This window comes from Scylla paramamosain, chromosome 44 (genome assembly GCF_035594125.1).
Source record: "Scylla paramamosain isolate STU-SP2022 chromosome 44, ASM3559412v1, whole genome shotgun sequence".
Taxonomy (NCBI): domain Eukaryota; kingdom Metazoa; phylum Arthropoda; class Malacostraca; order Decapoda; family Portunidae; genus Scylla; species Scylla paramamosain.
In genome coordinates, this window is record NC_087194.1 from 11279227 (window position 1) to 11423405 (window position 144179).

The window sequence follows — 144179 nt, forward strand, 5'->3', positions numbered from 1 at the left end:
TTATCAAGCAATTACAACGTTACTAAGTACAAATCGGGCCCAGTATTCTGGTCGTTACAGTGGGAAAACAGTGGTGGTGGTGACTATCGGAAGAGCGAAGTGACGGAACAAGCGGTAGCGGACAGGAGTACCAACCTTTGCGATACATTTGTGCTCTGCTTCCATTTTCTATTTCGTATATTATATTTCAGTGTGTCTTAAACGATGTTCTGCCGTACCACTCACTACTGTATTTAGTCGTTTCATTCATTTTGTTGTTCAGAGTGAAGAAGATTGTAAAAATGTACTTTTGAGGCATTACAATATATACCAGCGCTGAATCTTATTTCGGATATGTTGGCACCCTTCAATGTCGATGCAAATATAACACGTAGGTAATAAGACTAATGGAATTCTGCCATAAGTACTGCTTATTTGTTATGTGTGAAGTGACAGAAGCACGTGCAAATCTTATTCTGAATCTCTACTTTCGAAATAAAAGATGCGTGTTCATGTTGATTAAAGTGGGAGAGAGGAAAGGAGGAGAAGGATAGAAGGATCTCGTCTCCTCGACTTTTAAAGCTCCCTCCCTCTGGCTCGTTACTTTGTGGTGTTTATTCGGTGTTTGTTCAGCTTAACTGTTCCATTGGCATTATCTATTAAGTAAGGTAGATACTATAGCAGTGGTGTAGTACTGATTGATCTGATGGTGGTTATCTATGCTAGTGGAGAACCAGCTGCGCAGTAACTGTTCCCCTCAACAAGTCTCATTTTAGCGTAAATCAGATTATGTCACGATTGCGTTGTTGAAAAATGGATATCCGCACTCTCTTCGCCTCTTACTTTCTATTCCATTTCGACAGTACCTTTTGTAGAGGACGGTGATGTCTCGGGGTGTGTTGGCAGCGGTGCGCGTCGCCATCATCGGTGACATGATCAAGTCTGCTGGGGAGAAAAATAATGCTGCTTCGGTGCTTTTTTTTTTTTTCTACTTACTGACTACTTATTATTTATGTGGAAATATAAATTATTTATGTGGAGAGAGAGAGAGAGAGAGAGAGAGAGAGAGAGAGAGAGAGAGAGAGAGAGAGAGAGCGAGCGCAGTAGATTACGGACGCATCATATTATTCTTTGGATTGTTTACTTTGCAGGTATGCGAGCATGCGTATTCTCTCTAACACTAGCCTTGCGAATGGTGATAAACATGGCCAGTTTTAATAATGGTGATGGTACATGCTTGCTTTCACTTCATCTTGAGCAATGAAAGGCGTGTTTATGTTGTGGAGTGTCTGGAGTGAGCAGGTCTGTGATACAGGCACTAAGGGAATGTGTGATGAGGCGGGAGAGCTTAGGGAAAGTTGTGCGTTGTCATGTCCAGCTGTGTACCTTCTGCATCACTGCCCACTCACTGTTATGTAGGTTAGGTTAGGATAAACTTGTATTAGGAGATGGGGAAATGTTAGGGGCAGGATAATTTAGGCTAGGCTGAGCTTGAACATATCAAGTACCCAGCGGTGACCTCCCTCAACGTTTCCCTGTTAGGTTGTCTCACAACACAGGGGGGACAGTCACAATTGACTTCCTTAACGCAATTCTACTTCATTCACCTAATACACTCGCATCCTTAATTCAGAATTTGTATATTAGTTTTGGTTAATCCTTCTGGCTCGTTTTCCTTGGGGATTGACACCTCATTGGACCTTTTTTATATATAAATTTAGTTGTCCTTAGTCATTGCCCCATTTACAATAGAAAAAAAAAAGTGATCGGTTAAGACAGGCTAAAGTCACCATGTTGGAAGATAGGTTTGACTACATTAAGCTAAGCTTGTGTCAAGAGATAGATTATTAATGTTTGATTGTGATTGATTTGTGGGTTACGTTAGGTTAGCTTAAAACTGTCATAGGATACTTGTACTACTTATATTAGTATTTGATTTACCGTGTGGTTGACTTGAGACGCTGCAGCAAAGTCAGTGAATCAGCAACTCCCGCTAATCGTCCCCTGCGTGTGGACAGTTTGCATTATGGATCAGTTAGCATGACAAACACTTCACTTCCCTCCCCGTGATCAACTGGAGGCGAGGTGTTGCATCAAGGGAGGCAGTGAGTGGGCGTGCCATTCACTGCTTCATTTCCCAAAGCCATAACTTGAAATGCAAGACAATTTAGCACAGGTAACAACAAGGGGACGCCATAGTAATGAGTACACTACATTTTCTTTCTACATTTTCTTTCTATCACCGTCTCATGCTTACCATATCAGAGAGAGAGAGAGAGAGAGATGTGTGTGTGTGTGTGTGTGTGTGTGTGTGTGTGTGTGTGTGTGTGCGCGCGCGCATTATCCTCAACTGTATCAAATATTCTGTTCAGTAATCCCCCGCCACACACTACAGCACACACAAACTCAATTTTCTCTTAATGGAGTGGAGTGAGAGTAAACAGTGAGGTGGAGCTTGTTACGTGGCCTTGCTGGGTAGTGGACAGTGGACATCCTGCCGAGTGCCGCTTGATAGGGTCTCTCTCTCTCTCTCTCTCTCTCTCTCTCTCTCTCTCTCTCTCTCTCTCTCTCTCTCTCTCTCTCTCTCTCTCTCTCTCTCTCTCTCTCTCTCTCTCTCTCATATTTATATTAGAAGAATCCAACTTTGGGAATGAGAATAATTCGTTTTTTTTTTTTTTTTCGTGTTTCTAGTATTTGATTTATGTGGATTTTACTTTAGTTAATTTAATGTTGCTTTGGTCATTTATTTGTGGAAACTTATTTTGTGGAAGTGTGAGGAAGAAGAACAAGCTTACTAATTTAAGAAGGATATTGAAAGCCAGTCATTCTTCCCCTTTCATGTGATTTTGATATACTTAATCCTTATAACGACTTGCTTATATTGAAGGTTCAGCCTTGCATCATAAGCTTGGGAAGATCAATTATGCAAAGGAGGGAGAGGAATATAATATTAGTTTGGATGCTAGCAGTGACTGATTGTCTTTACCTAATCCTTGTAATTTCAACACTTGGTGATGTTCATACTGGTATGATGTCTTCAATGAATCTTACAGGAGGTCAGAGGTGCTTGCAATGGGATATGACTAGGAAATCTTACAGTATTAAAGTGGTATATTTTTAATGCTTTCTCAAATACACTTGTTTTACAGAGAACAAGAATGGTGCCTCATATTTCTTAGAACACTTGCGTCAAGGTGAACACAATTATTATCTTTCAGAGAAGAGCAGGAAACGGGGAAAGTAGTTAGGAAGTTAAGTAGAGTTTGGATGGTGTTGACAATAGTAGCTACACGTGATGCAGAAAGGCAGGACATTTTTACGGATATGGTGATAATAGGGAATGGGAGAAACGAGGTCACCTGGATCATTTAGGAAAGTGGAAAGTAGGTCAAAAAAGACAAAGATTTTAGAAAACGGCAGACATTGAAAAAATGAAAATACTTGCTAGAGTATTCATCTGCTGCTGCTGCGGTACTAAAAAAAAAAAAAATGAAAAGCAAAGTTGAGCTTGTTATCGTCACACCTCATGACACAAGAACAGAGGGCTCCAGTACGAGACCTTGTGTTTGTAAGAGTTAAGAAATATAAGTGATCCTCGTAATTAATTCAGTGAGGGTCGTTAGTCTGCCAAAACATGCGGGAGTGAGCACCTGATTAGCCTTGGTAATACGATGATTGGCTGCCGACTAACTCACCTGTTTAATTCATTCCGTTCGTGCCGCCATCACCACGTGTAGTGCACATGTGGGGAGTCCTTGGGCACTAATTACCATGAGAGAGAGAGAGAGAGAGAGAGAGAGAGAGAGAGAGAGAGAGAGAGAGAGACTAAGCTGCTGCTATTATACTCGGAAACTTAAATTTCCTAGTGTTGAGGGGTACTGACCTTCCTTGATTGCCTTTTTAGTGTGCCTCAGCATCAGTGTTTGGTGCTCCCAGCCACCGGCAGTGTGTTGAGACTTAAAAGTGTCCATGTAACGGTGAATTATTTATGGGTCAATGTTTTTAAAAATTGTGTTTTTGATTTGCTTTTTATTCTCTTAGTTGAGGGACGGGGAACACTTAATGGGTGGTTGACCATCATCAGGACCGCCATTCCACCACATTCATGGCCACCCTACCCGCGCTCATCCAGTCACGTCCCCATAGTGCAGCGCCCCTCATCTGTATGTATGCTGAAGAGACACGGAAAAATTAACACTCGTATCTCTGTGAAATATTGTGCGCCATAAAGTCTCTTGTCCTCTACGGCTTTTTTTTTTTATTCCTTCCTATAATATTTATAGAAGAGTCCTCTTGCCACACATAAAACTGGGTATTCATGTATATTGTTACGGTAGGATCAGGAACGTGGAAATAAGGATATTTAACTGTGTGTGAAGTGTTGTGCTGACTAAAGTAGTGTGTAGTGCCTCATCAGATAGCAAGACAGTGTTGGAATGCTTCAGGGAGATAAGGGGAGGGGGGGCGACAGGGATCCAGTATGCAGGAGGAGAGTATTAGGAACCGGAGCAAATGCAAACTTGTTATAGTCACCCTGGAGTGGATTCCAAGGAACGGCTGGTGGACTAAATAAAATTAATTCATACAAGACATAGCCATTGGGTTTTTTTTTTCATGTTGGGAAGGATATTCACTACGATTACCGTATAAAACTGCAACACTTTTTTGTTTTTATCTTGCCACCAAAGCTGTCATTTGTTTACTGACTTACATAACACACTGTTGTTCAACTCTAGACTTTTAATTTTAATTTTTTATTTTTTTTTTGTCGCTATGATTAAGTGGTTAAATTACGATTTGTTATTAAGGTACGAATGTATATTTGTTACTTCATCACCTGAGTGTGGAGTACAGGTGCATCACAACACCTCCCCACCTGTCACAGTACTTAACACAGGCATGTCTTCCACTAACCATAACAAAAAAAAGAAAAAGAAATAAGTAAATAAATAAAATGAATAAAAAAAGAGGAAGAAAAACGAACCAATCAATTGAAGCAGCCAGAGGCATTCGTGGAGACACAAGACACAGCGCAGTCTGACCCTGACCATTGTCACGCGAACAAAACTGGTGCATTTTTTACTTCAGTTTGAACTGCACCGAATGTGACATGTGGACAAGGACGGCCAGGGAGAACGTGTCCCCACTGAATCTGACTTAGATGAGGACGCACAACATTATCAAACATTTCTACGTCTTATCGCAACATTTCACAGGCTGTAGTAATAGTCATTGTAGTTTTCTAGGTCTTTATTGGGATTTTAATTATTATTTATTGGGATTTAATTATTATTTAACCCAGACTAATTATCAGTGTGGCCTTTGATAACAGGTCTCTGATTAAGCTTGTTCACTGCTTATGACACACAGCTTTGTATGATGAACTACTCTCTCATTTCCTTCCCTTCATTACATAATGGAAAAAAAATTCTTCTACTGTAATTTGCTGTCTTGTACATACGTATGTGATTATTAAAATTGTGTGCAGTACTTTGTGTTGCAAAGTTTAGCGCATTACAGTGAAAAAAAAAATCTATTTTCTTTATCGTAGATGCCTGTTATAGTTACATACAGTGCTTTTTAGTGTCATAAACTGCAGCATTAACACAGTAAAATAGCCAAAGAAAACTCTCATAACTCACAAACACGAAGCAGCATGTACACACACGTTCCCCTTGCTCGTGCCGTGTCAGTGTGTGCATGTGATGGCGCGATGCATCTCCCACCAACCTGGACGCCACAGCCTCCTTATTTTTCATTACTGGCGCGTAGAGTGCGGGATAACTCACAGCTTGCAGGGGGAAATTGATGGCACCTGTATACAAGGTGGAAGATTATTTATACGCGTGGTATATTGACAGAGAATTTGTAGGTGGCGTGTTTAGTAGGTAGGAGAGAGAGAGAGAGAGAGAGAGAGAGAGAGAGAGAGAGAGAGAGAGAGAGAGAGAGAGAGAGAGAGAGAGAGAGAGAGAGAGAGAGAGAGACTAATTTACATCATACTAAATGGAACGAATAATTTTCAGTATTCATAAACGTTGCTTGTTTTAAGAATAATTTCGTTGGCCAGTGGTTAGGTTAGGTTTTGAGTTAATTCCCTCACCGTCAGTCACGTTCGCGCCAATGCTCCACTCAGCACACTTGTCCCTCTGTGCGTTCCCGGGGCGACAGTTGTTGGGTAGAGGGACGTGAGAAGTCACGGGATTTCTCTTGCACGTTGAAAAGCTTGGCTGATTGCAAGGACGGGGGGATGGTAACGTGAACTTGAATATTGCTTGTCCAGTAAATGGCATTAAATCTTACGTTCATTGTTCTTTGGGTCGTAATAAAAACATAGATATATATTTCTATAAAAGTAAACAAAAAAAAATCTTATGAATAGTAACAATAAAACAAAATTCTAATGACAAAAGAAAAAAAATGAAAATAACTGTCCTATGAAGGGTAATTGAAGACTTAAGTTAATTTTCATACGAATAATAACGAACACTTAAACATTTTGTACTATGAAAGAAAAAGTCAAACTGGAAATTCATTGGCCTTTTGTTAATACGTCAAGTAAATTGGCCGGTTAATGAAAAAAGATCGAGACAAAATACTTGAGCTCGATACTAGATTGCACTTGACGTGTCCATTATTTACCTGTGTTGCTCCTCTAATAAATATAAATCTCCAGGTAAAATAATATAACCATTTCTATGCCGTACATGTCAGAGAGAGAGAGAGAGAGAGAGAGAGAGAGAAGTAAAAATGTAAATGAAAACGGCACATAAATGAAAGAAATATGAGATAGAAGCAGGTACCAATCTTAAAAAGGAACAAAAGAAAAGAAGGGAGAAAGGGAAGAACAGAAGCATGGAATAAGGAATATTGATAAAAGTAAGACACAAGGCAGTAACTTAACTAATGAGGATAATACACCTTTGCGTAGATGAGTGGAACGGACTAAGTAATCATGTTGTTAGTGGTGGGACATTAGGGAGCTTTAAGACAAGATCAGACGGGTTTATGGATGGGGATGATAGGTGGAAATAGGTGGGTATATTTCACACAGGGACTGCCACGTGTAAGCCTGGTCGCTTCTTGCAGCTTCCCTTATTTCTTATGTTCGTTCCTATGACTCACTCACTCTCTGATTCTGCGTCGTCATTTTACACTTAACAGAGCTTTGTTATTTTTTCCCACCCAACCCAAAATATCAAAGAAATATTCAGTTTTGCGAATACGTGTTAGATTGATAAATCTTAAAATATTTAAGTGCTGTAACATTGACTACATTGGCGGCTGCAGAACTACAGACAGACATGAAGACGGAGAGAGAGGAGAAAAGCGATAAGGAAACAAGAAGAACTAGAATGAAAAAGTCACTTTGAGTAAAATAAAGATGAAAGGAGACGAAACTGGAAGATGAGAATGGAAAGAAGGTGATGATACACAGTACGTTTATTGTCAGTGTTAAACCTGCATTCATACTCTCTCTCATCATAACATTCTGAATGTTTCCTTTGAAGGCAACAGGCAAAGGTAATGGATTCCCGACAGGTGGGGAGTGGGTACATGCCCGCTTCACGCTGCCCGTATCAGGGGAGCAAATAATTTGATGCTCTGGTGACAAGGGCCTCGGGTCAGGCTAGACAGGCCTGAGACCATCAAGGCCTCAGGGTGTTTGGGCCACAGGTCACTTGGTAGCCAACCACTTGGTCCACAACATGTTTCTACATTCAGATGTCTTGACTGCTCATCCACCCACTCACCCACCTACTCACTCAATCACGTACACTCATCCACTCAACCACATCCGCACCCAACCACTCAACCACATCTGCACTCAACCATCCAGCCGTCCACTAATGGCGTCCAGGAAGCTGTCGCTCCGGATGGCGAGCCACGGGACGAGGATCATATAGGCCAGGGCCGCCACGACATTGAGGAAGGGGCGTGGCCACCGCCTGCTGCCCTTCGCTGCCCCACCACGCCGCCCGTGGGTGGGCAGGGGCACCTCGGTTACCCCCGCCTCTGACACACCACGGTGGCGAGGCGCGGCAGTGCATTCTGGGAAGGCAGGCAGGTTCCAGTGTGGAGAAAGCAGGCTGGTGTCCTGCTGCTTGGCCCACTCAGCAGGGCAGGTAGCACCAATAGCAGCAGTACCAACGCTGTGCTGCTTCCACCAGTGAGGACCTTCGGGCAGCCGCATCTTCTTTATCACAGGCCGAATGCCCTCCACGATGCGCAGGGCACGGGGACTGAGGAGGTCGTCCTTTCTAGTCCACGCCCCGGGGCGTCGCCACTTCGTCGCGGTCTGAGGCTTTATGAAACCGTTGATTTTTATGGCCACTTCTTTCAGCTAGAGGTGCGAAAATGCGATAAGATAGTTTGATGTACTTTTAGTTTGCAAAGAAGGGAGGAAGAGGGAGGGAGGATAAAGCGGAGAAAAAGTGAAAATCTATTATCCTTCCTTCCTTCCTTCATTCATTCATTCATTCCGCCCTTCTTTCTTTCGCAAATCCCGTTTTTTATTCCTTTTTTTTTTTCCTTCGTAGACTTATCTCTATTTTTTTTGTTTGTAAGCTGTCACCTCTCTTTCCTTCCGTATTTTTCCCCTTCCTGTCACTACACCTAGTTTATTCCTTTGAATTGGTCGTAATTTCCTCTTTCCTTTTACGTTTTCTTCTTCAATTCTTCTTTTTTTCTTTATCCTGCTCATTGTTTTTCCTTCCCTTCTTATTCCTTTCATTGTTCTTCGTAATTATCTTCCCTCGTGTCGTTTGCCCGTTTCTTCTTCTGTGTATGTGTGTGTGTGTGTGTGTGTGTGTGTGTGTGTGTGTGCGTGTGTGTGTGTGAGTAATTCTTCTTCTTCATCATGCCTGTTATCCACCATCTCCTTGACTCTTTCCTTCACTTTGATCTTCAAAGCTCATCGTGTCTTCTTTACGTGTGCTGCTTATTCCCCGCCATCTCTTCCTCGCAGTTATTTCCTCGTCTCCCTCGCCGCGACAACACACAGCCCTCTAATTTAGATCTATGAAGGGAAACAAGCAGCTCAGGACATCAAGAGGTTAATGGTCTACGAGTATATCACAGTCTGCTTTAATTGGGACTTAGTGATTGGTATTCACAGAGAGAGAGAGAGAGAGAGAGAGAGAGAGAGAGAGAGAGAGAGAGGGAAAGGAGACTGTAAGAATATATATATATATATATATATATATATATATATATATATATATATATATATATATATATATATATATATATATATATATATATATATATATACCAGGATAACATGAAAAGCACAACGGGAAAAAGTGGAAAAAAAAATCAAAGCATGAACAGCGGAATATATGGAGACACAAGCAAACAAGAAAAAAATACGTAAGTCTATCCTATCTAAAAACACTGCAATTTCGTTTTCTTTTGCTGATATTTACTGTTAAGCTAAACTAATTCTGAACTGAATAGCAGGAAAATACGAGTATGTAAGGACGGCAATATGAAATGACGCTGAAAGAAAACGGAAGTTATAAAATAAGGGGGACTGAAATATAAGCTTTCCTGGGAGAGAATAAAGAGGACAAGTCACCAACAAGGATTATAAATGAAGGAGATTAGTGGAGACTTTCCTTCTGTTGGAAAATAGTAGATGATGACGGTGAAGAGGAGGATGAAGAGGAAGAGGAGGAGGAGGAGGAAGAGGAGGAGGAGGAGGAGGAGGAATACTAATAAAAAAACGATTATTTTAAACTAAGATGGAATATCATTTAGTTTCCTCCACCTTTGCCCGCATCTATCACACTTCCACCACCACCACTTCTCCTCCTCCTCCTCCTCCTCCCTAGCCTTCTCGTAGCTTCCACAGCCCACTCCTTCAACTTTCCCTAGTAAACACTATCTCCTGCTCCTTAATTAGCTTTCCCGTCACCCATTTCCCCTCTCATCACCTGCCTCCTCCTCCATTTCCTCTCCATTTACTCTCCCTTAACTTCCCTCTCTTCCCTCCTTTCTTTCCGTCCCTTCACGCCTCCCGCCTACGTCCTCCCCTTATGATCTCTCTTGTTTACTCTCTCTCTCTCTCTCTCTCTCTCTCTCTCTCTCTCTCTCTCTCTCTCTCTCTCTCTCTCTCTCTCTCTCTCTCTCTCTCTCTCTCTCTCTCTCGGCCGCATGATAGGAAAATGCCCGAAAGTTGATTATGTTACGTGCTTCCCGGTTGAGGAGGAGGAGGAGGAGGAGGAGGAGGAGGAGGAGGAGGAAGAAGAGGAGGAGGAGGAAGAGGGGAGGAGCTGGAGAAAAAGAAGAAGAAGAAGAAGAAGAAGAAGAAGAAATTAAAAAGATAATCCTTGTTGGTGGCAGATCGAACAGAATTCTGCCTACTTTTTTCTTTTCTTCTTATTTCTTCCTTTCGTTTCTCCTCCTCTTCCTCCTCCTACTACTACTTTTCCTATTACAACTTCCTGACTTCCCCTCTCTCCATTTTGTTTCCATGAAGTGAAGAATCCTTACCAGAGAGAGAGAGAGAGAGAGAGAGAGAGAGAGAGAGAGGCTTATGTCCTTACTTAAGTCTCTCAGCTATACACTGTACTGATGGGGCGCCAATTATTTTGTACCTGTAGGCCACTGAACGAAGCTAACTCTTATGATTCAAACGGCACTTCTGGTTTCGCGTCTTTCGTTGTTGGGAATATTTACATGATGGTTGATAGCGTGGTACATGCAGCGGTGATTTAATGTTTATTTTGTAGGATTTGTCAGTTCATCACAAGGGACTGAGTTTGGCTGTGCGTAGGATAATCTCTAACAAAAGTCTGTGTAGCTAATGACACACGGAGCACCGTTGGGTTTTAAAATGTCGTTTCTCAAAGGGATGTGGGACATATCATATAAAATCCTCTCTCTCTCTCTCTCTCTCTCTCTCTCTCTCTCTCTCTCTCTCTCTCTCTCTCTCTCTCTCTCTCTCTCTCTCTCTCTCTCTCTCCAACTTTCGCCCTCTATCATAATACTAAAATAACTGCTGTGTCCTGTCTAATATTTTTTTTTCAGCTTGTAAATCAAAATCAGAGTCTCAGTATCTTACAAGGTCACAGTGTATGCTGTGGCACACGAGACTTGCATCAAAGATGAACAGATCAAGTTATATTTCCGGTAAATGTACACACGTCAGTTTATGAAATGTGTTTTGTAAGATAATGTGTTCTAAACTTAACGAAAGACAGAACATTATTATAAAATGGTGAAATGTTGTTCATCGTTGTGAAATACGAGAATGAAAATAATAATTGTTGCATTTTTATGATGACAAATGTATTAGTCACTGTGTGTGTTTTTATCCCTAACATAATTTGAAACGACTATTCGTCTTGCTATATTTTCCGAAGTGTTTGAAACTGCTGTTTGTCTAGTCATATTTTTCGTAGTGTTTCAAACTGCTATTCATCATACCATCTTTCCTTCGCCTGCATGGAATTTTCAACGATATTTTCATTTATATTTCACAAAGTTTCCCTTCATGCACAAATTTTCTATTACCCTCATTCCAATCCTCTACATTATTTTTTTATCTTCTTACGATTTAGTCTCTTGTTATGAAGCAAAATATCACTTAGCTGAAGGAAATTGTTGGGCTTTTGCAACGAGGAGCATCACACTGCCTCCCCCTCCAACCTCTCTCTCTCTCTCTCACTCTCTCACAGTTTTCCACCAAGGGCAATTTATTCACTGCCACCTGCAACCTCCTTTTCTCTCCGAATTCTCCTTCAGCACTTCTTCCATTTCTCTCGCTCCGCGCCGCTATCTTCCCTTCCCTCCTGCAGACTGTTCCCCCTTCAACTCAAAATCCCTTCTTCACTTCACCAGCTCATGTCTAAAGGGGGGATGAGGGAGGAGGAGGAAGAAGAGAAAAAAAAATGGTTGTTATAATATTGTTTTCATTGACGTGGGTTGCAGTATGTTATTTTTTTTATTATTTTCTCACTTTTCTTTTTACTTACCTGTGTTTTTACCTTCCGCGTCACAAAAGCTGCATTATCGCTATACATCGGCCGTGTTTAGCTTCATTCACTCTCTGCAGTCTCCTAGTTTCCCTGGTTTTGCCTCCCTTCTTTACTTTCTTGAGCCTTTCTCCTTTTCTCTTTGTGTCTGTTCCACTGCCGTTTCTATCCTGCTCCCTTTCACTTTAGCTGTCTTCGAATTTAATAACTCCTTTGACCCTTCTCTTTTCATGCGCCTTGTTTCTCCTCCTCTTCTTCCTCTTTCTCCTCTTACTCTTTTTTTCTTATTAAATTGTTCTCTCTCTCTTGGTGTCCATGAACCACTTTATAATTTATGTTGTTTTAATTTCATAGGAAAATATTGTGAGTTACAACACAATTTATGTGAAGGATGGGAAGGGGGAAGGGGGAGAGTGATGGCTGCGGCTGGAGTAATGAAAAGAAGAGGAAGACGAAGAGAAGGTGCTGGAAAGAGAAGAACAAAAAATGCCACAGTGAATTTTTACTAATCTAAGTGTTGTGTCAGTAAATAAGTGTGTGTGTGTGTGTGTGTGTGTGTGTGTGTGTTAGAGGGTGTTGCATATCGACTCTTTACATATATCTCTTTATGTCTCTCTCGTTTGTCTCTTACCTGCGTGTCTTTCGATAAGGTTTTTCAAAATTTCCTTTCAAGTTATGGAGCATCCGTATCTCTTTGACTTATTTTTCTCATTCCTTTCATCCTATCATCTCCCTTTCCACAGCGCGTTTGCAATCTCTACCCCCCCTCTCTCTCTCTCTCTCTCTCTCTCTCTCTCTCTCTCTCTCTCTCTCTCTCTCTCTCTCTCTCTCTCTCTCTCTCTCTCTCTCTCTGTCTCTGTTTCTCTGTCTCTCTCTCTCTCTCTGACTTCAATTACTTTTTTTTTAACTCTCCTGTCCATTTCATAGCATACCACCAAAGCAAGAGAGAGAGAGAGAGAGAGAGAGAGAGAGAGAGAGAGAGAGAGAAGGGAGTATGAGTCTTGAAGGCTGAGATAGAAGTGGTAAAAGAGAGGTCATCTGCAGTTTGCATTCCATCATCTCTCCCTCTTTCCTTTTCCGCTTCCCAGCCTTCTGCCTCCCTCTCACAGTACGGTGGCTATGCATGGAACCATCAGCTACACAACGTGGTACTGACTTGCGACTCGTGTGTGGCGTATCAGCGTCTTCTGTGGCGAGGCATTCCAGGTCTGGCCTTGTTTTGGTATGTTTCGTATTTGTTACCTTCATCTTTATTAACTATATTTTGATTTACCATTGTTCTCGTTTTAAAAAGTTATGCACTCTCTCTCTCTCTCTCTCTCTCTCTCTCTCTCTCTCTCTCTCTCTCTCTCTCTCTCTCTCTCTCTCTCTGGGAATCATAAGGGGAGAAAAATGGTCGATGAGAGAAATCCAGTAAATTTGATGTTAATGATAATGATGCGGTGATATTAAAATGACGTAATGGAGGAGGATGAGACGTGATAGGACCAGCAATGAGTAGGGTATGATTATACTGGTGATTATAAGTGACAGATAGGACGATAGGAGTTGTGACAGGAAACAGATGAGGGGAAAGTGAGGGATGGTGATGGGCGCTGACGGGGGAGGGGGTGATAAGTGGGGCTAGATTTGAAAGCAGTGATGCATGTGATGGCGCAGCGAGAGAGGAATGGTGGAGAATGGCAATGGTGGTGAAAGAGATAGTGAGGAGTGTGCTTCATGGTGAGAGATGGTGACGGTTGTAGTGGTTATAAGGTGGTGATGAGAGTGATGAGTGTTGAAGGTGATGGTGATGAGATAGTGAAAACACACACACACACACACACACACACCACACACACACACACACACACACACACACACACACACACACACAGGCGATTGGTTCTTTCACACAGATCATTATCGTTGTTTTCGAAATCTGGAATTAAAGAAGAAGATTGGTTTGCAGGAAGAGGAAGAGGAAATAGAGGAATAGAGCGAAGGTTTGTTTTCTAGGGAAGATGAATGAGATGGAAACAAATGAGAGAGAGAGAAAGAGAGAGAGAGAGAGAGAGAGAGAGAGAGAGAGAGAGAGAGAGAGAGAGAGAGAGAGAGAGGCAGAAAGACAGACACAGACAGAAATAATTAAGTAAACACAGGACAAAACAATGAGAATAAAAGGATGAAAACGTTCAGGACAAAACAGGAAACTTTTGTAATTGGAAATGCCAAGAAGAAAAGACAGTAATTGTAACTCCTGCGCAAGTTAAGTTTACGTACAAGATGGCGACGGGAATAAAAAAAGAAAAAAAAAGAAAAAAAAAAAAGAACGATATGAGAACAGGAGATGTACGAATGTGGGAAATAAATAAAGAAAATCTGAACGAATGAAGAGCAGTAAAAAAAAAAAAAAAAATGTGAAACACGATATTGAAGTGACGAAATTGAAGGTGGTGCCGTGACGCAAAATTGGACAACAGAAAAACAAAGAGAAATATATAGTCAAAGGAAGTGACAGAATGAGACGCTAAAGACAAAAACAGGGAGCGAGGATTAGAGGACGCTTGTAACTTTGGTGAATTGGAGTAAGAGAGGAAGCAGTGAGGCAAAAGTGAGGGGAATGAGGGGAGAGGAGAGCAAGGCAGCCATTAATCTACAGACAATAGAAGCGTCGCTGCCTTGGGTTAATTACAGTTGTCCTCTGTGTGTGGCTGACGGTCCACCTAGAGTGCGTGTGTGTGTGTGAGTGAAAGAGAGAGAGACAGAGAGCTGGTATACATAAATCCACATAATCCATAGGGGCTGCAATAATCTCATCGTCTTAACTTCCAACATCCTTCCTGCTTTATGATTGAAGGAAGGCGAGTGAAAGGAGGGAAGGGAAGGGGAGGGAGGCCTTACATGAACATCTCATTTTCAAGAAACAACAAAGGGAAAGAAAGATTGAGATAACCCAGAAATTGCCTTTGAAAGAGAGAGAGAGAGAGAGAGAGCGAGAGAGAGAGAGAGAGAGAGAGAGAGAGAGAGAGAGAGAGAGAGAGAGAGAGAGAGAGAGAGAGAGAGAGAGAGAGAGAGAGAGAGAGAGAGAGAGAGAGAGTGTATGTGTGTGTTTGTGTGTGTGTGTGTCCAGCATAAACCAACTCGGTTCAACAATAACACGAAGAAAACTTGTGTCATTTGGGTGGAAACTAAATTATGTCCAGAAACGAGGCGTCTGTCCTGCTCTTTCTGTGCAGTTCCCCTTCTGCATGCGGGCGGTGGAAAGCCTTTCCTCCTTCAAGGTATTTCCACTCATGAGTATAAAGTTAATAGCTTGTAGTTTGAGGGCAGAAGCCACCCTCCTGAATTTTAGCCATAGGACTTTTATTGAAACATTTGCTCAAGAGGTAATCCACCGTGGCATTATTATTGTTTTTTACTGGTTATGAAACATGTCCAGTATAGAAACAGCTGTGTTCCGTCTGTCTGTATGTCTGTTTTCTAATAGTGTGCCTCCATAGTGTTCACAGTCATGCAATATAACTGAACAGGAAGACCATCTTACTGCATATCAGAGGGTGGATGAAAAGTGTATTCCCTGAATGTATCAATGGAAGGTAAATAATGTACAGACCTTTATACATTGAAGATTAAAGGAATACAGAAACAGGTGTCTGCCTCGCAAATGTGGAGCGTTGTCTTATGGAACAGGTTAAGTTAAGACTGAAGTGAGGTGGCAATGTTCTGATGAAAGGGAAACAGAACACTCATTATTGTTGTTTTAGCAGTAGAAAACCAACAACAGAGCAACAGTTTTGATTATCATGTATGTCTTAGGTTAGTTAAGGTTAAGTTACATTAGATTACCTCAACAGAAACAACTTTCAAAAATAGACAAGTATTTGGAATCCACTCCACAGATGGGATATTACACGCCTCTTAGCAAACTGTAATTAAATTCTTTCTCGTTCACCTTTGAAATGCTGATTTTCTGAGGCTATTGTTGGTTACCTAGCAGTGAATTAAAGCAGCAGTAGCAGTTCTTATCTCTTTTCTCTTTCTGATACAAAAAATCCACACAGTTTCTCTACACTGCATGGGACTTCATTTTTTTTCTGATAGCCTTGGGACATTGGATATGGGAGCTTTCATCTCTACTACTACTACTACTACTACTACTACTACTACTACTACTACTTTTCTAACTAATCTTTCTCCCCTTACCACTCTTCGTTCCCTTCTCCCTCCCTTCCTTGTCCTCTTCCTCGTCCTCTCCTTAAGCAGTCTTATCGTCCGTGTCGTCCTCTTCGTCTTCGCCTCCTCCACGCGGTGCATGCCTTCCCAATATCAGTCACAGCGCTGACCTCGATAATTAATGGCCACGGTCGCTTCATCCATCACCCACACCACCACCGCAATAGCTTTATATTAATGGCTGTGGTTACTCGCTATCACTTTAGACATTTACCATGATCATGAATCTGTCATTTAGAGGAATATTCGTGCTTTTGTGTGTATATGCAGGGCGACTAGGAATTATCATGGTGCTGGTGTTATTGTGTGTGTGTGTGTGTGTGTGACAGACGATTAAAAAGAGTAAATATAGGGTGTTGATACATTGTGGTAGTAGTATTAAGTTGTGGTGGTAGTGGTGGTGGTGATGGCGACAGTAGTGGTTAAAGATGTTATTGGCAATGATGCTAGGATTTGTGGTTGTGACTCCGTGTGTGTTGCCAATAGTGAATAACAAGGAGAAAGCATGAGAGGAGGATACTTAACAGCAAACATAAGGAAAGGCAGAGAAATCAACGCTCGAGTATTTTTGAACGGAACTCCGGAGCTGTGTGACTGTGACTGCGTGCACCAATAAAGGGACATGCACGAGCAAGCACAGACAAGGTCACTTACACACACACACACACACACACACACACACACACACACACACACACACACACACACACACACACACACACGTATTGTAAATAAAAAAAGTTCTTTTTCATGGCGTCGCAAGTTTCAGTCATATGCATGCTAACGAGTACATAAACCTTACTTGTTCCTCCCTCCTTGCCTCTCCCTTCGCATCCCTTTCTCCATCCTCGCCTTTTCTTTCACCTCTCCCCTTCTCTCGCTCTCCTTCTCCTACTCCAGAGCTTCTCGTCTTGGACCCTTCTCGTCTCGCAGCCCTTCCCCTCACCGCCTTCTAATTATCATTATAACAGGAGCAAGTTTCATAGAAAGTCGCAGTTTCACTTCCAATTTGTTTCTTGAGACTAAGAGTAACCTACACATTACCTTCCTTTGCACCTTCTCCTCTTTCTCCTCCTCCTCTTTCTTTTCCTTCTTTCCTCCCTCCCTCTCTTCTCTTTTTCTCGTATTACTTGGATTTTGAGCTTCTCTTTTCCTTGCTCTCCTTTCCTTACTGCTGAATTTTCCATACTTTTTGATCACTTAGAAGTAGTTGCGGGAATTAGAGCCAAGGGGAAGCGCATCTGAGAAGACGTGTGTGATAAGAGAAAGCAAAACGAACTCGTGGTGAGGGAAGAGAGATGAAAAAAATGCAAGACAAGTACGGACAGGAGAAAGCGAGAGCCGGAAGAAGGGGAGAAGTTGATAACCTTTTGAGTTTCCTTTGATGCAGTGAGGGAAGTGAAGGATGATTTCATAGTAGGACGATGCAAGGTTATAATCAGCTGTTACTGTAAGAAATCAATGGGAATAATGTCTGTGAGAAAGGAAATTATGTGACTAGGAAGTAACTTAATCATCCCCCCTCTCTCTCTCTCTCTCTCTCTCTCTCTCTCTCTCTCTCTCTCTCTCTCTCTCTCTCTCTCTCTCTCTCTCTCTCTCTCTCTCTAACCCTATGTCGTGTTTATGCCACTCGCTGTTTAATTACTATTTTTCAATAAGTGTGAGGGACGAGAAGGAAGGTGCATGACAGACAGTTTTGCTAATGTTTCCAGTCCTTCGCTCTCTTCCCCTCGCTGGCTTCTCTTTCTCACCCTCCCCTCTCACTCTCGCTCTTCTCCATTTCTTCCTGCTTCGTTTCTGTCTAAATGAACTTGTTTCCTCATTATGGCAGCGCCCAGGGATATCAACTAATTTGGTTGGTTGATGTGTAATGAGCTTTTTGTTCGTGAGTGGTTAGCTGACGTACCGCTCCGCGACTTCCAGATTGGGCAGACACGCAGGCATAACTTGGTGCTGATTGGACGTAAATGATGGGGCTGAATGGCGCTCTGATTGGACAGCATTTGGACGCCAGTGGGAGGCTTGACGAGAGGGGAGAGAACTCGGTGATTGGCTGAGGAGGGATGGAAAGGGATTCTGGTTGGTTGCTTCCCTAATGAAATAGCTTTGTGATTGGTTAGTCTTTCTCCGGGAGCTTCCTTTAGGAGACGAAACTTTATCTCGTCCTTTGATGAAGAAGATTGAGAAAATGAAGCAAGATGAGATAGGGAACAGAATGAGTTTGTTGAAACATTGAGGTTGGGGGGAGAAGGATGAAAGATGTGTAAGGGAAGTAGGTTGATAACGATAACGGCATTACTAACGGAAGAATATAGAGAGGGAAAATTTGAAGAGAAGATTAAACGGAAGGACGGGAAAAGCAGGAAGGTCCGAAAAACAAGTATAAAGTGCAGAGAGCAGAGAAGAGAACAGCAACAAAGAGGTGAGGAAAGAAAGAAGGAAGGAGGGAGGGACTGAGTGATTAGCTGAACGAGGGATTAAAAAAGAAAAAGTTGACTAATGTGATGCGAGTCGTTTGTTCCCTACTGACCTTCACAACCGTTGACCTAATTAGAGACGCATCGTATGTCCGGATGTGGAGGAGAAAAGGAATTTGATTTTGTTAATTACTGTGATGTATATTTGTACACATTGTACATATACTTTTCTAACATGAGGTTATGCTTCACACACACACACAGGAAAAAAACGGAGCTTACTATCACTTAATGAATATAAACAAGGTGTAGGTTGTTTACATGTGATCCAGTGCTATGTATTGTATCTAAGCATGTCATTGTTAAATTCTGTAATCTGACTAATATGTAGAATCTGTGCTTGGTGTTCGCTCTTTATATGGTTTAATCTTTCTACTTTACCTATCAGCACTGACAATTTCTCCCTGCTGAAGGTTAACCTGCATTCATCATGTTCCTAAAAAGGGTGACCTCTCCAATCCCACGAACTACCACTCTGAATCCTTCCTCAGTCTGTAGATTCTTAAGGATCTGTTTGCTCACGATGAATGGCATGAATGGCGAGCCAGTGATGATCATCCGGCTCTCCGCAATGAATCTTGTTTAATCTCTTTTAGGAGTTCTGGCAAAGAAAAAAAAAACTTTTTGCTTTAGATCTGAAAAGCTTTTGATAGAGCTCGGCTAAGATCTAAATTGTAAGCCTTCCTCATACAGTTTCTATACATCTCTTTCCTTTTTGGCTCTTTCCTTTTTGGCCGTTCGTATGTATATGTATATATACACAAGCTCGGTGTGGATGCATGTAAGATTTCGCAATCCGTAATAAAAGAAACGTTAATAACGCGTGTGAAGGAGCAGTAATTCCTGGTGTGTTCATTGGGATGAGAAGAGACAATGTAGGGATTCGCTTTCATGTCTGTTCTTTCTTGAAGGGTTTCAGTTACTGATTATTGTCTGTGAAGGCAGCTTGTTCCAAATAATAGCGAAAATAGATTAATAAGAGGTAGAATAACTGTTTCGTTTTGAAAGCTTTAAAAGGCTGTGGTATAATTTTGTAAAGGGTTTCTCATGAAGCTAGAGTGATCTGTGGGAAATTGTGTAGTTTACATTTAGGTTGCTACATGACTTAGGTTTTAGAAGAATTCTATTAGGTTTCCTTTTTGAACCTACTTTTTTTTTTGGGGGGGGGTAGGGGGGCAAGCCAGGCATGCCCGCGCACGCAGCGGCACCTCTCCTGGTGTCCCGTGCAGCCAAATCCTGCCCCAGACACCTGCTTGGCTGCGCCGCTGCACAGTGACTCGTGACCGCGGCCCATTCTCCTCCAGGGCTGCACATGTAGTTTACATAATTACGTGTTAAAATCAAATTCATGTATGGCAAAACTTTTACTAGTTGATCATCATGGTACACATTTCATGGGAACTAACGACACGATTTGTAAAATTATTAATTGTTGTGACGCATCGTGATAATTTATTATTTATGATCGTGGCTGGAAATATTCTGGTTTACGGTAATAAGTCAATTACTCTATACTGATAAAGACGACAGTGTAAATTATGGAATATTATTTATTGACATGATGCGGTTTTTTGTCTGCTGCGTCACTACCAATATCTAGGAACGCGACAAACATAAAATAAATAAAACCAATAATAAAAGGTTTAGACGTTTAGACGAGGAATTATTGGTTATCCTAAACTTGCGTAAAAAACAGGAAGAGATGCACAAAGTATGATAATAGTTTTTTGTACATTTCATTAAATCTACTTTCCTATGCATTATTGTCTGAACACACATATTTTTTTTACTTTGATATGATTCGGAATGTTTCAAGACGCAGCAGAAACTAAACTGGGCAAGCCGATTGAAGCTTTGGTCTATTTTAACTTCTTATATATATATATATATATATATATATATATATATATATATATATATATATATATTATATATATATATAAATATATATATATATATATAATATATATATATAATAATATATATATATATATATATATATATATAATATAATATATATATATATATATATATATATTATATATATATATATTATATATATATATATATATATTTTTTTTTTTTTTTTTTTTTTTTTTTTTTAGGACAGTAAGGAAGGAGTAGTGTTTTTACAGTTACTTCTTGTCCTTTGCCGTTCTCATATACGCGTAAAACAAGACAACATTCAATTTACTTCACAAACACAGGAGACTCCGCTACAAAATTTAATTTACTGCATGACACTCACAAGATTTAAGTGAAACGCAAATTAATTTAAAACAGCAAATAAGTGTCAGAGTAAGAGAGCATAGAAGTGTTTCCTGGCGCGTCCCCGAAGTTTAAGTGCCTATCATTCTAACTTTCCATCCCTTCCTTTCCTTTTCTTTCCTTCCCTTTTCCTTCTTATCCTCCTTCCTTTCCACAATTTCTACTTACTTTTCTCTGCTTTATCTTAATTTGTTCTTTCCTCACAACCATTCCAAACTTTCTCTCTCTCTCTCTCTCTCTCTCTCTCTCTCTCTCTCTCTCTCTCTCTCTCTCTCTCTCTCTCTCTCTCTCTCTCTCCTCTCTCTCTCTCTCTCTCTCTCTCTCTCTCTCTCTCTCTTCTATCTATCTATTTTTTTTTTGTCTTTTCATTTGTTCCTCTCTTCACTCTTCCTTTCTCTTATATCCTCACTTCACTTCTCCTCCTTTCATTCACATCAAGCTCATTACTTCCTCGATTCTCCTAAGCCTCCACTCTCAACATGCTCTTTACTTCCCTCTCGTCTTTACACACTCCTGCTCTCCCTCCCTCTGTATTTATGCATTTTCGTCTTCTTCTTCTCCTATTTCTTCTCTTTTTTTTTACTCCTTCCTCGCCTTTTTTCTCCTCTTCCATTTCTATAAGTTCTTCTCTTCATCTCATTTTTGACTGTATAAATTCTCTGATCATTTGTTAATTAATGTTTATTGTCCCTATTTTTGTCTCTGTTTTCGTCTATTTGTTTCTGTCTGCCTGTCTGCCTGTCTACCTGAGTGGTTGGTTCTCTCTCTCTCTCTCTCTCTCTCTCTCTCTCTCTCTCTCTCTCTCTCTCTCTCTCTCTCTCTCTCTCTCTCTCTCTCTCTCTCTCTCTCTCTCTCTCTCTTTGCGCCACGTACAGTAAAGTGTCATCGTATATTTGACGCAATGTTCAGTTATTGACTCGTCCTTGCATTCATGTTAATTAAACCATGTCCTCTTATCTTTTACTCAATTTTTTTTTTTCTAATTTACTTTTCAATATTTCCTCCTTTTTTCACTTTTTTTTCTTTTCCATTTATGTCTCCTTTTTTTTACCTTTTTTTTTCTTTTTTTTTTTTGTTAGTTTTGAATGTGTCATGCCTTTTCTATTAACTGAATTTTTTTTTTCTAGTAATCTCCTGTCATTACTTTTATGTTTGTCTTGTCTTTTCTACCTTAGCTTCATCTTTTTTTGTATTTTTTTTTTATTCCAGTGTAATTTTCTGTGGGATTTCTTTTGCTCAGGGACAGCCAGAAAGACCAATAATATGATATCCATTTTATTAAGGTCCCCTCCACTCCATTCCAGGCCCTCGTCATCTCTCACAGCCGTTCCCTGATGGAAAAAAACAATGAATGGGAGAAAAAAAAAAAATAGATGTTTTTTTTTTTTAAATAAGTGGAGATGGGTAAGGTATGTGGTAATGAATATGAGTCAGGAAGAAATTATGAGAGAGAAAGAGAGAGAGAGAACCAGCCATCCAGACGTAGAGAAAGTTAAGTCTTATTTTTATTTTTCTCGAGAAAGTGTATAGTTTGCATCTAAAATTTCGTTTATTTTCATCACAGGTACATGAGGTTGCTCTTCGTCTTCCCCTCTCTGTTTCGTCTCATCAGTGGCGCAGGTGAGCTCTTGATGCAATTATGATAAAACAGGTGAGGAGGGGCAGGCAATCTGTGACTCACCGCGTTTGTGATCTACGTCCTAACTCGATTTCTCCCTTCCTTCCTTCCTTCATTATCATCGTCCCTCTTCCTCCATCATCCTTGTCTCTTGTTCCTTCCCTTTGTGTGTGTGTGTGGTGTGTGTGCGTGTGGTGTGTGTAGAAATTTAACCACCACCTCGCACCATTATGAACGTTCGCGATGACTGCAGTGATGAACGGTGCATCTATTTGTTAGATTGTTTATTGTAAGTCTGTAGGTGAAGTTATCGAGCTGAACACCAAGGCTGCTGTTGTATATTTTGTTGTACACCGGGACAGTTCTGAATACTACAATAGTTTATCCTGCATCAGGATAAGTTTTCTTTTTCCAGAGAAACGAAAGAAAATATATAAGGTGCGTTTTTGGAATGGTAGACTCAAGCATACATATTGGTAGTAAACCACAAAATATATTTTCTCTCTCTCTCTCTCTCTCTCTCTCTCTCTCTCTCTCTCTCTCTCTCTCTCTCTCTCTCTCTCTCTCTCTCTCTCTCTCTCTCTCCTTCACGATGATCATAGTTCATAATATGTCTTACCTATGGGAGCTAATAGTAATCGTAATTGTTAAAATTTTAAAATGCCTGCTGTTGTAATACTGATATGAACACAATTTGAATAGTATATCCCCAATCATTTGCTTCTCTATAGAAGATACTAAAGATTAAAAAAAATAAATAAATAAATAAATAAATAAAAAAGGTGTTTGGAGATAGGTTGGGAATATTATGAATAACTGAGTTATCCACTGATTCTACCCGTTCTCTACGTCAGCATTGAGTCAGGCTATCAGATGACGGTACTGTCGGCAGAGCGGAGTCATGGAAGCTGAAGTCTCTCGCTACCTTAAGAACATAAATAAGGGAAGCTGCAAGAAGCGACCAGGCTTACACGTGGCAGTCCCTGTATGAAATATACCTACCTATTTCCACCTATCATCCCCATCCATAAACCCGTCTAATCTTCCCTTAAAGCTCCCTAATTTGATCAGAGCTTCATGGTTCAGGCTTCTTGAAACTGGTTCATTGTGGGTTTCGGAGCGAGGGTCGAACGCGGGCTATAAGGACAGTGATGCAGGGTATCCTCTGTTTATAAGGGAATCAGGTGATGTATATATGTGTTAGAATCTTATTTAATTGTTTGTGATACGCCTTTTGTTGTTTGAAGCTGAGACGCTCACACGTGACAGACGCCTTCTAACACCTATTGTCCTCTGCTGAATGTACCAGTTAGTGGTCACGGCGGACGGTTATGGCGGCGCGACGTGATTTACGGGAAAAGATCAAAGAAGGAATAGCGTTAGTGTTCACACCAACTCGTCAGACATGGTGTTAAGTGTCGCAGTGCTCTAGTGACGTGAGCCTCAGCTTACATATACATACTTTGCCGGCTACTTAGATGTGTGCAGGGCAAGATTCCCATATTAAGGACCGGCGGCTCCCTAACTTCCTCCCGCGCCACGCCAGGAAACCTCGGTAAAGGTAAGCCAACGATGTACTTTACATGGAGGTTACGTAAGGATAGGCAGCCAAGGGAGGGTCGAGGCGATGGATTAGGTAAGGATGGGTGAGATTTGGCTGAGTTACAAGAGGTTACGCTAATGACCTAATGGGAATGAAGGCGGCGAATCCTTCTGTTAGATTTGAGGAGGAAGCTCCCGCCACTCCCAGTATTAGGACACCTCGCTTTAGAAACAAGATGGTGGTCAACCATTTTCTCACAAAATGTCGGTCTCTAACTTCGTGTCTCACTGAAGTGCGTACTTTTTCCGGTTCAATATTAAGTGAAGTACGTACTTTTATCCCTCAATTTCCCTCAGTCTTCACAGTGCTGCCCACTGCCGCGCTGCTGAAGGTGTTGACGAATACGTAACAGCTAAATATGTTATGACCTTGTCGCCTGCAGCGTTGTTGACAGTGTGACGGCTCTGTAGAGCTACTGCGTGCATAATTAATCTCTAATCCACAATTAACATGCAGTATTATAGCAGTTATATTTTGTCCATTTAAAATTATTATTTGTGATGAAATTAAGTTCTTTTAGATTGTGGGCTGTATTCGTTCCTTATAAAAGAAAATTTATTTTTAAGTATACGTGAGCAGCAGCCCCTGCTGGAGGGAATACTGAGTTGGGGGAATCTGTGGCTCTTACTGTTCTGCTTCATTCAGTTTAGATAAGACGGTGTTGTTTATTATCAAAAACGTCATTGGGGCAACAGGTCCGTTGTTGTATGTTCTTTCCTTTCTTTGTTCCTTTGTGTTCCTTTGTGTTTATTTTCCACCTCCTCATCCATCTACTGCTACTTTTACTGCTCCTGCTCCTCCTCCTCCTCATAAATTAAATCGTAAACTTATCCACCTTCCTTATTTCCTCCTGATTGGTTTCGAACTGAGACGAACCACATAAACTTGATCGTAACTTGTCGGTAAATAAATCACTCTTTGCCTGCCTCGCCTTGGGGGACACTTGAAGTTTCCACCTCTGTCCTCAAGTTGCTGGGGGAAAGTTCGCGCATCTTGCCTTCAGTGACTGGAGAAGGAATGAAGGAAAGGAAGGGAAGGGGATTCGAGCGAGGAGAATAAAACAGTATTATATTCTTTCCTTGTCATTCATAATTTATCACCGAGTATGGATCCCTGAAGGTTTGTAGAAATATAGCGCGTGTTTTATTTTTATTTATTTATTTATTTTTTTTTTTGACACTCACATCCTCCTAAGTTCCACCTTAATATCATTTCTCAACAACAGTTCTTACATACAGACCTGTAGCTGTTCATCATGTGGCATTCAAGTCAGTGTTTTTTTTTTTTCATTTTAAGCGTTAAGTTAGGAGTGATGACGTAAGAGTCCACGTACTTACTAAAAGAACTTGCTAACTTAAAAATAGGAAAACAACACACAGCAGTTTTAAAATAGATGAACAGAAAATAACGCTGACAGTATAATGTAGCCTCCTCGTTGCATTATTTTTCTTTCATACAGATTCATCAACGCCAAGCCAGATAAACATCACACCAGCTTTGCAAACCCATCTGTTTTACATCCTGCCGCCAGCTCCCCTCCGTGTTAAAACATTGGATTCCAGTCGAGGGCCCCATTTCTGTACATTTCTGGCAACAGGTAAATAAATAGATAGATAGATAGATAGATACAGAGATGGATACTGAATAGACAGACTGATAGATAGGTAGATAGAAAGACAAATAGACAAAAATGCAGATAAATAAACAGATAGATTGATAGATGATGATAACAATAGGGGATGTTAGATAGCCTTAAGAACACACACACATACACGCTTATTTATAATGCGTCTGTATAGAAGGAAGTTATGATAAAATTATGCAGGAAAGATGTCCCAGCGAAAGAGAAATGGCGCTGTATTAAATCTGAAAGGAGGAGCAGGAAGAAGAGGAAAATGAAATGGGAAAGTGAGAGAATGCAAAGATTATTCTCTCCCTAATGTTGTTTTTCCCTCCTTCCTGATTATTTATCCCAAGTTTTTTCCTTTTTTTTATTTCATATTTTCTTCTTTCTTTGTTTCTTTTTGACACGTGTCCGTCATCTACACTTTGTGTGTGTGTGTGTGTGTGTGTGTGTGTGTGTGTGTGTGTGTTTTCCGTGTTCTGTCCCACCCTCATTTCCACGCCCGTTAGTTTCACTCTCTTATGTTTTTATTTATTTATTATTTTTTTCTCTGCTTCTCTCCTTCACAATGTTTCCTTCACTTACATTTTTTTTTAATTGTTTATAAGCGAATTTTCATGCCTTTATAGTTAATTTACTTCATGTCATATTTCATCGCTATTTACACATGGAGCTATAGAGCGATTGCCCTAATTGCACATTAATTAATAATGGCTGTGTTGACACGTGGATCGTCACACGGTAGTGCTTGCATCAATATTTTCAAAATGACATTTCATGCATATATATATATATATATATATATATATATATATATATATATATATATATATATATATATATATATATATATATATATAGATAGATAGATAGATAGATAGATAGATAGATAGATAGATAGATAGATAGATAGATATACTTTATACAATTTATCGATTACGGTGTGAGTTACGGCGGAGATATTTTATGAACTTTACTTTTTCCACCATAACGTAAAACTTTTACTATACAAATTTGCCATGAGGAAAGAGGATGCATAAGAACACACGCACACACACACACACACACACACACACACACACACACACACACACACACACACACACACACACACAGAGAGAGAGAGAGAGAGAGAGAGAGAGAGAGAGAGAGAGAGAGAGAGAGAAAATTGGGCTGAGTGGAAGATTGATGGAGTGGGATTCAATTAACTTTTTGCTGGACGGTGCTCGTGGATGCATGATTAAGCATAGTTAATAGGTGATCCTATGAATAATTCTCCCCGCATCTCTCTCCCTTTCTCTGTATATATATATATATATATATATATATATATATATATATATATATATATATATATATATATATATATATATATATATATATATATATAATTTTTTTTTTCTATATGTAGGAGGGACACTGACCAAGGGCAACAAAAAATCAATAAATAAAAAAAGCCCACTGAGATATATTCCAGTGCAGCGTCCGTCAAGGGTTTCATACTGGCGATCAGAAAGACAAAAAGCATTCTGAGTGACTGATTGATTAAGAAGCTTGTTAACGAAGATGGATGCAGAATATAAGACATCATAGCTGCAGCTCGATGGTCTGAGGGACTGGATCGGCCATCCTCTTGGGGAACGCAGGCAAATTTCCAGCTGCAAGGAAAGGTGAACGTTGATAGAAGAGTTGGAGAAGTTCAGTGAAGCGGAGTGAAAGCATAGAAGAGGCATGTAATGGAAACGGTAGAAGGAAATCATCAGGACCATAAGCCTTCCGGTGGGCAAGATGTGAGACAGCACAGAAAACATCATTATAAAGAATTTCAGTAGCGGACAACAACAGCCAGATATTAGAGATGAAGAAAGAACAAAGAACTATCCAGTGTTGAGTTCACACCAGTGATCTGAGGGAAGAGTTCACACACACACACACACACACACACACACACACACACACACACACACACACACACACACACACACACACACACATGGAGGGGTACATGACGTGTCCAGAGTGTATATGTAAGGATGCACAGTTGGAAAAGATGTTTTAGGGAGGAAATTGTGTGTTAGATAAGAAATATTTTTAGACATAGATTAAAATATTAGAAAATGGTGTATTTTTTTAATAGATTACACCCAGACGCAACCCGCGCCTCACAAATTTATACATGGCATTTTGTTTTATTATTTATTTAGCACTTGTAGATCTTATAGATGAATTATCGAGAGAGAGAGAGAGAGAGAGAGAGAGAGAGAGAGAGAGAGAGAGAGAGAGAGAGAGAGAGAGAGAGAGAGAGAGAGAGAATGAGAGAGGCAGAAGGGAGAAAGTGGTAGGCGGGTGGCGTAAAATAGAGTTTAGATCTGCAGTTGACGTCAAGGGGGATGGAGGGAGGGGGCGTGAAGAGAAAAGGGAAAAGAGGAGTGGAGAGTGATGAGAGTGAGGGGATATAAATGTAAATATGTATTCTTTTCTTCACCTTTCCTTTTTCTTCAATTCTTTATAGATTAATTAATTTCACCCCATGCGTACTGACACATTCCATGCAGGAGGTTTGTGGGATTAGTTTACATAATTACTAATAACAAAACACACACTGACTCCCACGTTGATTACATGAAATTAATCAAAGTGTGTGTGTGTGTGTGTGTGTGTGTGTGTTTGAGACGCCGTGCTTGACGTCAACCGTAATAGGGAAATGAAAACTGTATGAGAATTTAAAAAAAATATCATAACACGACAATAATAATAATAATAATAATAATAATAATAATAATAATAATAATAATAATAATAATCATAATAATAATAGTCACCTCATCAGCTGGTAGTTTACTTGGTGCCAAAACTTTTGACACAAAGTTACTGAACCAGGTAAAAGTTAGTTCATACTCTGTGTGTGTGTGTGTGTGTGCGTGCTAAAAGTTTCGCAGCTCAAACTTATCCCGTGGCCAGTCTCGCTCAGACTTACTGTACAACGCATTACCCATAATCAAGGCTGTACTTACTCTCACCGGCAGGGAAAAATGCCGTTTATAAGACCACGACGTGACAATCAAGGCAATACGTAGGTGAATCACACACGCACGCAGTAGTAGTAGTAGCAGTAGTAGTAGTAGTAGTAGTAGTAGTAGTAGTAGTAGTAGTAGTAGTAGTAGTACTTAGTAAAAGATGTACTAGCAGAGGTTGTTGTCATAAATGATAATAGTGTTGTTGTTGCTACTTTTTTTGCCACAAATTGTGTTTTTTGCCTTTTCATTCAGGGTATTTTCATCATTCTGCCTTTGCATTGCCATTATCGCGTGCCCGAGCAAATCTGGCTGGAGGAGAGGCAGCGGAAGGCGTAATGAGAGTGTGCTGGAACGTGCTAGGGGAGCCTGACGGTATTTTGTCGATGTGAAGGCATCTGTATTTTTTCATTGCGTTTTTTTCATTAAGGGTCTATTTCAGTTGGCTGCCGTCACGTTACCTCTTTGTGAGAAGGCTTACCTGTTGCATGCGGCAGGAGAGTGCGCACACCTGGACTTAATTAATTTCCATACTTTGACTTGGTGTCCACTTGTGTGTGTGTGTGTGTGTGTGTGTGTGTGTACATGTGTTTGATGGACCCGTGAATGCTATCCATATCAGTATTTACATTAATTTCAGTATAGTAATGTATTTCCTGTATTTTTTGTTTGTATTGTTGTTTGTTGTCAATAAATATTTATCAAACTTTCTAACCGCAAGCGCATATGTGTGTGTGTGTGTGTGTGTGTGTGTGTGTGTGTGTGTGTGTGTGTGTGTGTGTGTGTGTGTGTGTGTGTGGAAGACGGGCTTACAAAAGGCAGTAAAGGCGTTATTATCCCGTGAATGACGCAATCTTGTTAAAATGAAAGAGTTGAATATCAGCCACAAAAGCCAGACGTAAAGTTGCTTATCTACCCAATTTTACGCGTTGGCAACTGAGCAATGACGCAATTAAGACAGTACACCAGACGACCAAGGGACTCTCTCTCTCTCTCTCTCTCTCTCTCTCTCTCTCTCTCTCTCTCTCTCTCTCTCTGGAAAACATATTAAACCTTTTATGACACAAGACAATAAAGTAAGTAAAGGAAAAGTGTATGTACGTACGTATGTGGTTTCCTGTAAATATTCTACCGAGGCTTGTTTTCTCTCGTCTCTCCTATCTGACTCCACGACATCCAAGGTTAAAGGTCAATAGTTTTCCTTGAAGGGGGAGCGCGAGGCAAGTCATCATGTGGCCGGGAAAAGAAAGTGGGAGAAATGGAAGAAAGTGATGGGGGAAAGAAATGTCTAGATTGAAATTCCAAGAAACACCAAGTTTTTTTTTCTTTCTTTGCTTTTTTTTGGCTTCATACCATTTTTTTTTTCTTTCTCTGTCTCTCTCTGGCTTTTTCCACCCTGGGGCTTCTGTGTGCAAGTGTATCTATATTTATTCTCTTTGTTTTATTGTTTTTTTTGTCAGTCTCTATCTCTTTATCCTCCTGGTGTCTGCTTCTGTCTATCTGTGTATCGTTACATCTGCTTTCTCTCTCTCTCTCTCTCTCTCTCTCTCTCTCTCTCTCTCTCTCTCTCTCTCTCTCTCTCTCTCTCTCTCTCTCTCTCTCGTCCTGAAGTCAATTTTCACTTTTGTCTTTTCTAATCCTGCACGACAGCCTCTATGCATCATCACTCTTATTTTTATCCTGTTATTTACCGAGCCTTCAGTTTATCCTCTTAGAATCCATTACCATGATCTCAGTACTCCTTGATTTACCTTCACTCTTTCCTCAAGGCCAGATAAATTTCTCCTCACCCTCTTAATACGTTAAACTTTCCACACTCTTCCCCCACTCTTTACCCTTTCCATCACCAGTAGTTAAATGAGGAGGAGGAGGAGGAGGAGAAGGGGAAACGGAGAGGAGGAGGAAGGGGGTAATCATGCTGGAAATACTGGAACCGCCCCTCGAGTGACTGTTAATTACAGGCTAAAAAGATATTGCTTAATAACATTGATGATGCGAGCAAATATAGCTTTCCTCCCCGCTCTACGTTTTCTCTTTCCCTCTCTCTGGCCCCCCCTGTTCCTCTCTCTCTCTCTCTCTCTCTCTCTCTCTCTCTCTCTCTCTCTCTCTCTCTCTCTCTCTCTCTCTCTCTCTCTCTCTCTCTCTTCCTCCCGCTTCCCGCCTACCTCTTTCCCGATCCCCATCATCCCATTTTCTTTAATGAATTGGTTGGGTGTGAAACTAATTATCGAAAGCTAATTATCAGCAGCTGCAGAGACTTAATGGGGTTTATGGTGAGGTAATTATCGAGTTGTCACACAGAGAGGGATTGGCTTGATTAATGCCCTCGCTCTGTTATGTGTTACGAGCCTGCGGAGGAAGGACGATGATGCTAATGTTAAGTGAGGGACATAAGAAGGTGGCGCTAGGTGTAGGAGGGGCCGGCAGCAGAAGGACAGTGAGAAGAGAATTATTGTGGTTTGCTTTGACTGGATATCCAAAGCTGTATCTGGATTTTGGCGTGTTGTTTTCTATTTATTGGTTTCTTCTTTTTTTTTTTTTTATTTATCTGATAGCGCCTACCGTCTGTATCTTCCGTATAAGTTTAAAGTTCGACACATACACACACACACACACACACACACACACACATACATACGCGATCCAAGAAGCCAGGAAGAGATGAGAAAAGAAATGAAGGGAGGAATGGGAAATAAAAGAATGGCGAAAATTATAGGAAGAGAAAAATTATAAACAAATTCACCGCAGCCACGGCACACACACACACACACACACACACACACACACAAACAGGGAAATGTGAATGGTGGGGAATAAGAAAGAAGCAAAAGATAAAAAAGGAAATTGCACCGATACCTACATTGAAGCTACACCAAAAAGGCCGCTTGTACATCGCAAATATCCTTGTCGAAGTTTGTTTCCACAGAAAAAAAAAAGTCAGTTGAGGAACATGGAGGGCAACAAGTGTGCTTCCTTCACTAATGATCAAGGAGGGAAACTGAGCAAGAACGCTATGGCTGCTGTAACAAGGAGAGCCGCAGAAAGTTTACATTGAAATTAAGTAGGAATAATTCAGTCAGATTTCTAACTAACACTGCGGTTTTTTTTTTTTTTTTTTTTTTTGGTGTTGCATGAAATGACCTTGAGCGTTTAACCTGAAAGGGAATATACAAACAACAAAAATACAAACATGCAAATATGGTCTCTCTCTTGTGCAGAAACCACCTGGAGGAGTTTACATCGTCAATTTTAAGACTGACACCAGAGGGAAGTTTCATTGGTCGTCAATTTATTCATCTGCCTTTATTTCCATAGTACTCTGATTCCTATTGCACATCTTTTTCTGTCGTATAGCGGTTGTGTATGGTGATGGCCAGGTTACTTAGTGCGTTTTCGTATATTCTTATAGTTACACGTACTGATGTTACGATAATTCCTCTATTTTACTTTATATACCCTGCTGTATTTTCGCCCTTGCGTGCTGTCTTGCCTTTGCTTTCCTGCGGGTGTTTTCTCAGTGCGCTGTCGTATCGTTGCATAGTCAATGGTACATGCAAAGTTTTCTCTCTTTTGTATGTATATTAATGCCCTAAAGGGGGTGTCGCAGCGCCTGTCCCACATGCTGTATTCATGTTGTCTTTTGGTGTCTTGCATTATACCACATTATCTTTTTCTCCAGTGGTCTAGTTGTCTTTCGCTTCTGTCAGTCTTCGTGGCGCGGGGACGGCATTAACGAAAGACCGAGCTCAAGAAAATGCAAGAGAGTGGCTGTTTACTGCCTTTCAGCTTGTTTACCAAGTTTTCTTTTCAATAATCTTAATTTAGGTTAGTCTGAGAGAGAGAGAGAGAGAGAGAGAGAGAGAGAGAGAAAGGGGGGGATTGCGAGAGGACAGATCACTTCCAAGAAAATATCAGTGTGTTTCCAGTGTACACACACACACACACACACACACACACACACACACACACACACACACACACACACACACACACACACACACACAGTTAGTCTTGGAGGCCCAGAGGCTACCACCATCTTACTAGCCATAATAAGTTTGTGTTTGGACTTCTCCTCTCATCATCATCATTTATTTGTTTCTCTCACACGATTTATCGCCGTACATTTACTTTATTTGTGTAGGACCCGTTGTGTTACTTCTTATAGTGTGTGGAGTGGGGGGGAATAGACCTTCAGGAAGAATTATTTATTTGATGTTCAGTGACTGTGTTTCTTTTGAGGAGAACAAAGTCTTCCAAAGAAATAAAAAAGATAGGGCAGTTAAAATATAAATAGTAAGTGACTGGAATGTAGGCGAAAAAAAAATCTTGTTTATTTCTCTTGAGGTGATGCCAAAGGGACGTAACAGTAGTGATGAAGGATAGATGAAACTGTGTTGTGGTTAAGAATCCCTGTGGCTGTGGTAGTGTAGAGAGAGAGAGAGAGAGAGAGAGAGAGAGAGAGAGAGAGAGAGAGAGAGAGAGAGAGAGAGAGAGAGAGAGAGACGAATGGTATTTCCTAAGCTGATCTTCCCTTGCAACTATTTATGTGACCTTTTTTGCCATTCAGCTCCAGCAGTGGACACGAACAGTTGTAAACATTTTGTCCGCTGTTCTGAGTTTCTTTGTGTGTATTTATCTATGCACGAAACAAAATGATACTGGCTTTTTTTTTCTTTGCACGAGATCTGTATTTTTATCAATCAATGAAATGATTGGTACCAGCTTTCCATCGGCCTGGAGAATGTGAATGATAAAAAAACAATAACAACTGGGAGACAATAATGATTGAAATCCATCACGAAAATCACTGAAATCAAACAAAAAGTTGTCCGAATCTTTAGAAGGAAGAGTCTGACGAGCTGGAAGGAGGTAAATAAAAAGAGGAGAATCAGAGAAAAAACACTTATAAAACCTGACAACTGACAGATTTTCATCATATTAGAAGACTTAGGATTTAACAAAGCGTTCAGCACCATGGAATTAAATGTTGCAGTCATGTTGGTCATGCATGTGCCTCTAAATAAAATAATGAAATGAAAAAGACCTTTTCTTCAAGTTTTCCTGCGTAGGTTGTCATTCGTTTACCTGGCATTAAACATGTGAACTTTCTTGCCTCGTTATTCTAATATCCATGACTGAGTACTGGATCAGAGATTGAGGATCAGTAAATCAAAATTCTAGTCTGGAAATCAATCGTCTTAATTTCATGAGAGTTGATGACTGGAGTGCCTGATACATTGGTCGTCTCACTGTCTCTCATCTGGCCTGACCTCCATTCCCTCTTGCTTCTTCCTCCTTATCTCCTGTCCCATTCGACGTGTCCCCTCTCATCTGAAATTCCGTCTCCTGTCCCAGCCGTTCCATTTTCCGACCAGCACCGCAATGCCACTGTACCCTTTGATCTGACTGGCCTGGCTGACCTCCACCCTCCACACACCAGCACTGTTCTATCACAGCCAGCCATCTCTTCCTGTCTCATTGTAACCTCCTTTATCCTTTGTATTTCCTGTCATCAACAAGGCTACTTTTACGTTTTTGCACCGGGTATTTCATCTACTAATAACCCCTTTCTCTGTCACCAAACTATAAACTCCCACTTCATACCTCGCTGCGGTCACTCAGCGTCATCCTGTCCCGCCCCACCCCGCCCCGCCAGGCACCTTTAAGCACATAACCTGGCGGCTCTCCTCAGGTGGCCGCGCCCCCACAGGACTCCACACCACCATTGATCACCTCTTGCCAATATTAGTCACTCCCCAAGCCCGCAATGCACACGTTAATACAATGCATGCAGCCTGCCTCTCTTACACACACACACACACACACACACACACACACACACACCCTGTCATTATATCAGTATTGAAAAATTACAATAACTGAAACTATATCTGGTGTTAACGTATTTTCAATTCTCAATATTTTAGCTTATATTGGAAAGAAAAATACTGGAGTATACCAGCTCTAGGAAATTGGAAGATTTAGAGGTGCCTTAGTCTTAAGACAGCGTAATGGAATACATGTTTTTGGGAACGTAGATAAAATGTCAAAGCATCGTTCGGTCAATGTGACTTCAATTGTAGGTCAGTTTCTCGGGGCTTTCAATGTAGGGAAAATAAGGGATCGTTTAGATAAACAATGCTTAACTGAAGAATCAAAGTATGGCTTTACTGTGGGAGGGGACACGCAGGAGATTTTAGAAGACTCCTGAAGCAGTAGATAATGGAGGCACTTATGATGTCATTTGCTTGAACTTCAGGTAAGAGAGAATTGGTTCTTAAATACGCGAAGGGGTTGGTTTTCAAATGCAGTACCAGTAAAGTGACAAGTGAATGGAATAAACTCAATGGTCAGGTCGTTAGAGCAGAATCAATGGGAAACTTTAAAAGAATATTAGATAAATCTATGGATAGAGAATATAGACTGATAAGGATAAATACATTTTTATAAAGGGGCTGCCATGTGCTGCTGTACTGGCTTCTTGCATCTTGCCTTATGTTCTTTTAAGATTTTGTGGCATAGTTCCCGTGGCCGCACCGACCTGCCTGCCTGGGATGGTGCAGCTGCCGGGGAAGGCTGCGGCTGCTGCAAAGTTCCCATAAAAGATGTATCAGTTTAGGTTTTTGTGTTTTCTGCTCTAAAACTGTTGCGTTCGTTGTCTCTGTTTTTTTTTTTTTTTTTTTATTCTCCCATTTATGTTCCCGGTGTTCTGCCTTTGTCTTTCTCTCTCTTGGGTCTTTCAAAATGTGGAGGATTTTTTTTTTTTCATAAAGTGTGTTGACAGGTGTGTGTGTTTTTGTTTTATATGTTCACTGTATACGCTTCATAACGCTTGATACTGATAGCGGAAACCAAGATTTTGTATACTGATAAGAAATTGGGAGTTTCTGCAAGTATCAGTGAAGCTTTCTGTCCAGTCACCGCCACACGCCTTACCTGCACTGCTAAGTAAAGTCAAATCTTTCCCTATGTTTTCTTTTTTTTTATTATTATTATTATTATTATTACCATCGCTCCTTTTTCGTTACATAATTTTTTTTTCTTCCCTTACCATTACCTCCTTCTTAACACATTTCCCTCATTTTTCCAGTTTTCTTTGCAAGCTTTCACTTTCCTTCAATCCTTCCTACGTTCTCTAACCTTCCCCTTCTCATTTTCTTTACTATTACACGCTTTTATCGCCTCTTCCCTTCATTTATCCCTTTCTCTAGACGCTTTTCATCAACTCATTCCCGTATCGACAGTCTTCCCTTCACATTCTCCTCCTTTCTCCCATTACATCACATCTTCTCATACATCTCCTCCCTTCCTATACACACATATCATCCACTCTCCCTTCGTGACACCATCTCTCCCCCTCACGCGTCCCTCCAGCCTCTACAGCCCCGCAGCCTCCGAGGGACGCGCCTTAGTCGGCCGTAAGTTATCCTCGCGGCCGGTAAACTTAGGCCGCGAGGACCATAAAGCAGCGGCAGCGTTATATTACCCGCGAGCAGAGAGAGAGAGAGAGAGAGAGAGAGAGAGAGAGAGAGAGAGAGGTTACTTTGCCATTTGAATATACAGTATAAGAACGATACGCTTTTCTCACGATCAGCTAATCTTTCAATAAGGTGAAGAGAGACGTAAACCACCTTGCATTCCACAAATTGAAGGAATAATAAAAGAGGGGCCGAAATAACGAAACCCGAAGTGACTGCCTCTCCCTTCACAGTCCCTCGGTCGGCTCGATTAGTGGCCGCAATTTTTACAAGGATAAATCAACCGAGTCCAGAAATATTAACACATAGCTTAGACCTCTTGCTATTTTTGCACCCTGTCAGAGCCGCACGGAGCCTGACGCGGGGTGATGCGCTCAAATATGGATGCTTCCTTTCGTTCCAGGTGGTGTCGAGGGAGCAGTGTGTACCAGGTCTCTGAGAATTGAGTTGCACAGGGCTCAGAAATCCATGGGTCAGATCAGCATTCATGTTCCCATCAACGTTTAATGGTTTGCGGCATGTTAGCAGTCCTCGCTTCTGTCTGCTTCCTGGAAAATCGACGGAGAGAGAGAGAGAGAGAGAGAGAGAGAGAGAGAGAGAGAGAGAGAGAGAGAGAGATTTGTAGAGGAGGAAAGAATAGGAAAATAAACAAACAGAAGTCAAAAAGGAGGGCACTAAAAACAGAAGGAAAAGGAGAAAAAGGAGGAGGAGGAGGGGAAGGAGGACGAGGAATACGAGTTAAGGGACTAATGGGAAACAAGAACATGGGAGTCCCTATGGTGACAAAGTGATAAAGAGGCATCGGGCATAGGGGGAAGTAAAATAAACTGAAGGGAAGAGGAATAAAGGATAGTGGGGAAGAAGAGGCGTGAAAGAAAGCAGGAATGAGTGAAAGAGGAAGAGAAAGAAGCAATGAAAAAAGAGATCGGATGAGACTAATGAGGGAAGAGAAAAGAAGGAATGAAAAAGGGAATGGTGGAATCAGTATGAGAATGGAGGAAGGAGTAAATGGAAAATGGGTAAGAGTGATTAAAGGGAAAGAACCAGGAACGAATGTAGGAAGAAAGGAGGATGAGTGAAAAAGGAAGGAAGAGGAACAGTAAATATGAGAAGGGGAAAAGGAGTAAATAAATGAAAGATAGGAGTGATGAAAGGGAGAGGATGAGGAACGAATTAAGGAAAAAAAAAGAAGAAATGGGAAACACTATATATGGGGAGGAGGAAAGGAGTAAATGAAGGAGGGACAGGAATGATCAAGGAAGAGGGTGAGGAAGGGCCAGGCAGGGTGCAGGAAGACACCAAATTCACACTGCCAGCACTAAGCCAGATGGACAGTGCAAGGTTACCATTTAGCGATTAAGCCTCCCGCCCTGGTCACCGCGCGTGGACTCATAAATGTTGCATCCTCAGGGGACGCAGCAAGAGGAGGAGAAGGAGAAGCAGCAGGAGGGGGAGGAAGGAGCAAGTGAGGGAGGAAATGGAAAAGAGACACAAGTTTCCGAGTGGGGTTTACAAATTATTCTATTTATACTGCTGGTAGTGGTGCTGGTGGTGGTGGTAGTGGGAGAGATAGAGGTGGTGGTGATGATTATGGTGCTCCTCCTCCTCCTCCTCCTCCTCCTCCTCCTCCTCTTAATGGACAGATACGTAACTCATGTGCTCTCCTTCATTAAAACGAGTTCCTCTTATTCTGTTGCAGTCTCTCCTCCTCCTCCTCCTCCTCCTCCTCACCCAGATAGATAGATAGATAGATAGATATTTTATTGACCACAACATAATACAGCATAAATATAATATATACATACAGATACACCATAACATGGTCCAGCACAAAATTAAAACTCATAAATTTCTAAATACTTAAAATATCTTAAAATAATTTGTGAATCAGGAACCCGTAGTGTGTTCTACTAACTACATAATTATAAACAATATAACATGAGTAAACAATGTCGTTCAATGTACTGACATCCTAGTTAAACAAACAGAAGTACTCTTTTAGATTATTTCTAAGTACAGATTTTACTTTTTACTGACACAAGTGATAAAAATGAATTAATAAGCTAGATTGCATAAAAATGTTAAAATGTTAGAATTATATTCTGACTATATAGCCGTTATTTTTTTCTACTTAGTTATATGAAGACAGAATTAGGTGAACAATTTTACACTGATCCATATTAGAATATTGCTCAGAAAAAATATCTTGAATAGTTACAAAATCATGACTATCTCTCACATGTTGTGTACTAGGACAATCTTGTACCACATGTGTTTCCGTCTGTATACAGCCACATGGACACAATCTCTCCTCTATAGGTAGACGACCACGTCCCCTCCTATTCCATCTGCCAGTCTCCACCGCTAAAGAGTGAGCTGACAACCTAAACTGTGTAAATGACATCCTCTCTCTTTCTGGTATACTATCCCTTACACGGTAAACCTCGTGAACAGATAAACCCGGATTGATTTCTCGGTAAGTCATTCTCCTAGATGATTCGGATCTCAAAATATCGTTCTTTAGTGATTCTGTTGTTAATATGATATCATTTAAATTATTAAAAATCAATCCGTGTACATATGTTCTCGTAGTATATCTAGTGTCTAGTACTTTATGTATTACCAACATTAGGGGATCGTCATTCATTACAGATCTTTCTCGCCACACTTTAGTGAAGAACTTTCTTTGTCTACTTCGTACAAGATCTTTTAAAGGTGGATATCCAGATTCAATGTAACACATATCATTGCAGGTGGTCTTCCTAACTCCAAGTAGCTGTTTCAATGCCCAGTTGTAGATTTTTGTGGCTGGTTTTAAGTCAGCGTTCAGCCACGACTCACACCCATACAGCACGGCTGACATGAGAGCAGCATCAAATATTCTCTTCTTTACGATAAAGGGCCAGTCACAATTCTTCTTTAAGAATAAAACAAATTTGTTAAAGTGTGCCATCTTTGCCTGCATGTGAGCCGCGACTGCCGCTGACACGGAACCGTCAGCTGTAAATGGTGAGCCAAGATAGGTGTACTGTGCGCACGACTCCACCACCAGGTCATCTACTCTTACTGCCTCTCTGTCGTGTTCTGTACCACATATAACAAAGAATTTTGTTTTTGTTGCATTGATCTTCATGCCATAGCTATCGCAGTACTGTTTTAGCAATGTTACTTTATTGATTAAATTATCTTTGGTTGTTGCAAGGAGCACCGTATCATCCATTAGGACTAAAATATGTAGCCAAGACAAGAAACCATCAGGATTACTATTTTCTTTGATAATCTTAATCAGGTCATTAACGTACAGGACAAAGAGCAGACAAGATGTTGAGCTACCCTGACGCATCCCGACCGTGGCTGCTACTATCACTGAACCGATGACACTGTTCGTTACCGCGTACATAGCAACAAGTGCCGCCAGCATAACACTACCACAACCCAAACGTTTCAGAACTGCAAATAACATACTTCTAGGTACCAGATCGTAAGCCTGAGTAAAGTCCACAAACATTACAAAAAGTTCCCTTTTCTTCCTTTTAGCCATATCAGTTAATAATCTTAATGTTACGATATGCTCAATGCAGCCACGACCTTTCTGTGCTCCAGCCTGCTCCCTGTATGGTTTGAACCATCTCTCCAGTCGCGCAAACAGTACCATATCAAAGAGTTTAGCGAGACAATTAATAATAGTCACACCACGGTAATTACGAGGTTCCCGTCTGTTACCTCTCTTAAATAACATGAACAGTTTAGCCGTAGACCATAGACTAGGATATGAAGCTGACGCGAATATAGTATTAAATAATGTAGTAATTATCAGCAACCATTGCCCTGTAAGTAGTTTTAACACACCGGGAGAGACTCCATCTGGACCGCATGCCTTGTCTAGCTTAATATTGTCTATTTGCTTCTGAACTTCCTCTTGACTTATCTGGTCATCTAGAATTGGAATATTTACTGGTAAATGATTTCCGTCATCTAAATTATCTGCCACAGTAGGATTCAATACTTCCTCATAAAATTCTTTAAATTCCTGATCAGAAGGACGACCATCTTCCTTACAATCACCCTGATATTTACCCTTCCAATCTATCGCCCTCCATACTCGAGAATCATCACGGTCCTGTAGGAGTCTGTCCCAGCGGTCAGTGTATGTCCTGTCATGTACATCATTACCTTCACCTGCCGCCGTCTCGCCACGGCTCCTACTGCAACATTCGTACAACACTTCAGACACCTTTTCTGCAAACTCATCTACAGTGACATCATTACCATCCACATGCACATTAGAAATTAAATTAGAGAACATATCATGATTAATCTGATTGAATTTTATAGATTTACTCGTCATCTTAGCACGCTCCGCAGTCCCCAGTAGTGATGCATGACCGCCTAAATGGTAGGCACGCCGTAACACATGGTCAAGATTGACTTTATTCAAGCATAATTGGACCGCTATCGGAGCGTGATCTGATGGCAAGTGTTCTGTCTGGTGAACCTGAAACAAATCAATATTCCTGACTAACTTCTCTGACGCTATACAAACATCCAACTCGGAAATCCATGTGCTATCTTTCTTAAATGTCAGATTGCTTACAAAGTGCTTCTCACGAGTTTTCAGATTGTTGATCACAATTAAGTTATTGTCTTTACAAACTGATGCTAAGGCATAAGCGTTATCATTGGGAGTATTTACATCATCTGGTATGAGTGGATATGCATATTCAGTATTATTGGCAATATCTCTTACAGCTTTGCCCAACCTCGCATTTACATCACCTAATATTAAACACTTATCACAGTTGTTTTCCATGAGCTTCTCGTGTATAGCTGCAAATGACTCGTGAGAGAAGTACAGTGAGTCACTTGGGGGTATGTAGCAGGCACCAAACATTACTCCAGGTACACAACTCAGTTCAAACCACACCTGGTCACACATGCTCGTATCCACTCTTATTACATCTTCACTGAGACAGTTTTTTATCATAACAGTTGTTCCGCCACGATGAGCTGCGTTCTGATTGTAGCTCATGTAAGAAACATAGCCAGGCAAGCATACACGTAGCGATGTTTTCACTTCATTCAGTGCCACAATGTCATATTTCAATAACATATCTTCCACATTCTTCTTTTCTAACTTAGTTTTGCAACCGTTAATATTCCAAGACAAGATTTTAAGAACTCTAGTATTATGTTGTGGTCGACCTAAAAACCCTGCCAGTTCCACTTATCGATCACAACACCATCCTTGTAGAGTTGACGTTCTCTTGCGTTAAACACAATGTTGCAGCCAACATTTTCCGGACGTTCCTTCTCTGCTTGCTCTGCTTCACGCAACCTCCTCCACTCTGCTCGGACACTCGGGTGAACATCCTTCTTAATGAAAATAGTCTTGTACGCTTCTGTGTTGCATTGTTTGAGATTCTTAGCCTTGTTGAGCACAGCATCCCGGTCTTGCTTGGATCTCACGGTAACCAGGATGGGACGAGAGCGCCGTGGTCGTGCTCCTCCCGCAGCACCACCGTCACCCAACCGTCGGACACTCAGCACCTCGCTCGTTGCACCAGCTGCATCCCAGATTTTGTTGACCTTATCCACGTCCTCTGTCTCACCGTCCAGCTCTTCACCGTTATCTGGGACACTGAGTATTACTAAGTTGCATTCTCGTTCCTTCCTATCCAGTCCTTCAAGAAAACGTTGTTGTTTTGATATTATTTCAGCTTGCACGTTGACCTGCTGCTGCAACTCAGTAATCTTAGTGTTGATGACACTTCCAGGTGACGTTAGTGCTTGTCTCAGGTCTGCCAATTCCTTTATTACATCGTTCAACTTCTCTGCAATAGAATCTTGTTCACTCGATGCAAGAATACTCTCTATTAGTTCGTCTTTTGACAACCGAGAAAGTTGAGTTTTCTGTAATTTTCTTAAATCTGACAACTGTCTTGCCATAATGAGAAGATGGGTAGGTAAGGTGTGGCAACTGTGGTTGCTATGACAACAGCCCAGTCAGGTTCCAACTGCGCATGCGCCACCTGCAGAAATCTGGTCGTGGGGAGGGTTTGCCCAGGCACCACAGGTTTAAAAGGCAAATAACGGCTAAGACCAAAACTCCTCTTCTACATGAAGCAACCACAATGGACTCACGTACTTAATGCGTTGCTGAGTGAGTGTTGAAAGGTCGTAGGGTCTCTAGAGTCTCTTAAATCGTGATAAAACAAGGAGCACCTTCCCTCTTCTGTTTACTCCTCCGCCACACACACACACACTTTGTTTCTTTGTTTCAGACATGTAAATAGTAGTGTGGCCTTGCTCCTTAAGGTGGGTTTGTCTGGTTTTGTTGCAAACGCCATCCTAATTTTACTTTCTTGCACCATTTACTGTCATCACCACCACCACCATCAACACCGCCCTTGCAGACCATCACCGCTCGTGTGTGTGTTTGTGTGTGTGTGTGTGTTTAGTCCTTCGGGGAAAAAATTTACTTATCTGATGTTTGGGAAAAATAAAAGTGAAATAAGTAATATTACAAGAATAATTAGGGTAGAAAATAAACAGAAAAACAGCAAAGTTATCACTCAAAGATTCCACGGCACGACACGGAAAGCAAGGCGTAGTGAAGACCAGGAAGCACTAAGGGAATTTTGGAGAAATCCTGTATATATATAACACGAGTAGGGGAAGACCATCTATCATTCAGATCGAGATGGTAAAAATCCTTTGGCGGCCATTCATAGTGCATTGCTAGGAGTGGAGAGAGGGGGGACGCAGCAGTGAAGGGTGAAAGGCTAAAGGTATAGATGAGTAGAGTGCAAGGGAGAGGGGATGCTTTGACGAGTTGAGACTTGTGTGTGAAAACAGGAAGGAACTCTAGAGAGAACTTCTGCACATGGCTGGAAGTGAGGGAAAACATAACTACAACCTGAAATTGTGAACTGAAAATATGAATAAGAAATGCGTGAAAAAAAAAAAAAAAATAATAATCATTGGTATTGGATAATAAGCATTCTCACGAGTGTTTCTCCGGTTTATAATGTAGAAATCTTGTTAAAATGTCACCGGAATCACAGAAACTTAAACTTAAATAGCATATACTAGAGCCTTTTGAATGTAGTGGAGATGCATGCAAGAAGGATTTCAGAATCTCGGCCACAGTTCGTTGGTTGTGTTTTTAAGTTGGTGCTGTCTAGGTATGTTTTTTTTTTTTTTTTTCTTCTTTTCTTTGTTTTTTTTTTTTTTTTTGCTTAATTTTCATTTACTTATTTATTTGTTTATTTCATTTTTTGGGGTGTGTGGTGGCAGTGGTAGTCTTTTTGATGTTGCTGTTGTCTTTCTGAAGGTATGGATGAGGAAAAGTAGAAAAAAATAAATATATTGTCCATTCTTGACACTACTATAACAACAAAACACTATTACTGCAACAATTACTGCTACCACTACTACTACTACTACTATTACTCCCACTTATATCAATATCTGAACCATTACGAATGAAAACGACGAGTATAACTACCACTGCTGATCTGACGACGACAAGAACAAAAACTAAAACTTCCACTGCAACTACTACTGCTTCTGCAACAACAACAACAATTACCACTGATATCACCACCACCACCACCACCACTACCACCACCACAGAACATCACGCAACACACACACACACACACACACACAGAGGATGTACTCCGATAAAAAGTCTGTGTTTATCAGCTGCTAAGAAGAGCCAGAACACACCTCTCTTTGCCTCCCACCAGCTGATTCCTGCCGCGTGCTGAGGGAGCGGGAAGGAGGTGGTGGTGGTGGTGGTGATGGGGTTGAGTAGGCTATGGCCTTTAATCCGAAACACTTTGCTCTCTCACCACGACTGTTTTCAAAGGTCACACAGATGATTAGTCGGGTTCCTCAATACTGTTTCTTCTGTTAATTACAATGTATGAATCCTGTTAATCTGTCACTAGAACCAAGAAAACTATAACCAAAGAAAAACTCGTCTGCCTTCAACTGTTAAAAAGCCTTTGGAATGTAGTGGAGATGCGACGCAAGTTTCCATTATTTAGTCCTATCGTTTTATCATTCTAGTGTATTTGTATGCATAGTTTTTTTTTCCCTATACATTTATTATTATTATTATTATTATTATTATTATTAGTAGTAGTAGTAGTAGTAGTAGTAGTAGTATTTTTATTTATTTATTTATTTATTTTATTTTATTTTTTTTTGCTTACATATTTCGAATTAAGGGGGAAGATACATGAACTTTAAGTCCTAAAAATTCGCGCTGTCTGCTTGAGTTTTGGATGTGTAAGATTATCCTTGCATGCAGATCTTGAATTACTGCTGGTGGTGGTGGTGGTGGTGGTACTACTACTACTACTACTGTACTAACAACAACAACAACAACAACAACAATGCTAATGACACGTTATAGCTACAATGCATAAAACCAGACAGACCCTCATAAATACAATACACTAGTGATGAACTATTGATATATGAGCAATTATATACAATGAGTACCTACATATACGAGTACATATGAGAGTTTATAAGATACCTGTACACTGACGACTTATGCGAAGTATACAGGTTTGATTGGTTAGCGTATTGTTAGGCTTGGTTCCTGCGAGAAAAATATTTTTGTCATATTACGTTAAGTCTTTTGGATAATGGTCATGGCTTGCATACAGAAACGACAACAAACTCTGCTCTCTCACCACAAGTATTTTCAACAGCCACAGAGATGATCAGCTGGGCTCTCAAGTTTTTCTCCTTTTAACAATGTAGAAATCTCTTCTCGTGTATTTTCTCTACGTATTATTATTTTTTTTTCCCTCTCGCAATACAGGTTTGTCTTGTTATTCTTTAAGTCACTTGGTAATGTCATACAGAGTGTGTTGTTTGCACTGAAACGATATGCAGTATTCTCTCTCTCTCTCTCTCTCTCTCTCTCTCTCTCTCTCTCTCTCTCTCTCTCTCTCTCTCTCTCTCTCTACTCCACTATTTTTGACTCAGGTGTCCCAGGTAATGCTCTGCGCAGGTGCTATCAGCCAGGCGGTGACGAAAGATGCAGGAACCACATGCAGAACACTCAGGTATTCAAGAACACACACTCTCTCTCTCTCTCTCTCTCTCTCTCTCTCTCTCTCTCTCTCTCTCTCTCTCTCTCTCTCTCTCTCTCTCTCTCTCTCTCCTCTTTTTTGTATTTTCGCTTCATAGTTTTTATTCTGTAATTAGTATACCTAATTTTCTTTCACTCCAGCTTTTGTTTCTCTCTCTCTCTCTCTCTCTCTCTCTCTCTCTCTCTCTCTCTCTCTCTCTCTCTCTCTCTCTCTCTCTCTCTCTCTCTCTACTCCACTATCTTTGACTCAGGTGTCCCAGGTAATGCTCTGTGCAGGTGTTCTCAGCCAGGGGTTGACGAAAGATGCAAGAACCACATGCGGAACACTCAGGTACTCAAGAATAAAATGAACACACACACACACACACACACACACACACATACTCTCTCTCTCTCTCTCTCTCTCTCTCTCTCTCTCTCTCTCTCTCTCTCTCTCTCTCTCTCTCTCTCTCTCTCTCTCTCTCTCTCCTTTTTTTTTTTTTGTATTTTCGCTTCATACTTTTTATTTCGTAATTAGTATGTCTAATTTCCTTTCACTCCAGCTTTTGTTTTCCTTTTTTTTTTATTGTTTTATTTTCTAATGTAGCGGGGCATCAACACATAAATTATTTGAGAAAATTCTTTTATTACGAGAATCTATTTTTTTTTTTACCTGTCTTTCTTTACTGCATCATTATAATGCTGACATAAACTACGGCAAAGAAACGAGTAAATGAAATAATATATGAAAGAAAGGAAAAGATTGAATGAACGAACGAACAAAAGGATCTACTGATTTTAATGTGCCACAGTGAATGAATGAAAGAATAAATGCATGAACGAACGAACGAAAGAATGAAATAGTGAACGAACGTAAGAAATAATGAAAAGAAAGCCAACGAATGAATCAGTGAATGAACAAACGAAATAATAAATAAATGAATGAATGAACGAACGAACGAGCAAAAGAAAGAATGAAATAATATATGAACGTACAGAATATTGAAAAAAAATATATATAAAAAGAACAAATGAATGAAAGAATTAGTGAAAGAAAGAATGAATATAACGATTCTGAAAACACCACAGGAATGAGAAGAAACTGTGCATATATTCAGATGAAGGAAGCTACGTGCAATATTACTGCAATAATGACTCATAACTGAAACTAACGGCGCATTCCAGTACAAAATGACTCGAAGCTTCATGAACCTCTACCTCACTCCGCCTCGTGCGCGTGAATGTGAACCTCGTGAGCTGAGGCATCGAGTACACGAGCCTGGATAGAAATTAAACAAAAAAATAAAGTAAAATAAAATAATATAAGATAAACGCATGTACAAAAATATGTCTGAACCATGGCGTGTATAGGAGGAAGAGGAGGAGGAGGTCCACGTACCCACTGGGGCCTGGAGAGGAGGAGGAGGAGGAGGAGGCGGCATTAATGACACTTACAAAAAATCCCAAGTGGAATTGACAATCTGGTAAATAGATTTAAAGGAACAAGATAAAAGTCTGGCACATCGACAGATTTATGGGGACAAGAGGAGAAGGTGACTTGTATTGCTCACCAGGGTTGGCAATGAGGGCGATGGGGGAGAGGCGCCACACCTCTGTGTCTGTGTCTATGCTCTCAATGATCATGAGGCGGCAACGCAGCGAGAAGCACTTCCATGCCTGCCACGATGGAACCACAGCACAGGAAGCATCACGGACAATGCCTGTGGGATGAGACAAAAGGAGAGTATGGGGAGTGTTAAGGGATCTCAAACAACAATAAGTCTTTAGTTTCTTAAGTGCCTGGTTTGGGTGCAGTGTGCATGCAAGTGTGTGTTGTAGAGCTGTGTGGATATCTGACACACACACACACACACACACACACACACACACACACACACACACAGGAAAAGTACAAGGAGACCTACATAGAACTATAAAAAGGGGGAAGATATGATAAAGAAAAGTAATAAGGAAAAGGATCTGTGGGTGATTATCCAGGACACACTGTCACCAGAGAAGCACATGTGGGAATTTTGGCCACGCATAGAGGATTTTTAGTAACATTAGAGTGGCTTTTACCTACATGGACATGAATATGACGAAAAAAATAATTACAACCATGATTATGCCCTGAGTTAGAGTACGCTGCAGCAACTGAGGAAACTGGAAAGAATGCAGAGGACAGCAGCAAAGATGGTGCCAGAATTGAAGGAAAAGACTTATGAGGAGTGACTGTAAGAATGAGATTAATAACACTGGAAGAGAGAAGAGAAAGGGGAGACTTAATAACAGTGTGCAAATCAATAAACAGTATGGAAAAGTTAGACCGACAAGTTTTGGAGATACATGTAAATAAGGGAACAAGATGTAGAAGAGGACATACAAAAAGATTAAGAAGAGTAAATGTCTCAGTGACATCAAGAAATATAGTTTCCTATACCAAAGCACTGATCTCTGGAATAGTTTAAGCTGTAATAGTTTTACAGTTGCTAGTGTAAGCAAATTTAAAGAGAAACTGGATAACTGCAGCTATGGAGACAGGTCAAATGACATCAGGACCATAGGGGCTCAAGCATCACCTCCCCAAATATGGAGTTACATACATCAAAAGAATTAGCAACTCTTCCTCTGTCCAGCTATGACATTTGCAACACTGTTTTTCAGCTTCCATATGGTTGAAGGTCCTGAAGTAGCAAATGGAGTCACAACAACTTATTGATATGGGATTCAAGTGTTGTGTGGGCTGGTTGAACTAAGGGGTGCATTCATTCAAGACCAGCCAGGCTCAAGCCCAGCAAGAGGGAGCCAGCCAGTGGGAGTGTGTGATGCACAGTGCATAACCATCTCTTGCTCAATCAGTGTTTTTCTCCAGAAGAAACACGTCACCCGGAGTCAATCACTGCACTGCTTACTACCCCTCCTCACACTTCCTCACACAGTCCTGCCCAAACCTCCTTCATACCAATCTTTACCTGTGACTAACCAGTGCCACCTGTTAATCCTTTGTCTCACTATTATTACTAACTCATGACTTCCTCTAACATAACATTCATTCACCCTTCAATTTGTTGCTTTCTTTTAAGTAACTAATGTACTGCAGTACCAATACTAGTATTTACTATTTTTTCAAAACTCTGAGTCTATTATACTTTTATTATTATTATTATTTATTATTTATTATTATTATTATTATTATTATTATTATTATTATTACTGTTATTATTATTATTACTATTGTCATACTATTTTATTTTTTCTTGTGATATCAGGAAGATGTTAATAATTTCATTATTTACTTCAGGTAAAACATTTCATTAAGGTTCAAATTCCAGGTCATGCAAAAATATATACACAAACTTAAAGGGAGGAGTTATATTTTACATGCCAGTGTGCATATGCAACTTATGATTTTTTTTAAATTTTAGGTAAAAAAATTTTGAAGACCAGGGTTTTTATCTGAAACTTAGTTGAAATTTATATCTTTCTTAGAAGTGGTGTTATTGTTGATAAACTTTTAGATACAGTTTTCTCAATTTTTAAAAAAATGACACTTGAGTCTCTATGGTCCTGATGCCCTCAAATGAGCTTTAGCTCGTATCCTGTACAATACAACTAGGTAAATACAGCTAGGTAAATATGCACATACACACACACACACACACACACACACACACACACACACACACACACACACACACACACACACACACACACACACACACACACTGTACCTTTATTCGGAAACTTGTCAGCTGCCTCAATCTGGGATCCGTCAGGATTCTGTCTGATTGGAAGAGGAATGCGGTAATCTCCAATGCCCCTCCGAGGATCTCCGTCCCACTCCCAGTCAGCCTGAGAGATTACTGTGGCATCCTTTTCACCTGCAGAGAGAGAGAGAGAGAGAGAGAGAGAGAGAGAGAGAGAGAGAGAGCGAGAGCGAGAGCGAGAGAGAGAGAGAGAGAGCGAGAGCGAGAGCGAGCGAGAGAGAGAGAGAGAGAGAGAGAGAGAGAGAGAGAGAGAGAGAGAGAGAGAGAGAGAGAGAGAGAGAGAGAATGTGATGTGAGGGAGAGGTGGATGTATAAGGAAAAATGGATAAAAAAAGAGATGTTAATCCAGTAACAAAGGGATTCTAGATACTTAAGAGGATATAAGAAATAGCTGAGATAGAGATCAGCTTCACTACATAGAAATACAGATACTTGGAATGTACTGGAGATGATAGATACATAGAGTGTCCATTGGCTAAATTAGAATGATATACATAAAGAACAGTGTAGTTCAAATCCAGTATACCAAAACTATATTAACACACACACATGTAAATCCACACTAACCCAGCAGAGATCCATCAACATCCGTCACCACCACCTTCTTTAGTCCATCACAGTCCGTATCCACACACTCTGACGGATCAATGCTGCTCAAGTTGGGCCTAGGAATGTACATGTAGTTCTCCTGTGGTGTGTTGAGGAACAAGAGACCCTTGACAAACGCGGGGTGGTTGGCGTCCTCTGACTGAGGGTTCACCATGAGAGCAATGCCTCGCCCGCAGTCGGTGTCACGGAAGTTGTGGAACGTGAGACCCTCAAAGTGTGTGGAGCTGTAGAGTGCTGGGTAAGTGCCAGCATTACTGAAGGTCATGAGAGGTGCCACTGTGGGGGAATGCAAGTGTCAAGTGTTTAGGGATCAGATGTAGTCAGCTGTGCTGTGCATGAGCTCCTGGGGTGTATTAGGGTGGACCATATAACTATCACTTTGTAATGGCACATTTTATTTGAGTAAGCTTCGGTAATTTTATCAAGCCCAAAGTTTAATCTATTTTCTGAGGTGTCTTCATGCTCCTCTCTAGAAGCCATTCTGGTTCTATGCAAGTGAAAATAACAGGAACAGGAGGAGAGGAAGAGTCCATCACACCTTTTCTTATGTCAGAGCATGGATATCATAGACACTACATATGAATACATAACAAATGTTCTCACAACAAACACCCAACTCACTAGGGCTGGGCGGGAGATGATTACTGGATCCGAATCTGTAAAATCCTGAGAAGCGATACAAATCCAATTACTGCATCAGGATTCTAGAATCTGGTGTAGAATCCAGTCCTCAGACGAGGTCTCTTAATTCGTGAGTAAAAATAGTTATGGAGAACAACGTAAGAGTAAACTGATTTGTTCATTAATATAGTCTGTATGATGTTATTAATCATGCTTTTGGAGCATATAAACAATGAGGTCTGAGGGACTAGTTATGAAATTTACTTGTGTACGCTAGCAACATGTCGAAGCTTATAGTGTTGCTAAAGTCACCATCTCTTTCGTTGGAACTGATACGCCAATTTCATGTAACGTCATACCATGGCATACATATAGGACATGACGTGGGCAGAGCTATCAGTCAAGGTTGAGGACTGATGGGGGGGAACCTATGGTAGTTGTTTCCATGGGTATATGCATACCTAATATGATTATGTATGGTTACTTCTAACACTGTTTTACAGCAACTTTTTACCTGCATAATAATAGCCAAAATTTATTTCAGTAACTATCCTGCTTTTATGTAGGTCTCCCCAAAGCCGTGCATCTCGAGTTGAGTAGTCTACTTTTGTTTTAAGGGACTTTCTGTAAATACCCTGAATTTAATAAAAAACAGTGGTTCTGCATGATGGCAGCCAAGCGTGGCAGAAATGCGCCCATTTGGGATTATGTGGAGCTATCAATTCCAAAACAAGCAATATGTTTGGTCACTACAGTACCAAAGCCAGTAACTGCCACAACAAAACCAAAGAAAAAATCACTGGTGTAAATTTGATTTGAAAATGCATAATCTGGCATGTTCATCACCTCAGCCATCCACAGGCCCTTCTATTGAGCTGAGAAGATACTTTGAGGAGCCTCATTTATGCAGGGACAGCAATCCACTGGCGTGGTGGAAGCAACACGAAACCCTCTTCCCCAAGTTAAGTGAAGTGGCCAAGAAATTTTTATTCATTCCTGCCTCATCTGTTCCCTCAGAAAGACTCTTTTCCAAGGCAGGGGAGCTTATCTCCCACAGGCAGAGCAGCCTTAAGGAAGGGAATATAAATATGATTCTCTTCCTTAATAAGAACATGTGAAGAGCCGCTTCCTACCAGTGCCAAGTGATATCCTTCTAGATGCCTTTTTGTTCTATAGTATTGCATGCATTTTGTTTTCATGGAAACTTTTATGTGGTCATACTACTAGTCATACTGTAGTACTAATTAAATTATTTTCTGTGATAAAGATTTTTTTTTTCCTTTTTTTTACGGAACTGATGTGATAATACATTCTGTGATGGACATGATTTTATTGTATATATTTTCTTATTTTCCACTTGTTAACATCAAATACATAAAATGTTAAGTTGAATGTTATCTGAATGCAAAATCATGTATGGATGTAATCATATGCTTATCTAGTATCCATTGTAATTGTAAGGAAATATTAAGGAAATTAATGTAATGAAATCCAATGCAATATTAAGGAAATTATTGACTGTGATAAGGAGAGAAGTATTTTAATTTATGGAAATACGCTGTGATGTCTGGAACAATATGATTTTTTTTTTCTCATTTCCAAACTTTAGTAGAGGAGGACTCTTTTGTTACTACTTTCTTACTGTTATTCTTAAAATAGCAAAAACAATTATGATGCCAAAAATAATGTTAATGTATCAAGAAAACATTTAGAAATAATGTACCCTATTTGTCAATAAATGGAAAATCTATCATAAATGTGTATGAATAACTATAACATCCTTGTATCATTTAAAGTAAATTAATGAAAGTAATAGCAATCTGAATGGTTACTTATAGTGTGCGCCCTTCACCTTGCTGAAGTGTGTCTCACTTAACTATAACTGCACATGTATTTTCATGATTGCATATTTATATCATGGAATTCTTCATATAATATATATATATATATATATATATATCCTTGGTAAGCATCATGGGAAACACAGTCTGCATCTCGGCAAATTCCAGCCAAAGGGAGAGAGTCGTGATGTTTGTAACAGGTGGAGGGGAATCCTGGATTCTCTCCGTGGTTGGATTCCCTTGCAAACACCAATGAATCTCGTGCCTGGCAGACAATAGGAAGAATCTCGGGTGCCTGGGGCTTGTTAAGAACTTAAGAGTACATAGGATTCATGGAAGGTTCGAATCTCACGAATCCAATAGGGCAAGTAATCAGATTTGCGATTACCTGTTTTATAGAATCCTGCCCAGCCCTACAACTTACTATTAGATCCAGAGGTGAATGATGCTAAGAGGATGCCAGTGTTTCCTCCGCCGACACCTCCGCCAAAAAATTTATCTCCATAGAACTTCATTAGCCGGGACTTGGATGCCTGGTATTCACAAGTGTGTGATGGGGAGACACCCACAAACAGGGAGTGACTGGCATTGGCTGTCTTGGGGTGGAACTTGTGACTCAGTGAATCTGGCTCATAGATGATCTGCATTGCTCCCAGGGGACTGTCCACAGAGACAACCTGGGAGAGAAGAAGCCTTCCTCAGTCACACCTAGTGCAAGCATGTCTTCCTTCAATGCATCTATAAATTTTCTCTTAGGTCTTGGGGTCTTAGGGACAATATATTACAGCAATTTTGGAATTTATAGTGTCTCTCCTCCTCCTCTTCCTCCAGCTTACATTGGTGATGAGGGAGCTGGCATAGTGCTGGACATAGAAGCCTGTGTCTGAGATTCTCCAGATGTAGAAGTTATTGAGTCTGCAGCAGTCTGTCAGTGGCCCCGTGCCTCCCTTCTTCCATAGCTGCACAGTATACAAGGGTTAGGACAACACTGCTAATGCTACTGATTCTCTCTCTCTCTCTCTCTCTCTCTCTCTCTCTCTCTCTCTCTCTCTCTCTCTCTCTCTCTCTCTCTACATCTGCACACAGCAACAAAAAGGTGGCAGGAACAAGGTACAGTAGCACTAGTAGCACCAAAACTTCTCTATCTCTCACACTGTCTCTCTCTCTCTCTCTCTCTCTCTCTCTCTCTCTCTCTCTCTCTCTCTCTCTCTCTCTCTCTCTCTCTCTCTATGCCTGCACACAACAATGCAAAGTTTGCAGCAGTGTATGGCAGCACTAAAAATACTATAAATTATTCTTGCACCTCTCAGTCTCCGTCTCTCATCATGATTCCATAAATTGCATTGTGCACTTCATTCCCCATCCACCGAGTTGTGTCCTTGCACAGCTCTCCAAGGGTCTTGTAGCCAGCCTGTTCTGCACCTGTACAACACCATGAGAGACAAGAGTCAGCACCACAAGGACTAAAAAAGACAAACACACCACAACAAATAACCAATGTCTTGACACACATTCCCCAATATCCTTCACCAACACAAGACACAGAAGTTGTTATGTACCAGCAACAACATTGCCAGTCAGTACAGTGTTGGGTGCATTGTCCAGCTGAAAGGCACCACTCCAATTCAAGTTCTCTGTTTCCTGTCTGTCTTCATAAGTCCCCAGGAAGAACACAGTTGTGATGAGGTTCCACCTGTAGGTGTTGGAACCTGTCTCGTCTCTTATGCCTGCCAGAGGGATGGAAAATGAGAGGGAAATGAGAAGAGGAAGTGCACTAGTGACTTCATTAATGAATTTCCACTTTATGAATGGTTTCTGTTACACAAATTACTAAACATGTATGATTAATTAAAGGAAAGGTAGTAAAAAGCTTTTCGTCTCATCAACTCCTCTCGTCTAACTGACTGTCTTCAGCCTCTCTCTCATTGCCGCAATGTTGCATCTCTAGCTATCTTCTACCACTATTTTCATGCTAACTGCTCTTCTGATCTTGCTGACTACATGCCTCCCCTCCTCCCACAGCCTCATTGCACAAGACTCTTTTTTCTCTCATCCCTATTCTGTCCACCTCTTTAATGCAATAATCAACCAGTATTCTCAATCATTCATCACTTTCTCTGGTAAACACTGGAACTCCCTGCCTGCTTCTGTATTTCCACCTTCCTATGACTTGAACTCTTTGATGAGGAAAGTTTCAAGACACTTATCCTGTAATTTCTGACAACTACTTTTTACTCTGGGGACCAGCAGCTCAGTGGGCCCTTTTTTCTTATAATTTTGTTTTCCTTGGCTAGTGCCCCTCCTACATAAAAATAAATAAATAAAATAATAATAATAATAAAAATAATAATAAAATAAATAAATAAATAAACAAATAAATAGATAAATAATAATAATTAATTAAAAACTATAAACACAAACACATACACACACACACACACACACACACACACACACACACACACACACACACACACACATACCTGAATCTAGCACAAATAAATAGATAAGTAAATAAATAAGAAAAACCATATGAATACACACATAAAAAAAAAAAATAAATAAATAAATAAATAAATAAATAAATAAATAAATAAATAAATAAATAAATAAATAAATAAATAAATAAATAAATAAAACACACACACACACACACACACACACACACACACACACACACACGCACATGGTAGTGGAGGAGAACGTTATCTATCATGTGCTGGATTCAGGTGTGTGTATTTACCTAGTTGTATAGTACAGGGTTTGAGCTTTGGCTCGGACCCTGTACTATACAACTAGGTAAATACACACACCTGAATCCAGCACATGATAGATAACGTTCTCCTCCACTACCATGTTCAAGGTCTTGATGAGCCCAACAGCCACATTATAGTTGACATTGAATGATGACCTCTTGACGTAGCTAGAATGGTCACCAATGGCATCAAGGCCCAGGAAGGCAATGGAGTAGCGTCGGTCAGTGATGTCGGTGAAGCCTTCCTGCCCCATGTTACGGAACTCCACGCCATCCACTTGGGCCGAACCTGAAGGAGGGACAGAAAGGAGTAGTGGTGATGGTATTGGTGGTGGTCATGGTGGATGGAATGTAGTGGTAATAGTAGAGTAGTAATGGTTTTATTAGTGGTGGTGCATGTTAAGGACCACACTCTGAAAAATTTCTGGCTGCACCTCTGCTCTGAAAAGGCTGTACTTGAAGTTACACAGGTTTTTAAGGATGTTCTTATGGTTCTAGTGAGAAATGAACAAGATTTCTACATTAACAGCAGGAGAAACACTCTTCAGAACCTGGTCAGTCATCTCAGTGGCCTTTGAAAGCAGTCATGGTGAGAGAGGGAAGCATTTCCTTAGTGTGGTACAGGGAGTGTGGTGGTAATTGTTTTAGCAGTAGTTGTTATAGTAGTGGTGGTGGTGGTGGCAGTGGTGGTGGTAATGGTAGTAGTAGTAGTAGCAGTAGTAAGCATTCAAAGAAAATGGAACAAATCATCATTAAAAACATCACTTTATCTTCCAGACTTACCAAAGCTTCATCACTTTATCTTCCAGATTCACCAAAGCTTTACCAATCAGCTTATCTTTCACTCAACAAAGCTTTACCAATCAGCTTATCCTCCAAACTCACTAAAGCTTCACCAACTAGTTTATCTTCCATTCTCACCAAAGCTTTATCACTTTGTCTTCCAGACTCACCAAAGCTTTACCAATCAGCTTATCTTCCAGATTCACCAAAGCTTCACCAACTGGTTTATCTTCCAGACTCACCAAAGCTTTATCACTTTATCTTCCAGACTCACCAAAGCTTCACCAATCAGCTTATCTTCCAGACTCACCAAAGCTTCACCAACTAGTTTATCTTCCAGACTCACCAAAGCCTTATTGCTTTATCTTCCAAACTCACCAAAGCTTTATTGCTTTATCTTCCAGACTCACCAAAGCTTCACCAGTCAGCTTATCTTCCAGACTCACCAACATAATGCTTGCCATTCTGGAAGACTGTGGAGACCAGAATTCTTCCCCCTTTGCTGTTCTCCATGATTCCTTCCACCGCAATGTTCTGGCTCAGGAGACCGACCTCCCCAGCCAGTGTGATGGAAGTGCCGTCTGACAGTGTGTGTATCTCCCCTGGGTGGAGAGACACAGATTTAATTGATGCCAAACTTGCATGTGTGTCTTTGTACCTGATGTGTTTGTGTCTATGGATTGCTGGCTACGACTACAGAGTCACTCTCATACTAAATTTATCTGTGCTGTATACCTCTCTCCTAACTCCTCTGACTATAAGAAATTCTTTGACTACTTAACTTCCAAAGTGGAGCACATTCTGACCCTCTTCCCTTTTGCAGAGATCTCCATTCTTGGAGATTTCAATGTTCACCACCAGTTTTGGCTTTCCTCTCCCTTCACTGACCATCCTGGTGAACTAGCCTACAACTTTGCTATCCTCCATGACCTAGAGCAATTGGTGCAACACCCTACTCGCATTCCTGACCATCTTGGAGATACGCCCAACATTCTTGACCTTTTCCTGACCTCTAATCCTTCTGCTTATGCTGTCACCCTTTCTTCTCTGTTGGGCTCCTCCGATCACAATCTCATATCCTTATCTTGTCCTATCACTCCAATCTCTCCTCAGGATCCCCCTAAGCGAAGGTGCCTCTGGCGTTTTGCCTCTGCCAGTTGGGGGGACCTGAGGAGGTATTTTGCTGATTTTCCTTGGAATGACTACTGCTTCCGTGTCAGAGACCCGTCTTTGTCTGCTAAGCGCATAACAGAGGTGATAGTGTCTGGCATGGAGGCGTACATTCCTCACTCTTTTTCTCGTCCTAAACCTTCTAAACCTTGGTTTAACACAGCTTGTTCTCGTGCTATACATGATAGAGAGGTGGCCCACAAAAGGTACTTAAGCCTTCCATCACCAGAATCTCATGCACTTTATATTTCTGCCCGGAACCATGCCAAGTCTGTTCTCCAACTTGCCAAAAACTCCTTCATTAACAGAAAATGTCAAAACCTTTCAAGATCTAACTCCCCTCGTGATTTCTGGCATCTAGCCAAAAATATCTCCAATAACTTTGCTTCTTCTTCTTTCCCTCCTCTACTTCAACCAGATGGCACCACTGCTATCACATCTATTTCTAAAGCTGAACTCTTTGCTCAAACCTTTGCTAAAAACTCTACCTTGGACGATTCTGGGCTTGTTCCTCCCTCTCCTCCACCCTCTGACTACTTCATGCCAGGTATTAAAATTCTTTGCAATGATGTTTTCCATGCCCTCGCTGGCCTAAACCCTTGGAAGGCTTATGGACCTGATGGGGTCCCTCCTATTGTTCTCCGAAACTGTGCCTCCGTGCTTGCACCTTGCCTAATCAAACTCTTTCAGCTCTGTCTGTCAACATCTACCTTTCCTTCTTGCTGGAAGTTTGCCTACATTCAACCTGTTCCTAAAAAGGGTGACCGTTCTAATCCCTCAAACTACCGTCCTATTGCTTTAATTTCCTGATTATCTAAAGTTTTTGAGTCTATCCTCAACAGGAAGATTCTTAAACATCTATCACTTCACAACCTTCTATCTGATCGCCAGTATGGGTTCCGTCAAGGCCACTCTACTGGTGATCTTCTGGCTTTCCTTACTGAGTCTTGATCATCCTCTTTTAGAGATTTTGGTGAAACTTTTGCTGTTGCCTTGGACATATCAAAAGCTTTTGATAGAGTCTGGCACAAAGCTTTGATTTCCAAACTACCCTCCTACGGTTTCTATCCTTCTCTCTGTAACTTCATCTCAAGTTTCCTTTCTGACCGTTTTATTGCTGCTGTGGTAGACGGTCACTGTTCTTCTCCTAAATCTATTAACAGTGGTGTTCCTCAGGGTTCTGTCCTGTCACCAACTCTCTTCTTATTATTCATTAATGATCTTCTAAACCAAACTTCTTGTCCTATCCACTCCTACGCTGATGATACCACCCTGCACTTTTCCACCTCTTTTCATAGACGTCCAACCCTTCAGGAGGTAAACATATCACGCAGGGAAGCCACAGAACGCCTGACTTCTGATCTTTCTAAAATTTCTGATTGGGGTAGAGCAAACTTGGTATTGTTCAATGCCTCAAAAACTCAATTCCTCCATCTATCAACTCGACACAACCTTCCAGACAACTATCCCCTTTTCTTCAATGACACTCAACTGTCCCTCTCTTCTACACTGAACATCCTCGGTCTGTCCTTTACTTATAATCTGAACTGGAAACTTCACATCTCATCTCTAGCTAAAACAGCTTCTATGAAGTTAGGTGTTCTGAGACGTCACCGCCAGTTTTTCTCACCCCCCCAGCTGCTAACTCTGTACAAGGGCCTTATCCGTCCATGTATGGAGTATGCTTCACATGTCTGGGGGGGTTCCACTCATACTGCTCTTCTAGACAGAGTGGAATCAAAAGCTTTTCGTCTCATCAACTCCTCTCCTCTAACTGACTGTCTTCAGCCTCTCTCTCACCGCCGCAATGTTGCATATCTAGCTGTCTTCTACCGCTATTTTCATGCTAACTGCTCTTCTGATCTTGCTAGCTGCATGCCTCCCCTCCTTCCGCGGCCTCGCTGCACAAGACTTTCTTCTTTCTCTCACCCCTATTCTGTCCACCTCTCTAACGCAAGAGTTAACCAGTATTCTCAATCATTCATCCCTTTCTCTGGTAAACTCTGGAACTCCCTGCCTGCTTCTGTATTTCCACCTTCCTATGACTTGAATTCCTTCAAGAGGGAGGTTTCAAGACACTTATCCACCAATTTTTGACCACTGCTTTGACCCTTTTACAGGACTGGCATTTCAGTGGGCATTTTTTTTATTGATTTTTGTTGCCCTTGGCCTGTGTCCTTCTTACATAAAAAAAAAAAACAAAAAAAAAAAAACAAATGTTCTACTCCTCTCATTCTGTCTCTTCTTGATAAATAGAAAGCTGTCATTGATTACACACTTGCTTCTGTCTATTCATATCTGATGCTTGTGTTTATGGATTGTCATGAAAGTGTCTATTTATTTCTTGCATGTTCTAATTTTCTCATTCTGTCTTCTCTTGATAAATAGACAGAGATTTCACTGATGACAAACTTACTTTCTACTTATACCAGATACTTGTGTTTATGGAATGCTGTGATAGAAGGATCTCTTTTTATTTCTATCCTCATATGTTTTGGTTCTTTCATTCTCCTCTCATCTCCTTCTCTCAAGCCTCCACCACTGTGCTTCATTTATTTATGTCCTAACAAGCTCTTCTGTATCTATTCTCTCCCATACTGAACACTCTGACCTCCCATTCAACTGCAGGTAATTGTCTTGCACCCACTGCATCTACCACACTCAAATATTCCTGTCCTTACATGCTCTACTTCACTCATTCTCTCCAATACTCCAGCCACTCTGATTTCCCATTTCACTGCAGGTCACTGTCTTGCACCCACTGCATGTCACACTCACATACACTCACTTATTTATCTTACTCTCTGCCATTCTTCCTACAAGATCAGACTACCAAAGAATGCTGTGTTTGACACCCTCAGGCACTACACATTGCATTCCTTCTCCTTAACCTGATATATACCACAAACGTTATGCATTCTCCTTACTTCCACCAAGTGCTAGATGGAATTCTGGAGAAGAGGTTGGAGTGTAGACTAAACTAATGTTTCAGTGAGTGAAGGACAAGGAGCAAAACACTCACCAAGGTGCTGGAATTTGAGTGCTGAGTCTAGGGTGAGTGTGGCACCATTGATTGCTACCACTCGCCTCACTTCGCTCTCTGTTGCCTCTTTTCTTGTTGTTGTCACAACCACCTGAATGGCAGTGTGGTGAGAGGTGAAGGGAGAGAATGGGAGGCAGAGCAAGGCAAGGGAGAGGAACACAATATGAAAAGGGACATGATCTAAGGAGAGATAAATGGAAGGGGAAGAGAGGAAAGCAGAGGGAGAGAGAAGTATGAAAAAGGGACATAATCTGAGAAGAGGTAAATGGAAGGAAAAGAAGAGAAGTTGGACTAAGACATGGGAAAGAGAGAGAGACTTAAAGAGAGTAAAGCAGAATAAAATAATGAGAAATAGAGAATAAGAAGAAGGGGGATATAATAGATGATCCAATTATACTCTTCTTTTTCCTTCCCCTTCCTTCCCTGTGCTTCCCCTTCCTTCTCTCCCCTTCCCAAACTACCTCTAAAATATTAGTAAAACACAATAAACAATACCAATGCAAAATTTCTGTCCAACAACTACAGCTTTTCCTCTTCTTCCTTCTGATCTTCTTGCTTTCTGACTGAACCTATTCTTACCTCACCTAACCCAATCTAACCTGGCATCCCCTCACTCAGTTTTCTCCTTCTCTCTGTCTCTTAATCTATCCTAACTTAATTTCACCTTACTTTACCATGTATCTCACCTAACTTAATCTTACCTTAAGTTTCTTATTTAACTTAACCTAACCTAATAACCTCACCTAACCTAACCTACTCATTCAGCTTTCCCATTCTCTCTGCCTCTCAATCTTACCTAACTTAAGCTTATCTTACCTGAACGTAATTAATCTAACTTTGTATCTTTATTATGCCTTCTCCTTCTCTCTGCCTCTTAATCTAACCTAACCTAATCTAACTTATAACTTAACCTTACCAATCCTAACTTAATCTAACTTAACCTTACATATCCTAACCTGACCTGACCTTACCTAACCTGATCTCACCTCATCTGACACCCCTCCACTCACCTCCTTATTGAGCCAGGAAGCATCAGGATCCTCGGCCAGAGTTATGTGGCCGGTCCCAACCTCCACTGTGGCCCCAAGCTTGTGCCATGATCTCCCCCACACCTGCCCATGCAGCCTGAGATAGCCAAACACACCTGCAACATACCAGACCTTCATTTCACACCTGTAGCTATCTTTATAACAAGGGTACAAGGGTGATATAAGCAAAATTTTCATGGTCAGTAATCAAGATAGAACAAGAAATAATGAGTTTAAGCTGGAAAATATTTCAATGAGAGAGAGGAAGGAACTGGTTCTCAAATAAGGTGGTAGATGAATGGAATGAACCCAGTAATCAGGTTGTTAGAGCCGAGTCATTAGGGAGCTTTAAAAGATGATTAGACAAATTTGTGGATTAGGTGATAGGTGGAAATAGATAGGCATGTTCTGTAGAAGGACTGCCATGTGTAGACCAGGCAGCTTCTTGCAGCTTCTCTTGTGTTCTTATGTTCTTATTTTCTTCAGCCTCTCACTGTTATTTGCCACATCTCTCCTCCATCACCAGCTACTTTGAGACAAAACACTCACAGGCAACAACAAGGAAGTCACAGGTACCCACAACAAGACACTCACGGGTAAGAACAAGCTGCCTCCAAGCATTATAGGGACTACAAATTGCAAAACCCATTCTTTTTATCTCCTTTTTCCTTGTACGTGTTTATAAAGATTTTGTACATCATTCTTGGCGCTGTGCATTGTTGTTTATCTCAGTGAGAGAGTTAATGCATTGTTAATTACCTTATCAGCAGTCTTCCTTCGTTGTGTCAACTGTTATTCTGTCACTAGTGTTTTTCTAGCCTTTATCATAACCTTTGAGAATCAATAACAACTTTTAATAATATAACAACTTTTAATAATCTTCTATAACCTGCCAGCCTCTTTTTTGCAGCCTCTCAGTATCATCAATGACCTTCAAATACTTCTTTACAACCATCTGAGCTTCTCTTGCAACCTCTGTTCATCACTAACAGGCTTTTAACACTCCCCTTACAACCTACCGCCCTTTCCTTGCAATCTCTTAGCACCATTAATAGATAAACACCTTTCCAAACTCCTTTACAACCTTCCAGAATCATCAACAATCTTTCAACTCTCCTATACAACCTTCCAGCACCCTTCCACAGTGTTCCAGCACATACCTATAGTTTTCCAGCCCAGGTTCATGCTATAGGCATCAACATCTTCAGGGTCCATCAGGCAAATGATGAGACTGTGGGTGAAGGGAGTGTCTGAGGAGTAGCCAGCCACTAAAGAGCCTCCCTGGTGGTGATGGAGCAGCAGAGTTGGTTAGGTGTCTTAATCTTAGTGCAGGGTGTGGTGTGTGGAGAGATGAGGAGGTGATACAGGCAAGGAGTGTTAACTGAAGATTAGATTAACACACACATACACTAGAAAAGTGGTGACACAAGCAAGGGGTGTTAACTAAGATTAGATTAACACATGCACGCACACATGCACACATGCATGCATGTGCGCGCACACACACACACACACACACACACACACACACACACACACACACACAGGAGGAGGCAGTAGGCACCTGCCAAAATGATAATTACTCCCAGTGAGGTCTAAAGCACTGGATCAGGGGATGCTGTGAACTTATCATTAAAACCAGCTGTGACCTCACTGAACATTTCCCTTTGTGTCTCATAACACAAGGGGGCAGGACAACTCTATTCCTCCACACAAAACTATAAGCACCTAATAACACACACACACACACACACACACACACACACACACACAATCACCTTTCACTCAAAAAATTGAAATTATCATGGCAACTCTTACACCAGACTCAGAGTCCCCATCTGTGGAAGGGACCACAAATGTCCCCAGGTCGGACTGCTCTTCTGATAATGACCCTCAGTGTCTTGACACCCCCCTCAACTTTTTCATTAACTTCTGCAACATTCTCAGTCTAAGATCTCATTTTCAATATGCGGAACATCACCTCTCCTCTTCTAAATCTCATCTTCTTTTCCTCACTGAAACCAAGGTGTCAGATGAAACTAACAGTAGCCCCTTTTTTGTTCCCTCCTACTTTCTCTATCCTCATTTTCAATCCAAAGCTGGAATGCTGCATTTATGTGCGCAATGACTTAACCGGCTCTCGTGCCCACGCTCTTGAATCTTCCAAGTTTACACATTATCTGGCTACGACTACAGAGTCACTCTCATACTAAATTTATCTGTGCTGTATACCTCTCACCTAACTCCTCTGACTGTAAGAAATTTTTTGACTACTTAACTTCCAAAGTGGAGCACATTCTGACTCTCTTCCCTTTTGCAGAGATCTCTACTCTTGGAGACTTCAATGTTCACCACCAGCTTTGGCTTTCCTCTCCCTTCACTGACCATCATGTTGAACTAGCCTTCAACTGTGATATCCTCCACAACCTAGAGCAATTGGTGCAACACCCTACTTCTATTCCTGACCGTCTTGGAGATACGCCCAACATTCTTGACCTTTTCCTGACCTCTAATCCTTCTGCTTACGATGTCACCCTCTCATCTCCGTTGGGCTCCTCCGATCACAATCTTATATCTGTATCTTGTCCTATTGTTCCAATCCCTCCTCAGGATCCCCCTTAGCAAAGGTGCCTCTGGTGTTTTGCCTATGCTAGTTGGGGGACCTGAAGAGGTATTTTGCTGATTTTCCTTGGAATGACTACTGCTTCCATGTCAGAGACCCATCTTTGTGTGCCAAGCACATAACAGAAGTGGTGGTGTCTGGCATGGAGGCGTACATTCCTCACTCTTTTTCTTGACCTAAACCTTCCAAACTTTGGTTAAACACAGCTTGTTCTCGTGCTATACATGATAGAGAGGTGGCCCACAAAAGGTACTTAAGCCTCCCATCACCAGAATCTCATGCACTTTATATTTCTGCCCGGAACCATGCCAAGTCTGTTCTCCAACTAGCCAAAAACTCCTTCATTAATGGAAAGTGTCAACATTTTTCAAGATCTAACTCCCCTTGTTACTTCTGGCATCTAGCCCCCAAAAATTGCCAATAACTTTGTTTCTTCTTCTTTCCCTCCTTTATTTCAACCTGATGGCACCACTACTATCATATCTATCTCTAAAGCTGAACTCTTCCCTCAAACCTTTGCTAAAAACTCTACCTTGGACAATTCAGGGCTTGTTCCTCCCTCTCCTCCACCCTCTGACTACTTCATGCTACCTATTAAAATTGTTCGCAATGATGTTTTTGCATGCCCTCACTGGCCTAAAACCTTGGAAGGCTTATGGATCTGATGGAGTCCCTCCTATTGTTTTCTGAAACTGTGCCTCTGTGCTTGGACCTTGCCTAGTCAAACTCTTTCAACTCTGTCTGTCAACATCTACCTTTCCTTCTTGCTGGAAGTTTGCCTACATACAGCCTGTTCCTAAAAAGGGTGACCATTCTAGTCCCTTAAACTACCATCCTATTGCTTTAATTTCCTGCTTATCTAAAGTTTTTTAATCTATCCTCAACAGAAGATTCTTAAACATCTATCACTTCACAACCTTTTATCTGATCGCCAGTATGGGTTCTGTCAAGGCCACTGTTCTGGTGATCTTCTGGCTTTCCTTACTGAGTCTTGGTCATCCTTTTTTAGAGATTTCGGTGAAACTTTTGCTGTTGCCTTGGATATATCAAAAGCTTTTGATAGAGTCTGGCACAAAGCTTTGATTTTCAAAGTACCTTCCTACAGCTTCTATCCTTCTCTCTGTAACTTCATCTCAAGTTTCCTTTCTGACCATTCTATTGCTGCTGTGGTAGACAGTCACTGTTCTTCTCCTAAATCTATTAACAGTGGTGTTCCTCAGGATTCTGTCCTATCACCCACTCTCTTCCTATTATTCATCAATGATCTTCTAAACCAAACTTCTTGTCCTATCCACAACTACACTGATGATACCACCCTGCACTTTTCCACGTCTTTTCATAAATGTCCAACACTTCAGGAAGTAAACATTTTACGCAGGGAAGCCGCAGAATGCCTAACTTCTGATTTTTCTAAAATTTCTGATTGGGGCAGAGCAAACTTGGTATTGTTCAATGCCTCAAAAACTCAATTCCTCCATCTATCAACTTGACACAACCTTCCAGATAACTATCCTCTCTTCTTCAATGACACTCAACTGCCCCCTCTTCTGCACTGAACATCCTTAGTCTGTCCTTTACCTATAATCTAAAATGGAAACCTCAAAGCTCATCTCTAGCTAAAACAGCTTCTATGAAGTTAGGCATTTTGAGACATCTCCACCAGTTTTTCTCAACCCCTAGCTGCTAACTCTATACAAGGGCCTTATCCACCCATATATGGAATATGCTTCACATGTCTGGCAGGGGTTCCACTCATACCACTCTTCTAGACATTTCTCTTCTAGACTTCTCTCATTGCCACAATGTTACATCTCTAGCTGTCTTCTACCCTTATTTTCATGCTAACTGCTCTTCTGATCTTGCTAACTGCATGCCTCCCCTCCTCCCACAGCCTTGCTGCACAAGATTTTCTTCTTTCTCTCACCCTTATTCTGTCCACCTCTCTACTGCAGGAGTTAACCAGTATTCTCAATCATTCATCCCTTTCTCTGGTAAACTTTGGAACTCCCTGCCAGCTTCTGTATTTCCACCTTCCTGTGACTTGAATTCCTTCAAGAGGGAGGTTTCAAGACACTTATCCTTCAATTTTTGACTACCACTTTGGACCCTTTTATGGGAATAGCATCTCAGTTGGGATTTTTTTTATTGGATCTTTGTTGCCCTTGGCCAGTGTCCCTCCTACATAAAAAAAAAAACATGCATCAACACTAAAATGAAGAGGTGACAGAGGCAAGAAGTGTTAACTGAAGTGAAGACTAAGCAGAGATACAGAGACAAGACTAGAGAAGTGTAGCTTAGGCTCTGTATGTATATAACTAACACACTCACATACAGAGACAAGGGGTGACAGAAGCGAGGAGTGTTAACTAAAGAGAAGATTGGACAAACAGAGATACAAAGACAACCAGAGGAGTGTAGCTGATGCCCTGTACACCACAACCAGCTAACAACACAGGTACCTACAAGGCAGTCACAGGTGCTTACCTCCATCACTGCTACTCACCTGGATGTAAATAATGGTGGCCTCAAATCTGTGGTCCATCGTGTCATTAAACTCAATGGTGCCATACACAAAGACACGGCCAAGCTTGAGTGTGGCCGTGTCCACAACGAGCCACATGCCTGTAGGGTATACCAGGGTATGATCAAGTGTAGTTGAGTAAAATGTCATAAGGTGTAACTGAGTGTAGTTTGGTGTGACAGGGTGTAGTGTAGTGTTTACTGGGTATTACTGAACATGGTTTCGTGTGGCAAGGTGAAGGAGTGTAGATAATTTATGCTTACACCCAAGAAAAAATTAGTTTCAGTACCAAGGAGACAAGAGAGAGAGAGAGAGAGAGAGAGAGAGAGAGAGAGAGAGAGAGAGAGAGAGAGAGAGAGAGAGAGAGAGAGAGAGAGAGAGAGAGAGAGAGAGAGAGAGAGAGAATCGTGTGTTACAAACTTACTGAGTTTTTATTCTAGAGTGGTGGATATAATGCAAGAAAGAGATGGATGGGCTGATTGTGTTTATTTAGACCTGAAGGCAGCCTTTGATAAAGTGCCACACAGGAAATTGTTGTGGAGTTAAAGCATAATGGTGGGCTAAGGGGGGGCTTGCTGAGATGGATGGAAAATTTCTTGACAAACAGAAAAATGAGAAACTTGGTAAAAGATAAAAAATCATCATGGAGGGAAGTCATAAGTGGAGTACCCCAAGGCTCAGTACTTACCAATCATGTTTGCAGTCTATATAAATGATATGATGGAAAGTGTGAACAGCTACATGAGCCTTTTTGCGAATGATGCAATGTTGCTGAAGAAGGATGAGAGTGCAGAGGACTGTGAAACATTACAAGAAGACCTGAACAAGATATCAGAGTGGAGTTATAGATGGGAAATGGAATTTAATTTAAAGAAGTGTAAGGTAATAGAATTTGGAAAAAGTACAAGAAGAGTAAAAGGAAATTATATGTTGAATGGTGTAAGGTTGAGTGGAGCAGAAGAAGAAAAGGATCTCGGTGTTACAGTGACTGGGAACCTGACCCCGGAGAGACACATTAGCAAAACTATAGGAGTAACCTATAACTTATTGAGAAGAATAAGGCAGGCCTTTGCATATATGGATGAAGAGATGGTCAGGAAGATGATCGTGTTGCTGATAAGACCCAGACTAGAATATGCAGCAGTAGTGTGGTTGCCATACAAGAAAAAGGATAAAAGTAAGTTGGAGAGAGTTCAGAGAGCAGCTACAAAGATGGTACCAATTATCAGAGACTTGTCATATGAAGAGAGACTGGAAAGGATACATCTACAAACGTTGGAAAAGAGGAGAGAAAGGGGAGACATGATTGCAATATATAAAGCATATAAGGGAGTAGAGGAGGTGGACTAGAGCAACTTAATGGTCTGAGATACACGGAACACTAGAGGACATGGAAAGAGGCTGAAGAAGAGTGCTTGTAGAAGAGATGTCAAAAAGTATAGTTTCCCATATAAATACAACAGTAAATACACACACTTACTCTCAGGAATCACAATCTCATCTCCCTCCACGGGCAGGCAGTATTCTGCCTCTGTTGGGTGGCCACCAGTACTGACTGGCATATGCTTCCACGTCTCCACATCAGACCAGCGGAAAGGTGCGTCTGGATGTGTTGTGGGGACTGGTCTAGGGTCAGGTGCAGAACATCCTTTGTGCTGACACCTAGAGAGAGTAGAGAGTAGAAAGAGAGAGAGAGAGAGAGAGAGAGAGAGAGAGAGAGAGAGAGAGAGAGAGAGAGAGAGAGAGAGAGAGAGAGAGAGAGAGAGAGATATTATTTGTAATTAGACTATATTGTGAAGATGATTCGGTGTTTCATCTTGACAGCTTGTATTGAGATTTTCAAGGGTGTTTTCATGATTCTACTGATAGTTAAAGAAGGGTATTGAGAGTCGAACAGATGCTCATAGTTTTCAAGGGTGTTTTTGTGATTCTAGTGATAATTTTGACAAGCTCTGGTGGAAGTTTTGGGGTTTTCAAGGATGGTTTTGTGATTCTAGTGATAATTTTGACAAGCTCTGGTGGAAGTTTTGGGGTTTTCAAGGATGGTTTTGTGATTCTAGTGATAATTTTGACAAGCTCTGGTGGAAGTTTTGGGGTTTTCAAGGATGGTTTTGTGATTCTAGTGATAATTTTGGGAGGTTACAGATAGTCTGACAGGCTCTGGTGAAAGTTTTGGGGTTTTCAAGGTGTTTTTGTTAGTGTAGTGATAAGTTGGGGAGGGTAATGATAAACTGACAGATTACAGTGGAGGTTAAGAGGATTTTCAAGGGTGTTTTTGGGATTCAGTTGGTAGTTTAAAGGGTACTGATAGTCTGGTGAATTATGGTGAAAGTTATAGGAGTTTTCAAGGGTGTTTTTGTGACTAGTGATAGTCCAAAAACTTTACATCACCAATAGCAAACAAACACACACACACACACACACACATACACACACACATCATCGTGGAGTAAACAAGCAGCAATCCAAGCTCCTGCAAAGAAAGATTTTGTTTGACCGTGGCCACCACTAGGAGCTTAGAATGTGTTCCCGGGTAGGAGCTGTGCTCAAGTAGAGTTCTCCTGTCTCCAGAAATAAATAAATAAAAGAAAATTTAAGTAATAACAGAGGTAATAAAATGAGTAAAAGCTCCAGCAAGGCGGACGCCATAGGTGGGAGTGGAGTGTTGCCAACGGGGTCACCATTCCCAGGATTTGAGGAAGATAATGAACTACATGATAAAATGCAAGGAAGGAAAGTGGCTTTGATGGAAGGGATGATCAGTGACCTCACTGAAAGAGTGAAAAAAATTAGAAAAAAAACAACATGACCTGGAAGAGGAAAACAAAGAATTGAGGACTATGTGCTGATCTAAAAACAAAATTGAAGGAAAACAATGATATTATTAAAAAAACAGGAAAATGAAGTGATAGGGATGAAAAGTGAACATCAAATCTGGAGGAAGGAAAAAAAGGAAGAAAAAGTTAACTTTACAGAAATCATAGAAGCGCAAAAGAAGGAAAAGACAGATTTAAGTAAGGAAATTGTGAAAGTGATCAAACAGGAGGAATCGATGGTAAGGGACACAATGGACAAAGAGAAATGTATTGTTATATATGGATTAAAAGAGGAAACTGACCCAGTAAGATACAAGAGGGAAAAAGAACAAAAAAAAAGTAGCAGAGGACATTGTAAAAAATATACAGAGAGAAGGGGAGGACTGGATAAGTGAAATTGAGGAAATACATAGACTGGGGAAGTATACAGGAGGAGAACAACCAATGAAAGTAAAATTTAGGGCACAAACAACAGCCATGGAAGTGATATTGAATGTGTGGAAACTGGACAAGACAGAGCAATACAGGAAAGTTTGGATAAAGAGGGACATGAATGAGGAGGAGAGACTCAAGGTAAGCGATCTAATAAAAGAAGCAAAGGCAAAAAATGAGAAAAGAACAGAGGAAGAGAAAAAAAAGTTCTATTGGAAGGTAAAAGACAAGAGGCTCAGGAAGTGGTATCTGACAAAAAAAAAAAGAATAGAAAATGTAAATAATGTATGGAAAAATAAAAAGTGGACAGTGGCAAATACAAATATAAATGGTTTAATATCAATGTTGCGAGAATTGAATAATTATATTAAGATAAAGCCGCCCGACATCATGGGTATTACTGAAGTTAAACTAAATGAGACAACAGAAAATATAAGAATTGATAATAGTAATTATAATGTGTGGATAAAACATAGAAATAATAAGAAAGGGGGAGGAGTCATGTTACTTATAAAGAAGAGTATAACAGTGGAAGAGGTTGAAATAGGAGAAGGAATGGCGGAAGTAATTAGAATTCAAACAAAAAGGAAACGAAAAGGAAGAAGAGATTTTGCAGTGGCTTATGTACCCACAGAGACAAGTGCATGGACACAAGAGGATTATAAATTATTGTTAAGAGATACTAGTAACCGTTTGGAGAGAATACTGGCAGAGAGTAACAATATAACACTTATGGGTGACTTTAATTGCAAGGAGGTATGCTGGGAAGAGTGGACCATGGATGGGGGAGAAGAGTCATGAGGATATATGCTTCTAAATTTAATAATGACAAATACTATGACCCAGTGGATTGGAGAAAATATAAGATTTGGGGGTAATGAAGCGACATCAAGGCTAGACTTTGTTTACAAAGGAAATGGACATCATTGAAGCAATAAATTATCAGTGCCCACTAGGTAAAAGTGACCATCTGTTAATTGAATTCAGCATAGGCAGTGGTGCAACAGAAAACAGGAATGAAATTTACAAGAATGGGAGATATAATTACAAGAAAGCAGATTTTATCAGGTTGAGGGAATATTTTGCAGAGGCTAAATGGAAACAACTGTTCACGGCAAGCAGTACGCAGGAAAAGTCGGACATATTAATGGAAATTTTTAATGAAGGGGTCAGTAGATATGTACCAAAGATCAAAACAAAGGAAGTGAAAAAGAAAAAAACTGGTTTAATATGAGATGTATAACAGCAAGAAAAAGAAAAAGAAGCAACATGGAATAGATGGAGAAAAAAGAGGAAGTGAGAAATGGGAAGATTTCAAGAAAGCAAGAAACGAATATATCAGAATCCTGAGAGGTGAAAAAAGGAATTATGAGAAAGATATAGTTAACAAATGGAAAGGTGCGCCGAAGTTATTCTTCAGATATGTGAATGGGAAGATGAAAAACAAGTAAACAATAGATAAATTAACAAAAGATGACATTACATACGAAGATACACAGTTACAAGCGGAATTAATGAACAAGTGCTTCCAGTCAGTATTTACCAAAGAAAGCAAATTTGAAGGAGAAAGAGCATGGCACAGAGGCAATGTGGTGAGAGAGATACAGGTGGACATAAGTGAAATTAAAAAGATTATGAAAGATTTGGATATAAATAAGGCTCAAGGACCAGATGGAATGTCCATCTGGATACTTAAGGAATGTTGTGAACAACTGGCAGAAGGTATACACAATATCATAGTATGTTCTTTTAAGGAAGGAAAAATTCCTCTAGACTGGAAGAGAGCCAATATTGTGCCCCTTTTTAAAGGAAGTAATAAAGAAGATCCATTGAATTACAGACCAGTGTCCCTAACAAGTGTGGTGGCAAAAATAGCAGAAAGAATAGTTAAAAACAGATGAATGGAATATTTAGAAGAAACACATACATTGACTGACAGACAATTTGGTTTCAGAAGTGGAAGGTCTTGTGTCACGAATTTAGTGGGCTTTTATAGCAGAGCAACTGATATAATTCAAGAGAAAGAGGGTTGGGCAGACTATTTTTATTTAGACCTAAAAAAAAGCATTTGATAAGGTACCACACCAGAGACTGCTATGGAAAATTCAAAATATAGGGGGTTTGCAAGGAAACACACTGAATTGGATTACAGACTTCTTGAGGGATAGAGAAATGAGAACAGTAATAAAGGGAGAAAAATCAGAATGGTGTAGAGTTACAAGTGGAGTACCACAGAGGGACAGTCTTAGCATCATAACGTTTCTGGTGTATGTCAATGATATGATGGATGAAGTTGACAGTTATATAAGTCTGTTTTGCAGATGATGCAAAATTATTGAAAAGAGTGGAAAACAATATGGATTGTGAAATATTACAGAAAGATCTAGAAAAGATATATAAATGGAGTAAGAAATGGGAAATGGAATTCAATGCAAAGAAATGCAAGGTGATGGAATTAGGAAAAGACAAAAGAAGATTGACAAGTTCCTACACCACAGGAGAAATGGAAATTAAGAAAACCAAAGAATAAAAGACTTGGGAATTACAATAAGTGATAATTTATCACCAGTAAAACATGTAAACAAAATATTTGGGGAAACTTATGAGTTACTAAGAAAGATGAAAGGGACATTTGCTTTTATGGATGAAGAGATGATGAAAAAGTTGATGGAATATGTGATTCAACCAAAATTGGAATATGCCACAATTGTTTGGTCACTCCATAATAAAAAAAGAATAAGGAAAATAGAAAGGATCCAAAGAGCTGCAACCAAACTGGTACCAAGTTTGAGAGATTTAACCTATGAAGAAAGATTAAGGAGATTAAAGCTTCCATCATTACAAGAGAGAAGAGAAAGAGGGGACCTGATAGCCATATACAGAGTTTTAAAGGGTAAGGATCAAGTTGACAAAGAAGACTTATTTGTGTGGGACTCAAGAGCTACAAGAGGACATGGAGTGAAACTGAAGAAAACAGCAAGTAGAAGAGATGTCAAGAAATATATTTCCAAAATAGAAGCATAGAAATATGGAACAACTTAGATGAAACAGTGGTACAATAAAAAAATATTCATGAATTTAAAGTTAAGCTGGATGCTTATAGATATACAGACAGGACAGCACGAGCATACCTCTTTTTCCTGTAAAACACAACTAGGTAAATACAACTAGGTAAATACACACACACACACACACACACACACACACACACACACACACACACACACACACACACAAATGGAACATGAAAACTTAACTCAATGCAATAAAAATAGAAATACACAGATAAATACATACTTATACACACTGAAACTGATCTGCCTTGATTGACCAGGAACCCGGTCATCAAAGACCATGTTGCCATGCCTTTTTGTAGTCTTTTTACTGTGCGACACTGAAACACAGGGAGAGAAAAGGAGAGTTAATGGCACTGGCAACAACCATAACAGAAGAGCAGTATTGTAGGACAGGACAGGGAGAGAAGAGGAAATTCAATACTGCTGGCAACAACCATAACAGAAGAAGAATATTGTAGGACACTGAAATAGCAAGAGGAGAAGTTATATTGCAGGCAAGACCATCACAAGGAGAACAGTACAGTTGGGCATTGAAACACAAAGGAGAGATTTTAATTTACACAACAACACAACCCCAGCACAGTCACCTCACCCAGCCACCACTCCCAACACATCACCATCTCACTCTTCCACAGCAGATTTCAGGCAATGAGAGAATTTTCAGCAACAGTACCACTCACAACACACAACACAACACCAGCAGCAGCTCAGTCACCCAACCCACCACTCTCAACACACTCTGACCTTGCTCTTACCCATGTACGTGAGTTCCTTTGAGTCTGTGTCCCAGTAGAAGTCCCCATGAATGTTTGTGGTGGGGTCAGGCAGGGACTCCAGGCTCTCCCTCTCACCCTTGGTCGTCCTGTCAAGTTAGGCAATGCCACATTAGGTCAGGTTAGATCACACACACGGACATGCATAGAAATAGAGGTTTGGGATTAATGAAATGAGGAGATGGGGTTAATAAAAGAAAATGTACAAGATGGAAGCACACGTGTGTGCAGGCAAACGCACACACTTAAGCTATGAAGAAAGACTTGAAGAGATGGAATTACCAACACTACGAGAGAGAAGAGAAAGGGGAGACCTTATAACAATGTACAAGTTAGTAAACAATATAGAAAGAATAGGCAGAAATTACTTGTTACCACAGATGAAGGAGGGAGAGAGACAGATGAGGGGGCATATGAAGAGAATAAAGAAGAGTGGATGTTCAAGCGACATCAAGAAATACAGCTTCCCATACAGAACTATTGAAATCTGGAATGATCTGAAGGAAGAAGTGGTTGTAGCAAACAGTGTACACATGTTTAAACAGAAACTGGATAAATATAGTTATGGAGACAAGACAAAATGAACTTTGGCTTGTGCTCTGTACAATACAACTAGGTAAACACAACTAGGTAAATACACACACACTACAAGAACAGGTTATATAGGCAAAGGAATGTACATCAAGCCAAGGAAAATCTAAGGAGATATAAACACACAGAAAGGAACGAGTGTCTGATTGTAGCACAGAACATAAGAAAACATGGAAAACTGCAAGAAGCCATTAGGTCTATAAGTGGCAGTCCACAGACTCTGTATACAGAGGGTGTCCAAGTTACGAGGTAATGAGTTACGAATGTTCATTGATATGAGCAGTCTACTTGCAAAAAGAAAATGTACTCTTGATAATGTTCCCTTTGCTAACCAAACATTCAAATTTGGCACACAGCACGCTGCTTTGCCACTAACTACGCAGTGCAGCAGCATAGCAGAGGACCGCCTACTGGCCCAGGACACAGGCCCTGTAGCAGTTTATTATGAGACGCTAGTTTAAAATTTAAATTTAATTTAAAAACATATTGTACTGCACCGCAGTGAGTCTGCCTTGAGACTCCACAGTGCACAGACCTCTGCCAGTCTGCCTCTGAGAGGCAAAGAGACAGGAGAGTTGTGCTGCATGGTGTAGAAACCCTGCTCCATTACATTAAGTCCACAAATAGACAAACAAACCTGTCTTATGCTTTCAGCCAGCCATCTTAATAAATTACATGAAAAAAGGTATGCATAACCTGAGAGGGAGAGCGGAAGAAAGGAAAAATGTACATGAGAGAGAGAGAGAGAGAGAGAGAGAGAGAGAGAGAGAGAGAGAGAGAGAGAGAGAGAGAGAGAGAGAGTTGTATGCCTGGCATATCTGAGTCTTGCATTTGGCAGAAACCTCAAGACTGTCACTTCTTGGTGGTATCACATCACCCATAAGGCAAGGTGCTCTCTCTCTCTCTCCCTCTCTCTCTCTTTCTCTCTCTCTCTCATGGTACCAAGTATCAAGTAAGTAAGCATTACATTGTTTGCAGAACGTATGATTCTTTTTTGGTTCTGAAAAATTATGATGACAAGTTGCGAGGAAAATGACTTACAAGCAGCCTTCCGGAACATATCTTGCTTGTAACTCGAACACCCTCTGTACTACAACTACACACACACACACACACACACACACACACACACACACACACACACAAACTCACAGGGACACTTACTCAATTCTGTCAGGTGTCTGGGTGAGTGTGTGTTTCACAAAATAGTGGTCATTTCTTGTCATGAATTTTGTGTTAGTCTTGTATGACATGTTGACGAACTGATGGGGAGAAAAATGAAACCAAAACACAATTAAATCATATGCATAAACCTGTGATAATAATGATTACAGTAAAAATAATAATAACAATAAAAATAATAATAATAATAATATCAATATTAATAATAATAATAATAATAATAATAATAATAAAATAATAATAATCTAATTTTCATCTGAATGCATAAACAACTTAGCATAAAGATAATATTTATTCCATTCTCTGTGTGTGTGTGTGTGTAATAATAATAATAATAATAATAATAACGGTTTATTATTTAGGCAGTTGACAAACTGAAAATGTACATAGGGGATGGGGAAAAACTTAACATTAATCCTAAAGGTAAGTCTAATCTAGGAGGGAAATACTATTGATTGATGGCTCGCACCATGGTGGGAATCGCACTGAGTCTGTACCGGTCCGTGCGCGGCGCCTTCAGGGGCGTTATTTTGTTGTGGTGTCTGGTGGCACGGACCGGGCGAGGCGCGTCGTGCGGCAGCATGTTTCTGAGACATGGATGATGCAGTAGTCCCCTCCCAAACTTCTCCAGAGCCTCTCTGTGCCTGGTGGTTATTCTGGACAGACTCAGGGTGTTCAGGGCTTCTTCATAGGTGGTGTATGCAGGGCCAAGGATGACCCTGCACGCCCTTTTCTGCACACTCTCTAGCTGTAGCTGTTGAGTGTGAGTGAGGGAGGAGGACCACGCTGGGGAGGCGTACATGAGTTTGGGGAGGATGAAGGTAAGGTACACCCCCCTTAACTCATCTGTCGGCGTCCCCAGCGACCTGAGTCTGCGCAGCATGTACAGCCTGTAGGTAGCTAATCTCACGGTGTTGGCGACATGCTGCTTCCAGGTCAGCTGGTTGTCCACCGTGACTCCGAGAAGCTTGGCACATTGGACCACCTGGAGGGGGTGAGGGCCCACTGTGAGCCGGGGAGGGGGCACTGGTACAGAGGAGGTACAGAAATGCATCACCACAGTTTTGCTGTGGTTGATGGTCATCCTGCTCTCCTCTGTCCACGTCTGCAGTCGCTCCAGAATTGCTTGCAGTGGCGAGTAGTCTGGGTTCTTGGTGGAAACTGGGACGCCCACGGTGCAGTCATCCACATACTTCCAGCGATGGGGGGTGTCGGTGAGGGCGTCGTTGATGAGGAGGAGGAAGCATAGAGGACCCATCTTGGTCCCCTGGGGGACTCCACATGTCAGCTGTTGGAAATTAGAGACAGAGCCCTGATAGCGAACGGCCTGACGTCTCCCTGTGAGGAAGTCGGCTAGCCACGCTATCAGATTAGGAGGGAGATCCAGACTTACTGCCTTGCTGATGACAACAGTGTGATCAACAAGATCAAAGGCTTTTTTCAAGTCCACAAAAGCAACTGCTAGAGAGGTGTTTCACTTGTCCAGGTGGCTGTGGATGAATTCAAGGAAGCTGGTCAGGTAATGTGAGGTGGAGGTGGCTTTAATATTTCCGAATTGTCTGATATCCACGGTGTTACAAATTTTGGTGTATGCCCAGTCATATACAAAATCTTCACAAATAAGGCTAGGGATGGAAGTGATAGAGACTGGCCTGAGGTCATTGAGTGACTGTGGACTGGAAGTTTTGGGGATGGGGATGAAGTAAGATGTCTTCCAGTCCACGGGGCAAGAGTGTTGGGAGAGTGAGGCGTTTATTATGGAGCATAGCGGTGTTGCTAGCTCTACAGCAAATTCCTTGTAAATTTTTATAGGAAGGTCAGTGGGTGTGGTGGATCTTGGTTTAAATTTAAGTATTCTCTTAAAAACATCCACCGCCTGGACAGTGTGTGGAGGGGAGGGAGCGGGAAGATAGGCAGGAAGCGGAGTGGTGTGGAGGGGAGGAAAGGTTTGACAGATAGCAGCAAAGTGATCGTTCATCTCCTGAGCCGCGAGATTAGCAGGAAGGTGTGAGGTGCAAGGAAGAGATGAAGTGTGCTTTTGTAAGCCACAGAAAGCTTTGATCTTAGCGTACCACTGTCTGTTGTTGGTCAGCTTGAGGTGGTGTATCTTGTCGGGGTAATAGCTTGCCTTTGCATTCTTAATCTCCCTGATTACTCTGTTTCTTAGTTTCCTGTATAGGACCGGGCAGGAGTGGAACGCCCAGGTCCGCTGACGCATGAGTCTTTTAATGCGGGGCGTCATCCAGGGAGCATCAGACGGGTGCGTTGTGACGCTCTTGGCTGGGAAGTAGTGGTGGAAGGCTTCTGTGGTGGTGGCGACGTAATTTTGCCATTTTAAGTGGACGTCCTCCTCATCCAGCACCTCGGTCCACGGGTGTTGTATCACCCACTGTCCAAACTCTCTCATGGCTGAGTCAGGCATGGGGCGGTGGGTCCTGGTGACAGCTGACCGGGGGGTCGAGGTGGTGGGTGTGGGTGTCCACAGTATGGAGAGGTGGGTGCTCCGTCCCATGGGAGGCAGCGGCTTGGGTGGCGAATACTGCTGGCCCAGGTCTGTGAGTATAAGGTCGAGGATGGCTTGCTGGTGGGTGGGGAAGTCCACGACCTGGGTGAGGTGGAGCTGGTGTAGGATATCGTTGATATCTAATCTGTTAAAGTCCCCACAGATGACCAGCTTGGCAGCAGGATACCTTACCCTCAGGGCATCAGCAGTGTTGATGATGTGAGCGGTGAGTAACTGTGCTGTGGCGGCTCGTGGGGGGTGGTACACGACGCAAACTATGATGGAGGCTGTGTTGCTGGGATGGGAGGGGGGCGTGACTCTCACCCACAGGGCCTCCACACCGGCAGGAATATCGACAGGGAGGTGTGAGGGGCTGAGGGCAGAGTGGCAGAAAACGGCCACTCCCCCCCCCCCCCTGCGTCCTGACCTGAGGTGATGGTAGAGCTGGTAGTCCTGCATTGTGCACACCTCAGGAACAATCTGCCATGCCTCAGTAACCGCCACAATGTCCGCACAAGTAGATCTCACCGTCACAATCAATTCGTCCATCTTGTTGGCCAGAGACGTTGCATTAAATAAGAGGAGTGAGGGAAGACTATACCACGTTCTCGGCACCTCAAAGTGTTTGTATTCCCTCTTCTCCACTCTGCGGTCTTCTCTGGCACTGGAGGTCACTGGAGTGTGTGTGTGTGTGTGTGTGTGTGTTTGTCAGAGAGAGAAAGTTTATATCCCAGGGACTGCCAGTTGTAGACCTGATGGCTACTTGCAGCTATCCTTGTGTTCTTGTGCTCACATGTCCCCCTTAGCCTCCACCACTCCCCTGTGTTGCTGTGCTCCTCTCCCTTTAGCCTCCACCACACCCAGAACTCACCTGATTAGCATTTTCAAAGTTGAAGTCAAAGGTGGCACCAGTGTAGACAAGCCCCATCCAGCCAGCACCACCAATACGGAGCATGAGGTAAGGGATGTGGGTGGCGCCGAAGTCGTTGCTCACCACCAGGTCCTTGCCAAGCAGTGAGGAAGGGCTCGGATTGGTGACGGCCACTCGCAGGAATTTCATGGCCCCTCGGCAAACTGATCCTGGCACCTATAGTGATGACAGACAAAAGGAATGGTTATTATTGTTTTTTTTGTATGTAAGAAGGGTGCTGGCCAAGGGCAGTAAAAAGAGCAAATAAAAAGGTCCAATGAGGTGCCAGTCTCTAAAGGAAAGGATCAAAAAGATCATTCAAAGTTGGAGGTCAAGTGTCTCAAAACCTCCCTTTTGAAAGAGTTCATGTCATAGAAAGAAGGAAACACAGAAGCAGGCAGGGAATTCCAAAGTTTACCATGAGTTGGTTATTCTGTTGTTGGGGTTAGTACTGGTGATGTTTACTGTGATTAGATACACACATATGCATACACAGATGTATACCTGATGTAAAAGACAGGTAGGAAAGGAGTGATGGAAGTGATAAGACTGCTTATACTATGGGGTGAAATTTGTATTAACAAAAAATAAGAAAATAAGGGAAGCTGCAAAAGGCTACCAGACCTACACGTGGCAGTCTCTAAGAAACATACCCATCTATTTCCACCTATCATCATCATGTATAAACTTGTCTAATCTTTTAAAGTTCCCTAATGTAGTGATGTGTACTGTGATTAGATACACACACATGCATATGCAGATGCCTCTTTGATATATAGTACAAGGAGGAAAAGAGATCTATCTGTCTGTCTATACACCAGGCTGATAATCCCATACTAGGTGACCCAAAGCACCTCACACTCAAACACACATCATTCACACTCTTAGGCCCATTGACCCCTGGAGAAAAGGCACAGAAAAAAGATAAAAAGAAAGAAATGGCATCCTAGAAATGACTCAGTATATAAGATAAAGGTACAAGGAAGGGAAGGGAAAACATACAAGTTAATCAGCATTTATCCAGGTACAATAAATAATAAAGAAATACAAGACCAGAAGCATATCAATGAGAGAGAAAAAAATCTCAAAGAAGGAAGGGGAAAGTATCTATAAACCCACAAATATATTCTGCCTTATACCTACATTCTTGGTGACAGAGAATGCTGCTTCTTGAGTGCAGGAATCAGTTGGTAAGATGCCCATTGTGGGAACAACATTTGCCTCCGGTTCGCCCGTCAGAGAGCCATCAGCGTCTATCCAGATTGTCTCGTGTTCCCACTGAAACCTGATCTGATGTGGGAGACAGAATGGTGTCTGTGTCAAGGAGCAACTTTGTGTGTATTCTTGAATACTTTGCTCTGCCATCAGGTTTATTTTCAAGGTGATTAGTCACGTTTTCATGGGTCTTCTTTACTATACTGCTGTAGAACCATTGCTTTTCTAGTGATAGTTTAACAGGGAATTCACCATCATCACTGGGAAAAAAACATCCATGAGAATCTATATATGCAGCCCTTGAAAACAGTCATTACAAGAGTTACTGGTGTTTGTAAATGTTTTCAAGATTCTCATCAGTTTAATGATGATTCTGCATTAAAAAAGTTCTTATGAGTTATTTGTGAGTTTTTAAGTGTTTCCATGCATATAAGACTAGTTTAACAATGGTTCACCATCAGTAATGGAAGAAACACTCATAAGAACTTCAGTAATCATGGTTGTGGCTTCAGAAAATTGTCCTGATGGGAGAACAAAGCATTGCAAAATAAGTGCATATAAGGCAAAAACTGAGGAGATACAGAGAGTCATCCTGAAGAAGAGATGTTTTTCCTTACCTTGTTGGGTGAATTCTCAAAGGCCAGACCTTTAACCTGGGCCCTGTAGCCTCCCTGGTAGTTCCTGCACTGAGAACAGCCAGACAGTGCAGCACTTCCACCCTCATCAAAGTTAACAAATGTGACATTGGAGATACTAAAGATCTGGGTCTTGGGCACCACAATACCACTGGTTCCTGAGGTGCAGGCACTGGAGTTGAGGGCCAAGTGACACACCACCAGGGAATTGAAGATGCCTGCACAAAACAGCATGAATAAAAGATTGTCTCATGATCCTACAAAAACTTAATCTGGAGACAAAATGGTGTTTGTGTCAGAGTAGCTTGGTGTGCATTCTAAAAGGTCTGCTCTCTCATCAGGTCTGTTTTCAAGGCCATTATTCAGGTTTTCATGTTTTTTCTTTATTTTCTCTTTTTTTTCACAACTGATGCTGTAGAAGCCTTCCACAGCATCATTATTTCAGTGATAGTTTAACAGAAATTCATCATCATCACTGGGAAAAAACATCCCTGAGAATTCAAACTCAACACATATAGCCTTTGAAAATAGCCCTTATGAGAGCTATTAGTGTTTCAAAGTGTGTTTTCATGATTCCAGTGATAGTTTAGCAGGAATTCAGCATCATCAATGGAAAAATGAGGTCCATGAAAGTTCAATTAATCACACATGTGACCTTTGAAAATCCTTAAGAGAGTTGCTGGTGTGTGAAATGGTTACTGTACTTAAAGATGCTGTTATAGAAGGTGCCTGTAGAAAACCTAACTGAACATAACCTAACCTACCCAAGTTTATGTCATTATATAATTCAGTGTACTTATATTAACTGATGCTGTTGTTTTTGCTATAACAGTTATTTAAAGATCTGTGTGGTATGTTATTTATGTTCCCTCCAAAAGCTGTGCAAGATGTAGGGAAGGAAGAAATGGAATCAAGCATCTTAACTAACATTGCAATTTAACTCATCACTTGCATATCCTGCTTTTCTTAACCACAATTTCCTCATCAGGCAGGGAGCTCAACCAGGCCTCACTACCTCTCACTAATTCACTCGCATATCCTGCTTCTCTTAACCACAACTTTCTCATCAGTCAGGGAACTCAACAAGGCCTCACTACCTCTCACTAATTCACTTGCATACTCTGCTTCTCTTAACCATAATTTTTTCATCAGTCAGGGAGCTCAACAAGGCCTCAAGGGGTCCTTGAGTTATGATGGAGTTCCATTCCTATAAACCGATTTTCAGCATAGGTTTGAACTGGTACCTACATTATGTCACTCACCTATGCTAATGTTATAGTAAAGTCATATTCTAGTTTATAAAAACATAACTACTGTACCTGTAAAAGAAACACATCAGGACATACAGTAAAAAAAATAAATAAATAAATAAAAAATAAATAAATCAGTAAAAAGGACAAAGGGGAATGTACAGGGACAAGCACTGCCAGTTTAACTACCAAGAGGCAGAAGTCGAGATCATTGTAAACTGAGGACTCCCTATACCTCTCACTCCTTCCAGTCACCATCCCCCTTCACCCCATCACCACCCAGTGACTCACCAGGGCTGTCATCCTGTCCAAACCCTCCCTTCACAGACACCATCTCCATGCCAGCCTGTTGGTTATCAAGCATCACAAAGTTGTGGAACTGCAGCTTAGTGCCAGATACTGCCTCGGCACCCCGCTCACAGTGCCACGCGGTGAAGCTTTGCCACTTGGCCACCTGCAGGAATTTTTTTTTCTTTTTCTTTTCTTTTATTTCTTTTGTGTGTGTGTAAGTGGACAGTGGCCAAGGGCAACAGGTGAAAAAAGGCCACTGAGGTGCAGGCTCAAAAGAATGGTCAAAAGGCTCATCCAAAAGTGGAAGATTTTTATTTATTTATTTATTTTTTTTTTTTTATTGTCCTTACTACTGGGATTTTTATTTCTTGTTAACAGTTCACTAAGCCACAAAACTGTTCCTTTCCAGTGAGGGGTTGATGGGGCTACGTGTGTGAGTGTGTGTGTGTGTGTGTGTGTGTGTGTGTGTGTGTGTGTGTGTGTGTGTGTGTGTGTGTGTTGCTTTGCCTGGACCATCCTGTGTGGGATCGTAATATTTTGTAATAGTAAGCTCTGTTTCATCAAGTGTATCAGTAATTAGGCAGGTGAGGCTACAGGAGCATAGTTCATAATAGTAAGCTCTGTTTCATCAAGTGTATCAGTAATTAGGCAAGGTAATTAGGGTACAGGAGCATGGTAGCACTGCCACTGACTCATGTACTAAATCACTGACTGGTCTATGAATTTCTATATGACTTTGAAATGTTAGCAAAGTTCTGTATTTCTACCAGAACCATAATTTGAACTGTATGGGTTTTGACAGAAATACATCAATCTGCTGCACATTTCAAGACAAGATGGGAATTTGCTGACTGATCAGTGAGTGAGAGCTTTGGTCAGTTACAGTGTTATCATGTTCCTGTGTCCTGAATTACTAAGACACACCTAATGACAGAGTGTAGCAGTATTGCCCATCATTATACACACACACAGATCATATACACATGAATGGATACGTATTTAGTGATGCGTGACACAGACTTACCACGTCCCTGCCTCCACAGATGTCGGACTTTGGGTGATATCCTGGATTGGAGAACACCCACAGACCATACCTGGAACAGAGGCCAGTGTTGTCATCAAATGTCCCAATGTCCCAGATGGATAGCCAGAAAACAGATTAACTTTTATCCTTCTGTACTATGATCCTCTCTCTCTCTCTCTCTCTCTCTCTCTCTCTCTCTCTCTCTCTCTCTCTCTCTCTCTCTCTCTCTCTCTCTCTCTCTCTCTCTCTCTCTCTCTCTATTCCACCCATCATGTAAACTTCAAGCCAGCACAGAACACACAGCATAACAATAACACTCATGCACACATACTCGTACACACATCCTCTCTCTCTCTCTCTCTCTCTCTCTCTCTCTCTCTCTCTCTCTCTCTCTCTCTCTCTCTCTCTCTCTCTCTCTCTCTCTCTCTCTCTCTCCTACCCAGCCAACACACAATCACAAACACACACACACACACACCTTCCCATGGAATGTGCATTGTTATTGAAGAAGAGTCCCATCTGTTCAGTGTTCTGGCAGTAGATGTTGGTGGTGGATGGGCCCGAGGGGTGGTGGTCCAGCCTGTACCAGTAACCAAAGTGTGTTCCACTGGCAGCTGCATTGTAATGGAAAATGTTGTTTGGGTTCACCACCTGATGGATGAGCGAAACAGTGGATCAGTGAGTAAGCGGTTTGTGGAAAATTGCAGGAGTTATGAGTGTGTGACTGGAGTGGGAGGTGGTTCTCAGAGTGGCTTGTGGAGACTTTGAGAGTTTTGAGTGTGTGGAAGATTCTCTCTCTCTCTCTCTCTCTCTCTCTCTCTCTCTCTCTCTCTCTCTCTCTCTCTCTCTCTCTCTCTCTCTCTCTCTCTCTCACATTCTTCCATCTAATTGATTTTTACTGAAAGAGGAGCACTGGTCAAGGGCAACAAAAGGAAGAAATATACCCACTGAGGTGTCAGTCCCTAAAGGAAAGAGGCCAATGGATCATCCAAAACTTGAAGCCTCCCTCTTGAAGGAGTTCAAGTTATTGGACTGAAGAAATACAGAAGCAGGCAGTGAGTTCCAGAGTTTACGAGATAAAGGGATGAATGATTGAGAATACTGGTTAATTCTTGCATTAGAGAGGTGGATAGAATAGGGGTGAGAGAAAGTAGAAGACATCCCTTACTTGTTCTCCCTCCTCCCACCTTTTCCCTCCCTGCTTCCTTCCCCTATACACGCACACATGTGCACACACACACACACACACACACACACACACACACACACACAAAAGATGTGGTTGAAGCAGAGCATTGTACACATAATTAAAGAGAAATCGTGCAAACATAGATATGGAAACAGGACAAAAGAGCTTGCTTGGACCCTGTGCAGTACAACTTGTTAAATACAACTAGATAATCACATACACACACCCACCCAGAATGAGGAGCGTGTCACATCCACATTAAGAAGGGAAGAGGAGGTCCTGGTGTAGACTGCAAGGTTGTACTGCACCACACTGTTCTGCTCCACCCCATCCTCTGTGAAGATAGCGTGACCCATGTTGTTGTACGCCACATTATGCTCCACCAGCAGGTTGTCTGTTGCGTGCATTGTCACTGCGCGGTTGTAGGTGTGGTGGATGGAGCACCCGCGGATGTACGAACCACCCATGTCCCCAGCCAGGTGGAAGTGGAGTGGGTACCGCCCAAGTTGGAATGCCTGGGTGGAAATTTGGCAAGTGTGTATGTGTGTGGATTACAATGGATGTGGTGTGTTATTGTGCTTGCCTGAAGTGGAGGTGATGTTACTGTGCCTGTTTGAAGTGGAGGTGGAGGGATATTTTGATGTGTGAATGAATTAGGGTGGATGTGGAGGTGATACTAATGTGTCTCTCTCAAGTAGAAGTACAACACATATTGCTCAAATTACTACATGTGACATTACTACTACTACTACTACTACTACTACTACTACTACCATTACCACTGCCACAACACACATGACCTGACCCAGATTGGCCCAGCAGGACCCAGCCTCTCACAGCCTCACCTGACCAGCCTTGGTCACCTCCACGTACTCAATGCGTCCCATCACCAAGTCCAGGTCAGGGAACTTTCCAGACAGTATCACGGTGGCACCAAATTGGTCACCGCCAATCTCGTCTCCATGTCAACCATTGAAACATGACTGGGTGGCGTGCTGGTCTGGGATGGTAAAGAGAAGAGAGACATGTTGGTGTGTGGCAGTGAACAGAGAGAGAAGAATGCATTGAGAGAAAGAAAAAGAGAGATGTATTCTCGTGTTTCTGCATCTTATCTCAGCCACTTCTATCAGGTCCTGGTGAAAGTTACTGGGATTTTCCAGGATGTTTTCATTATAGTAGTGAAAGGTTAGCAAGGATTCTATGCCTTTATTAGATCTGGGGAAAACTATTGTTGTTTTCAAGGATATTTTCACAATCTAACAAGGATTCTATGCCATTAACTGAGTGTGGTGGAAACTGTTGTGGTTTTCAAGGATGTTTTCCTGATTGTAATGAGGTTAACAAGGATTATATACTGTTAATAGATTTTGGTGGAAAGTATTGTGGCTTTCAAGAGTTCTTTCATAACTGTAATCATAAATGAACAGGATTCTACACCATTAACAGATTCTGAGGGAAAGTATTGTGACTTAAGAGTGGTGAATCCTTTAAAATTCAGATCTGCACCATCACACACCACTGCTACTATTCACAACCACTACTATACACCTTGAGAACCTGCACCAGAATGGCAGTAAGTCACCAAACTCACCAGAACTGAATGAACTCACACCTACACACTACTACTACTACTACTACTACTCCTTGCGGCCCACACACAACACACCTTCAGAATCTGCAACAGAACAGCAATAAGTCATTCAGCAGAAGTCAATGAACTCAGACCTACACACTATTCCTCCTCCTCACAGCCTTTCATAACCTATATACAGCACAGAACAACACCACAACACCAAACTCACCAGGCCTACAAGCAGTGTCACAGCCCTCAATAGCCGCACTGAAGTCGGTGCCAACATTTCACTGGATCTTGACATTGTGGGTGAGGAGTCCCACCTCTGCACGTGTCTCCACTGTGTGTCCCCCAAGAGTCTGGGTGACGGAGAGGTGGGTGTGCTCCAGTGCCTCTGTCAGTGTGACCTCCAGGCCATCCTCAGAGACTGATGCGATGGTCCTCACCTCGTTCTCCTTCATGTAGAACCTGTGGAGGGATGAAGGGGGTGAGAGGGACAGGGAGAGAGGGGTGGTTTGGGAGATGAATGGGTAGTGAGAGAGAGAGAGAGAGAGAGAGAGAGAGAGAGAGAGAGAGAGAGAGAGAGAGAGAGAGAGAGAGAGAGAGAGAGAGAGAGAGAGAGAGAGAGAGAGAGAGAGAGAGAGAGAGAGAGAGAGAGAGAGAGAGAGAGAGAGAGAGAGAGAGAGAGAGAGAGAGAGAGAGAGAGAGAGAGGTAGTTAGGCAGAGATGGATTGGTGGTTAGAGAGAAAGGAGGGAGAGAGGGAGGGAAGGAGAGAGGATGGTTATGAGAGAAGTAGAGAGATATTTTTATCTACTGCATCTCTACGGGTGAGAGAGAGAGAGAGAGAGAGAGAGAGAGAGAGAGAGAGAGAGAGAGAGAGAGAGAGAGAGAGAGAGATTTGCACATGAATGTTCCTTTACCTGTTCTCTGTGGTGGCAATAACAACCTGGTCACCCTGCCTCAAGGCGACGGGCAGGGACAGGGTGAGGTTGGTGTCCCCAAGGGAGGCCTTGTGTGCCAGGTGGGTCCAGGTGATGGGGACGTGACAGCCATGAAGGTCCAGCGTCCCATCACGCACTGCCAATACCTGTGGGATGGGTCAGGGTAGGTGGTAAAGGGGTTTGGGTTAGGTTATGTGGAAGAAATCCAGTCTTTTATGTTGTTATTTTTATTGTTGTTCTCTCTCTCTCTCTCTCTCTCTCTCTCTCTCTCTCTGCACAGTGGGATGGAGTCTAGTCTTTCATTTTGATGGTTTGTATCGTTGTGGTCTGTCTGTCTGTCTGTCTGTCAAGGAATCTAGTCTTATACTCTGCTGGTTTGTATTGTTGTGGTCTGTCTGTGTCTGTCTGTCTGTCAAAGAATCTAGTCTTATATTCTGCTGGTTTATATTGTTGTGATCTATCTGTCAGACAAAACATACAGACAGATCACAACAATACAAACCAACAGAATGAAAGCCTAGATTCCTTGAAAAACAAGCAGACACACAGACAGACAGATAGACAGACTCATCCTCCTCACCACTACAATCATGGATGCATCTTGATAACCAGACCAGCCTCCACCAGAATCCATGAAAGGCATAGAATCCTGGTTAAATCCTTCTCTCTCCCTTTGCCTCTCACCTTGGCATCCTCTCTCTCTCCCTCTCCCCTTGGCACCCCCCACACTCTCCCTCAGCCTCTCACCTTGGCACCATACAAGGGCAGCTCGGTGGAGTGTGTGTTGCTGTGCAGTTCAATGACGGCCTCACCAGGGAAAGGCTGATCCTCCGACCCAATACTGAGAGAGCCACCACCAACGATCAAAATATACTCTGCCCACAACACCAGCTCCTCCACAGTCTCCACATCAAACACCACGTGGCCGCCCTGGATCAGCAGCATCTTCAGCACTGGTGTTGACTGGTCCAGCAGCAGTGTCTTGCCCTGAGTCACCACCACCAGCTGCCCCTGTGATGGTGGCGGTTCGCTGCCCCAAGTGAATGGTGAACTCCAGAGGTCGATGTAGGAAAAGATTCCACTATTGTTCTGCTGTGGAGATGAGGGGTGAGAGGTGAGGGGCGAGGGGATGAGGTGGGTGAAGGAGGAGAATGAGATGAGGGTGCTGAGTGGTGAATTTTAGAGGTGAGGGATCAATGATGAGGGGTGAGGGAGGAAAGGTGAGGGGTGAAGGGGTCAGAGGGGATAGAGGGATAGAAAAAGGAAGGTAAGTTAAGAAAGGAAAGGAGAAAATGAGGCTAAAAGGATGAAACAGGAGATGAAGAAATTATAAACACAAAAATTAATAAAAGACATCAAATTAAGCAAGAAAACAGAAGGAAAAAGAGCAAAACACTTTCACCAAACAAAAGAACACATAAACACTCACAGCTGCTGCCAAGCCTTTCCCAGGGGCAGTGACCTTGACCTGGAATTGACCCGACCCTTGGTGAGCCTCAGTGATGCAGGTGATGCTGGTCGGACCCTCTTGGGTCACCTTGCACTCTGACCCACCAATGGTCACCTTATTGCCGCTCAACCTAGGGAGGATAAGGTCTAAGTTAGGCAAGGTCAAGTCAGATCATTATGTTGCCGTTTGACCTGAGGAGGTAGTGGCTGGGTTAGACAAGGTTAAGTCAGGTCACTATGTTGTCACTTGTCTTAAGGTTAGGCAAGGTTAGGTCAGGTCACTGCAATACTGCTTGACCTGAGGGGGCAGTGATCAGGTTAAGCAAGGTTATATGGCAGAAAATACAGCATGCATACAGACAGACAGACAGGCAGGCAGAGAAGCACAGACACCCAGAAGTCACACAGACACCAGGCACTGTGGTACTTACCCAAAGCCAGTGCCAGTGAGGGTGAGGGAGGTGCCGCCAGCAGTGCCGCCTCGCTGGGGCTCCAGGCCAGTGAGGGAGAGTGTGAGAGCCAGTTGGTAGGTGAAGCCACCCAGCAGACTGGCAGACAAACCATTCGGGCTGCTCACCACCACATCACACGTCACATCCGCCTCACCTGGTACATGTAGATGGATAGATGGATGGATGGTTGGATTGAGGGATGGATAAATTGATGGATGGATGGATAGATAAATTAATTGATTAATTGACAGATAGATAGATAGAGATAGATAAATAAATTGATAGATTTATAGTTTATTGACAGATGGATGAACAGATTGATAGTTAACTGACAGATAGAAAAGCAGATTGATAGTTTATTGATCATCACACACACACACACACACACACACACACACACACACACATAGACAAATAAAAGGAAGGTTTAGTTAACAGATTCAGTTATACAGACAGACTGACTGATAGATATATAGGTAGGTAGGTAGACAAACAGGTAGACATACTGTAGATAGACAGATAGATAGATAGATAGATAGATAGGTAGGTAAATAGATTAATAGATAGGTAAATAGGTACAGATAGATAATTTATTGATAGAGATAATTTACTGACCATCACACATACACACACACACACACACACACACACACACACAGAGACAAATAAAGGAAGGATTAGTTATATTGTCATTATTATCATTATCAATGAATTAATTATCATAATACTACTAATGATAATAATACTGCTATTATCATGAATAACAGTAATAATGACACTACTACCACTACCACCACCACCCCTACTCACTGTGGGGCAGGGCTGGTGCCACACAGGTTATGGCTGTGGTGCTGTCGCTGCTCACAAGGTCACAGGGCAGGTCACACAAGGTCACCAAGGAGCCGCCATCCGGGTCAAAGCCCTGACCTGCCAGCATGATCCTAGCACCCCCAAAGCTCCCTGTGTAAGGTCAGTCAGAGTCAGGGGGATGAGACAGACACACAGACACACAAACACAGAGACAGACAAACAGGTTGCGACAGATGGACAGACAGAGACAGGCAGAAGGATACAGTATAATCAGGAACAGACAGAAAGATAGACAAGACGGCAGAGACATATAAGTAGAGACAGACAGACAGGCAGAGACAGACATGCAGAGAGAGAGAGAGAGAGAGAGAGAGAGAGAGAGAGAGAGAGAGAGAGAGAGAGAGAGAGAGAGAGAGAGAGAGAGAGAGAGAGAGAAGCAGATAGATAGATACAGACAGACAGGCAGGCAAAGAGAGGTACAAAACACACACACACACACACACACACACACACACACACACACACACACACACACACACACACACCTGAGGAGGGAGTGAGTGAGGTGAGAGAGAAGATGAGGGAGATGGACAAGTTGTTGGAGTCTCCATACACTGCATCCCTCACAACCACCTCATGTTTCCCTCCTCCAAGTGCTGGGACCTGTCTCCACCACCACCACCACCACCACCACCACCACCAGGGAAAGAAAGAAAAAAGAGCATTAAACATTCTTCCTAATTCAAAAAACTTTTCCTAACCCAAATCTATCCTCGCTTAATTCATTGTCTCATTCAGTAATGTTACTTTTCCTGTCACTCACTCATTTGCAGAACTACATCTATTTCCTCTACTATTATTATTACTCAGTTCCCTCTCACTTTCCCCCCCAAGCTGCCTCACACTCCCTCATGGCACTCATCAGTCTCTTCCCTGCAGCACTTCCCCTCAATCCCCCTGACTCACGATGCACTGGAGGGAGGTGGGTGAAGCAGGGGAGACCAGGCCACACCTTTTGCCCCCCACGGTGACCTCAGGGGTGCCCCCGGACAGAGTGAAGCCAGTGCCATCCAGTGTGAGGGTGGTGCTGCTCACCACATCAGTAGAGGGCCTGGCAGGAGAGTAAGGGGGTAGTGTGAGGTTGGGAGGGAAGAGGGGTGGGGTGGGGACAGGAGACCAGGGGTGCATTATACGGGAAGTTTCTCTCTAACCCTGCACCCCCGTTCGTTTGGGGCAGTCCATCAGCAGGAAGCAGCAAAAATGGCCGCCCACAGCACTCTTCTTAGCATAAGAGCTCACTGATGACCCTGTACTTGACATTGTGGACATTATTTATAGAAGAAATGAAGTTTTAAGGAGGCAAGAGGAGGAGAGAGAAGAGAGCCCACAGAGTCCTATGAGAGTCAGGGATTATGCTTGTTTATCAAAAGTAGTTTGTGTTACATATGTGGTCAAGGTGTCGCGATTCTACCACTCCAAAGTTGCTTTTTTTTTTTTTTCGTTAGACTCCCTCCAAACTAAGCCTCGAGGCCAGCATGCATGCTCTGGCTGGCCTGTCCAGTGGCCTGAACAGGCTGGCCCCACAAAAAAGTTACTCATACAGGAATCAGGCCACCTGAAGGGCCACACTCAGTTCTGCTTAGTGCCCAGACACTGTTGTGGAAGGTTGGCAGGCTGGCTGCTCTGCTCCACGCTGATGAACTGGAATGGCTGGCTCTGGCTCTGCCTCTGGCCTTGGCTACATTAATTATGACATTATCAACCTGTTGGCTTCATTAAGGGATAATCCCATCCTATGCCCCTATAATTTCATTTGGGCCAACAGCAAGCTCTGATGTGTGAAAGCAGTGAGTGCAGGCTGTGTATTGAGAACAACAAACACACTTCTTGCCACTACATCACAGACTGTGTTAAAGCACGACAATTCTGAAGAACTGGTGTGAGTGACATGCCCTCCATGGTGGAACACTTGGTTGACCTGTGAGTCTTGAGGTAAGTGAAGACTGCTGACCCAAAATTCCTACAAGCTAGATAATGAACAAAGTGAGCACTAACATTATGTTGTCATTGTTATTATTATTGTCACTATAATTATTAGGTAGTATTATTACTATCAATATTAGTAGTATTAGTATCACTGTCATCATTATTACTATCATCATTCATCTTATTTGTTGTTGTCTCAAAGACCCATTCTATTTCATCGCAACATTCATTTACAATACTTCCAAACTGGGGGCCACCTCACGTGCAGTGTCTTAACAACAGTCCTTTGTTGAACTTTTTTCATGTAAGAGGGACACAGGCCAATGGCAACAAAAACCCAATTTAAAAAAAAAACCCACCGAGATGCAAGTCCCCAAACAGGGTCCAAAGCGGTGATCAAAAATTGAAGGATAAGTGTGTTGAAACTTCCCTCTTGAAGGAGTTCAAGTCACAGGAAGGTGGAAATACAGAAGCAGGTAGGGAGTTCCAGAGTTTACCAGAGACAGGGATGAATGATAAGATTACTGGTTAACTCTTGCATTAGAGAGGTGGACAGAGTAGGAGTGAGAAAAAGAAGGTCTTGTGCAGCAAGGCTGCAGTAGGAGGGGAGGCATGCAGCTAGCAAGATCAGAAGAACAGTTAGCATGAAAATGGTGATAGAAGATAGCAAGAGATGCAACATTGCAGCAGTGAGTAAGAGGCTGAAGACAGTCAGTTATTGAGGAGTTGATGAGACAAAAAGCTTTTGATTCAACCCTGTCTAGAAGAGCATAATCCATAGAAAGGCATAATCCATACATGGATGGATAGGGCCTCTGTACAGAGCAGCTGGAAGGGTGAGAAAAACTGGCGATGTCTCAGAACGCCTAACTTCATAGAGGCTGTTTTAGCTAGGGATGAGATGTGAAGATTCCAGTCTAGATTATAAGAAAAGGACAGACCGAGGATGTTCAATGTAGGAGAGGGGAACAGTTATGTGCCATTGACGAAGATGGGATATTTGTCTGGAAGGTTGTGTTGAGTTGGTAGATGGAAGAATTGAGTTTTTGAGGCATTGAACAATACTAAGTTTGCTCTGTCACAATCAGAAATTTCAGAGAAATCAGACGACAGGTGTTCTGGTTTCCTTTTGTGACCTGTTTACTTCCTGAAGGGTTGGACGTCTATGAAAAGACGTGTAAAAGTGCAGGGTGGTATCATCATCATACGAGTGGATAGGACGAGAAGTTTGGTTTAGAAGATCATTGATGAATAATAGGAAGAGAATATGTGATAGGACAGAACCCTGAGGAACACCACTGTTAATAGATTTAGAAGAACAGTGACCATCTACCACAGCAGCAACAGAACGGTCAGGAAGGAAACTTAAGATGAAGTTGGTGAGAAAAGGATAGAAGCCGTAGGAGGGCAGTTTGGAAATCTAAGCTTTGTGTCAGACTCTATCAAAAGCTTTTGATATGTCTAAGGCAACAGCAAAAGTTTCTCTAAAATCTCTAAAAAAGATGACCAAGACTCAGTAAGAAAAGCCAGAAGTAGAGCAGCCTTGACAGAACCCATACTGGCGATCAGATAGAAAGTTGTGAAGTGAAAGATGTTTAAGAATCTTCCTGTTGAGGAAAGATTAAAAAATTTTAGATAGGCAGGAAATGAAAGCAATAGGATGGTAGTTTGAGGGATTAGAACGGTCACCCTTTTTAGGAACATGCTGAATGTAGGCAAACTTCCAGCAAGAAGGAGAGGTAGATGTTGACAGATGGAGTTGAAAGAGTTTGACTAGTCAAGGTGCAAGCACGGAGGCACGGTTTCAGAGAACAATAGGAGGGACCCCATCAGGTCCATAAGCCTTCTGAGGGTTTAGGCCAGTGAAGGCATGGAAAACATCGTTGTGAAGAATTTTAATAGGTAACACAGAGTAGTCAGAAGGTGGAGGAGAGGGAGGAACAGGCACTGAATCATTCAAGGTAGAGTTTTTAGCAAAGGTTTGAGGAAATAGTTCAGCTTTAGAAATAGATGAGATCAGAGTGGTGCCATCTGGTTGAAATAAAAGAGAGAAAGATGAAGAAGCAAAGTTATAGGAGATGTGTTTGGTTAGGTGCCAGAAGTCATGAGGGGAGTTAGATCTTGAAAAATTTTGACACTTTCTATTTATGAAGGAGTTTTTGGCTTGTTGGAGAAAAGACTTTGCATGGTTCCAGGCAGAAATATAAAGTGCATGAGATTCTGGTGATGGAAGGCTCAAGTACCTTTTGTTACCCATCTCTCTATCATGTATAGCACAAGAACAGGCTGTGTTAAACCAAGGTTTGGAAGGTTTAGGTCGAGAAAAAGAGAGAGGAATGTACGCTTTCATGCCAGATACTATCACCTCTGTTATGTACTCAGCACACAGAGACAGTCTGTGACATGGAAGCAGTAGTCATTCCAAGGAAAATCATCAAAACACCTCCTCAGGCCCCCTAACTAGCAGAAGCAAAATGTTAGAGGCACCTCTGCTTAGGGGGATCCTGAGGAGGGATTGGAGCAATAGGATGAGATACAGAAGTGAGATTGTGATCAGAGGAGCCCAACAGAAAAGATAGGGTAACAGCATAAGCAGATGGATTAGAAGTCAGGAAAAGGTCAAGAATGTTGGGCATATCTCCAAGACAGTCAGGAATACAAGTAGGATGTTGCTCTAGGTCGTGGAGAATGGTAAAGTTGAAGGCTAGTTCACCAGGATGGTCAGTGAAAGGAGAGGAAAGCCAAAGCTGGTGGTGAACATTGAAGTCTCCAAGAATGGAGATCTCTGCAAAAGGGAAGAGAGTCAGAATGTGCTCCACTTTGGAAGTTAGTCAAAGAATTTCTTATAGTCAGAGAAGTTAGATGAGAGGTATACAGCACAGATAAATTTAGTTTGAATGACTCTGTGGTTGAAGCCAGATGGTGGAAAATTCAGAAGATTCAAGAGTGTGGCAATTCACCTAGTGAAGACTGAATTGTCTTTGCCAACACAAAGACCCAGCTCAGGAGTGATCCTGCGCCACCTGCAACATCAAGATCTGAGGTCACTGGGTAAATGAGGTGGTGGGGGTGCTGGCCAACACAATCACTTTGAACATGATGATAAATATTTGTTCTCATTGAAATTAGTGAACATATTTAATAATGATAATATTAATAATGCATTACTGTTATTATTATTATTATTATCATCATCATCATTATCATCATCATCATTATCATCATTATTATTATTATTATATTATTATTATTATTATTATTATTATTATTATTATTATTATTATTATTATTATTATCAGTTGTAGTAGTAGTAGCATCATTATTATTACTATTATCATTATTATTATTATTATTATTATTATTATTATTATTATTATTATTATTATTATTATTATAAACAAAACACCAGTGATACAGAAGATGTGTGTGTGTGTGTGTGTGTGTGTGTGTGTGTGTGTGTGTGTGTGTGTGTGTGTGTGTGTGTGTGTGTGTGTGTGTGTGTGTGGTGAAGTGGGGTGCATGGCATCAAGACTCACGTGACAGAGAGAAGCATGGGGGTGACGGCTGCAGCGTAGGTGAATGCTTTGGCAGCCATCACATTCTCACTGCAGGCCACACTGACCACCACCGCTGCCTCCCCCTCAATGCCAGGTGGCAGGCGGCAGGAGATGGTGTTGGCACTCTCCTGCAGCATGGGGCACTCAGCACCACCAACCACCACCATCATGTACCCGGGAATGAACCCCGAGCTGTTCCCCACCAGCACCGCACCTCCGTTGATGCTGCCGGACTGAGGTGTTAGGGCAGAGGCCATGGGCAGGGTAGTGGAGGTCACCTTGTTGCCCACAACTGCCCTAGCCCCAGCCATGGTCACCATGGGTCTGTAGGAGCCTGCGGACAGGCCGGCTGCTGTGCAGGACACTTTGGTGGGGGTGAGAGAGGTGATGGTGCAGGAGTAGGAGGTGGGATGGTCCTCTGTTGAGTGACTCTGTTGTGGGTGTCTCTCCTAGGGGTTGTGGTCCAGTATGTGGGGAAGAGGGCCAATGCCAGCCATGCGCCAGGCACCCAGCTGCACCGTCTCCTCAAAGGTGGCTGCCCCAGTGCCGGTGAAGCTACCCCAGAAGCCCCGAGGGGCCTCCAGCACATCCACCAGGGACAGCCTCGCCTTCTGCCCCAGGCCATGCAGGTACTTACCACTGAGCACGTTATCCTCATCCTCGGCCACTGTCTCCACCAGGCGGTCCATCTCATCACCCGCCTCCACACCCAGGAAGTCCTCAACCTCATCCTTCAGCACCACCACCACCACTCTTCCCTTTCTTCCACCATCAAGTCTTCCTTCTCCTCCTCCTGAGGCACCTCTCGGCAGCCATGGGGGACCGACTGTTGCACCAGAGTGATGGTGACCTTGGTGTTGTCACTGCCAAAGTTGTGGCCAGACAATGTCACTTCCTCGCCCTGCACTGCCATGCTGGTGACCACAGGGGTGAGTGCCTCACTGTAGGTGAAGGTAAGGGTGTCCATCTTGGCCGGCACCTGCAGGAGATTTTCTTTTAAGCTTTTTAAGATTCAGTCACTCAAAAGACACCAAATTACCATATTATGGTTTGAGACGAGAAAAGGAATTTATATAGTCTTTTGCCAAGACACTGTTGATGTTGGATACACATCTAGTCTTAGATATGGTGACAGACTTAAATAATTAACTCATCTTGATCATTCTGCACTGAAAGGAAGATGTGCCATGTGGTAATACAGTAATGCACACATGAGTACCACTGCCAACAGTGCCTCACCACACATCCAGGCAGCAGCTCTGACTCAGTACTCTGCTGTGTTCCTCTTGCCTCAAGTTTAGAGTGAAGACAAGTGTTCTTTTAACTTCATGTATGCACACACACTCACACACACACAGCCTTAGACACACCTCCACACACCTATCAGTGCACCAAGGCCTTCTCTCAGCACCTCAGGAATAGAAATAAAACACTATGACATAGTACTGACACCAGTGCCGTCACCACCCCATGCAAGACTAATGACGGCGAAAGTGGCTCACAAGACAACACTCACTCATCTGTCACTGCCCCCCACAAGAGTAATGGTGATGCAAGCAGTTCAGCCTCACAAGACAACCCTCATTCAGCTGTTCAGAATGACAACACATGTGCAGCCAAAACCATCCCCTTGTGCTTTGGCCCAACACATCACTCACTTTGCTGTTAAGGAGTAATGACTGGGATCATAATTCACTGGTTAATAAATAATTATAGAACTTTTAGAGCTGTGTTTATGGCATGCCCCACTCAAACCCTTGGGCCAACCACTAGGTAATTTGACTTGAGGAATGAGAGTGAAGTAGCAGTACTTGGTGAGCAGAAAGACTTCACAGCTCTAACGTAACTCATAAATAGTGAGAAGCTGGCTTACAACAACTCTACACACACACACACACACACACACACACACACACACACACACACACACACACACAGGTCACAAGCAGCAGCTGAAGAAATATTAGGCAAAGTTTAGAAATTGGCCAGAGTTGAAGAGTACAACCAAGTGTGGATGAAAAAGATAGGACCAGAGAAGAGAGAGCTACTATAAATGAACTAAGAAGAGAATTAAATGAAAAAAAAAAAAAACGAAAAAAGACCAGAAGTGGAGAAGAGGTTCTATTGAAGGGTCACAGACATGAGGCTGAGAAAGTGGTAGAGGAAAGAGGACAATGCAGAAGGGGAGGTTTAAAAGTGGAGTATACTAACTTAAATGGTCTGATACCAGTAGTGTTGAAAGTTAGAGACTGTTTAAGAGAGAAGAGAAGCCAGATATCATGGCAATTGTTGAAACAAAACTGGAGAGTGATGTGGACGTTTTAGATATTGGTGATGGAAATTACAACCTCTGGATGAGAAATAAAAGATTTAAGCAGGGTTTAGGTGTGATGCTCCTAATTAGACAAGGATTGACAGTGAAATCTACTACATGTGGGGAGGGGAAGGCAGAGGTACTGAAAATAGCCTTAAAAAGAAATGTGGGAAGATGCCAAAATACTGCAGTGACCTATGTTTCCCTTATTCCAACTCAAGGGGTGAGGAAGAATACAAGAGAATGCTGAAAGACATAAAGGCATGTTTATCCAAGTTGCTGGATGAAAATGAGGTGAACTAGTGACAGGAGACTTTAACTGTAAAGAGATATCTTGGGAAAATTGGACCACATAACGTAGCAAGTCATCACAGGGGGACCAAATTACTGGAGTTGGCTGTTGAGAATATTCTGATGTAGTGGGTTAAAGAAGACACAAAATTCAGAGAAAATGAAATACTGTCAAAGCTGGATCTAATTTTTACGAAGGAACAAGCCATAATAGAGGATTTAAAACACAAAAAACCAATAGATAAAAGTGACTATGCATTGATTCAGTTCTTAGTAATGAATAAAAACATAGATATGAGAAAAGACCACAGGAGAGAATGGTTGAACTGCAGTGAGACAAATTTTGGACAGCTTAGGAAGTATTTCATTGAAATGGATTGGAACAAAGTATTTCAAATGGGTGATATAGAAGGAGAGTGGACCACCTTCCTGAACATTTATAATAAAGGAGAGGGGAAATGGACACCTATGAAATCAACAGAAAACCTTTTTAAGAAGGATTGGAGTAACAAGAGATGTGCTACAGCTAGACTGGAGACAGAAAAAAGCATGGAATGTGGAAGAAATATAAGAGACATGACTTGTGGACCAATTATATAAGAAAGAGGAATGAATATGTTAAAATACACAGAGATGAGTAGAATTATGAAAAGAATGTTGTGCATAAATGCAAAGACCAACCAAAACTGTTTTAAAAATTTATGAATGGAAAATTGAGGAGTAAAGAAGACATCAGCTGAGTAATAGTTGGAGAAGAAATGGTCAAAGACCCAAAAGAGATGGCTGAAGTGTTCAACAGACACTTCCACTCACTGCTTACTAAAGAAAATTATTTTAGGGAAGAAAGGATAGTGATGGAAAATGGGACTGGTCTGAAAGAGGTAGTAACATCAACAGAAGAAGTAAAGAATATATTGGAAGAGCTGGGTGTATGGAAAGCAATGGGACCTGATAGTCTGTCAAGCTGGATTCTAAAGAAGTGTAGCCCAAAACTAGCTAAGGTGACACACAATATAATTAGCACCACCCTGTTGGAAGGAAAAGTACCCAAAGATTGGAAATAGGTGAATATTACCCAATTCACAAGGCTGGAAGTAAAGGAGACTCATTTAACAATAGACCAGTATTGCTGACAAGTGTGGTACCAAAGATCTGCAAAAAGATCATCAAGAACAGATGGGTGAAATGCCTGGAAGACAACAATGTGATAACAGACAGACAATTTGGATTCAGAGAAGGAAGATCTTGTGTAACAAATTTGATAAGCTTCTGCACAAGAGTAATGGACATAAGGCAAGAGAGAGATGGATGGACTGACTGCATGTACTTAGACCTGCAAAATGCATTATACAAAGTACCATACAGAAGGCTAATATGGATAACTGAAAAATATAGGAAGATTGGGAGGATCGTTATTAAAGTGCATGACCAACTTCTTGACGGAGAGATAAATGAGGACAGTAATCAGAGGCAATAAGTCAAAGTGGAAACCAGTAATAAGTGAAGTTCTGCAATATATGTAAATGACATGATGGAAGGAATGACAAGCCACATGAGTCTCTTTGCTGATGATGCTAAGATTATGAGAAAAGTAACGAATGAAAAAGACTGCAAAGCTCTGAATCAAGACCTAATTAAGATAAATAAATGATTGTTGAGATGGAACATGGAGTTTAATGCCAAGAAATGTAGTGTGGTGAAGTTTGGAAAAAGTGCGAGAAAAACAGAAGGCATCTACTATTTGGGAAATGAGAAAATTACTATAAGATCAGAGAAAAAGATCTGGGAGCAATCATTTCTAATAAAGTGTCATTTGTGAAGCATGTAAACAAGATCACTGGATAAACATGCAATCTGCTGAGAAACATGAAGATGGCATTCACCGACAATGAAGATGATATGATAAAAAAAAAATTGTAAACAACAATGTCACATCCAGGACTGGAGTATGCAGCATTAGTGTGCTCACCAAGTTTGACGAAGGATATCAGGAAGCTAGAAAGAATTCAGAGAGCTGCAACTAAAATCCCTACAAGCCTAAGAGGACATAGTTATGAAGAGAAGTTTATGAGATTGGGCCCAACTACACTACAAAAAAGGAGGGAAAGAGGTGATTTGATAGCACTATACAGAATATTGGAAGGGATGAAAAAATTGGGCAGGGATAATCTTGTGATACCTGATAAGAGAGATACCAGAGGACATGGAAGGAAATTGATAAGGAGTGTTTGCAGAAGAGACATCAAGAAACATAGCTTTCCCCACAGGAGCATAGCAGTGTGGAATTCATTTATTGATGAGACTGTGTGCCAAGACAGTCCATAAATTTAAAGAAAATCTGGATAAAAGTCGATATGGAGATGGAACAGCATGAGCCTAGTGTGCCTCTTGTCCTGTATTTCACAACTAGGTAAATACACACACACAGTCTTGGCTGCACCTCCACACATTCATCTGTGCACCAAGGCCTTCTTTCAGCACCTCAGGATAAGAAAGAAAACAGACCCTACACACACACACACACACACACACACACACACACACACACACACACACACACACAATAAAAGAACAGAAGAAAGAGACCTTGGTGTAATTATTACTGACAAGCTGTCACCAGAAACACATGAACAAGGTAAGAGGTGAAACCTATTAACACTGAAAAACATAAGAACAGCATTTGCACATCTGGATGAGGAAATGATAAAAAAAAAATTATTGTGACCATGATACACCCAGGATTGGAGTATGTAGCTGTGGTATGGTCACCTAATACCAAGAAATCTATAAGAAAATAGGAAGAGTAGCAACAGTCACCTCCAAGTTTGGAGGATCTAATGTATGAAGAAAGAATGTCTAAATCGTGTCTTATAACATTAGAACAGAGAAGAGAGAGAGGTGATCTGATCATACTATACAGAATGATGACTGAAATGAAAAACTTGGATAGGAAGGACTTGGTGATGTGGGATACAAGAGGCTCAAGGGTACATGGCAGAAAACTTAAAAAAGATGCATGTAGAAGAGATGTTAAGAAAATAGCTTCCCACATAGAACTGTGGAGGTCTGGAATGATTTGGACAAAGAAGTCATTGATACAAATACAATACATAAATTTAAGACAAAGTTAGATAAAAATAGATATGGAGACAGGATAGCACAAGCAAAGCTCTTTCCTGCATGTCACACAAACACACACACACACACACACACACACACAAAGAGGCTAAAGGGAAAAATTAATCAAGAACAGAAGAAAAGACTAAACTTTTTTTAGAGTTTTGGAGAGTTTTTGGAGGCAGAGTTAAAAAAGGAAAAGGAAAAAATTAAAGTAAAAGAAAAAAATTGCAAAAATGAAGGACTGAATGTGATGTACACCAACACAGACGGACTGTTACACAGGACACTGGAATTATAAGACTATTTAAAAGAAAAAGAATCTGAAGATAGCGTGTTTAACGGAAATAAAGCTACAAGAGGAAAATCAGACTATCATTAACAACAACTACAATATGTGGAGAAGAGACAGGATTGGCAAAGGAGGGGGAGGTGTAATGATAATGACAAGAAATGAGGTGAAGACAAAAATAATGAAATATGGGGAAGGAAAAGCAGAAATAGTGACTGTTAACTTGGAGGATAATCATGGAGAAATACTGATGGTAATAACAACCCACGTACCACCCAAAACAAATTCTTGGAGCAAGGAAGGCTGTGAGAAAATAACAGAAGATACCACTCAGCATTTGAGTAAATTAATCAAAAGTAATAAAACAGAATTATTGGTTGGTGACTTCAATTGCAAAGAAATAAATTAGGAAACATTCAAGGCATGAGGAAACAAGACTGCATGGTGAGAAAGATTTCTGAAGCTGACCATAGAAAACACAATGATGCAATGGGTGACCAAAAATACAAGATATATAAGAGATGATGAACCAACAAGACTTGACTTAATATTAACAAAAGGAATTGACCTAACTAAAGAAATGGTACATGTCCCCCATGGAAAAAAGTGACCATATAATGATAGAAATAGAGACTGACAGTGATGTCAGTGCAGAGGATGAATCCTACAAACAAAACAGGAGAAACTATGGAAAAGCTAACGTAAATATCTTACGAGATTCTATGAAGCAACGGACAGGAGAAAGCTGAAGAGAGCAAATTATATGCAAGGCAATATAAGACTATATGAGGCAGGAGTGAATAAATATGTCCCACTATACAAACCTAAAGAAAAAGGAAAACTGGTGTAGTTAACGCAAGATGTGCAAGAGCAAAGAGAAAAGAGATGAAGCATGGATAACAACGAAAAGAAGTGGAAACCAAAAAAATAAAGACTTTAAGATAGCAAGAAATGAATATGTGTAAATAAGGAGAGGGGAAGAAAAAGGATATGTAAAAGATGCACTTGAGAAGTGCAAGGACAAACCAAAACTATTCTAGATTCATAAATGGAAAAATTAAACTCAAAGAAAAACTAGAACAGTTGAAGGATGGACATGAAACATATGAAGACCCAAAAGACATGAGTGAATTGCTAAACAAAAAGTTCCACCAAGTTTTCACAAAAGAATCAGAATTTAAAGAACCACAAGATGTGAACACAAAAGAACAAATGTGGGAAATTACAGTAATCAAAGAACTTTATTAAATGGTTGAGGAACTGGAAGAGAGAAAAGCAACAGGACCAGATGGAGTATCAGGTTTCATTTTAACAGGAAACAGTTAATTGAACCAGTATATGACATAATAAAATGCTCAGTATCAATTGGAAGAGTGCCTAAGGAATGGAAGAGAACAGGTATAGTGCCAATTTATAAATGTGGAAAAAAAGAAGAGCCATTAAACTACAGACCAGTATCAATGACCAGCATAGTATGCAAGATCTGTGAAAAAGTGACGCAGAAGCAATGGACAAAACTTCTAGAGAACATGATATAATATCAGAAAAGCAGTATGGCTTTAGATAAAAACAATCATGTGTAATAAATCTGATCAGCTTCTATTCAAGAGTGACTGATATAATGCAGGAGAGGGATGGATGAGTAGACTGTGTGCATTTAGATCTAAAAAAAAAAAAAAAGCTTTTGACAAAGCTCCCCACAACAGGCTACTATGGAAGCTAGAAAATGTTGGAGAATTAAATGGAAAAATAATAAACTGGATGGAAAGCTACTTAAAGGGAAGAGAAATGAGAATGGCAGTAAAGGATGTAAAAGTCAAAATGGAGAAAAGTAGATAGTGGAGTACCACAAGGATCAGTGCTGGCACCAATACTTTTCCTTATCTACACCAGTGATATGCCAGAAGGAGTAATGAGTTACACAAATTTGTTTGCAGATGATGCAAAATTACAAAAACATATGAAAGACTGAAAATCTACAAGAGGATCTGAATAAAATCTGGGACTGGAGCAAGAAATGTGAGATGGAGTTTAATATGAAAAAATGTCATGTAATGTAAGTGGGAAAAAGTGAAAAGAGACCAAAATGGATCTAGAAAATGGGAAATGCAGAAATAATAAAAGTACAAGAAGAGAAAGATCTGGGAGTGAATATACAGGACAGTCAATAATCAGAGATGCACATACAGAAGATGTTCAGAGATACATATAGAACGATGAGAAATATTAAAACAGCATTCCACTACATGGATAAAGGTATGAAGAGAAAGATAATTACCACTATGATTTGACCAAAGCTGGAATATGCTAAATCAGTGTAGTCTTCCCACAAGATGAAACATGTCAAAGAAATAGAAAGAATACAAAGGATGGCAATGAAGATGGTTCCAGAACTGGAAGAATTAACGTATGAAGACAAGTTAATGAAGATAAATCTGCCACATTGGAACAAAGAAGAGAACAGGAAGACTTAATAACTATATATAAATTGTGAAATTGAATGGAAGAAATTGATAATGAGAAACTGCTGCTAAGAGAAGTAGAAAATACCAGATACACACGAGGCCACAGCAAAAAAATAAAAAAAGAAAGATGCTTGAATAACATAAAGAAACAGTTTCCAACAAAGAAATCCAGAAGTATGGAACAAGCTCAGTGAGGAGGTAGTACTGGAAACGAGTGTGTACAACTTTAAGGAACAACTGCACAAGTGTAGATATGGAGACAGGACCACACTAGTATACCTCAGGCCCTGGAAATTACAACTAGGTAAAATATGCACACACATGCAGCCTTGGCTGGAACTCCACACACCCATCAGTGCACCAAAGCTTCTGGCACAAAGCTTTGATTTCCAAACTACCCTCCTACAGCTTCTATCCTTCTCTCTGTAACTTCATCTCAAGTTTCCTTTCTGACTGTTCTATTGCTGCTGTGGTAGACAGTCACTGTTCTTCTCCTAAATCTATTAACAGTGGTGTTCCTCAGGGTTCTGTCCCGTCACCCACTCTCTTCTTATTATTCATTAATGATCTCCTAAACCAAACTTCTTGTCCTATCTACTCCACCGATGATACCACCCTGCACTTTTCCATGTCTTTTCATAGACATCCAACCCTTCAGGAGGTAAACATTTCACGCAAGGAAGCCACAGAACGCTTGACTTCTGATCTTTCTAAAATTTCTGATTGGGGCAGAGCAAACTTGGTATTGTTCAATGCCTTAAAAACTCAATTCCTCCATCTATCAACTCGACACAACCTTCCACACAACTATCCCCCTCTTCTTCAATGACACTCAACTGTCCCCATCTTTTACATTGAACATCCTTGGTCTGTCCTTTACTCATAATCTGAACTGGAAACTTCACATCTCATCTCTAGTTAAAACAGCTTCTATGAAGTTAGGCGTTCTGAGACGTCTCCGCCAGTTTTTCTCACCCCCCCCCCCCCCCCGCTGCTAACTCTGTACAAGGGCCTTATCCGTCCATGTATGGAGTATGCTTCACATGTCTGGAGGGGTTCCACTCATACTGCTCTTCTAGATAGGGTGGAATCAAAAGCTTTTCGTCTCATCAACTCCTCTCCTCTAACTGACTGTCTTCTGCCTCTCTCACCACCGCAATGTTGCATCTCTAGCTGTACAAGGGCCTTATCCGTCCATGTATGGAGTATGCTTCACATGTCTGGGGGGTTCCACTCATATTGCTCTTCTAGACAGGGTGGAATCAAAAGCTTTTTGTCTCATCAACTCCTCTCCTCTAATTGACTGTCTTCAGCCTCTCACCGCTGCAATGTTGCATCTCTTGTTATCTTCTATTGCTATTTTCATGCTAATTGCTCTTCTGATCTTGCTAACTGCATGCCTCCCCTCCTCCTGCAGCCTTGCTGCACAAGACTTTCTTCTTTCTCTCAACCCTATTCTGTCCACCTCTCTAATGCAAGAGTTAACCAGTATTCTCAATCATTCATTCCTTTCTCTGGTAAACTCTGGAACTCCCTGCCTGCTTCTGTATTTCCACCTTCCTATGACTTGAATTCCTTCAAGAGGGAGGTTTCAAGACACTTATTCATCAATTTTTTACTACTGCTTTGACCCTTTTATGAGACTGGCATTTCAGTGGGCATATTTTTTTATTGGATTTTTGTTGCCCTTAGCCAGTGTCCTTCCTACATAAAAAAAAAACTACTCATATTAATTTTCTCCTCCTGCCTATTTCTTTTCATTTTTCTCCGCTCTTCCTCCACTTCCATCCTTCTCTCTCTTCCTTCTTTCTTTTCAATCCATCCTCCTTCCTTTCCTTCCTGTTTACACTTTCCAATCTCTCTCTTTCTCTCCTTGACACTATCCTTCTATCCCTTCATTTCTCTCACTTCACTTCTGTGCTTTCCTGTCTCAATTTCCCCCTCACCTCATCCCAGTCTCTCTGTCCTTACCTGCAGCAGTCTGTGTCCCTGAGAAGAAGCCAGAACCATCAGCGTCCTCACACTTATCCACAGGGCTGGCCACCTCACACACTCCGTACTGCAGCTGTGAGTTCTCAGACACCTTACTCCACTGCCAGGTTACTGAATCTCCCTCCACTACCTCCAGCACACGAGGATACCATGATACAGTCTCTGTGAAAATTGAAGGTAATGGGGTTGCTTGAAGTCCACAAATGGTACTAAGATGACTAGGTTTGGTGAGTGAGAGGTGCTTGATAAAGGCTTCATCTGTGTTCATCAGTGTTTCAGCATCTTATCTTGACTGCTTTTAACAGGTTCTGGTGGAAGTTACTGCAGGTTTTCAGAGGCACTTTCGGGATTTTATGGGCAGTTTAACAAGGATAGAGATAGTTTAACTGACTGCACAGGATGTTATTGGAGTTTTCAAGGGTGTTTATGTGACTCTAGTGATACTTTAACAGGAATTCTGCATCATCAAGTGTGTGTGTGTGTGTGTGTGTGTGTGTGTATGAATCATCGCCTCACCAGAGCTGGTGCCAACATTCACAATCCTGTAGTTGGTGGTGATGGGCCTGGTGATGCAGGTGAGGGCCTCATTGGAGCACTGCAGCACCTCACACTCATACACCTGGCCCAGCTTCACCTTGAGGCGGGAACAATCCGAGCTGAAGCCTGTGCCGCCCAGCCTGACCAGCGTGCCACCCTTCACTGACCCCTGGGTAGCTGAGGCCGAGGTCACCTGCAGTACGTACTCCATTTCCCTGCCACAACATCATCACTCTATTATCAGTGAGAGAGAGAGAGAGAGAGAGAGAGAGAGAGAGAGAGAGAGAGAGAGAGAGAGAGAGAGAGAGAGAGAGAGAGAGAGAGAGAGAGAGAGAGAGAGAGAGAGAGAGAGAGAGAGAGAGAGAGAGAGAGAGAGAGAGAGAGAGAGAGAGAGAGAGAAACACCCACCTGGCAGCAGCACCAAAGCCATCAGCGGAGAGTACCAGGGTATGAGTGCCAGCCGACAGTGCCGGGGTAAGACAGCTCACGCTGATGTTACTCCAATGAGTCGTATAACACAGCTCTGATCCGATCTGGCGGCATGAGGTCATAGGTCAGGTCAGGGGTATTGGGAAAGTGATAGGTTAGGTCAGGGTTACTAGGAAGGTCAGAGGGGGAAGTAGTGACTTTATATCAGTACTAGGGAATTTGGTTGTTGACTCTGAGATGAATGGACATTTCCACCTCGGCTCCCTACCCTTGTTCCTGTTCCCCGGCACCTGGCCCCTCCCCTGCCCTGCCTTCTCCTCAGATAAATGTTCAATACATTGCTTTGACACACAATTTAATTTCTAAAATCTTTCTGGCCTCTTTTTTACTTTTTTATTAACTCAATAAGTCTTATCACTTTCTTTGAATAAAAAAAAATGTTCCTAGCAAGGCAGCACATAAATGTCAGAAACAGTTGTTCCAGTCACCATGACCAGCAACAGCAATGTTGCTTTGGCCAACAACAAGAAAACACCACACAAGCACACTCTCATGGAAGGTAAGAACACACCAGTACAGATGCCACATACTGCTACACCTTTCCTTCAGCATGGTAACAGGAATACTCTTGGCACTTACACTACACACACTAATATGCCATGTGCAGACATGAACAGTTACATCCCCACACCACACATCCAAATCATCCACAAGCACCAACATCACACTTAGCCAAGATGCTTCACACTGCTCCAAAACACACCACAACAATACAAACACACATTCAAGACAGTTTGTGCCAAAGCAGCTTAGTGAGGCAAAGGGGCATCCAATGTGATATCTGCTGTAACCGGTCCAAGCATGCTGTGTGGTGTCATGTCGGCTGCATCAGATCGTTTGCACAGGTGCACCACGGATCAATTAACAATAGTATCATGTGTATCTGCAGCAGATGTGGCTCTCCTAATGTCTCTACATCTTCTTTCTCACTACCTCCTATTCCAACCTCTAGCTCCTTTGACCTGCTATGCACACACAGTACTAACAAATCTCATATACATTTTCCTTCCATGAACCAGCAACACTCACCCTCACAACCACCAACACCTTGCCACACATCCCACCACACAACAAGACATTCAAGCTCCACATCACCTAAACACCCTTGTAACACCAGTCCATCAATCTGTCAACCAGGGCCATTTCCCATTGCTTTTGGCATTTCCTGCACATCATGACTACCCTCACCTCTCTTACACCCCCTTCACCTAAACCTTCCCCCATTCCCCACCTCCCCCAGCAACCTCTCCCAGTGCCTCTCCTGCCCTACACACAAATGACCCAGACTTCACTGTAGGTACCAAAACATGCTTAACACCCGACACAGATTCTGCAGAAGTCTTTCCTCCACCATTTAACAAGACAGTCATAAAAATTTCTAACTGTAATTCACTTTTTTTTTTATGTAGGAAGGAAACCAGCCAAGGGCAATACATTTATAAGAAAGTCCCGCTGAGGTGCTGGTCCCCAAGCATAGTCAAAAGTGGTTGTCAAAAATTGAAGGATAAATGTCTTGAAACCTCCCTCTTGAAAGAGTTCAAGTTATAGGAAGGAGGAAATACAGAACCAGGCAGGGAGTTCCAGAGTTTACCAGAGAAAAGGATGAATGATTGAGAATACAGGTTAACTTTTGCATTACAGAGGTGGACAAAATTGGGGTGAGAGAAGGAAGAAAGTCTTGTGCAGAGATCCCATGGGGTTCTACTTGCAGCTTTCAACAGACCTCCATCTTCCAACAGAGAATACTCACACAACCTTCACACAGCTCTTTCACACCTCACACCAGACAAACACATCTGGATTGTACATGATTTCAACCTCCCTGACATCAACTGGACCACTACGTCCCCCTCCAATCCCTATGACACTGATGTCTTCAACCCTATCATTCCCCACACAAACAGGTGCCAGCTACACAACACACTAATTGACAACAAAAATACATTTTCACTCATGCAAACAGTACTCAAGCCAACAAAAACACAGGCTACCACACACCCCTCTGGTGCCAGAGGCCTTCTCACCACAGTCCATACATTAGACCTTCTCAAAAACAACATATACAATATAATAAACACCCAGGTAGTTCCAGGACTAAATGACCACAACAATGTTCCAGTTGACATAGACCTTCTACCGACAAGACAAAAACACAGATGTGGGTCAATCCTACTCTACTCTAGAGCTGACAGACTCAATTAAACACTCTACAGAGACAATTTTCTATCTTCTGACTCATACTCTGGACTCCTCCAAGAAACTGGAACAGCCTGACACACCATACACACCACCATGAACAACTACAGCCCATAGAAAACACCCTCATGTAGACATACACTCCCCTGGTTCTCCAGGAACCTATGGAAACAACACCACAGAAAACAGAGATGACAGATGCAAACAATCACAGAACACACCAGGGAAATGGGCCGCCTTCAGATCTTTCCAAAAGAATCTTGCCAAAAAACATAAAGAAGACCAAACGTGAACACCTTTGTAGATATCTCACAGATAATGTTAGAAACAACACCAAAACACTTCTTCAAATTCCTCAAGTCATGCAGACAGGACAAAACAAACATACAGTATTTGACGGCTTATAAGACGCATGGGCTTATAAGGCACACCTCACTTTGGGCAGGCATTGAAAAAAAAAAAAAAAAAAGAAATATGCTCTGAATATGAACTGAAGGGTTTCAACTGAAATTTGAAGGCCTCTCTTACGTATTCAGATCCTTATTAGACCCCAATATTTTACATTTAAAAACTTCTATATTTGCTAAGACCTACTAACACTACCAAACACCAATCCTGCTGTGAGATGTGAACAAATATGGTGTAGGCAAAGACACTGTCAGAGCCCAGAGGGATACTAAAGTTTGTATGATGCTCTCTTCACTTATAAAACGTTTTGTTTTGTTAGATAGTAAGCTATTTTCTAAAAAAGCAATAGTTTCTCATTAGCTTTGAGTTTTATTGAACATGTAAGCAAGCTAATAATGTTAGAAGATAGGCACAATTTCAGTTGTATGAAGGTGTGTCTCACTTCAAGGAATAATGGCATCACACTAAGGAACACAGTGAATCTTGCACGTGTCACCAGGTTTGGTGTGTGACCCACCGTGAGTTTGTTTTGGTACATGCAATGTGAGGGTCATCACTTAATTTCTTCCTGACTGGTGTTATTTTATGTGAATTACTGGTAAGTCCCACCTGTTATACATTGTTATCTTCCAAAAAAAAGTTGTTTTTGAAGTGTAGAAATGGTCATCACTTTGTTTACATGTGCAAAGATGTTTGGGGTTTGTTTTAAAGGCCACTGTTGCCACAGACTTACCAGTGGCCACTGCTCCAAAGCTGAACCTTGGCCTTATAAGATGCATGCTTATTTTCTCAGACTTTTTTTTGGTAAAAAGGCATGGCTTATAAGCCATCAAGTACAGTACTTGTCCTTAAAGACTGCAACGACACTCTTGCTACCATGCCAGAACACAAAGAGCACTTACTCAACACACAGTTCCACTCTGTATTCATCCAGAAAAACCCCACACAAGCCAAATAGCCCTTACCCACCCATTCCCTCCCCTCGACATCAGGACAGACGGAATGCAGAGGTCACCACAGACTCTGGACACCACTAGATCACCTGGACTTGATAAAAGTCTCCCCCTCCCCTTTTTCCTTAAGACTTGTGCCCTCATCCTTGCTCTCAGCCTTCCACCCATCCTCTAAGTGATCTTTACCCAACCTCTTCATGCATCCTCTCTTCTCTCTGACTGGCTTTGTGCTGATGTCACCCCATTTTCAAGGCAGGTGTCTGGAGTGACCCTTCTAATTATTGCCCCATTTCTCCCACCTTTATCATCTCCCACATCTTTCAACACATCATACACAGACACATAATAAATCATCTTGACACAAACAACATACGTATTATCAGACCACACGACATGGATTCCAACCAAAATTATCATGCGAGTCACAACTCACTGTTACCCACCATGACATTACAAGACACCCAGACAGACGTGATGCCAAACAAGTTGACACTATCGTGCTAGACTTTGCCAAAGCCTTTAACAAAGTACTCCACAAAAGACTGATTCCGAAACTACAGCATTGTGGCAGCACTGGACCAATTCTTCACTGGGTCACTTCTTTTCTTTCCGACAGGACCTAACGTGTTCTTGACAGTGTTGCATCTGACCCTGTCCCTGTCTGTTCAGGTGTCCCTCAGGTCACTGTCTTGGGGACCCACACACACAGACAAATATAAAGAGGCTGGAAAAGCTCAACATAGCTACAGCCAGGTTCATTACAAAACAATTACACACAAACTTCTGGCATAACAACACACATTAAACAATTAAATATGGACACCCTCACACTTCACAGAGAAGCACACAGACTAACAATAATGACAATAATGCACAAACTCACAAACCATCAAACTGACATCAACAAACATGAATACTTACACCTCACACAGCTAGTACCCATAACACACACAACCACAAATATTCAACATACCACAATAACACAGACTCTTTCAAGCACTCACACTTCCATGGACCACATGCAGCTGGAACAGACTCCCCCTCACAAACACAGCACGTGCATTCAAACACCTAACACTCCCACATTTCAGAACATGCACATAAAACTCCTACCCTGGACACTTAGTTTTCCCCTCACCCCACCCCAAATAACCTTTTCCCTCTCTGACATCTCCTTGCAGCCAGCTCCCCATATGCACCCTACACATTAAATATTGAGATTGAGATTGAGATGGAGGGAATAGGTTATGTTTTCCTGACTTTTACTGGGTGGGAGGGAGGGAGGGAAGGACAGAATGACACTCACATGAACTGATCCTGAAGTGCCAGTTTGTTCCTCTTGACCTGTGAGAGAGGAGAAAATAAGACACAGAAACACAGAGAAAATATTTGTTATGACTTAGATCTTCACTGTTTCCACAACTGGAGGAGGAACAGGAGGAGGATAAGAGACTCACCAAAGAGGGAGAGGGTGTGGAGGGAAAGGCCAATGATGGTGGGTGACAGTGAGACGTCATAAGTGAAGGAGGAAGGGAGGGAGCCACTTGTGCCGCCCACATCCACCACCACATCCACCGTGCCCTCCTGCCAGAGTGGAGAGGGTCAGGAGGTGATGGCCTGGCCTAACCTAACACCACTACCACCATCATCACCATCATGACACACTCTTACAGTAAGAAATTGTACAAACAAAAGAGGAAAGAAAATGTGAGAAAATAGTATTTGTAATCCTAAAATACATTTTTCACTTAGCATCACATGTAGCTTTGGCTCTGTCTCATACGCAAAAAGTAGTCACACCAAAAAAAATGTAACACCAACATGTGTATGTTGTTGGTGTTATCTTTCTGTGCTGTGGGTGCAAATCACCCAAGCTATGTGTGATGCAGCTTGTATGTGATACAAATATAGTTTTCCTGACAGAGCAATTAGCCAGTGGAAGGCACTGACTGACCAATTTATGTGTGCAGGAACCATTCATAGCTTTAAACACACACACACACACACACACACACACACACACACACACACACACACACACACACACACACACACAAACACACACACACACACACACAAAGCATTCATAGCTTTAAAGATAAATATGACAAATTAATTTAAAGATAAATATGACAAATTAATTTAAAAAGATAAGACATTACAAATTTCACTAAATTCTTTAAAAATAAAATTACATAACACACACACACACACACACACACACACTGACACACACACACACACACAGTTGGAGAAAAAAGTGAGTTATAGAGAAGTAGTGAAGGACCAGAGAAGTAAAGAACGCTTGACAAGAGAGTTTATAAAGGTAATAAAGGAAAAGGAAAACCTGGTAAGAGACACTGTAGATAAAAAGAAGAGTGTAATGATCTTTGGCCTGGAAGAAAGTGAGATAAAAAAAAATTGGTATAAAAGAGAAGCAGAACAAAGAAAAACAGCTCGATTAGTACTGAGTGTGATAAACGAAGGGGATACAAAGCTGGAAGATGAAATAGAGGTGTACAGGATTGGTAAATATGATCAAGGAAAAAGTAGACCATTGAAAATCAAACTAAAATCCCAAACAACAGCTGAAGAAACATTGGCAAATGCGTGGAAGCTAGCCAAAAGTAACAAGTTTAAATAAGCCTGGATTAGAAGAGAAATGAATGAGGAAGAAAGTAAGAAACTTAATGAATTGAGAAGTGAAGCAAAAGAAAGGAATGAACAGAGAACACAAGAGGAAAAGGAACTTTCTTCTGGAGAGTAATGGACCTAAGGTTGAGGAAGTGGTACATGTGAAGAGTGAAGGGTGCAGAGGCACAGCTCTAAGAGAGGGAGGGACATGGACAATGGCATACACTAATCGCTCGTTTGCGACAACGTCGTCATAACTCAAAAATAGCAATTTTTCACGAGAGCCATTTTAAAGAATGAAAACACTCTCAATATTGTGAATAGTCCCAAAAGACCATAGCTGGAACATTTTTTGAAACATCAAATAGTCCTTTAAAGTTTATAGAAATTGAAATAATTATATCTTCACTAATCAAACCTTTATTTAAACTTTTATAATGCTTTTTTTTAATATGACGTTCTTCATAAAAAAATAGTAGACCTCTCATGTACTATTTTGTTTTGTGCCATTATTGAAAGGAAAATAATCACCAATATGTTACTTAATTATGTATTGTAACTTCACCACCCCGTGGGCAGTCACACTTACACTTTTAGGGTCCGGTGCTTCCTGCATACGTGACGGTGAACTTACCCTGCGGCGCTCTGTGTTCTCCCCTGGCTCCCCTCAGAAGGCGAATAGTAAAACACACTTGTCGGCTTCTGGCCCTCTATTCTCCGTTGCTCACACTACACAGTAGTCCTATGCTGTAGCTCAGCACCCCGGGCCTCTTGTCGACCCTCGGAAGGCTTCTTGACGCCTCGCTCCAGCTCACAAAGGCACATACAAGTACAGAAGGCAGTGTCGGCGACGCGCAGGCTTTCTTCCCTCACCAGTCTTCTCCCGCCACTCTGTCTCCCAAACTGTTCCGCCACCAATCCCAGGGCTGCTACACGTCACGTGATACTCCCGAGCCCCAGGGTAGGCGGCCGGCGAGGTGACGTAGTGTGACGTCATCCTCCACTTCAGCTGGGACTCAGTCTGGGTATCTTCATGATCTTGCCCTCTCGTGACAGTATTGTTCATTGCTTATGACTTTGACAAGATTGATGATAATACATTTTCTTATTATGAAAATGATGGATACTTCCTAATAAATGAAAGATATTGACTGTAACACAAAAAGATATTAAAAAAAACATTGTTATGAACATAATAGATTCCTCCTAATTATAATTTTTTTTCAAATATATATATATATATATATATATATATATATATATATATATATATATATATATATATATATATATATATATATATATATATATATATATAAACATACTCATGAACATAATAGATTCTTCCTAATTATCATTTTTTTCAAATAAAAAAATCCTTATGAACCTAACAGATTCTTCCTAATTATAATTTCTTTCAAATATGCCTAAGGAATTAGACAACTCAAAAATGTTCAAATAAATGAAAGATGGACTGTATGATAAAAAAAACATTATAAAATAAACATCTATTTAATATTCCATTCAAATAATATGTACCTAATGAATTAGCATACAACAAAACTTAATATCGTAATAGGCATACTAAATTTGTATTTTAACTCATTTCATTAAGATTGATTTCATTTACAGGTCTTCATAAAATTTATGATGGCATCGTGGAATCAGATTTTTATTACAAAGGTCCATCAAGTCTTTTTTCTTGTTAGCAGGCAATGTAAGTTTGCTGGAGTAACATGGCAGTAAGTCATTAATGGAGGTGGCTTTATTTGAGTTTTTCAAAATTTTAAGCTCCTTATAGTCTGAACCATAGGAATGTTTACAAAAAACTGACAGTGGTGACTGCTTTTCAAATTTCATTACTTTAACATCAGAAAGTTGAAGAGTCTTGCAATTGATAGGTCCCATTTCAGTAGCTAGAGACTTGATGTTCAAGAAATCTTTGTAACAAAGCTCTTTTACTACGAAAGGCTGTCCTTTCTTTCTAGCAGTTCGAATTGCCGTTATGTAAGTTTCCGGCACATAAATGGGTCCACTTTTTAAAATTCTCTTTACTTCTCTTTCAATAAGGGAATGAGCAGAGTCACCCTCATTTTGGGTATGCCCTTTTATTAGAAACTTGTGTGTTATTGAAGTTATATTTGGTAAGTTGTTTACTGCATAAAGGTAAAGTGCCATCATGAACTTATTTTTCTGTTGGCCAGAACAGTTATCTGAGTAAAAAATTATGTCAGTTTCTCCTGCCTCACACAAGGTTTTAATGTAATCGAGAACACAGGTCCCAATTTCATTAACCCCACGTTGGCCATTAGTTTCATTCCAGACATAGCAATTACATGAGTTTGTTTTAGCATTGTAAATAGTAAAATTTAAAACATTCAGCTTTGACTTGTAATAAAAAACTGAAATGTCCCCTTTTGGTATCTGCATTACAGCCGGAAGGTCATAAACAGCAACAACTGCATCACTCTCAGTTTTATCTTTATGTTTTTCATTTCTTGACATGTCTTTTTCTTTGTGGTGATTTTCATAGCTTCCTTGAAGGCGCTCTTTCTCTTCATTCTCTGCATTAAGATAAGATGAAAAAAACATCGCATTGGTCCTTTTTAGGAACAAAAAAAGAAATATTATACTCTGTGGTAAAAATGCAATAAAACAGAGTGTAATTGGCATAAGGTACCTTTTGTTGTTTGGACTTCTCAACATAATCGCGGTGAATTTCTGCAATTGTTTTAGAGCCGCATATGAATGTCCTATTTGATGTAGCTCTCGTATAGTGACTCTCTATCTGAGGGATAAACTCAATATGTGCCTTGACGCCTTTCCTAATTTCAGGATCAACAGTTACTTGATTACCATGTTGGCCTCTCTTATCAGGTTCCATAAGAACATTAGCAACTCTGCTTTGCTTTGCTAAAGCTGTTCTTATTGGCCGGTCATTGATATCAAGTGTGTTCTTGAAAAAAAGTTTGGAAACACGAATTTCATTCTGACCAACCATGAAGTGAAAGGAACTGTTATTGTTCCTAGGTTGACGGTTGCCTCCCTCATGAACATACCTGTATTTAGGTCTAACAGTTTTAATGCAGTTTGAAATGAACTGCCACTGTTGAGCAATGTCTCCTAATGCCCAATAAGAGTCAAAGAGTTTTTGCCTTTCTTCTTCATTTATCTGTTCTGAACATTTAATTCGACATTTATTTCCACATGGGAGTTTCATTTTCCTTTCTGGTCTTATTTTTCTTATTTTTGCTTATATAAGCCTTTCCAGAGTTCCTTCATTTTTTCGCTTTATGTTTCTTCCATTGACTCAGGTGCTGTTTACGTTTACGTCCCTTTTGCGGACTAACTAGTACAGGAATTTTATCAACTGCGTCCTTCTCTTCAAGGTTAAAACTCTCTTCTTCCTCTTTGCTTGGGATATAGTCCTTATCTTTCACGGAATCATCTGTGTCAATATCTTCAGTTTCTGAGTCACTGCTAGAAGATGATTCACTGCTAGAAGACGAGTCACTACTAGAGGACGAGTCACTACTAGAAGAAGACTTCCTGTTATTTGAAGCAGAGCTTGCACCCGTAATGCTTGCTGATGGCAGCAGATGGTCATCATTGATTTGAGGGTCAACAGGAAGTTCACATCCTACAAAGTACAAAGAAATGGGTCTAAAATGTGATTTTTGTTTTTTGTGCTAAAAACGCTCTATGGTATGTAAGACAGCATGTGTCATTTTTTTTTAGTTTGGGGGGGAACTATCAATTCCTCAGATGGGGGTCCAAATTTTTAACAACGAGAACCAAAAAAATCTGAAAATTTTACTTTATTTTGCATTTTTAAAAAGTTGGATCTTTAAACTTCAAAGCCTTACTCCTCCAAAAGTTTTGATTGTTAAAATAGTTTTCATCAAAATTGGCTCATTAATAAAAAAAAATAGGCTTACCTCCCACCTTAAAGCAAATTATATAGAAATATAATCAAGGTTATGATAGTATATACCTGTACTATTTTCCTCAGGATTTTCTTCACTGTTTTCCTTAGCCTTTAATGCTAATTCTAGCATAAGTTTTCCTCTACATGACATGGTACCCATTTAATCTGAAAAAAATATGATATTTATGAATACAATGTTTTGTTGCAACAATGTCACCAATGTAAATAATACACTAACTTTTTTAAGTTTTTCGCAAGATTTTCAAATAACAATGACATAATTTAAGTTAAACAAAAATGTGCTGCTGTAATACGAGGTAATGTTTGTAACAATACTGTCATAACTCAAATACAACACCTATTATTCACAAGGTTTTTTTCCAATAATGACACATTTTGAATTAGGACGTAAAACATAGATGTTTGTTTTTACCAATAATGACACATTTTGAATAATGACGTAAAACATAGAGCTCTATGTTCGCAGACAAAACGTATTACATCAAAATAACACATTATTGCATGAAACATAATTCATAAGTTCAGTACTTACATTTTGTACTAACATAGTTCTAAATCAAAATATGACACTCTAAATGACAGCATGAGTGTAGTTACCCCAACGATGGTCACAGCACAACTGACATGTAACGGTCTTCACGCAAAGAAGTTGGTACATATTATGTTATGTCGTTATGACATTTAGCGCCTCTAGCGGTCAGTTTTTTAACTACAATTATGACACTTTTGCCAAAAAATCTGCGTTTCAAGATGAATATGTCTATATGGATAACTCAAAAATCCATTTTTTTAGTTATGACGTTGTTGTCGCAAACGAACGTAATGTGGATGGTTTAGTTTCAGTGATGGATGAAGTGAATGAATTTATGAAAGCAAATGAACCCGACATCATGGCAATGGTAGAAACTAAACTAAGAGATTCAGAGACATCAAATTTAGGAGGGGGAAGTACAATATGTGGATAAGAAACAGATGTGGAAAAGGAGGAGGTGGGGTGATGATGCTTGTTAAAAAGGGTATCAGGGTGGAGAGTGGAAAAGGCAGAAGGCTTGGTGGAAGGCCTAAACTTACAACTAATAAATGGAAGAGGAGGAATACAATATGTCACAGTGGTGTATGTCCCACCAAAAACAAAGACCTGGAATAGACAAGAGCATGAACAGTTGCTGAATGAGACAAAAGAATGGCTTGTAAAGAAAATTAAAGAAAACAACAAAATTGTTAAAATGGGAGATTTTAATAGTAAAGAGATAAATTGGGAGGAGTGGAACACAAGAGGAGGAGAAGACTCATGGGAAGATAAGGTTCTGAAACTGGCAATGAACAATATTATGACACAGTGGGTTGATGAAAACACTAGATACAGAGGAGCAGAGAAGCCATCAATTTGGTATTATCAAAAGAAACAGATATTATAGAAGACATGAACTATAGTTGTCCACTAGGAAAAAGCGACCATGTCATGATAAGGTTTTGTATTAAAGAAAAAAAGAGAGGAGAGTAGATGTGAAGATTATAAAAGTGAAAGATTTAATTATGGTAAGTAAAATTTTGAACAAATGAGGAGATACTTTGGTGAAGGGGACTGAAGTACACTTATCACAGCAAGTTATGTGCAAAAGAAATGGGAAGCTTTCATCAATATTTATGAAGAGGGAGTGAAAAGATATTTACCAAAAGTAGAGACAAAGAGAAGATATAACAATGACTGGTATAATAGAAGATGTGAAATAGCTAGGGATGAGAGGGAAACGGCATGGAATAGGTGGCGGAGGAAAAAAAAAGCAGGAGCTGTGGCAAAACTACACAACCACAAGAAATGAATATGTAAAGGTTATTAGAGAAGAAAGGAAAAATTATGAGAAAGATGTTATGGACAAATACAAAGAGAAACCAAAACTGTTCTTCAGATATGTGAACAGCAAAATGAAAAATAGAGAAGGAATAAGCAGATTGAAGGTGAATGGTCAAATGTGTGAGGATCCGGCTGAATTGGCAGAGATAATGAACAGGAGTTTTCAATCAGTATTCACAAAAGAGAAAACATTTGTGTACCAGAGTGAGATGAGTGAGGAAATGGGTCTGGGGGAAATCCAAGTGACTGAAGAGGATGTCCAGAAACAGATGGAGGAACTAGACATTAGGAAGGCCCCTGGACCTGATGGAGTGTCAGGATGGATACTAAAAGAGTGCAATCAGCAGTTGACATGGGTAATACATAATATTATAGAAAGCTCCCTAATTGAAAGTAGAGTCCCAATTGAATGGAAGAGAGCTAACATAGTGCCAATCTACAAAGGTGGTAGTAAAGAGGACCCCTTAATCTATAGACCTGTGTCTCTAACAAGTGTGGTGTGCAAAATGTGTGAAAGATTGGTGAAGGATAAATGGATGCAGTATCTAGAAGGAAATGAAGTGATATTAAAGCAACAATTTGGATTTAGGAGAGGGAGATCGTGTGTTACAAACTTACTGAGTTTTTATTCTAGAGTGGTGGATATAATGCAAGAAAGAGATGGATGGGCTGATTGTGTTTATTTAGACCTGAAGGCAGCCTTTGATAAAGTGCCACACAGGAAATTGTTGTGGAGTTAAAGCATAATGGTGGGCTAAGGGGGGGCTTGCTGAGATGGATGGAAAATTTCTTGACAAACAGAGAAATGAGAACCGTGGTAAAAGATAAAAAATCATCATGGAGGGAAGTCATAAGTGGAGTACCCCAAGGCTCAGTACTTGCACCAATCATGTTTGCAGTCTATATAAATGATATGACGGAGAAGGTGAAAAGCTACATGAGCCTTTTTGCGGATGATGCAAAGTTGCTGAAGAAAGTTGAGAGTGCAGAGGACTGTGGAACGTTACAAGAAGACCTGAACAAGATATCAGAGTGGAGTTATAGATGGGAAATGAAATTTAATTTAAAGAAGTGTAAAGTAATAGAATTTGGAAAAAGTACAAGAAGAGTAAAAGGAAATTATGTGTTGAATGGTGTAAGGTTGAGTGGAGCAGAAGAGGAAAAGGATCTCGGTGTTACAGTGACTGGGAACCTGACCCCGGAGAGACACATTAGCAAAATTACAGGAGTAACCTATAACTTGTTGAGAAGAATAAGGCAGGCCTTTGCATATATGGATGAAAAGATGGTCAGGAAGATGATTGTGTCGCTGATAAGACCCAGACTAGAATATGCAGCAGTAGTGTGGTCGCCATACAAGAAAAAGGATAAAAGTAAGTTGGAGAGAGTTCAGAGAGCAGCTACGAAGATGGTACCAAGTATCAGAGACTTGTCATATGAAGAGAGACTGGAAAGGATACATCTACAAACGTTGGAAAAGAGGAGAGAAAGGGGAGACATGATTGCGATATATAAAGCATATAAGGGAGTAGAGGAGGTGGACCGGAGCAACTTAATGGTCTGGGATACACGGGACACTAGAGGACATGGAAAGAGGCTGAAGAGGAGTGCTTGTAGAAGAGACGCCAAAAAGTACCCATTGTATTGATGTATGGAACAGTCGGGATGAGGAGATAGTAAATGAAGAAAGTATACATGGATTCAAGACTAAGTTGGATATTAAAAGATACGGAGATGGGACAGCACAAGCATAACTCTTTTCCCATAAAGCATAACTAGGTAAATACAACTAGGTAAATACACACACACACACTTTATACTCACACCAGCAGGCACTGTGCAGGTGACCTTTGTGGGTCCACCAGAGATAACCACACACTTCTTGCCACCCAGAGTCATAATGGCACTGCCAGCCTCCCACCCATCACTGTCTGGGAAGCCAGTGCCAGTCACAGTGAGAGGATACTGTCCACCAGTGCTGCCCTCCGTGATGCTGAGTGCAACCACGGTGACTGGCACCATGTAGATGATGGGGGAGGGGAGCAGTGCCGAGCCAGCCGGCTGCATGCTGAGTGCCACTGAATGCAAGCCGCCCCACAGTGCTACAGTGCAGGTGAGCTGGGTGGCAGTGATGGCCGTGCCACTCAGGGTGAGGGTGTGCTGCAGCCCCTCGCCTGTCAGGAAAAATACAAGTTTGGAATGAGTTAAATTAGATGGTGAAGGTGAGGGTGAGGGAATGCCATGGGCCCTTACCTGATGAAGGCAAGCCAGGGAAGAGGCAGAGCTACAAGACTAATCAGACAAACAGACAGACCGACGGCTCACCTGCAGTGCCGGAGACGCCAGTCAGCATGGGAGTGGTGGCATCATCGTAGGTGAAGGCACAGGCACCAAGACATGCACCAAAGTAACCATTCACTTGTACTGTCACCTGATAGCAATGAGGCAAGATCATGTTATTAGTTATCCTCATCATCTGGAACTCCCTGCCTGCTTCTGTATTTCCCTCTTCCTGTGACTTCAACTCTTTCAAGAGGGAGGTTTGAAGACACTTATCCTCCAGTTTTGGATGATCCTTTTTTACTTTCCTGTAGGTTACTGGCACTCACCGAGCTTTTTTTTTCTTTTAGTTGCCCTTGGTCAATGTCCCTCTTGCAGTAAAAATATCATTATCATTAGTGATCCATGCCTATATTCTCTCTCTCTCTCTCTCTCTCTCTCTCTCTCTCTCTCTCTCTCTCTGCCAATCAGCAAGGACTTACATGAGGAGAGTCCCTATGAGTGGTCACAAAGTCTGTCTCAAGAGGGCTGTGCCAAAGGACTCCGGCTGAGTCACGAATGATCTTGGTTTTTAGAGTTCTGTGAAGGAGCAATGGGTAACTTAAACAAATGGACTAACATAACCTAACTTTAACAAATGGACTAACCTAACCTAACTTAAACAAATGGACTAACCTAACCTAACTTAAACAAATGAGCTAACCTAACCTAACTTAAACATATGGACTAGCCTAACCTAACTCAAATGGACTAACCTAACCTAAACAAACAGACTAATTTAACCTAACTTAAACATATGGACTAGCCTAACCTAACTTCAACAAATGGACTAACCTAACCTAACTTAAACATGTGAACAAATCTAGCCTAACTTGAACAAATGGACTAACCTAACCTAACAGATGGGCAATAACAGAATAACAAAAATGGTAGAAAAAGCAGATAGATAGGTTAAATAAATAAGACAGGGTAAAGAAAGAAGATAGCTAAAAATACATACATACATACATACATACATACATACATACATACATACATACATACATACATAAATACATACATACATATGCCAAGGCTGTTTCCCTCCATAACATATAGATAGGACAAAGAAAATAACCCAACAAATGAGAGACAGTTAAGTTAAATAGAGATTGCATAAAGAAAATACCCGAATAATGAAGCAAGTAAGTCAAAAAGATAGGATAGGATACAGTAAGGAAAATGACCCTACAAAGAAGAAAGGATTAGGTCAAACAGATACCATGGAATAGATTAAATAAATATGACAGTGTAAAGAAAGAAGATAGCTAAAAATACATACATACTCGTACATACATACATACATATGCCAAGGCTGAGAGAAAATTATTCCACACAGAAGAGACAAATCTCGTAACTCTGCCACCAAAGAATACAGGTTTTTCGCATCTAACTCTAAATAAATATGGGAATAAACAGAAGAGAGAGCAACAAATATTTCCAATCCCTCACCCATCAAACATCAGGTTATCTGTGTGTATCTCCACCAGCTCCTTTCTGCCGGGATCTTCCTCCCACTCAATTTAGTAGTGGTAGTTCTTGCAGGAGCCGGAGTACTGGACTGTGAGATCAGTTCCCAGGGCACTTTCCAGAATGCCCTCCAGGACCTTTGGGTCAACACCTGCTGGAATGTCTGCCAAAATGAGTGAGTGAGTGAGTGAGTGAGTGAGTGAGTGAGTGATGCAGAATCTTTCCTTAACCATCATTAACATTATGAAAAACAGCTGAAAATCTCCAAAATTCAGCTTGTTAAAAGTGCAGAATTCTTATGAAACTGTCATTAGTGATGGAAAATATCTCTGAAAACTTCACTAAACTACCACTACCCCTCTTAAACTATCATCAGCATCATAAAACACCTTGAAAACCAAATAACCTCCATAGCAGCCTGTTAAACTACTACTGTCCTTCTTAAGCTTGCACCAGAATTATAAAACACTCTTGAAAAACCTAAATAACTTCCAGTAAAGCCTTTTAAACTCCCACTTCACCGTTGAAAAAACTAAATAACTTACACTAGAGCCTTTTAAAAATTACCACTTCACTCTTGAAAACCTAAATAACTCCCACTACAGCCTTTTAAACTCTCACTTCACCCTTGAAAAACTAAATAACTTCCACTAAAGCCTTTCAAACTACCACTGACCACCCTTGAAAAATTAAATGACTTCCACTAGAGCCTTTTAAACTACCACTGGCATTCTTAAAAGCCTGAGGAAACCTCCACTGCAGCCTGTTAAAATGAAAATAAGATAAGACAGCAAGACATATAGGAACACTGGCCAGTGACATCCATAGTTCAGTCTCCCAACAAACCTTTTACAACCTGCCCCTGAATTCCGAGGTCCCAGGTGCCAGCGAGGGGACCCGTGGCAGTCTGAGAGGAGCGTGTGACTGTCACCTGAGTGTCAAAGCTTGCTGGAGGACCTGATAGAGGGAGAGAGAGTGGGAAAAGTACTGATTAATGCTGTGGGTTTTATGGCAGTGTGTATTAAGTTTTGTCTTTTTTCCTTCTTTTAGTATGTGGGTGGCTTTGTTTAAGGCAACAATATGATGGAACACAAATGAAAAGGGCCCACTAAAGGTGTCAGTCCCCAAAGACTTGTCAATGGGTTACCTAAGACTAAGAGGAAAATATATTAAGCTGCATTGTTTTCCTTTATTGTTGAATGTAAATGTGGATGATAAGGCATCTTTTTCTTATGATTCTCTCTCTCTCTCTCTCTCTCTCTCTCTCTCTCTCTCTCTCTCTCTCTCTCATCTCATGATCCAATAACACACATCCAGCATCATGACACTACTAAACAAAGTAAAAAAAAGATAAATAAATTAAAATAAAAAAAGAGTAAAAATACCACAAACTCCATGGGGAAAAAAAAAGCAGATAAGAAGAGGAAACAGAGTGACGGGCAAAAAAAAAAAAAGAAAAAAACATGGAGGACAAAACAGGATAAACATTTCACCTTCTTCATTATTTTTACCTTCCACCTGCAGGAGCCCAAGGAGGGGCATTCCAGTCTTGCAGTTTGTGGTCTGGAATTCCAGGGAGTACCCATTCTCTGTCACCTTCTTGACTGCCACATCCTCAATAAGGATTCCCTTCTGCTTGAGGGCGGGCGGGTACATCTGTGTCACTGTGGCAGGGGAGGAGGCAGTAAGGGTTAATGTGTGTGTGTGTATTTACCTAGTTGTATTTACCTAGTTGTATAGTACAGGGTCCGAGCCAAAGCTCAATTAGTCCTGTCTCCATACCCGAATTTGTCCAATTTCTCTTTAAACATGTGCACACTCTTTGCCGCAACCACCTCTTCTTTTAAGTTATTCCATATTTCAACCGTTCGATGCGGAAAGCTGTATTTCTTAATATCTCCCAAACAATGACTCTTCTTTAATTTCTTCATATGTCCCCTTGTACGTCTATCTCCTTCCTCCACATTTAGAACTAGGTCATCTCTGTCTATCTTCTCCATGCCATTTACTAATTTGAACATTGTTATCAGGTCTCCTCTTTCCCTTCTTTCTTGCAGTGTTGGTAATCCAATTTCTTCCAGTCTTTCCTCGTAACTTAGGTCTTCCAATTCAGGTATCATTTTCGTAGCTGTTCTTTGTATTCTTTCCAATTTCCTTATATCTTTCTTCTTGTGTGGAGACCATACCACTGCTGCGTATTCCAGTTTGGGGCGTATCATGTGTGTTATGATTTTCTTCATCATTTCTTTGTCTAGGTAATTAAATGCTACCCTGATATTTGCTAGCAAATTATATGTAGAGCCAAATATTCCATTGATGTGTTTTTCTGGTGATAGCGTGTCTTGAATTATTACTCCCAAGTCTTTTTCTTCTTTGCTCTTTCGTATTGTGATTCCTCCCATCTTATACTCCCATGAAGGTCTCCTTTTACTTCTTCCCATCTCCATTACATGGCACTTTTTTATATTGAATTCTAATTTCCATCGTTTACTCCATTCATAAATTCTATCAATATCCCTCTGTAGTTCCTCACAATCCTCTTGGTTCTTTATTACTTTCATCAATTTTGCATCATCTGCAAACATGTTAATGTAGCTATTTAAACCCACAGTCATATCATTTATATAGACCTGAAACATTATAGGTGCCAACACAGACCCTTGTGGTACTCCGCTTGTTACTTCGTACCAACTTGATTTATTATCTCTGATTACTGTGCTCATTTCCCTACCTTGGAGATAATCCTTCATCCACTTAAGTATTTTTCCTTTTAGCCCTCCTCGATGTTCCAGTTTCCATACGAGACTTTTATGTGGAACTGTATCAAAAGCTTTTTTCAGATCTAAATAGACTGCATCAACCCAACCATCTCTCTCTTGTAGTTTATCTATTACTCTTGTATAAAAGCTCGGTAAGTTTGTTACGCAAGATCTCTCTTTCCTGAAACCGAATTGTTTTTCTGTTATTATATTTTCTTGTTCAAGATATTGCACCCATCTGTTTTTAATGACTATTTCACAGAGTTTACTTACAATACGCGTGAGTGAGACTGGTCTGTAATTCAGTGGTTCCATTTTATTACCTCCTTTGTATAACGGTACTATATTTGCTCTCTTCCATTCCTTTGGTACTTTTCCCTCCTTCAAAGAACTGTTAATTATCTCCCATGTTGGTTCTTCCAGTTCCTCTCAACATTCTTTCAATATCCATCCATTTACTTCGTCTGGTCCCATCGCCTTCCTAGTATCTAGCTCTTCCAGTAGTCTTTTAATTTCTTTTCTTTCCACTTGTATGTTTGCTATTCCTTTCTGTTGTTCCTCATCTCCCAGTGATGCAAAGACAGTTTCTCTTGTAAATACAGACTTAAAGCTTTTATTCAGTATCTCAGCCATCTCTTGTGTGGTTTCATAAATTTCTCCATTTTTTTTCAGCTTTGTAATGGTATCTCTATGCTTTATTTTTCCATTTACATATCTATAGAAAAGTTTGGGTTCTTCTTTACACTTTCCAACTACATCTCTTTCAAAATTTCTTTCTTCTTCTCTTCTTATTTTAACATAATCATTTCTAGCTGTCCTGTATTCTTCTCTATTTATCTCATTCCATTGTTTCCTCATTTTTTTCCATGCCCTCTCCTTTTTCTTTTTTGCCTCTGCACACTTTGCATTAAACCACACTTTCTTATTTTCTTTTACCTTATATCTTGGCACATATCTTTCAACACCTTCTCTAAACTTGCTTAAAAACACTTCATATTTTTTCTGCACCTCCATACCTCTTAATAAATTATTCCAATCAAGCTCTCCGTAGAATTTCTTTAACCCTGTAAAGTCTGCCTTAGCATAATTTTTTCTCTCATTTTTATATTCCTCATTGAATTTTGGCACTTCTTCTTTGATCTCTATCTCCATCTTCACATGATCAAGAGTGTGTGTGTGTGTGTGTGTGTGTGTGTGTGTGTGTGTGTGTGTGTGAGAGAGAGAGAGAGAGAGAGAGAGAGAGAGAGAGAGAGAGAGAGAGAGAGAGAGAGAGAGAGAGAGAGAGAGAGAGAGAGAGAGAGAGAGAGAGAGAGAGAGAGAGAGAGAGAGAGATGACAGGCCACTAAGGCACAATATGCACAATGCACACACTGACCTGACCCTCTGATGTGCAAGGTCATGCCGCCCCGTCACTCAGCACACTCGGGCTTCTGCCAGTAATGGATGCCCCCAAGGCTGTCCCTGAGAGGTCATAACAGGTCACATAAGAGGTGACATATAAGAAGTCATACAATTATGAAGAAATTTACAAGTTTATAGTAAAAATTTTCAGATGTTTTTAAGAGTGTGTGTGTGTGTGTGTGTGTGTGTGTGTGTGTGTGTGTGTGTGTGTGTGTGTGTGTGTGTGTGTGTGTGTGTGTGTTTCCAGATTTCTGCAGTACTTTGCAGGAAACTGTTCTTCTTAATATCCTCCTACACACACCCTTCTTCTTCATCTTCTCATGCCCTCTCGTGCTTCTAAAGTCTCTCACCACCAAATTACTCTGGTCCAATTTTTCAGTCTGACAAAATCCAATATAAGGCCATCAGATCACCTCTCTCTCTTCTCTCTTCCAAGGGTGGGTAGGTTTAGTTTTAGTCTCTCTTCATATGATAAATCTGATAGGGTCAGAGGCAACTTTGTCACTGCTCATTGTATTCTTTCTAATTTCTTTATGTCCCTTTTAGTGCTGGGAGACCACATCGCTGCTGCATATTTCAAACTAGGTCTTATCATTGTCAGTTACATCCCTAATCATCTCTTCATCCAGGTAGTTGAATGTTGTTCTTATGTTTCTCACCAGATTATATGTTTCCCCTGTCTTTCTTCTTACATGTACCTCTGAGGACAACTTATCGGTGACAGTAATTCCAGGGTCTTTCTCTTCACTCTTCACTTTTATTTCCTCATTACCCAATTTATAACTGAAGACTGGCATCACACAACTATGCCCAAACTTCAGCACTCCTCATCTTTTTATGTTAAACTCCATTTTCCAAGTGTCACTCCAATCCCAAATCACATTCAGATCTCCCTGTAGAGCTTCACAATCCTCTGTCCTCTCCACTTTTCCCATCAATTTTGCATCAACAGCAAATAGACTCATGTAACTATTCACCCCTTCCATCACATCATTCACACAGGTAGCAAACATGACTGGTGGTAGTACTGAACCCTGCAGAACACCACTAATTACCTCTCTCCATGATGACTTTTTATCTTTGACCACTGTTCTCATTTCCCTTCCTCTCAGAAAGTCACTGATCCAATGTAGGAGTGCTCCTCTCAGCCCTTCAGACATTTCTCATTTCCACAACAGTCTGCTGTGGGGCACCTTATCAAAATAAACACAATCTGCCCATCCCTCTCTTTCTTGTAACATATCTATGACTGAAGTAGAAGCACCTTAAATTTGTTATACATGACCTTCCTTTCCTAAATCTGAATTGTCTGTCTGTTAATATTTCTCTCTTTTCCAGATATTCACTCCATCTTTGCTTCACTATTCTTTGGCACAATTTTGCCACTACACTTGTTAATGATGGTGGTCTATAATTAAATGGTTCTTCTTTGCTTCCACTCTTATATATGGGGACTATACATGCTTTTTTCCAATGTTGGGCACCACTCCTTCCCTTAATGAAGTTATGATGAGTTTGTAAATCATGTGTGCAGGTTGATCTCTGCATTCCTTCACCACCCAATCAGACACTCCATCAGGTCCCTGTGCCTTCCTCACATCCAAGTCTTCCATCATTATTCTTACCTCATCCACTGTTACCTCAATCTCACTCACTCTTCTACTCTCACATCTGCCGTCACCGGTCTACCAAATGTTCCCTCTCCAGTGAAGACACTGAAAGAAGTCATTCAAAACCTCTGCAATTTGTGCTTCTTCTTCAACATGTTTACCATTTATTTTCAGTTTGTTGAACCCATTCTTATTCTTCATTTTACCATTCTATAGAACATTCTTGGTTTATCCTTACATATGTCTATAATGTCTTTTCATGAATTCTTTATTTCTTCCCTCCTTAGAGTATTCATTTCTCTCTCTTTTATATGCTGACTCCACTCACACTCACTTACATACTGCTCATCTACCCTCCCTCCCTCCTCCTCCCTTTCTTCCATCTCTCCAATAACTCCTCTGCTTTTCCTTCCTTCTCCCTTGTCTCCATATCTCCACTTACCTCTTTCTCTTCTCTCTCCCTAACCCAACCACTCTCTCTCTCTCTCTCTCTCTCTCTCTCTCTCTCTCTCTCTCTCTCTCTCTCTCTCTCTCTCTCCCACACACACACACACACACACCTTTTTTCCATCTGGTTTCTTCTGCAACATGAAAACCACATCCTTCTGATATTAGTACTTAATTCTCCTCAGAGCCACCACCACCACCACCACCACCACCACCACTGCCACAACCACTATCATTATTTTCACCTTTATCTTTACTCAGGTGGTGTTGTTGTGGTCTCCAGGGGCATTTTCATGACTGACAAAGCAAGGATTTTGCAAGAGAGAAAGAAAATGCCCCATGAGAATTTTGGTGATCATCTGTATGGCCTTTGAAAATGTTTTTTTTTTATGAGAAAGCAAAGCATTAAGAATACAAACAAGATAGAATTAAGCTAACACAGGAAGCTGGTAAGTTAGTTTGTTGTATACTAAATGCAAGGTCTTGTTTCTGGAAAGTTGTGCTTCAGGTTCAAACCAGTGACTGTCAAGATTAACACATCTTCCTCATAAAACTTTTCCTACAGTGCAGTATACTATGATAGACACAAACACATACAAAAATAAATATTACTACTACTACTTTTCTCCTGTAAGAGGGCCACTGGCCAGGGGCAACACAAATTTTCAATAAAAAAAGAAAAAAAAAAGCCCCAGTGTTACTACTACGCCAGTAGTAGTAAAACTATATAGACTACAGACAAATGAGTAGTAAATACAACATCAAATCAATCCTTTAGGACCAAACCTAGGCATGTTAATACATCACTGGAATTCTGTCTGCTGCTGATCCCGTCATACAGAATCCATTAGCTATTTGTGGTGGGTTCCCACGGCAGAGGCTTCACGCAGCAGCAGCACCACCACACAAGTAGCAGGCACACGCACCACACTCAGCCAGGAATGCACTTTCCAAGGCAACTGTGGATAATGAATAAAGAAAAAATAACAATTAGCCTTGAATTGATTTTCCAGAGCACCTGTGAACAGAGAAGAAATGAATAGAATAGTAAATACTTCAGAACAGTAAATGTGGCTACATTTCAACATATTTTTTACCTGGCTGGTCTCACAAGAGAGAACCCCTTCAGGGCCAGTTCAGGGTCAGCTCACCACCACTATCAAAAAGACACCAAAGTCTGTACATGCTTATCTAACTGCCTGGCAAGTGTGCCATCAGCCCAAGATAAATAATAAATCTGACTAGCAGCACAGCGTATATGTCACCAGCAAGAATCAAACAGATGTACACCTGAGAAATTGGACAAACTGTACCTAAAACCATCAACAGAATTAGATTCAGGCACACTGTTAGAAAGAAAATTCCAGATTTTCATCACTCTGAGAAAAATGTGTGCCTGGCATCACAACAACTATAAGGAATGCTGACAGAAGTGGCTCAGATAAACAGGTCTGCTGCATTAATTGTATGGATGGCCTCTAGTGCTGACAGCAGTGGCCGAGGTGTACAAGTCTGTTGCATTAATTTGTATGGATGGCCTCTAGTGCTGATAGAAGTGGCTGAGATGAACAGGTCTGCTGCATTAATTTGTATGGATGGCCGCTAGTGCTGACAGTAGTGGCTGAGATGTACAAGTTTGTTGCATTAATTGTATGGACGGCCTCTAGTGCTGACAGCAGTGGCTGAGATGTACAAGTCTGTTGCATTAATTGTATGGATGGCCTCTAGTGCTGACAGCAGTGGCTGAGATGAGCAGGTCTGCTGCATTAACTGTATGGATGGCCTCTAGTGTTGACACAAGGGGGCTGAGGTGAATAGTGATTGGGGAGAGTCCATGAAAATATCTTCCAAATTTAATAATAAGATCAACCCGTAATAGTTTCTCCCTTTGAGTGAATACAAGTTCAAGGTCTTAAAATGCTGATCATGACATGTTCTCAAATCCTTGAATTCTTTTCGCCCACTGTCTCTTAACTGACTCCAATAGTCTGAGGTGAGAGACACAACCAGAATTCCAGGCTGCAGAATAAGCATGACAGGCTTGAGAGAAACCACAGATGACGTTTACTAGCCAATACCATCCCAGCCACCATCTAACTCACACCTAGCACAAGGAGGGATCTCAGAAGTAGCAGAGAGAGAGAGAGAGAGAGAGAGAGAGAGAGAGAGAGAGAGAGAGAGAGAGAGAGAGAGAGAGAGAGAGAGAGAGAGAGAGAGAGAGAGAGAGAGAGAGACAACAAAGAAAAGTTAATTACCAAACAAGACACAATACAAATTATGGTAATTGTCTAGAGTCCTTACCGGGCCTTATTACTGGTCTATTCACTTCAATTCTTTTACACATACCTTCACATGCACCTAAAACATCATTTTAAAGTGGGGGACAAATGCCCCCTTCCCTCTAGTCCAGCAAAATTGGGGACATGTGGGAAGGCGGGGTTTTTGGGTGGGGGAGACATAAATCAGCGAGCGATTTTCGGCCAGGTTAGGTTAGGTTAGGTTAGGTTAGGTTAGGTTATGTTAGGTTAGGTTAGGTTAGGTTAGGTTAACCTAACCTAACCTAACCTAACCTAACCTAACCTAACCTGGCCGAAAATCGCTCGCTGATTTATGTCTCCCCCACCCAAAAACCCCGCCTTCCCACATGTCCCCAATTTTGCTGGACTAGAGGGAAGGGGGCATTTGTCCCCCACTTTAAAATGATGTTTTAGGTGCATGTGAAGGTATGTGTAAAAGAATTGAAGTGAATAGACCAGTAATAAGGCCCGGTAAGGACTCTAGACAATTACCCAAATTATACTCAGTAGAAAGAAGAATGAAAATACCAAATTATAAATATGTGGAAAATAATTATTGCTAACCAAACTGTCCCGCCCAAATCTGAACCCATGACATGCACTCACTGCAAAGCACGATCAGGAAGGAATAAGCGTGGCCACCCCACCTCCCTTCAAACTGCCACACCAGTATCAGAAGCCTCCAGCACAGCAGTGTTGCAACAAGGGACACCCACCTGTTCACCTCCCTCCCGGCACACACCGTGACATGAAGGGCGTGAATACCAAACACTTACAGAGGAAGCTGGACAAATTCCTGGCCACAATCCCCGCACTGTCAGGAAGCGAACACAACACTGGCCAAGGTTGTCTCTGTCACTGGACTTTCTTTCAAGACAAGCAGTTTTGTTGCTTTACGAATGGCGCCACACTTGTTAGGCGTGTCCGATAATCTGGTACATGTAACAGTGCATGTTCCACTTGAGTTTGGTTGCGTGACACGCAGCACGTCACACCTCCGATGTCACACCGCCTGTCGCCGCCTGCCGCTGCTGGTGTCATCTTCCTAGCTGTCTGCTCTTTGTTTACAAATGAAAGCCGAATTGCTGTGAACACTTTAAAGATCTGTTTCAACACTATATTTGACTAATCTTTTAACCAAGTCTTCAGCCATGTTCTTCTTCCTCTCTGGGGCTGCAATGATGCCCCTGCATCATCATTTTTATGCTCTGGGGGCTTCCTGTGAGCCAATCACAGGCTTGGTGGCTGCCCTGCCTCCTTCAGGAAGGCACAAGTGAGGCGGGTGACTGCAGGTTGTAGTGAGGGGTGTACGCCCCCCTCGCCAGCTGGGTCAGCAGGTCAAAGGTGTTGACGCCCAGGGCCAGCAGCGGAGACTGTTGGGCTGGCACCTGGCTGGCCAATGGCCTTGCAGTGGCCAGCAACTGAATATATCTCGCTGGGAAACACTTAAAACACTTCATTACGTTTACCTATAAATTCACACTTAATTATGATTCCATAGAGAAAGACTGGCAGACATCACATATATAAATATAGCTTTTTTGGTCATGAACTTAAATCTATAATATTCTAAATACACATATATAAAACATATACAGTTTAAATGCAATGAAGAATATATATATATGTATATATATATATATATATATATATATATATATATATATATATATATATATATATATATATATATATATATATATATATATATATATATATATATACACCCACAAATAATAGAAATATAAACTTCCAAGTATAAATATTATATATACATAGTAACCGTAATAGTAATAATGATAATAATGATAATAATGATAATAATAATAATAATAATAATAATAATAATAATAATAATAATAGTAATAATAATAATAATAATAATAATAATAATAATAATAATAACATTGACATAATAATAATAATAATAGTAATAATAATAATAATAATAATAATAATAATAATAATAATAATAATAATAATAATAATAATAATAACATTGACAGAGAGTAAAGGTAATTACAATAATAAAAGGAATATTGAAGATTAATAATAATAATAGTGCATAAAAAGAGTAATTGGAGGGTAAATGCTTCTTAGATATATAATAATAATTGTGAGTAAAAAGTATAATTAGAGGATGAATACATCTATCAATACATCTATCAACATTACATCTATCAAGTCAGTGCTGCATCACCAACACTACATCTATCAAGTCACTGCTGCATCACCAACACTACATCTATCAAGTCACTGCTGCATCACCAACACTACATCTATCAAGTCACTGCTGCATCACCAACACTACATCTATCAAGTCACTGCTGCATCACCAACACTACATCTATCAAGTCACTGCTGCATCACCAACACTACATCTATCAAGTCACTGCTGCATCACCAACACTACATCTATCAAGTCAGTGCTGCATCACCAACACTACATCTATCAAGTCACTGCTGCATCACCAACACTACATCTATCAAGTCAGTGCTGCATCACCAACACTACATCTATCAAGTCAGTGCTGCATCACCAACACTACATCTATCAAGTCAGTGCTGCATCACCAACACTACATCTATCAAGTCACTGCTGCATCACCAACACTACATCTATCAAGTCAGTGCTGCATCACCAACACTACATCTATCAAGTCACTGCTGCATCACCAACACTACATCTATCAAGTCAGTGCTGCATCACCAACACTACATCTATCACTAGAAGCTACACTATCACATACACTGGTCATCACACGCCAGGCTAACAAAAAAATGAGAAGAAGCAACACCTAATCCAGTATACACCAAATAAAACACTTCACTATCACCTACACTCGTCATCACATGCAAGGCTGACAACACACACCTTCACAAGTCTGGGCATCCACTACTGCGCCCTGAGTCGTGGTGTTGCCTGGAACTAGACAGGTGTCAGCCTTGCAAGGCAGCACCATGCGGCACAGACAGGGGACGCGAGGGGAATGCAATACTGACACAATATTGAACAAAACAACAAATCATACATACATTAAATAATTACATTAAAATACAGCATATATTGTTTTTATCCTATTATCTTCACCCGATTTTCTTCTTATTTTCCCTTACTATCGATCCCCTGATAAACCTAAATCTAAACGTAAGAGAAGAGAAGAGAAGAGAAGAGAAGAGAGAACAGAAGAGGAAAGACAAGAGAAGAGGAGAGGAGAGGAGAAGAGAGGAGAGGAGAGGAAAGAGAAGAGAAGAGAAGAGAAGAGAAGAGAAGAGAAGAGAAGAGAAGAGAAGAGAAGAGGAGAGGAGAGCAGAGGAGAGGAAAGAAAAGAGGAGAGCAGAGAAGAGGAGAGGAGAGAACACAGAAGAGAAGAGAGGAGGAGAGGAGAGGAAAGAGAAGATAAGAGAAGAGAAGAGAAGAGAAGAGAAGAGAAGAAGAGAGGAGAGCAGAGGAGAGGAAAGAAAAGAGGAGAGTAGAGAAGAGGAGAAGAGAGAACACAGAAGAGAAGAGAGGAGGAGAGGAGAGGAAAGGAAAGAGAAGAGAAGAGAAGAGAAGAGAAGAGAAGAGAAGAGAAGAGAAGAGAAGAGAATAGAAGAGAAGAGGAGAGGAGAGGAGAGGAGAGGAGAGGAGAGGAGAGGATAGAGAAGAGAAGAGAAGAGAAGAGAAGAAGAGAGGAGAGGAGAGGAAAGAGAAGAGAAGAAAAGGGAAGGGAAGAGAAGAGAGAAGAGAAAAGAAGTGAGAAGAGAAGAGAGAAGAGAAGAGAAGAGAAGAGAGGAGAAGAAAGGAGAGGAGAGGAGAGAAAATAAGAGAAGAGAAGAGAAGAGAAGAGAAGAGAGGAGAGAAGAGAAGAGAAAAGAGAGGACAGGAGAGGAGAGGAAAGTGAAGAGAAGAGGAGAGGAGAGGAGAGGACAGGACAGGCGAGACGAACGAGAGAAACAAGTGTAAAGCGAGACGAGACGAGACGAGACGAGACGAACGAGACGAGACGAACGAGACGAGACGAACGAGACGAACGGGACGAGACGAACGAGACGAACGAGACGAGACGAACGAGACGAACGGGACGAGACGAACGAGACGAACGAGACGAGACGAACGAGACGAGACGAACGAGACGAACGAGACGAGACGAACGGGACGAACGAGACGAACGAGACGAGACGAACGAGACGAGACGAACGAGACGAACGAGACGAGACGAACGAGACGAGACGAACGAGACGAACGAAACGAACGAGACGAGACGAACGAGACGAGACGAACGAGACGAACGAGGCGAGACGAACGAGACGAGACAAACGAGACGAACGAGGCGAAACGAACGAGACGAGACGAACGAGACGAACGAGACGAACGAGACGAGACGAACGAGACGAACGAGGCGAGACGAACGAGACGAGACAAACGAGACGAACGAGGCGAAACGAACGAGACGAGACGAACGAGACGAACGAGACGAACGAGACGAGACGAACGAGACGAGACGAACGAGACGAGACGAACGAGACGAGACGAACGAGACGAACGAGACGAGACGAACGAGACGAGCGAGACGAGATGAACGGGACGAACGAGACGAGACGAACGAGACGAACGAGACGAGACGAACGAGGCGAACGAGACCAGACGAGACGAGGCGAACGAGACGAGACGAGACGAGACGAGTGAAAGGGACATGACGAGCGAGACCAGACGAACAGGACGAGACGGAATGTGAGGGGGAGACAGGACAGGATAGGGGAGGGGAGGAGAGGGGATCAGAGGAGAGGAAGAGACAGGACAGGAAAAGATGGGGTTGGGAGGGGGAGGGGAGAGGAGAGAAAGGACAGGACAGGACAGGACGGGAGTTTACAAGACGAAGAGACAGAACAGGACGGGACGGACAGAACAGGACAGGACAGGGCAGGACGGGACTTTACAAGACGAAGAGACAGAACAGGACGGGACGGACAGAACAGGACAGGACAGGGCAGGACGGGACTTTACAAGACGAAGAGACAGAACAGGACGGGACGGACAGAACAGAACAGAACAGGACGGGACAGGACGGGACGGGACGGGACAGGGTAGGACGGGACAAGACAAAGCAGTATGGGAAAAAAGGAGAGGAGAGGAGAGGAGATGGGAGGAGAGGACAGGAGAGGAGAGGAGAGGAAAGGGGAAGGGAAAGAGAGGGGAGGGGAGGGGATGGGAGAGAAGAAGAGAAAAGAAGAGGAGAGAAGAGGAGAGGGGAGGGGAGGGGAGGGAATGGGAGAGGAGAGGAAAAAAGAAGAGGAGAGGGGAAGGGAAGGGACTGGACGGGAACGCCTCCCCCAGCACATCCCTGTCTCGCTTCTCGACATCCTTTTCGTTCCTCAGCTGCACCTGGCGTCGCTCCCAGGCTGCGGCTGTCTGCCTCGCCCAGGCGACGCGGGCTGGGCCGGTGGGACGCGGTGGCTGGTGCGATCACAGCGGCGCACATGGTTTGTATTCGTTGCTTCCAGTGACAGGGTGGTCTGAGGGCAGCACATAATAAAAAATTATTATCGCAAAAAGACTGCAAAAAGAGAGCTCTCTGATTGGTGGACGAGATCACTACTAACTCTAAGCTGGTCCTCCTCACGGGGCACTCAGCCAATAGGGGCCTTTACTGACACCCTCCCTCCCACACACACTTCTACACACTTCCAGTGTAGTGTAGTGTAGTGTAGTAATGATGACTATGCTAACATAGGGATTTTGTTTAAGAGAGAGAGAGAGAGAGAGAGAGAGAGAGAGAGAGAGAGAGAGAGAGAGAGAGAGAGAGAGAGAGAATATTAAGTAACAACTGAGTAAAGAAGTCAAATACCATTAATATCACACACACACGGCGAGGCAAATGAGCAAGCCTTTTAATACGTAGTACCTGTTCACCTAGCATCATATATATATATATATATATATATATATATATATATATATATATATATATATATATATATATATATATATATATATATATATATATATATATATATATATATATATATATATTCCGAGATGTAACCCGAGGGATTGTGGCCTCGCTGTCCCCTTGTGTGGTGTGTCACGGGTCTGAGTCCTGCCCAGACATTGGTCACTATGAGCTCTGAGTTAACGGTTGGCTGGGTGACCAGCAGACACCCATAGATGAATCACACACACACACACACACACACACACACACACACACACACACACACACATCTACGTAGCATCTAAATAGCAGTTTCGGATAATGTTCTAAAATTCTAATGTTATAATTTAATAAGGATTTTACATCACCAATGAGGACAAATCCTCGTGATAATGAGGCAATCATAACTACGGTCTTTGAAAATAGTCCTTATGAAAATGTAAAGCCTTTAGGAATACGAGTCACTTTTATTTTGGTTTGCAACACAGTAAGCCAACGATCACACCACGCTGAACACACCGCCGTCCGCACTGCTTCTCCTCCGAGCAGCGAAGTCAAGCAGCGTTGGGTCTGGTTACAACTTGGATGGCCTAGCAGGAAGAAGTTGCGTGTTGCTTGAAGTATCTGTTATTCTCAGCTGTAGGCAAACTAATGACGCTCTCCTTGGGAACACTTGCCTCATGCACTGTGTCTTCCTATTGCTGTGGGTTACTTGTCTGTCTCACTGTTTGCCGCATTATTTTTTTCCTTATCTCTTGTAGTTTTCTCTTGTCGTCATTACGTTACCTATGTCGTTTCTGTCATTATCACTTTATCATTTTTTTCTTTCTTGTTATTGTTCCTTTATGTTCTTGATATTTTTTTCTTCATTTTTTTTTTTTCGGTGTGGTATTTCTCCTCGTCCTCCTCGTCCTCCTCCTCCTCTTCCTCCTATTCTACCTGCTCTTCCTCTTTTTTTTTCTTCTTCCTCCTTCTTTTTTTCTTTTTCTTTCTATTTTCTTGTTGTTCTTCCTCTTAACATTCCTTTTATAAGTTTCCCTCTCAGACGAATAAAGCGCTGCACCTATGGCAGACAAATCTCTTGGACGGCTTGCTACATTTAGCATAAACTGGAAAGCAGACACCTGTATATTTAGCTTGGAATTGCAACCGCTATCTTGCCAGCACGTTCCCCCATACGTGACTCCCTGGCCTGTCGGGTAAGTGCTACTGGGGCGTAATTTTTCACCTTCCTCCCCGACTTGAGCCTCGAGACGTTACCCAGTCAGCGGCAACCTTGAGAAGAGGAACAACAACAACAACAACTCCTACAGCTCTTGATCTCACTGTTCTCATCTTCGTCCTTGTTGTTGTTGTTGTTGTTTTTGTATATACAGAGATAAATTTGAAAATGCGTCCCTGCTACCACTGTCTTGTGCCCCATCATTACGTGAGGAGCCATTGTGTGGAGCATCACTCATGATCTACAGCGACATGTGGCCGTGCAAAGGAGCGGGCAAGGACGCGGGGCAGCAAGGAGGCAGTAGACACCTGCCGAAATGATAATTACTCCCAGTGAGGTCTAAAGCACTGGACCAGGAAGTGCTGTGAACCTGTCATTAAACCCAGCTGTCACCTCACTGAATGTTTCCCTTTGTCTCTCACAACACAAGGGGGCAGTCACGCCTGCCCTCTAAAGACAACCTTCTTCCTTCACACTATAGATACAAACATCTAATTATACACACACCCTTCACTCAAAAGTCAAAATTAGCATGGCGACTCCTGCACCAGCATCGGAGTACCCATCTGGGGAGGGGACCTCTAAAGTTCCTTTATTTTTTTTATTATAAATAGGTTTTTGTTTGGTTTTATAATTTTTTGTAGGAATATGATTTCTCATCGTGGAAGTTATAGGTGTAGTTCATTCCCTGAGAAATTTGTGTAGTGTTTCCTGTGACATGTGAGGGTTTGTGTTGATGTTGCTGGCTTTAAGCTTTACTTTTAAATTCATCCCAATTGGTTTTGTTTAGATCGTTTATAGGTGGAGAAAAGATTTTAATTTGTTGTGATGTAATCATTATGAAAATAGATAAGCGGTCAGATGGGGTGGCGGGGCCAGGCTGTACCAGTATATTGTCATCAGTTTTGCTGTTGGAAAGTACGACGTCACGGGTACATAAACCATTACGTGATAAATAAGTGGGAAAGTAGTGGTAGTAGTAGTAGTAGTAGTAGTAGTAGTAGTAGTAGTAGTAGTAGTAGTACTACTAGTAGTAGTAGTAGTAGTAGTAGTAGTAGTAGTAGGACGAGGAAAAGTAGGACGACGAGGACAACGACGATGATGGCCACGACGATAAGGAGGAGGAAAGGCAGAATGATGATAATAATAATGATGATGATGATAATAATGATGGTAGTAAGAAGAAGAAGAAGAAAAGAAGAAACAAAAAAAAAGAAGAAAGAAAGAACAGGAGGAACAGAGGGAAAAAGAAGAAAAGGAGAAGCGTAAGATAGGACTTCCGCCAAGCGCCAAACACGAGGACTAAGGTTCAAGACAACAGTGAGGTGACCAAGACGCAAACTGACACACATGTAGTGAAGGTGACAGAGGACAGATAGAGAGGATGGCTGGGGCACGCAGAGAGGATAACAGAAGCCAGAACACCTGGAAGACTTATGTTTGGAGAAGTGGCAGGAGGAAGATGGAGAGGCAGGCCAAGAGCTGCATGGGAGGGTCAGTGAAGCAAGCAGCTGGAGGGAACACTTGCACACAACTGAACCTTCAGGCCGCACCCTATACAAACAACTTCCTTCACCTTCAAGATTTATTTATTTATTTATTTATTTATTTATTTATATTTATTATTATTATTATTATTATCATTATTATTATTGTTGTTGTTGTTGTTGTAATATCCCTACAAGTTTATCAGCCTCCTGCACCTTCAAATTGTTGTTGAACATTTTAACTGATGGTCCCACATACAGCTAGGCCCTAACACTGTATACTAACAAATTTAGACCTCACACACCAACCTCAGAATTTCTTCATAATTACACAGAATTATCAGTTCTTACACGTGTCCACTTAACTTACGACATCTTGTGATAGGATTATTATTATTTTTTTTTATGACCCGCATAACAATCTGGGAACATGGCTTTTACGGTTTCACATTGTCACAAAGCGTACACAGGGATGTTTCTTCCGCTATCGCACCATTCTCCTCTCTCAATATATATATATATATATATATATATATATATATATATATATATATATATATATATATATATATATATATATATATATACGCACACACACACACACACACACACACACACACACACGCACACAGGGTGTCTCATAAGTTTCCATACGTATGGTTTTTAACACTATTTTTTTCTGTAATCATATTATTTTATTCATGAGAGTGTAACCGTAACCGTAACCGTAAGAAAGAGATGACGTGTACTTGTACCACATGTAATCTGCACACAGTCATCTGATGAGCCGTTTCCTTCACCTTAACTTTGAGTGTGTGAGACACATTTTACCTCGATGACTGCACTGATGGGTTAGTTGCTCTGCAGGGACCTCATTCCTTATACCAGCGGTCCCCAACCTGTAGCTTGCGGGTGCCATGGCGCCCTCGGAACTATAATTATTATGGCACCCGCAAGGCTCAACCACAACACTGTCAGACATTCTTCATTCTAACATTACTAGATTGTTCTTGTTTTATTTATTTTTATTCAGACAATAACAATTAAGAAAATATGTAGTATAAATCCAGTAAACTTTTCTTATTACACACACGAGTAGAGAGAGAGAGAGAGAGAGAGTGTGTGTGTGTGTGTGTGTGTGTGTGTGTGTGTGTGTGTATGTGCGTGTGTGTTGGAGGGAGGAGGGAGTGAGGGAGCAGGACAGACAAGTACTACACACGATGCTTAGCGGCACGTGTCGTGTTCAGGTCCATTACTCAATTCGTTCACCAGCGCAGTTGGTGTCTACTTTTTGCGTGGCGCGGAGCAGTGCACAGTGTTGCTAAACCGCTGCATATTCAACACTTGTGTTATTCATGTTGATTTCATTCATGCTAAAGAGAACAGTAATGGCTTCTACTTCAGAGAAATGAAGTCACAATTACATCTTTCATGAAGAATGGGAAGAAACCTACTTTTTGTCAGTTTGAGAGATAAGTGTGTGGCTTAATTTGTCACTCCACTGTTGCAGTGTCCAAGAAGAGCAATGTAAAGAGACATTTTGTTAAACTTCACAAAAATTATGATACTAAATATCTCTCTCACAGTGACGGAAGAAGGGAGAAAGAGAAGAAGGTAAAATCTGAGTTGCAGGCCCAACAAGACACCTTCCAGAAGCCACCTGCCAAAGCTACAGCATCAACACTTGCATCATTCAGTGCTGCTCATGTCCGTGCAAAAAAGAAAAGCCACTTGAAGATGGTGAAACAGTGAAACAATGCTGGCTTGAAGCATCTGAGTCCTTGTTTGAACATTTTAATAATAAACCTGAAATTGTAACTGCTATAAAATCAGTCTCTATCAGGAAACACAGTCACACGTAGGGTAGAAATGATGGCGCAAAATGTGTTTGATCAAATAACAGCTAATCTTGAGAAATGTACGTGGTTCAGCCTGTAGGTTGATGAATGGACAGGTGTTGTGAACACACCACAGTTAATTAAGTGTATTTGTGCGAATGATTTCTTTTCTGACGACAGCGTGAAAGATTTCTTAGTGGTCTCACCGCTGAAGGGGAAAATGCGTAGTGTGGATGTTTATCAAGTTTTTAAGAATTTTGTAGACAAGGTCAGTTTACCTCTTGAAAAGCTTGTGTCAGTAACAACAGCTGGTGCCCTGTCAGTGACTGGTAGCAATGCTGGCTTTGTGGCACTGTGCAAGAATGATCCTGCGTTCCCTCGGTTTGTTAGCTGTCATTGTATCATACGTCAGCAAGTGCTCTGTTCAAAAGTCATTCACTGTGAACATGTAATGAAGGTGGTTGTGAAGATCATTAATTGTGTGTGTGCTAGACCTCTTCAGCACAGGTTGTTTAAGGCACTTCTGGATGAAGTGAGTGCTCAGTATGGTGGGTGACCTTCCCTTGTACACACAAGTGCATTGGCTAAGCAGGGGGAAAGTTGTGCAAAGGTTTGAACAAATAATTCCTGAAATCAAGAGTTTTGCAAGAAAGAGGGGACTCACATGAACACCTTGATGATCCACAATGGCAAGCTGACCTAGCATCTTTAACTGACATCACATCTAGGCTCAGTGAGTTAAATCTAGAGTTGCAAGGACGAGTGAAGACTGTGTCACAAATGATAAGTTCAGTAAATACCTTCGTACATAAGGTGAAGCTCTGGATGTCCCAGATCTCTAAAGGGCTCTTACAACACTTACGAGTACATTTGCTGCAAAAAGACTGAACACAGAAAAATTGAAGTGCAGTATTCATACATACACAAATCAGCTCAACATCATTTTGGATGAGTTTAATAAAAGATTTGCACACTTGAGTAATGTTGTGCCAGCAGCCACATTCATGTCAAACCCATCTTGTATAGGTGACGTCCGCCACACTGCACCCCACCTCACACTGCCTCTCACCCTCAACGTCTCTCACCTGCAGACTGCAATGATTGCGTTGCAGGGTGACTTGGGACTGAGAAGCAAACCAAATCACCAAGAATTCTGCACATTAGTAGTGTGGGACAAATTTCCACTTCTGAAGGAAGCTTATCAGAGATTACGTTCGTGGTTTGGGTCAACATACGCGTGTGAATCGCGATTTTCAACAATGAATATTTTTAAATCCAAGTACAGGTCACGTCTCACTGATAGTCACCTAAATGACTGCATGACACTGGCAGTTACAAATTACACCCCAAGATATTCAAGTTAGCAGAAGGAATGCACAGCCAGTCTTCTCAATATATACATTTTTGAAAGATAAAAAAATTCCCTCTTCTCTTCTCTTCTCTTCTCTATCTCTCTCTCTCTCTCTCTCTCTCTCTCTCTCTCTCTCTCTCTCTCTCTCTCTCTCTCTCTCTCTCTCTCTCTCTCTCTCTCTCTCTCTCTCCGATAAATATACAATATAAATTAACTTAAATATATTTACATAATAATAATAATAATAATAATAATAATAATAATAATAATAATAATAATAATAATAATAATAATAATAACAATAATAATAATTTCTTTCGTCTTCCACTACCACCACCACCACCACCAACACCACCACAAACAAACAAACAACAACAACAACAACAACGCCAACAACAACTACAGCAACCACAACCACAATATTTATTTACATATATTTATATATTTTTTGCAATAATAATAATATTAATAATAATAATAACAATAATAATAATAATAATGGACTTTTTCAATTATATTTACAATTTCTACACAGAGAGAGAGAGAGAGAGAGAGAGAGAGAGAGAGAGAGAGAGAGAGAGAGAGAGAGAGAGAGAGAGAGAGAAATTAAATCATATTCTAAAATTATCATTATTATTATTATTATTATTATTATTATTATTATTATTATTATTATTATTATTATTATTATCATTATCATTATTATTATTATTTTATTTCTTCAATCAAATACAAATTGCATATTTTTCGTTAAAAAATAATTATTTTATCTATTATTACTATTGCTTACAATATAGAAGTCTTTTCAAACTATTACTACTACTACTACTACTACTTCTACTACTACTACTACTACTATTATCGTAGTAGTAGTGATAGGAGGAGAAGGAGGAGGAGGAGAATTGTAGTAGTAGTGATTATAATACTAACTGGATGAATAATAATAATAATAATAATAATAATAATAATAATACCACAACTATTTAAATAATACCACAACTATCACTATTTTACCAACCAAAACTCTCTTTGAAATCTGAAATTACTAAATTTTAACCTCAAATTAAAAAAAAGCTTCTATTTTCTAATTAAAAAAAAAAAAACTTTTATTTCCAAAACTATAGTGAAAATCAAAATACTCTAATTTTGAGCACAAAAACTCAAAAAATGATTATTATTTTAGAATGTTAAAGCACCAAAATACTTAAATTCTTAACTCGTCTAAAAAACACATTTTCTTATTTTAACTCGAAAAACCATAGAAAACCGCCACTTTTCACCCCAAACTAAAATAAAAAAACACTTAAATTTTAATCAACACAAATTCTCTATAAGTTTAATCTCTCCCTGTCTCTCCCCCCCGTTATCCCATTATTATTATTATTGTTGTTGTTGTTGTTGTTGTTGTTGTTGTTGTTGTTGTTGTTGTTGTTGTTATTATTGTTATTATTATTACTATTTTTACTATTACTATTATTATTATTATTATTATTATTATTATTATTATTATCATTATTATTATTATTATTATTATTATTATTATCATTATTTGTTTATTAATACTTACAACTTGAAAAGAGTAAAAGAACATCCGTTCCTTTGATAAAAAAATAATAACAACAATAATAATAATCAATAATATTTTAGCACATAATCAAATAATAGCTATTATCATTATTTTTCATTAATATTTACAATTCTAAAAGCAAAAATTAAAAGAACCGTCGTTCCTTTAAGAATCAAATGATAACAATTACGATTACGATTTCAGCACACAAATAAATACTAAATTCATTAATATAATC

The 144179-nt window shown here is 41.1% G+C and overlaps 3 protein-coding genes and 1 long non-coding RNA gene across 5 annotated transcripts in view; 1 reads left to right on the top strand and 3 right to left on the bottom strand.

Moving 5' to 3' along the window:
* LOC135094051 (uncharacterized) overlaps positions 1 to 4224 on the top strand; it is a 5204-nt gene extending 980 nt beyond the window's left edge. Inside the window, exon 2 of the long non-coding RNA XR_010263563.1 lies at positions 4021 to 4224. This is a non-coding gene — a long non-coding RNA (uncharacterized LOC135094051). The remainder of the gene's footprint in view (positions 1 to 4020) is intronic.
* A 22952-nt stretch (positions 4225 to 27176) lies between these two features.
* Positions 27177 to 53757, bottom strand: LOC135094112 (fibrocystin-L-like). The gene is made up of 8 exons (XM_063993911.1): positions 53721 to 53757; positions 53538 to 53608; positions 53023 to 53145; positions 52611 to 52863; positions 49683 to 50000; positions 49080 to 49229; positions 46920 to 47069; positions 27177 to 27420 (listed from the first exon to the last, which is right to left on the bottom strand). The coding sequence occupies exons 1-8, from the start codon at positions 53755 to 53757 to the stop codon at positions 27350 to 27352; spliced, it is 1173 nt and encodes a 390-aa protein (XP_063849981.1). The 3' UTR covers positions 27177 to 27349.
* Positions 53758 to 53771: 14 nt separating this feature from the next.
* LOC135094049 (fibrocystin-L-like) lies at positions 53772 to 85940 on the bottom strand. 2 transcript variants are annotated; one of them, XM_063993797.1, is made up of 20 exons: positions 85800 to 85940; positions 84843 to 84997; positions 84228 to 84512; positions 83287 to 83459; positions 82809 to 82878; positions 81785 to 81947; positions 80226 to 80461; positions 79537 to 79683; positions 78355 to 78570; positions 74963 to 75060; positions 73190 to 73296; positions 72655 to 72751; positions 67590 to 67771; positions 66092 to 66210; positions 62126 to 62246; positions 60948 to 61081; positions 59917 to 60028; positions 56171 to 56326; positions 55098 to 55230; positions 53772 to 53913 (listed from the first exon to the last, which is right to left on the bottom strand). In XM_063993797.1, exons 2-20 carry the CDS (start codon positions 84882 to 84884, stop codon positions 53838 to 53840), a joined length of 2667 nt encoding a protein of 888 aa, XP_063849867.1. In that variant the 5' UTR covers positions 84885 to 84997; positions 85800 to 85940; the 3' UTR covers positions 53772 to 53837. The 2 variants fall into 2 exon arrangements, with proteins under 2 accessions (XP_063849867.1, XP_063849868.1); XM_063993798.1 differs by having other exon boundaries at positions 55040 to 55230.
* Positions 85941 to 95611: 9671 nt separating this feature from the next.
* On the bottom strand, positions 95612 to 122169 carry LOC135094050 (fibrocystin-L-like). Its single transcript, XM_063993799.1, has 10 exons — positions 122030 to 122169; positions 121021 to 121117; positions 120584 to 120689; positions 120083 to 120432; positions 111278 to 111404; positions 111127 to 111164; positions 106183 to 106307; positions 105754 to 105989; positions 105217 to 105399; positions 95612 to 95745 (listed from the first exon to the last, which is right to left on the bottom strand). Exons 1-10 carry the CDS (start codon positions 122038 to 122040, stop codon positions 95705 to 95707), a joined length of 1314 nt encoding a protein of 437 aa, XP_063849869.1. The 5' UTR covers positions 122041 to 122169; the 3' UTR covers positions 95612 to 95704.
* Between the last annotated feature and the right edge of the window lie 22010 nt (positions 122170 to 144179).

Coding starts and splice junctions, on each gene's coding strand:
- LOC135094050 (XM_063993799.1), bottom strand. Junction 111,405..120,082: donor CCTGCACAGTGCCTGCTGGT/GTGAGTATAAAG, acceptor CCACTCTGGCAG/GAGGGCACGGTGGATGTGGT. Junction 105,990..106,182: donor GGCTTTGGTGCTGCTGCCAG/GTGGGTGTTTCT, acceptor ATGTTGTGGCAG/GGAAATGGAGTACGTACTGC.
- LOC135094112 (XM_063993911.1), bottom strand. CDS start 53,757: ATGTTGTTGCTGGTACATAACAACTTCTGTGTCTTGT. Junction 53,609..53,720: donor TAACAACTTCTGTGTCTTGT/GTTGGTGAAGGA, acceptor GGTGTTGTACAG/GTGCAGAACAGGCTGGCTAC. Junction 50,001..52,610: donor ATTCACCTCTGGATCTAATA/GTAAGTTGTAGG, acceptor ATTCCCCCACAG/TGGCACCTCTCATGACCTTC.
- LOC135094049 (XM_063993797.1), bottom strand. CDS start 84,884: ATGGGACGCATTGAGTACGTGGAGGTGACCAAGGCTGGTCAG. Junction 83,460..84,227: donor TGACACGCTCCTCATTCTGG/GTGGGTGTGTGT, acceptor CTCATCCATCAG/GTGGTGAACCCAAACAACAT. Junction 55,231..56,170: donor GAATGGCAAGCATTATGTTG/GTGAGTCTGGAA, acceptor TCCCTCCTTCAG/GTTCGGCCCAAGTGGATGGC.